This window comes from Passer montanus, unplaced genomic scaffold, assembly GCF_014805655.1.
Source record: "Passer montanus isolate IOZ18808 unplaced genomic scaffold, ASM1480565v1 scaffold36, whole genome shotgun sequence".
NCBI classification, from domain to species: Eukaryota; Metazoa; Chordata; class Aves; order Passeriformes; family Passeridae; genus Passer; species Passer montanus.
The window spans coordinates 6,681,651-6,825,513 of record NW_024368374.1 but is presented as its reverse complement, the minus strand read 5'-3'; the positions used below and the strand labels follow the sequence as shown (position 1 = coordinate 6,825,513).

The following is a 143,863-nucleotide window of genomic DNA, read 5'->3' as shown; positions in this document are numbered from 1 at the left end:
CAGGCAAACCCAAGTGACAGTCTTGCTGCAGGAGAGCCTCAGGGACACTGAGGCCATGGCTTGAAAGGGCCCTCTGCACTCCCCAGCATCACCTCCCCTGTGATTGCGTTGGACCAGCTCTGCTTTTGAAGCTGGAAAGGGTTTGCTGTGGTGATGGGCTGAAACTGACTGGTTGTGCCTCTTGGTGGTGGTGAGCCTGACCCCTATGCCATTGTTTCCTACACAAATACACAGCTTGAGATGTGAGGAATGAAAACCACTTCTGTAAGTTAATATTCCTACAGTGATGTCAAGTCCATAGGGACGCTATAACAAACATCTACCCATTTCTCTTTAAGATGAGAGGTATCTGCCAGATGTTAACTTCTAACAATTCAAAGCCTCTCTCTATACATTGACATTATTAATAAAAAGAATATTTTCCACTCCACAGTTACATGCATCAGTGGCTTGCTCTTCTCAGAGCACTACACAGGGCACTGCTGGACTCTCAGGACTGCAGTGATGAGTTTAAGGCAGGAATCTCTGTCAAGAAAGCATTTGACCAAACTGCCAGTGGGATCTGAAAGGACACCACTGTTACTGAATGGGGGGATGGCTATATGTAAATGATGCCTATAAAACCTCAATCCTTCACAGATACTTCCAGGTATTTTTCTTGGACATCAGAGAGGTTTTGCATTGATCAAGCTTTTAGACTTGAGTGTAATTTTTTCTCTTTTAGCTCAGTTGTGTTTGTTTAGAGAAGAATCATAACTGCTTATACAGACCTTCCACATTTCTTGTTCTCTGTGATAATGGCTGTCAGAGCTGTGTCTGTTTTAACAGATTTGCAGTAGTGCTGAGAAGCAGGGTGCTAAAAAATAAAATCCCTGACTAATGCAATTTATCAGATTAAGCCCTAGTGACAGTGCAATTACATCATACAAAAATGATCATTCCTGGTATGCCTTTCCTTGCTTACAAAGGTTCCTGGATATCAGTATAAATCATGCCCTTGCATGCACAGCTGCATCACACCCTGTGCTTTGTCACACAGGTACCACCCTGTGTCCTTGGCAGGCAAAGCCCTTCAAACCCTGGGTACATTGTGCCCCAGGAGGGTGCAGGGAGGGCATCCCCTCTGCAGGGCAGTTCATTTCAGCTGGTACTGAAATGAAATAAAAGTAATGTAAAAAAAAGTACTGGTAATGAAATAAAGTTCAGCAAGCAAACCACAGCCCTCTTGTTGCAATTACACAACCACGTTAAGGACCCTGCTGCAATCCCTCCCTTCCTGACCTTCTCAGTCCCAAGTTCTGCTTCCTCTCACCACATGAGAAAGTGTGCTCTGGCACAGGCAGCACCCTGTCCTGCTGCTGGCCATCTCCCCAGAGAGGATGTTTCCCATGCTCTGCTTCCAAGATTTCCTAAGCCCACAAGAAGCAGAACGCATTCTCCTGGAAGTAGTTCTTAGGAATCAAATTAATCTTAACCAACAACCTGAAAACCAATTGAAAATTAGCAACCGTAGCCTGTAGTGAGTGAGCATAGGCATTTCTCTGAACTAAACCAACCCGTGATCTTGTTTACTTCTTTCTGCTATAAGTGGGTCTAAGACAAAGGCATGCTTTACTAATCCATGGCAGTGAAATACCCTAATTAGGTGAAAACATTTGTGTATAGCATTCCAGAAAAACTCCTGGTGTGACAACAGTGCTGTAGGCTCTTCTATGTTGCTTCTTCCATAGCAATAAAGTCTCCTCCTACGCCTGGAACAAGCAGTGTCAGTGAGAGTGCAGCTCTGCTGATGTCTCTAAACCACAAGCTTCTGCTAACACTGATGTGTCAGATCTCCATCCTCCCACCCAACCCATGTGAACAAACACACGTACGCACCTTGACAGCCATCAGGTAACCAAACTCTTGCATTTTCGCTCTTGCAAGCCCAAAGGATTTTCTTCATGCCAAAACTTGTCCTGTGCCTCTACTAAAGCTGCAACACTTTAGCTGGAGGAGAGAGGCCGTGGAGCTTTTATTGTGCTTTGAAAACCCAGACTACATCGATCACACTGACTGTCACAACAACTTTACTCATGCAAAGAACAGCTGAACATCAGAGGCTCTTTGGAACCCATGAGAGTGCAACACAGCCCCCTCCACCAACTAAACCTGGTGGCACAGGATACTGATTTTGCTGCTCCAGTAATGAAGTTTGTCTCAGCATTAGGATTGATTTTGTTTTTTATGAGGAGTTTTAAAACTATTTCCAAAGATAATTGTCCAATGAGGTCATTTTTACACTAACCCTTTTCTGGAATTCGCTGGGCTGGAAATGTGGTTTCTTCAGTGCAGCACAGCCATCTTTGATTATTAGACTCCTAACTATTATTAGACTTGTATTTATTATACTTTTATTATTTAAAAAGGAAAAAAGCCCAGGCATCTCCAAGAGCTATTTCTTTCCATGGACTTATGTCCCATGCTTCGTTGACTTGGTCTAAGATGGCAGAAGTTCCAACGTGAGCTTTAACTGCACTCCAGGTGTTCTAGGTTGTCTTCCTACACAAACTGTTTGGCATTTAATAAGGCTGGGAGCTTTTCCTCAGTGCACCTGAGTATCTCCCTCCTTCCCCACACTCATTTTACATTGCTGATCCAAGTAAATTTCCTTCTAACAGGTTCAAAAGCTACTAGAGACAGGCATACAACATGATCATGGAAATCTCCCATGTGTAAGAACAAATCCATTTCTCTGTTCCACCACCCCTGCAGCAGCCTCGTTTGCTGGTGTCTCTGTTAAAGGGCACACCACAGATCACCAAGTCTGGCTACTCAGTTTTATTTTGAAAACAAGTTAAAGCCCGGACAAAGCTTGCTTACAGATTAACAAGTTTCATGTTTAACTTAGGGAAAATAGGAACAGAACGCTCCTGAAAAGGTAGGAAACATCCTTAAAAGTACTTCAGCGTAAATCTTGCGTCATACAGGGCTCCAAAGAACGCACCAGCAACCTTGTGCTGACATATACTTGACCTTTGTTGCAAACACACAATTGCAACATCCTGAATGTCTGCAGCTAAAGTTTTCCAGCTTGCTTGCACATATACTGAGCAGCAGTGTAAATATAATTTATACATTAACATCTAGGCCTTAGTTGATGTTCATGATGCCATGCACCATCAAACATGGATTTTAAAAGTCCAGCTTTGGAATATAGCAGTCGTACTTTTCATTTTGCATATAATGCACTTACATCAGGACCAATCCGTAAATTAAGCCACATTCAAATGAAGAAAAAAAAAAGTATTGTGTATTTAGAAAACTTCCTTTAAAACAAATTATTTTATCTCAGTCCAAACATTCACAATAGCAGGAAGCTGGATCATAGCATGTTTACAGCTGTATAATAGCTCCAAAAACAGTGAAGCATCCTCCCACTGTATTAAGAAAAGAGCCTTTAAAAGATGAAAAATAAGATTATTACAAAGTCTCTTGACTGAATTAAACTAAGACACTTATTTGGACACCTATAGTGTATATTATTTAAAAATAGATTAAACAGTGTTCTGTTTTTGTTTTTTTTCAAATATGCAATTATTATATAAACATTCCTACTTTTCTGATCAATCAATGCTCAAAATTTGGCCAGAAGACAAGTCAGTTCCCATGTCATGGAAGCTGTCAAGTGGATCTAGGGGGAGATTTTCCAGCCTTGTTTTTTCAAAGTTACTCCCTTTTTTTCTGCCCTGTATTTTTTCCTGCAAACAGCTTCAAAAGAGCAAGTACATTTTATTCATCTTATACTACCTTATTCTGCACTCTCCCCTAGAAAAGTTGGCATTACAAGGATCCAAATTGTATTACAAAAAAAAAATCAATCTTGCTTTAAGAATAGCAGTTTTAAGTGTAAGTGGCACAATAGAGAGTGGTAATTGGTGATATTTGAGCATGCCCCAGATTACCTGACAAAACTCAGTGGCACAGGCTGGCAGGAACACCACGATGGAGAACAAAGGGAATGGAAAAGTCCTGCAGGTAGTGAACACTCCTGGCTCTCAGCTGGGTCAGCCTCACTCATGGGATATGTTGGATGATGCCCATCATTTGACAAATATGCAGGATAGGGATTTCAGACATTACCAACATGTTAGATCAGCTTTGTGATCATACTCTGATCACATGTATTGTGCAAATACCCATCCAGAATTTCAGCAAGCACCACAGTATTGCCTTTAATTGAAAAGGGACAGAAAAACATGTTTCTCTGTTCATATTTCATTTTTCAGCCATCTAATCTATCTTTAGAAACACCACTTCAGGTAAAACGCATTAATTTTAACTGTAGTCCCTTCTTAAAAATAATCCAGTAGATTATTAGATTATTATTACACTGGAATCCAGAAGAACACACAAGACTTTTAGACAAACAGGTTTATAAGGTTTATTTTCCATTGCACATACATGGATTATATACAAGTTAGTAACATAAGTTACTTCTTTATTTTCTAAAAGATTGTTACAGCAAACGCCATCTTAAGACATCAAGTCAGAAATCAATCTCAAAAAGGTAAATATGACAATATTTTAAGAACAAAACAAATTGCACTTGGTTAGGAGAGTCAAATACAGGTTTGTCTATAAGCTGTAACAAACTATATAGCAGATAATATTACAGTTAGAAGTAGCTCTTGCAGTCCATTTGTACATTAGTAATTTTTTTCAATTTTACTTATTTAAAAACTGGTGGATATTTCAAAGATTTCTTCTTCTTCCTAGTATTTGAGATTCACATGAAATGCACTAGCAACTAAGTCTTTATACAATTCCTATTCAAATATAAGAAGAACACCACACCTGAAAATAAGGAGAAAACTAAAACGTATTGATTTTACATGTGTCATGAGATGAGAAGTATGGAAGGTGTGTTCAGCAGAAAGCTCTGTCCACTACTTACATCAAAGAAGATTTTAAAAAATAATCACTGCACACAATACAAAGGGTGGGGTCATACTGTACTTTTTAAATCTCCTGTAACAGTACTATTCCTCATTACTGTTCACAGATGAGTGTTTCCATAGCAAACTTGTTCTCAAAGTGTCGAATCTTTCGGCAGTTGATGGCTTCACGCTTCTGAATTCCTGTTGTATTGGTAAAGAACAACAAAGTGTCAAGAGAAGAAGGGCTGAGGTACATCAGAGACTGAAGTTTTATGTTTGCTATGATAAGATGTCACCAGAAATCAGAACTACCCTTCTCCAACCCTCCACTCCAACAAAACACACACAGACATTCAGACACTGGAAATCAATTAGCAGGGAATGATCCTGAAAGTGTGGTAACCAAATTCCAGTACTGGTTTAGTGAAAACCAACCTGCCAAAACCCCCCACTGGCTAGTTTTTAACTTAGATCAGTTCCCAATCTCCCTCTCTGTGCATCTGTAAAAATGCTTGTGGTGACATTTATTACTACAGGATAAACATACTAAATTTTTAATTGGATTTTGCTATTAAAACTTTTTCATTTTCAAACATCAATCTAAATTGCTTTTATAAATTGTATTTCTTCTCTTTGTTTTCCCAAGCAGTCAGGTCTCACAATATGACGCAAGCAATTAAACTGCTTTGGTGTGCACTTGCACACCACATGCAGATTACAAAACAAGAAATCAAACAACCAAAAAGCAAAAAAACCAAACCACTAAAAAGCAAATCTGAATGCAAATTTTAAGGCAATATTTAACAGTTCTTCAAGACTCTTCCAAATGTTTTTCAGCCATTTTTCCATAAAAAAGTACCAAGCACTACAATTTTCCTGTGAAGACAAGCTCCTACTGGCATTTCACTGACACAAATAGGAAGACACCTAACAACGTACAGATGGCTTTAATGACAAAAAGAACCCACAATTCTGTACTTGGACTACGAGGCTAAAGCTTCTCCTCTATTAAAGATTTTTCTTTGGTTTGGGATGGGGTGGGTGGTTTAGGGTTCAAGATTGAAGGACAGCATCAATGAAAGCCTGAGCTCCAGAAAAGACACCCATGCACACACACACACACACACACACACACAGACAATTTGGCACTCCTAGGTCACTGGGGCCTCGAGCACTTTTGCACCATGACACGACTTATTTGCACACCTACACAAGAAAATATCAGACCCACTGAGGCCCACAGAGCAGATCAGTGCAATAAGCAAGCCTTGCTTTAATTAGAGTCTTCTCTGAACACACTCAGGCATCACTGAAGCTTTTGCCACCACACCAGACCGCGGGAGGAGCGTTTACCTTTCATGGCTTCCTTGCGCTGTAGCTTGTAGGTTTCCTTGCCGCGGCAGAGGCGGTAAATAAAGAATCCCAGCTGATCCACATTTTCAATGCGATCAGTAACAATCATCTGCTCATGAATCAAATAGGACTGAGGCAAGTATGTTCCAGCCTGTTGAACAAAACGTAACAGCTCTGTCAAAAGCCATCTCTTCATGGTCTGAGTACACAAGAAACACTTTGCAGTGTTTTTCTTCAATGTATCTTCAAATTATTTCAAAATATGTATTATCCACTGACTTGCACTCTAAATGTGCAAACTTTACTGCAGTACAGAAACATGTAACAATTACATGCAAAAAAGTCACAGAATTTCCATTGATGCTAACGCCCACTGCTGTCCTGCTACAGTAACATCAGCCTTCAGCAGGTTTTTTTTCTAGGAGTACCCACTGTCACAGGCCAGTTCAGAACTTATCATCCAAAGTTTTCACTTAATTAATAACAGCCCATCAGACCTCAATGGGAACAGCTCCCAAGCAGGAGTTGGCAGAACCAAAAAGGGGAGAGCCATGATGACATACAAAGGCTTTCCAAGCCCTCTCTAGACCCTCCAGTATCATTCTGCCACATAAGAATCTGGCTCTGTGCACACCTCACTGTACATAGCTGAAGAAGCACAGACTTAGCTGCCAGCCAGATTCTACCACCGCTATTAAATAATCATCCATTTTTAAAAATACTAAGAAATCTTATTAAGAGTGGTTCTAATTTATAGCAGTGTAAAGAGGGTGTTCCTTGTTTTTAAAAATAGAATGATCAGCTATTTTGAAAACAAGTTCATATTCTGTTGTGAAAGATCTCTGTATTTTTAGTGACAATAAACAACTTGAAATTTCTGCTGTGAAACAAGATAATCTTTTCAGCTCCAGTGACATGTTGAGAAGCTGACTAAATGCTATTATCCCCAGTAAAGAAAGGACTGCATAAAATTCACTTTAAATTTTGCATGAATGAATAAACTATGAATATTTTCTTCAATATATATTGTGCAGAAAACAACAGCAACTTTTTTTTCTCTAAGTAACAGCCTAGCAAACATCACTCTCCCAAATCATCCCACTCATTATTTTGTAATTAAATCTCTGCAAATTACTGCATCTTAACTCCTGGAACCTAAGGAAGGAGCCCTGAGGGAGTGCCAGAGCACAGCAGGGCACTGGCAGGGTGGGCAGCAGTGCTGAGGACTTGGGGGGCAGCCTGCAAGGACACTCCTGGGCTCATGCCCTCCAAACCACAGGACCTCCCAGCCCAGCCCAGACTCAGCCTTCTCAGTCCTCCCTGGGTGGCACAGGCAGAGAGGAAACTCAGTGCAGCAATCTCCTCTGCCCAGTTGCTGCAGGAGCAATTACCCAGCACTGGGATCCAGCATAGCCACAAATATCATCATTTTTGAGACATCCTTGTGCACTGTGTACAGTTAAAATTAGCCAGTTGGCTCAGCAGCAGGAATGAGGTGGATGAGCAAATATATCTGGGTTTCAGTTTTGTTTCCTGAAGAAACAAAGGAGGCCTTTCATGTCTGCACATTGAAGCAAACTGTATCAATATATAGAAATGTGGAACTTTAGCCTAAAATTATGGTATTTCTTAAACACCAGAACAGCCCAGAGCTCCTCCATGTACATAAAATGCCCTCTGCATGTATTCAGAGCTCATTTTAATGAAAATAACACATTAATTTCATATTTTTCTTTTGCTGGTGCAACCAGTGTTACTGCAGGACAGTATTTATTCACTTTACGTATCTGCAGCATAGTTTTCCAAATTCCAGTTACAAACGTTTAGCCTGATTTTCTGTGACATCAAATGCCCACAGCATTTGTTAATACAATGAGAATTAAGCAGATGTCTCATAAAATTAGGGCACCCACTGTTGGGGACAATTATCAAAACTGTTTGCTTTTGCACGGATTTTCAGTTAAATGTGTAATGCCTGGTTATCCTCTTACTTGTAAACCAAGCATATTTGATTCTGTACTAATGACAAACTAGGAAATTAACAGATTTTAACAGTGGAATTTGTGTGATCTAAAATTGGAAAGAAAACAGCACAGACAAAGTTAAAAAAATGGGGTCACTGAGTTTTACAGACACCACATCATCCTTATGTACAGGAAATGAAAATGTGGTTAAATAGCCAGTCTCAAAATAGGAAGCAAAAAAGCAGCAAAGGACTTACTTGTGGTAAATTTTCACATGAAATTTATTTATACATACAAACCACTCAGAGATGGCTAAAATGTTTCCTGGAGTCCTAATTCCAATGCCTTTTTTGAAAGATGCAAACCCAAAGATGATGTAACTGTTCTAAAGTTACAAAAGCCCAGTAAAATATTAAAACATTCTCCCCAAACCTTAGCCACATTTCATCAGCTCTCTTCCCCACTGGACTATTTTGCTGTTCTGTGAAGAAACCAGAAGGCCAGGACCCAAGGTAAATACTATTTAAATCAGCAACTGAAAGCATACATTATGTAAAGGGTACAGCAGATCCAACACATCTCGTGTGTGCATCACCTTCAAGCCACTGGATCGAAGTGGGAGCCAAACCCAGGCTTTAAACAATGCCCCTGTAAAAAGCATTTCCCAGTCTTATCTACTCCGTGCCTCTCAGCTAACCAGTCTCACTCCAGTGCTTTATGGAAACTTCAGTCACAATGGATTACAAATTAGAAAACACAGACTACTATCAAAGTGTCCAGTTACATCACATTTACATGGTTTTGTCAGCCAAATTTTTAGGACTGAAGAAAATCAGATTTTTTTGCCTTCCTCTGAATTAATGATTCCTTCATGACTGTAGATCATTGTCTAAATAGGTTACAGACTTTTCTTCTCTTTGCAAAGACCTCTAGCAATCATGTGCCTTTTGTGAATGTCAGAGTTCTGCAGAAGTGGAAAAAAAACAAAAAAACTTCTACTTGTTCGTGTCTTAAGAAAAAAAAAACCTTGTGATTTAATCATACCTTGATATTGATGAGCAGCTCCAGGAAATTTTTTGGTGGCATAACAACTGAAGTGTTCAGAGGAATCACATAGCACTTATCCAGGCTAAGGTCAAGATAGGCAGTGAGTCTCTATTGAGAAAACATTTATTTCAATCAGAATAACAAGAAGATCAGAAAACTGACAAACAGATGTTGCTGAACTGCTATTGCCTTGTGCTGTTCTTCAAATTATTCTTTTGTTCACTGTAAAGTCCGTCCAACAAACTCCAATCTAAGGGCAAGTAAAAGCACAAAAAAAGGGCAGCCTTGATGAGAGTTTATATTTTCGACAGAGATTTGGGCAAGGCAGCAGGCCATGAGGAACTCAAATGCACCATGCAAGGAAACTACAAAGGTGTACCCGAGCTGTTATGGAAACAAGAGGAGTGTTCATTTATGCTTAGTGCCTTCATTGTGAAACAACAGGGTAAAAACCTAGCTCTAATCTTCACGCTTTTATATTTTGTTATAGTCTACAGAGAAAATGCTGCTGTAAGAACAAAACACAAAAGGAAAAAATTGCTACAGATAATGCAACAAAAGTAGTTTTAGGTTCAAAAATATGACTGACTGGCAAGGTTAATGATTATGCATAGCTGAATTATTATCTTTATACAGTACCTGAACTGCAGTATTTGCCATTATTTGATAAAAAGCCCAGGGAATTACCCTGATGAATCCTGTAGCTCTGTTCACTGAGCTGTGTTTTACTGCACCTGTTCTTGCTAAAGAAGATGTTATCTCTAGCTGCTGAAAGCTCTGAGGCTGTGTATGTATACAAAATACTGAGTACCAGGAGCCCAGCAGTCAAAATGATGCCAGGACAGCAACCATCAGTGCAGCCAATCTTATTACATGGAGCAAGTGCTGTATCTATGGAAAATGACCCTTGCACTGACCTTTAGAGCAAAGCCTTTAACTTATTAAATCCAAAAGTAAATTTTTAATATGATATTGTTCTTACTTGCTTCTCAGGTGCTGCTTTCTTTTTTCATTTTCTAGTTTTCCCTCTTTGGAGTCTTTATTCTAATTCTTAACAGAAGGTCCCTAAATATATTCTGAAATATTATTTGAATCACATAGCTTGAGCAAGCAACGTTTTCCTCCAAATCTGGCTATGAATATTTGATAGATAGCACTTTAAACTCTGAAGTTTGCATAAAAAAAATAGGACACTTCCCTATTCTTTTTCAGCTTAGCTTAAAAAAAGCTGTTCAGCGAAGTCTTCAACTGTTCACAGAGATTTAGCTTCCTGAAAACCAGCTGTACAACATTTCATTGCCATCAGATAGCTCCAACCATGCTGATACAGAAAAGGAAGGCGTCTAATTGTTTTGCAGCTGCTTTTAACACTGAGAGCTGTAGGCCTGTCAACTGCCTTAACAGAAATTTATTACCATGATTTCTATCAATCAAGGTTATTTCTCCAAAAAAGGAAGACAGCTTTGAAACCCCAGTTCAGTGCCTCCAGGAATCGTAGTAGCCTGTGGTGCACAAAGAAATTAAACTTTGGCTTCCTGGGGCATGTGGGAAATGAGCTGTCTTCTGTGGTCCTTCTCCTGCTGCTGCTGCTTTGGGGGTTTGAGCCATGCTAGGAGAGCACCTCTAGGAGTGCCTGAACACACCCAGTGACATCAGATGAAACCAACCCCTCCAAGCTGATGTCAAAGCTATCTCAGCCCTTTCCAAATTTCCCTTGGCACCACAGCAGCTGGTCAAATTCTGGCTCAGTGGATTCAGCAGAGCAACAACAATATTCTCTTTCGTTCCTCATATGAAGGAGAGCAAACAGATCCAAGATTTTTCCCTTTCTAAAAACAGAACTGTATTTACAAAAGGTGGTTTACACACTACCTGATGATGACTCTATGATGCTGTACTTTATGCCCAGTTAATAACTGCTTGCAGCCTGCTGCTGATCAAAACATTTCTGCTGCCTCTCCCACCCTTCTGCTTTCCCCACCACAATAAATGAGTATATTTATCGGGATGACTGAGGGGGAACATTTTTCAAGTTTTAAATGCTTTCAACTTCTTCAGATATATTTCTTACCCGGTGGAAGTCATGGACGATATCGGCAGGATCGCTATCAGCAAATTCAGGGACTGGCACACTGATAAACTCAACATCTTCCTCCTCCAGGATCTGAATATTTTGCTCAATTGTGTGGTAGCGAGCAGTCTGAGCCTCTGCCCCAGGCTCAGGTAAACTTAAGCCATCTTCAATGTACTTTATTCCACAGAAATACACGCCACCCTGCTAAAAATAGAAAACAACCCAGCAACAAAAAGATCAGTAATGTAGAAGTTTAAAAGTAATATTCTCTGAAGAAAAACTTGTCAGACTAAATGAAATTTTTTGCCTTTAATTCAATTCATACACCAAAGCAGCAGCCAGTTGCTATCAACAACAGGACCTCAACTACATTCAACCCAGAAGGAGTTCGCCTGAATTCAAGGAAAACAGTATCCCATAAAGCAGGTTCTTAAAATCCAGTCTTCCATGTATTTTTAGAAAGATAATGAAGTTCCTACAGCTACACACATGTGTAGTATTATTATTATTCTTAAATTATGATCTAACTGTAAAATTATTAAATTCTAATTTAAATCTGAACAGTTAAATCTAACTGTTCAATTATTAAAAGTCAAAATTATGAATAAAACCATTAAAACTACTCATCCAAATCACCTTTAAAAAGCAAGTCTAACTCTAAATTTGGTCCTGCTTGCAGTAGAGGATTGGACTAGATGACATCAAGACTTTCCTTCCAAACTCAACTATTCTGTGAAGTTGCTTAGTTTTACAAGACTTCAAGAGTCTGGAAGGTCAGTTTTTAAAATAATTTTTGAACATTTTTAAGAGACAAAAAGGTAAAAAGATAAATTGAAATAACTAATTTGTGTCATTCTGCCACAGTACATGTGGCAGGCTACCTAAGTGAAGTGTAAAATACAGTTCTGAGTGAGAGGAAGTCATGTACCAAATTTACACCAAATAATTTTAGAAATACAGAACTCTGCATATGCACATGTCATCAATTAAAAATTTTACATTGAAAATGTGTCTTCAGTGCAATGTCAGCTCAATTCCTGAATGTTTCCTTTAATGCAGATCTGACTCATAAACAAGCAGCACAGGTTTGAATTAAATGGCACTTTCAGTTTCCTCTCACTGGCAGGTGAAAGGTGGAGCATCCAGTGCTAGGCACGGGTGAAATGTGCATTAGAAACACCAGGGCCTTCAGCTCCTCAGCTCGTTAATCCACCCACTGGGATGAGCTGCACTGTTTAAGCATCATCATTTGCAACACTACTTATCCCCTGTAAATTTGGTTAATGTGATAGCCAAATAGACTACAAACTGCAAGTTCAGCTAGAATTTCTCAAGTTTAATCACTTGGCTTTCCACATTAGCAGCTACGAAAATGGGAGAAAAGCAACAGTCCTGCTATCAGGGACAAGAACATGATTTTTTATCTTATAATTAGGTACACTAACCAGTGGGCTAGAGAGATTCATGTTTCGCTTACCCTCTCCCTTTCTGGCTCTGTGATCTTGCAACCCCAGCAGTTTCTGAAGCAGGGAGGGTGTGCTCCCACCACTTGGGCAACAGCCTAGCACATCCAGCACTGCCCAGTGACAACCCCCCCAAGGGAGACAGTATTTAACTCAGATCTCCCCTGTTTCAGGTAAATGCTCCACTTCCCTGGCACTGCTGCCTTCACAGAGCTCCTCTTGGAGCAGTGCTATTTGTTAAAAGACTGAAAATACATTTTGTTAGAGGACTAATCTTGTCAGTGTGGATTAGACTTGACAGGGCATGTTTAAAGCACACTGACTGTGCTTTTCCCAAGTCCCCTGCAGGGCCCATATTTCTTATCCATGTGGAGGCTAGGGAAGGGGAGAGTCGCCACGGTGCTTTCACAAGCAGCTCCTTTCCTGTACATTAGCAGTGCCTCATGTGTTAGGAAACTGGGATCAAACAAGGAGGCTTTCAAGGGGTTAATCCACCTCCAGTATTTGGCACTGCAAAAAAGAAAAGAGAGTAGATAAAAATCTGGGACACCGCTGGGGCTCCTAAACCCAAGTCCTATTTAGATACAATCTTTTCTCTGCAAAGTGAGGTTTTCAAAACTGTTGCTGTCTTATTTGCCAGCTTCACTTCTGCCCTCCTCTGCCGATAGGTAACTTCAGAGAAGGTAAAACTCTAGCCTTTAGAAAACATGAAGTTTTGGAAAGAAAAAACAGTTTACTTCCTTTGGTTTAGTCTGTTCCTCCTCTTCTAAATGTAACAGAAAAAGAACAGTCTGTTGCTCCTCTTCCCACAGAGAAAAACAGCCCTCTCATAATGAGTATGTGACTTACCTGGAATGCAAAATATTTGTACAGATAGGCACCACCCAGGAACACACCAGCCAGCATAAAGGCCAATCCAAAGCACATGCACCAGCACCAGGCCCTTCTCTGTCCAACAGGCACAGGGTCCTCAGGGTCCTGCAAGGCATCAGAGAGGGACCTCAACACACTGTTCCCAAGGAGGGGAGAGAGCAGATACTTCAGGCTCAGCAAACAGAAACACTGCATCCACCAGAAAAGGCTGTACACACTTCAGCACCAGTGTTTAGAAACTCAGCTTATTTGGTAAAATTTAAAACAAAAATTTAAGTTGAGGTTTAGTAAAACTTGTACTTTTAATGCCATCATAACTGACTAAATCAGCAAACTTAAGAGTAAAATGTAACAAAATCTACTGAAATACCTAATAATACACAGTGAGCCACTTCCCAGGTTGCAGAAAGAAAAATATGCATTCTCAGGCAACCTCCATGCAGCAACAGCAGAGCAAGGAAGTCAACTCAGAAAGGTCAGATTCTGTTTTACCTTAGTATATGCAATATGTGAACCCAAAGAACCAACAAGAGATCAAAGCTAGTAAGAGCAAAATATATCCTTTCCAATGTTGTTCCATAAGAACAAAACAGCCCTTACCACAACTTGGCTGGAGAATAGCAAGGGTGGGAATGAAAAAAATATAAAGATGCTTTGTAAGTTGTTGTTAAGGAAGCTTTCTGCTCTCTCTGCTGTTCGTGTAATACTCAAGGAATGACAGGATATTTCCCCTTCAGGGCACTAGTTTGCATAACCATGCAGTCCCCACAGGCATCCTAAGCAATAAACTGCTGCTTGCAAAATCTTTCCTCTATCAGCCACATTACAAAGCTCTCTCCTCCCCCAAAGTGTTTGTGTAACTCATATACGGAGTAAAAAAGAAAATAATAACAACAACAACGATAACAATAATTATAATACTAATTATATTATATTAATTATAATAATAAAATTTAAACATCCAACTTTGAGCTACCCTGTTCCAAGCCAGGATAATCCTGGGAAACATCTGAATTCAAATAAATACAAAGAAATTCATTACCCCTTTGCAACCACAAAACAACAATGTAGAAGGACAATGGGGCAAAATCATTATGACTGAATGAACAATAAAACACCAAACCAGAAAACTGAGGAAGAGCAGGACAGAAGTGCTTTAGAAGGCTTTGACAGCCATAGTTGTTAGCCAGTGTTCTGCCTGATGTGTTGGGTCTTTTTGCTGCACTTGCTAATTAAGGTGATACCCCACTTGAACAAAGGTGTGGGGACACTACCCAGCTGCCTTGGCCCAGTTAGGAAGGAATTCCCCTTATCTGGCTGAAGCAAGTCTGACACCAAATGGAAAGGGGACCCTCCCTGTAAATGGTGGGAGAAAGTGGCATTTCCTGGGAATGACTCAGCTATCCCAGAGAAGGGTAAGTACCATTTTGGAGGTAGTTACTTATTTTCACTGATTACAGGGGGAAATCCCTTGGTTAACAAAGCAGGTGCCTAATTCATATGCAGCTAAAATTATGTGATGTGAAACCCACCTTTACAGTACACTGCAATTACCTTTCATACAGAAGAGGCAATGCAGCTTCTTTTCCAGGCAACGGCTGCCAAAATCTGATTCAGAAATATCTGGAGTCAAACTGAAGATATTTCACACATTTTATTTTACTTTACCTTGCTAAATACCACAGTAAATCAGATTGTGAAATCTCCATCTTTGGAGGTTTTCAAGACTCAACTAGAGAAAGCCATGGCTAATCTTGCTTTGGCAACCATCCTGTTTCTAAAGGGAGGCTGCAGCAGATGACTTCCAGAGGCCCCTTCAAACCAACATTTCTGGGATACATCACAAGGCAAAGTGAAATCAGCAAATTAACATTCACTGTGGACTGAAAAGATACAATGTAAAGACAAGAAACAACTTTTTAACACTTTTAGAACACCAATTATTTAAGGAATTCAGTGTAAAAAATTACAGGATTACTAGCTGCCTGATTTTTAACCTGGCTCTTTGCAAAGACTGAGAATAGGACATAATACCCATGCTAATCTAATTAACTCTCAGGTCATGTTGAGAGTCACTGTGGATTCTTCCATAAATCATCTCAATTATAAATCTAAACCAGGTAAACCAAGGATTTTTATTTTTATGTTGCCCTGTATGATTAGGTAACTATTTCCCTAGATATTTCAAAGCACTCAGGACATCTGATTGAAACTTTTTGTAATAACAGTCACTTAAACTGTTCCAAGTTACAGCCAGAAAAAGGGATAGCAATCTGCCTTTGGGATACAATATCAAAATATTTCCCAGTGAAGAATATAAACAGTATCTTTATTCTTGAATAGACCTGCTTTCATCCCCCACACCTTTTTAACTTCAACCAGAATTATCCATTAATGGAATAACTGCCTCTTCCATTTTTTTCACTATTTTGTAAGTCCAGAAAGATAAAGAAAACATGCACCTGGGAAATGATGAGGAAGGCCCACGGTGTATGAACACCTACCTGGAAATGGGGGTTAATGTCAGATCAATTTTCCACAAGCCACCAAAATATTCAGAAAAAAAGAAAGTAACTTTTACTCTTTAACTATGCTAGGAGGAACCTGAAAGACACGTTTATCAGTATTCCACCTTAAATAATTTTCCTCTGATACATGAGATGACAGATGTAAACAATGGGTTTAATACAACTCTTTTATCCTTTACCACTAGTTAAAGACTATCATTATTATTTCTGAAGGTGTCCCTTGTGGTGGCACATTAAGCTATTTTGTATTTGCAGTTGCCTATCACTGATATGTCCCCAGCCTAACAAAAACAGCCCATTAAATTCAGGCCAAGAGTTCAAGCCCAGTTGAGGCTCCTGCTTAGGAGAATGAATGAAAGAAAGCACAGCACCTTAGCACAAGTAGAACCTGAAACTGACAACACTGAAAAGATTTTATGCTACTGAAAGAGAACAAAGAATTTACTTCCTAGCCTGAAAACTAAGTACATTACCAAGCAGTTTAAAACCAGCTTAAATTAAAATATTATAAATAATTTACTGAAGCCAAATGATATATGTAGCTGACCCACGGCTAAGCTCTCTAAGCTTTAGTATTGTTGCCATAACAGCTTTGTTTGGGCTGCATTGACCCAAAAGAATAATTTGTCCCTTGCTATAAAAATCTGACCCTCTGCACTGCAAAAGAAGGAAGTACAATGGATGCTCACCCTCCTTCCAGGTGACTCATGTTCTGAAAAAAACCCCATTAAGTGAAAGCAGATCCCCACTAAGAGGGACAGTGCTGAATTAGCGCTTCTCTCCACATGGTTACAACAGCACTTTGTTCCCCAGCAGCAGCACTGACTTCTGAAGCCAGAGCACAACATGACACTGCAGCCTCAATGACTAATTTTTCTCTAGCCCAGCTTTCCACTGCCAGAGGTATCTCACAAAAGAAAGCATCATGTACTTGAGGTGAAGACTGACCTCTAAAAATACGCCTCTCTACTTCTGTGAGCAGTAATAAATAATTACTGTCCTGGTCTCTTTCCTTCCTTTCTTCTGCTTCATCCCTGCCCCATGTACTTTCAACTCCCTTGTGAATCCTCAGCCTTAAGGTGATGCCACAAAATTAATCTCTGATGCAAAATGCCTTAAGAGGAACTGGATGCAGGCACAAAATTGGCTTCTTTCACTTGATGAGCTGATTGTTCTAATTGGAAAACATTTGATTAGCCTATTTCCCATGGATAAGACATGAAACAGAAGCATCTCTCTGCCACTTGTACACAAAATCCTACAGTGTTGAAATGAAACGGTTCAGGACTTCCCAACCTGAATAGCTTCAAGCTCTGCAGTAGTAAGTTCCTTTCAGATAGAAAACAAGTATTAAATTCTCTATTATTTGGAACTAGCAAGATTCAAATCTAGAGTCTTCTCCCAAAGAAGTGACAAGATGACTGCAGTTTTCAGAACAGGTCCCTTCACTGGTGACCACAGCAGTGAATATAAAACTGCTCTCTGCCTTCTTACTAAAACCATGAAACACTTCTCAGATGGGCACATGATACCACAAACTATTTATCAGAACATTCTCAACTACAGAGAGATGTACACAAGAACATCTTTATGACAATTAGCATTAACTGTTCTGCTAGTTAATTAAAAAAAATACTAGTAAATTAAAAAAAAAGAAAATGTTAATACCCCATAAACCTGCAAACACTAGCACTTATTAATGCCTAGTGGCCATATATTCTCTTGCTCTTTTCAGTTTCATTTTAATGCTACTTTTTTTTTTAATAAATGCTGTATTTTAGAATGGCCAAATTCATGTTTGGGGTAATATCACAAATGTATTCTAAGAAGCTCCAATGCTGAGCCACAAATGGGTATAATTAGACTTGATAATTACTTAGATTTTCCCCTTGTGGCTTTTTGTACATAGTGGAATATAATTGCTTTAACATTATAAAAGTAAAGCAGTCTATAAACTTACAAGGCATATGTCTAGTTCATATTAAAATGAGTGAGAGGATTATCAGACCTTGTTCCTTTGCAGAAATTAAGGACACATCTATCTAAACTAGATATGACGAATAACATGCTGTGAGTAGTCCAGAATACTGTATGACTGCTGGACAGCCATGCAAAAGATAATGTCCCAAATTTAAAAATAGCTAAGATTGCAATAAAAATAATTTTGGGAGGGGGAGATGTCTTTTGGAACAAACAGTCTTTGATCCACAGAGAAACCAGATGCAGAGCATTACTGAGTATTACAAACATTACTAAAAATGTCTGCAGCATAATACACAAAACATCCATAATTATGCATGTGAGAATAACATCTACTACATATACACAAACACATATATAAAAGCTTACAGTTAATGTGGGTAGAACTGGCTGGAAGCTGTTCAGAACAGTTTTTCCTCCAAGGTCCTCTTTGTGCCACTTAGCTCACATGGATGGACAGAACACAGTAGGACAGACTGAGTTTCCTGAAGGCAAATATTGACCAACTGCAGCTTTAATTAGTGGAAGGGGAAGAAGGGAAGTTAATGATAACTCCCTACAAGTGTTTTTTAATGAGAGAAGCTAAAAAGTCTTTAAATAAAATACTGACCAATGGCTGTATAAACTGAATGCTGTTGGTCAGGCTCGCCTGCTCTGACTTGTAAATACGACATCTGTAGAAAATCCGCACAAAAGAAAGTCAATTTAAAATGATCTTAACTTAGAAAGAGCTCTGCATTCCTTCGATGGTATTCCTGCCTGAAGACTGCTCCAAGCCTGGTATTCTATTTATTACTTGTTGCAGATGGGAAGTTAATGCAGGCTGTTGCAAGACTCCTCACTTGGCAGATGCTGCCAATCTGGAAGGCGATCATACTGATCTGCCTCTAAAACAGCAATTCTATGCTTACTAATAAAATTAAATTTAAATTTTAAGTACAGTCATCTTTTAACTTGCTAGTTGGAAAAAAACCACTCTATATACGATAGATGCTTCAGAGATTTCTCGCTTGTCCAGAAAAACAAGCTATGGCTGCTTATATACAGCTGACATCTGAACATTGCAACCTCTCAGTGCCAGCACTGCCAGTAATTTGGTCACGATGGACAGGGACTTGTCCATCCGACCAAAGGCTCTCTGCCTAAAGAACAACATGAAAACACGACCTCAGTTGTGCTGCTCTTCACTGTAGTCGCATAGCCTGAATAACCAAGGAGATAAATCAATTAGAACTACCCATTAGGCAGTTGGTACTATTAACCCCTTCTTCTATTTCTCGCATCTGTATATGGTCTTTGATATAGTATTGTAAATACAAAATCTTTTAGACAGCACTAGGAAATCCAGAAGTAAGAAGAAACTAAATTCCAGGAGCTTTACAAGTTCAAAGTCCAAGGTTGTTTTAATTGGTTGAATGTTATCTTTGACGAAATAAAGGGAGAGTTTTATTAAAATATACAGTGTCTGTCAAATGACTCATTTCATTATTCAAACATTGTAACTATAACAGAATAAAAACATCAGTATAAGCAGCCAGCTCAAGATCATCTTAAAAGGGGAATGAGAGCTGGTGGGTAGGAAGGTAGCTGCAGCTGCAAGTATTGGGAGAGACAGAGGTGAAGAGACAACAAAAATTGGAAAACAGGCAAGAGTAGAGGAGCAAGAAATAAAACTCAGAAACATGTTGGAACATGACGAGTTCAAATTTTCTGCAGGAAGTAAAGGAATATTACAACTGTAAAGTGAATGTTAAGGACAGGAATCAGCAGTTCATGCACAGCTATGTGATAGAGGGACAACAAAAGAAGCATAGCCTGGAGAGCAATCCAGCAACTCCCAACCATTAGTAATCCTGATTTACCTAAACACTGCCTTCATTTCTGAGATAAGAGACTGCAAAACCTGATGGCAGTCAACAATTAAAGAGGATGGCTAAAGAAGGAAAAAGCCTCTAACTATTCAAATTGCTGTTTTGGTTAAATTTTGGAGTAGCATTAAGATGAGTCATTGTTAGCTCTGGTCTTACATGGATTAGAAAGTGACAGGGTACTTAAACGGCCTGAAAGGTGATTCACCTGTACTTTTGGCTATATCCTCATCCCAGGCTGTCTACAGCAAGTGTACAACTAACCACACACTGTATTTGATACTTTCTTCAAACCGTGTTCCCCAGGTTGTTCCTCTTTGTCCAGTTTCAAGCCCTACCAGCTTCCTTCTCTGGGCACATATCCTATGTCTAAGACCCTTGTGTCTTTCCCCACCCAAAGCAGAGCTCTCCGGTATCTGTCACATGCAGAGTAACTGGGCACTCCTTATCTCCATTTCCTCCCTTCACCGTTGCCCCAAGATAAACCACTCATCACCACGCTCTGGTGAAGAGGAGCTGGGCTATGGCCACAGGACTTTGGTCAGCCACATCAACCAGCACAGCACTCCTGTGCCTCTTGGCCTGCACTTTCACTGCAAACACTCAGGGCAAGGACTGCCCTCCTGGGTCTTCTTCTGTACAGGTATCAGCACCACAGGACCTTAATATCATCTTATACTCCTACTGAACACGATCAAACACTTCTTTTACTGCATGACCCCATACACTGGCACAGCTTGCCCAGGAGATTGTGGAGCCTTCCATCCTTGGAGATACTCAGAAACTGACGGGAGGTGGTCCCAGCAACCAGCTGCAGGGGAGCTGGCCCAGATGACCTCCAATGCCAGCCATTCTGTGATACACATCTACAGTTTTTAAGTAACACTAATACTATAGAGGATGAGGATTAACAAATAACTCTAACCACTTGCTTCATTTAAGGGGAAAAAAAAAATCAGACTTCCAGGAGAGCTGGGTCTGTGCTAGACAAGTAATAAAGCTCCACACATCCTTTACTTCGCTTTGGAGTTTTATAATTCTTCTGCCTTCTCCCCACTCCCTGCCATGAAAACTTCAACAAAACCTACAATATTTGGAAAATGTCTTGCCTCTAAATGTCTGGATGCTTGGGGTGGAAATCAGGTTTATTTAGAAAATATATTAATGTTGCTGAATTTCTCTACATATTTTCACAAACTGGAATGACAGAAATTTGTTCTGCATTCTACACTTAGTCTTCTCACATATTTAAAGGAAAGAGAAGTGTTCTGGTGCAAGTTTGCAAGTGATAGACCAAAACATGCAGGTAGAAAGTTTGTACAGGTATCTGGCAAGAGGGATTAATTTTTTAAACAAAACCCCTCAAGCCTAAGAAGTCATATGGGACATTGTTCAGAATGCATTTTGCTTTCAGAAAACAAAATCACCACACCCTTTACAGTTACAGCATACCAAACATGGCATTTCATTAAACCGTCCAATTTTGAAAAATACTTCATTTTTAAACATTGCCAAAATAAACCCTTTACCCACCTGCACTTTTTGACCTACAAATGACTTACATCCTACCATACTCACAAAAACTACACTAAATCAATCTATAACTTTAATGAAGTATTTCTTTCATCTTTATCCTGAATGAGATCAGTGTTTGAAAACAGGAACTTAGAAGGTTCCTATTCCACTTTAAATGGATCAATACTAAATTATCTCTTTGACCTTGATTGTTCCAGTCCGTTTCTCCCTTACCCGGCTCAATTCTTATATCTGAAATTTCTTTTTTCCTATGACTGCCTGATTCTCAGACATCAGTATGATGGAACGCTATGTGAATTTAACCCAGATTTCTCTCAAGGCTATTTTCCCAAGTGGCATTGGCTCTTTCACCCAAGAGATCTCATTAGCATGCACATATGCACCACTGAGCCTCGGAATTTAATAACTCTATTCCCAGTTCAGCCACAGATGGTATGTCATCTCAAGCACGTTACAAAGGCTGTGTCTCAGTTTCTCTCAAAAGCAGAATCAAGCATCACAAAACCCTCTTGTGAGGTCTGTAGTCTCGCTTCAAAGGAGGCTAGACTCTGAAGCCTGTCTAGGTTGCTCAGGGCTCTTGACCAGTCAAGGTTTGAAAACTGCTAAGACTGACACTTCAAAGCTTCTCCGGGTAATTTCCTCAGCAGCATTCAGTTCTCCTCAAGACTGAAAAATATTTTGCTTCTATCAGTCAGAAACTCTCTTTTTTAAATTTATGACCACTGTCTTTTCAGTCATGTCCCCAGGCACTGGGAGACTGCTGTTAAGTCCTCCCCGCAGCAGTTTCATCTCTGGGCTGAACAAGCCCCACTCCCTTGGCCGCTCCTCACAGGGTGTAACCTCCAGCCTCTGACTATTGTGGTGGCCCCTGCTGGACTTTCATCAGTTTGTTGCTGACTTTTTTTGGACTAAAGAGCTCTCAGCCTTCAGTGATGCCAGTGACTAGCATCCAGCTGACTGTCCACCAGAAGCCCTGGGTCTTTTTCAAGCAGAGCAGCTTCACAGCCAGGTGGTGCCTTGTGTATCCTGATGGCTGGGATGAGGCTGCTCCAGGTATAGGACTTGGCATTTGCTATTTCTGAAACTCATGAGATTTTGTTCAGCCCATTTTTGTTCAGACTGTAGTCTGTTGAGGCTCTTGTGAATGGCAGCCCTGTTCTCAAACACATACAATCTGCTAATGCATGTATTAGTGAATTAGAATGCATAGTACCTAAACAGCAAGCACAGTTCTCTGAGTGGAAACCATTCTATATGCAAATACAGAATAGCATTTAATTGTAGCAGTTATGAGTATCAGCACAGGAGAGCTGACCTTGGAAGGCTGACGTTTGATTATGCCCTCTTTCTAGACAAAACTGATGTAACAAACTGAAGGGCTTCAGTGCAATTAGACTATTCCAAGTCTGAAGTGGAGCACACACTCCAGTGCCCAGCACCTGGTGGCATCACACCCTGCCGCATCACAGACCTGGCCAGGTTCAAACACCTCACCAAGAGCTTCCCAAAACTGCTCACTGCACTGTGCAGCACCTTCCGAGTCGGGTTTGGCCTCACAACCTCGCAAGACTGCTATTTTCAAATGTGTAAGTGCAAGGGTTTTCTATTTCTGCGTAGGCTTTATCTTTTAAAATAAATAAATAAACAAGCAGGCCTTAGTGATTCAGCAACTATGTGAGATCCACCCCAGAGATCACCCACCCCTCCCAGTTATGATCTCTCCAGCCTCCTCTTTTTTCACAGTCACTCCACCATCTCATTCTACCCACAAAAGAGCAGAAAGCTGCCATCAAAGCAGGAGTTTGCTGAACACTAGGACAAACACAACCACAAATTAACCAAGGACTTGCATTCAAGGAACTCTATTCTTAAAATGCCTGTGGGTTTTATTTTTATGTGTGTTTATATACATGAAATTATATGTATTGCATACTTAATAATATATCAACTTTAGAAAAATTTAGAAAAATATTTGTGTATGCATACACACACACTCTGACACTACATGGAAAGGACAAACAAGAGATCAATTTATTTTTTTTCAGGATCTCTATAATAACTGTTGGGTAAATATGACTTTGGCATTTTGTCATGATGAATTTTCTACAGCTGTTGCATAGAGGACCCTTGCTTGTAGATGACACATGGACCACTTAGGAATGACCTAGTGCTTTTCTGTATGTCCACTGTGGCCCAAACCCTACCTAGATCACATGATGTCTGCCACAAAACCATTTCTGACTTCACTGCAGAGCTCAATCTTAGTAATTATCTCATTCCTTTGGTTTACCACATCTGTAAAATTAGGACAGATATCTGAATTTTATAAATTAGCATGCTTTTCATCTGTAGATTCAAAGTAATTTCCACTGAGGATAAAAAGCAATACATAAATAGGAAGAAAATGAATGTTGTATTATTCATACAGATCAGGAGACTAAAAGCAGATAATGCTAACCTTTGTCAATCATAGCACAAGGGGAGGAAGGGGAGAAAAAAATAGGGAAAAGAAAAAGGAATCTGTGCAATAAGTAACAAAACACATAATTACTTATCCCAGCTGTAGTTACATTTTTTAAATGTCATAATGTTTTTGGAAGTAGAGAATAAAGAATATTTAAAAATACTAGGACTTGAAAATGCAGTATTTGTGTTTGAAGGTATTTCCTGAGGGTCACAGAGAGGGCTATTTTCTTTTTATGAAGAGCTATCTGATGCCTGTAGCTACTGGCTAGAAAATACATATAAAGCTGATAAATATTCCAAAACCACAACTGCAGAACAGTTACCTGAAAACATTACTGGAGGTAAGTATGCTTACCATTCTTACATACTCCCCACCCCAAAGACTATTAGTGTCAACATTTACTAAAATGCATTTACTGTTATTAGCATCAACATTTACTAAAGAAAAAGAAAAAAACCCAGGAAAAAACCTACATAAATAACAAAGAAAATAGATTTATAGAAAATAGTCTATACAACTACAAGTGTTAGGTTACATTTGCAACTGCAAACATTTCATTAAAATACTTAACAGAAGAAAAACATATGTACACATTACATTTTAAAATTAAACTTTCCTTGAAATAGACGTTCACATGTTGGATTAAATATTCATTATAATGGAATGAGTCGAAATCATTTCCCTTGAAAATACTGCTGATTCCAAGAAAATTTTCTTTCAAATGATTTTCACAGGACAGCTCAGCTTTTCATTTTGATCCACATCTTCAGAAATTAACTAATTTAAATTGATCATTCCCATTGAACAGAACTTTCATTTCAACAGCCTCTGTTTAAGTGGTATTCTTCATACTGCTATGCAACATTAATATCTAAACTAGTTTCTTGAGGCTTATCAAAAGGAGCACTGCAGCACAGAAAGACAGGAGTGAACATAAGAGAAGTACTTCTGGCATTTACTGTAGAAATACATTACAGTGCAGGATAGTTTTTCTAGATACTGCACTAAATAAAGCATAATCTAATTACAAACTCTTCCATATGATGATATTAAGGGAAAAAAAGTTCTCCAAATACATTTTTAGGGTAAGGGGTTTCAGCCAAGTGAAAGTTTGGGAAACTGAAGAGAAACTATTTAGAATTGCAAAAGTATTCACGTTTTCTCTCTAGTCATCCCTGCACTGAGTTCACACGAGCTGTATGGCACAGCCATCAGCTCTTGCTCAGTCAGCCAAAAACGTGAATGTTACAAACAACTGACGAAGCAGTTATCACAAAGGTCTGGCAGAATACATCCTGTTTGAAACATTAAATATAATTCTTCTGGGAAATTTCTCAACCACAGCTTTGAATTTGTTATTCAGGTCAGGAGGTTATGAGAGACAGAAAAGGAAGTGAGATATGGAGCACTGACAGAGCTGCTCTGTCCCACAGGTTCGTGCCCATTGCTGGGGGATGACACCAGCTCCTCCAGATCACATTCTGGATTTTGTAATTCCAAATCCCTGAACTTACTTAAAAATAGCAAGAGACTGTCAAAGGAGCACCACAAACTTTCAGAGATCTTGGTTTTTTAGTATTGTCTCAATTGCTGGCAGCCTTTAAGGAATAGCGTTAGGAGCCAAAAGTCCCAAGGCCACAGTTACCTTATGTTCAGGAAGCTGCACTACTTAACCAGTAGCACAAAGTCATCATGAAAAAAAATGCAGGGAAAGGTATCAGCCACAAGGCTTCTTTTCTTAGAAGGAGTTCCTCATTAACAACACAAATTTTATTCAATAAAACCCAATTTACCCTAATTTATGCTTTTGGGTACCCATTCAGTCAAATAAAATAACAGAACGAGCCCTGGGTACTCTTTGTGCCTGAAACTGGAGGGTTTTCATCTATGGCTTGGGGGATTTTCATTAAAATTTTAGCAACATCTGAGAGAAGGGGGAGAGAATTTACTCTGTTAGGATTTTTTACTTCTGGTCCTCTTTTAAATAATCATGTCTTAATCTCCACAATGCTCTGACAGATAGCAGAAGCTGGTTGGTTTAATGACCTAGTTGCATCACAGAAAATAGAGGAAAATACAAAGACTGCTCTTTCCCCAATGGCATTTGGTGTAAGGCCTATAAAATTTGGCTGGAGAAAGCCTATAATGGGAATACAGAAACTCCTGAAAGAAAAAAAGAAATGAAAACCAAACAAAACAATGCGAAACCACCCAGCTACAGGGACATTCCATCAAGTGGGAAAACCTGCTTTCCTGACCGCAAAATAATAAGCAAAAGACTATTTATTAGTGGATACAGTAACTTTTGTATACATATATATATATCTAGATATGTAAAAAAACCTGTAAAGTTAATCCCTTTATTTCAGAAACATTTAACACAAATTACACAAAATTTGAGGGTTTTTCTGCACAGCAAAATAGTGCTCACTAGTTGTTGCTCAACAGCATTTCCTAGCTGGATCCCTTTACTCTGTGTTAAAAAAATGTCTATTTTAGTATGCTTTAGCAAGATTAAGCTAAAGTGAAAAAAAGAAGGTTAATTTTAAAGGTCAGAGTAATAATGTTCTTATAAGGAATAAATGCAGAAAGCTGCTGCTTTTAAAATTCTTAACATTTTCACTTTCACGCTGAACACTGTGCACATGCAGTTAACCAATGGCCAGCCACAATACATGCACATGAATCCACAGCTTCTGTGACCAAAGCTGGATGTGGTAAAGATGCACCATGTTGAGCACCCCAAAAAGAGAAAAATAGTTTTAAAAGGCTGCCACTGAACCTGGCAGAAGGGAGCAACAGCTGAGTCACTGAGGGCACGAAGATTTTTGGGAAGGCCATCTACTGAATGGCCTCTATAAAATGTCTGAAGACTTCAGCTATGCTCAGAACCATCTCTGGCCCTCCAAAGATCTATTGTAGGGAGAAACGTTCAAAGACCGCACATTGTTTGTTTGTTGGGAAACTGGGTCATATTGTAAAGACAATGAGCAAAATGGAAAATGAAATGTGGCCTAAGACCCTTCACTAGGAGTATTCTGTATTTTGGCCAAGAATTATGGCACAGAAGTACAACCCTAACAACAAAAACAGTTGTAATGGCTGCCTACAGTAATTATGGAGACACTTTCGCTACATGCCATAACACCGAGCAGTGATTTATGCAAAGACAGGATTAGCACTCTAGATTTTTCAACTCCTTTTTAAGTAACATACTCCAAAGCATAAGACCACTGCCTTCTGCAAAACCTTTTTTTTAAGATGTTGTTTCTGTGACACATACCCTACTCTTCTTGCCTCTTCCTGTCCTACCTTCCCTGATTAATTTCCGATTAGTATCTGCATCAGAGGTTACTGGGCAATTTTTGGCAAAATCAAGAGTATTTCTATGCTGCATCATCAGCATATTCTAGCTGCAAATGCTCTTTGCTAAGTCCTTGGAAGATTATGTATTTGAGAGTAATCCTGCAATGGCAGAGCGGCAGTCTTCAAGGCACTGTGCTGGGAAAAGCCGCAGAACAAGACTGTCAAAGAATTAGCCCAAAAGCTCATTCCATGAATTTTTATTTTCTTGACATTTCAGAATATTTGGCTTTATTCATTAATCTCAACTAGTTTACTAGTATCTCTGCCTCAAATATTTTTAAGTTCTTGGTAATAAAATTGTGATAGTGCAATTCTGTTGAGCCTCTTCTTAGGGTTTTCCCTTTACTTCAGTCCAGAATGCCTTCCAGGACTTTGTTCATAAAAGCAAGCTTCATAAAATGTTGCAATATTTTTCATGTTTACACTTGTGAGCCAGATCTAATTATTTTCCTACAGAAACAATGTAGGAGAAGGGAAAACAAATGTCCCATATATGCTGTTTTGGAAACGTGACCTTTTTCAGTCTACCAGAATTCTTTCCTCCAATATACATTCCCACACTGCCTCCAAACCTCACTTGAAGCGAAGGGTTTTCCAGAAGCGACGTGATGTGAATAATGCATTTGTCAGATGTGGTTTATTTTCTCCCCTTTCCTCCAAAGAGCTGCATAGGCCATTGAAGTTGTGGAGGGGTGGGGGAAGATCTGTTTCTAATGCACTTGTATTTGAGAAGGCAAAGTTCAAAGCGTGGATCTTGCACTTACCTCAAAGGTATCAAGTTTTACAAGGGACCTCAGTTCCTTTCCACCTGCCCCCCCCCAACCAAAGATCTGAAAATAAGCTCCCAGTCTTGAACAACCACAATACCTCTAGAGCTACATGGCAGTGCTTGTTTCATTACTGTTAATCCTGCATGGATTGCACAGCCTGTTCTACAAAAACTACAGACAACGCTACTGTACCAGGTCTGCTTTTATTGATGCTTTGAAACACAAAAGATCAAAAAAAGCTTACTCGAGAATTTTGCACACTGTTAGGTGCAGGTCTGCAGTTCTGCAGACAAAAGATAGAAATGTGTCAAGGAGAATGTCAAAGACTTGTCCCTCAAGAGTGCTTGCTTGTTTTTGGAATTTTCATCTGTACTGAGCATCCCCTCCTAGCAAGCTATTTTAGGAGTGTTTCAAGCTTCATTCAGGCGTGTTCATCCCCTGACAGCAGTGCAAAAACTTTTAAGGAGCTACTGTGAGATCAGACCGCCTTTTGACCCGGTTAATAAATGTTTACAAGTCTCATTTCTAGGCAAGGAAACCAAAGTTAAGGCAGATCTTGTATGTCATCCTCAGCTGCTAGACTTTGCAGCTCCACATTAAGGAAATCATAGTCAAACGACATGCTTCCGTCAGTATCTGGACAGGGTCGGGAGGATTTGTTCCCCAGTGTACAATTAGCCAGATGTATTTTGTTTGTTTAGCAGCGGAAAAACAAGCCCAATTTGGTAGGCTATCTGGAAACAAACATCATCCAGGGCAGGTCTGGATTCCAAGGAAATAAGAAGAACCCATTTTCTGGAACATCGTAGCTTGTGTCTTGCTTATGTGCTTGGTGTCAAACTGACCACCAAACCTGGGGTCAGGAAGGAATTCTACAGCTTAATGTGGGCTCAGGGAAGCCACTACTTCCTACAGAATAGCACTCCCTTAGGAACACCAGCATCTAATGGATTTTGTATAATTGCAGGCAATCTGAGCAACAATACTGTCTCGTCTGCTGTGGCACACTGTTCTAGAGACTTAAATACTCTGGTCAGAGTTTCATCCGAAAGCGCAGTATGCTCAGAGGAAGTGTGAAATTTAACCACTTGCTGTATCAGGGAGATGTCACCTTTCTGGTCTTTCTGGCTCCCCTCTGCTGTGAAATGACAGCGGATTCTGCAGGTGAAGAACCCGGCTCCATCAAAATCACGGCAAAACCTGCACCAGGGCACAACTTCACGCCACAAACTGAACAGATACTGTCCTCCCATACAGAAATTCACCACAAAGATTTAGGAAATTAAAAAACACTATCACTGTTGAAGAGTCAATCTGGTAAGTCAGAGGCCCGATGAACAAGAGACTGTGAAAGCAAATGAAAACAGCAAGACACTGTTTATGTGGAGCTGGCCATTTTTCAAGTTTTCATTCCCTTCTGAAAGAGCTTAGAGCAAATTACACTACTCCGAATTAAAAACTGGTTTTGATTACGGGAGCACAGAAATTGCAACCAAAAACCTTTATATTCTAGGCAGTTTTGTACTTCAAAAACTTAAAAAGCCGCTGGTGTTTTTGCTTCGTTGCTGTTCGCAGAGGGGAGGCGACAGCAGCGCCCGGAGTTTGGGTGCTGTTTTGGGGCGGGGGGAGGCAGCTCTTTGTTCCTTTATTTAAGTTCCGAGGCGAAGTTCTCCGCACCGCACAACCACCACCAGGCTCTGCGAACACGCTGCGGCACAAGCGCGGCCGAGCCCCCAACTTCACCCTCCGAGCGCTCCCTTGCCCGGGAGCATCCGGGCTCCGGGAGCTCGCCAGCAGCCGGCCGGGCCCCGCTGGGCGGCCGGAGGGAATCGCAGCGGGGGGAACGGGGGGCACGACCCGCCCTGTCCACACAAACCCGCTCCCAGCGCCGGCCCGACACAGCCAGGGGCTGCGGGAGCGCAGCCGGCCCCGAGCCGAGGTGGCCGCGCTCCACGCGCTGTAGCGGCTAACAAAAAAAAAAACCCTCCAAAACAAAACGCCAACAAAAACCCCCAACCAAACAAACAGAAAAACGGAACCAGCACAGAGATCCCCGGAGTCGGGAGAAGCGGAGCCGAGCAGCTCGCCCTGTCAGCCATTTTAGAAGCGTGAGGCGATGGGGCGGCGGGGCGCACCGCTGCGCAGCCTTCCCCCGGCCCGCCCGGGGCCATGGCCGCGGGCAAGGGGCGTACAAAGCACGGCAGCGTCCCCGCCGCGCTCCCCTGCCCGGGCTCCGCGCGGGGCGGAGCGGAGCGGAGCGGAGCGCCCGGCGCCGCCGGGCCCCGGAGGGTCGGTCCCCCCGCCGCCCTCACCTTGGCGTCCGGCGGCAGGATCAGCACCTGGCTGTTCTCCTCCTCCTTCTTCGCAGCCTCCTTCTGCGCCAACGCGGAGTTGAACGACACCTTCACCATGGTCGGTCCTCAGCACCCCGCACGCAGGAGAACGAGGACGAGAAGCAGCCCGCACCGGCAGAGCTTCGCGGGCTGTCCCCTACCTTGCCACCCCCCGCTGCTGCCTCGCCGCCGCTGCCGCCCCCGTCCCCTTGTCAGGCGGCTGAGGAGGGGGAGGAGGAGGAGAGGAGGAGGAGGCGGTGCCTGACAGGGCGGGCGGAAAGAGGGGAGGTGGTGGCAGCAGGGCCTCGCCCTCCGCCCACCGCCTGGCCCGGCGCGGCGGGGCGGGGGGCTCCGGCTGGCGGTCCCGGCTCTGCGCTCGGTAGCCGCGGGGCTGCTGCTCCGTGGGTGTGTGGCCGTGCCCCGGGCGGTGTGGCACTGACCTCGGGGCAGAGACCCTCGGGGCTCCGTGTCCCCCAGCTCGGGGCTCCGTGTCCCCCAGCCCGGGGTTGGCTCCTGCGCGCGGAGGAGCCCCGGGCTGAGGCGCTGCTGGCCTGCGCTTCCCGGGGCCACGGCTGGCACAAGCGGTTCGGCTCACCCCGCGCAGTGCCGGCATTTCCCTGGTTGCCATTTTAATTTGGGGTGCTTTGCGAAATGAAAAGGTTTGGGCCTTACGTCCGTGAAGAAAATCCCCAAAAATCCTGTATAGGCAGCGTGGAGGTGAAACCCTGAAGTTGTTAAACCCTTGGGGAAGGATGCGAGGAGCACCGGGGAAGGTGGAGGTGTGACCTTCCCCCTTCCTCGCCGGTGCGGTGGGGTAAGAACTCCGTGAACTCGGCACATCATCCCAGTAAGGTGCTCTCCAGTAAAACAGTGTGAGGCATGTATTCCAATTTGCACTGGGGGTATGGTTGTAGTCTGCTCCAAGAAGTTAATTTTGGTGACTCATCTGGATAGAGTTGATTTCCTGGTTAGAGCTTGGCAGTGTAGTGCTTCTGTCACTCTCTGTGAGACACCAGGCAAGCAAAATGCAGTCCTTCAATTCAGTGGGTGCTCTGCTGCTAACTTAGTCAAAATCTGGTCCTTCTCCCTAGAGCATTAGATGACACCAGGATTAAATTGTCCTTACACTTTGTACCTCATCATCAGCATCTTTTAAAATTGTTCACCTAAAATAACTAACAGAAAAGTTAACTTAACCTGCTTCATCCTATCATCCTGAAGTATTTAAAGATCTACAGATAATTTAAGGATTTTTTTTCTAATGAAGATATAAAATTCATAAAACAAATCATAGTAATTGTATATGCTCTAAAGATAAAACAGCTGATGGCACAGCTTGCACCCAAGTCTGTAAATTGCCCAGATATTACAAGAATTCGATCTAACTGCCTTAAAATTCAACAGAGGTTGACTGAATTATTTGCAGATCCTTCACTGAAGTAGAAAACGTCATGGACTCTAAGGAAGACAAAATACAGAGATTTCCCTAGGCAATTTCTGAACCATATTTGGTATGACCCTGGAGGTTTTACTTTAGTAGGAACTTTCATTAAAAGTATTTGAGCATTCTTCATGAAAACGATAAAGTACTTTAATAAAGCTATCATAAGCTGCAGTTTCCCAGGCTTCTACTATGGATTTTAAATTTTTTTTTCTTACAAGTGGGACTTTATTTTCTCACTCCTAGATTAGAGAAAAGCAGTAGGTGACACCTCTGCTCCCATTTCAAAGGGAATCAGTGCAGGCGCACTGTGTATTCAGGACAATATTTAGCATGCCAAGGCTGTAGTTCAGAGTTTTGCTTTGCTTTGTTCTCCTTAATGACATCTTCAGATATTCCTCACAGGGAGATGGGTATGCAAAAGACAGTCAAGGCTAAGGCATGGCATCTTATTATCTGTGTCAAAGTACATCTAACTCTTTCCCCAGGCAGCATACACTCTTATCTTTCCAGATCAAATATACCCTGTCTGCCTTTTGAATCATGTTTACAAACCATGGTGGCCGACTGCAGCTGGGTTAGAGCAGCACCTTTATGTGTTGCCAATTCTGACCTTTTTATTAGTGAAAATGTAGGATATTAGGATTATTTCTATTAGAGACCAAAGTAAGGATAAAGCATGAGGAGAACCTCCCAGCTTACTTCCTGACTGTACTACGCTTCTATGTGATTTCAGGCTGTGGTTTCACAGACAGCTGAGCTGTAGGATGGCTCCATTCCTCCAAATGGAAATCTTGCCTCAACTCTTCCTTCTTTTGTCCTTCATCATCCACCTCATGTCATTCTTCATACATCCCTCCTTTCACCAGCAGTTCCTCCCAGTGCCTGTGCTAGATGTATGACCCATCCATACCTATGTTTTTCTGCAGTAGTTTTCTGCTGGCTTGGTGAGTTACGTCATTTGAGAGAGATATAAGGACCAGCACCAGCATGATCACTGGACTTGTGAGACTGAGAATGAGGAAGAAAGGGCAATAGATCCAAGCAGTAAATCAGCCCATCACATCTCTCAAAACTACAGTGTTGTTTTTTCTCAGACAAGTAGGTTTATATCCAGATGACTTTCTCATTCTCTCTCATGTTTCTGCCCCTTTCACATACGAATCTTTATTTCTTTCCCCTGCCTCATTCTTGTATCAGATATAGGGACCCCTCCCAGGAACAGATGACACTGTTTAGATCTGGCTGTGTCCTTGGGCACATGCTTTCCATTGTTTCAGCTGACACTAAAAGGGGGGGAACTCATTGATTTCTTGTTTACCCTGAATGGAAAATGGCTATTACATGTATCAGGACTGGAAGCTGCTTTCTCTTTCTGTTTTCCCTCATAAAATGTCACAATGCTTCAAGCAGTACCTCTGTTTACCCATCTACAATTCAAAATCAGCCTACTTGCTATCTCTTACACCAGGGTTATTAATTTCTAATGCCTGTACTAGACATCTGTAGATTCAAACATGTAAAACTGGGGGGGTAGTGGGGGTGGTGTTAAATATTGATATTGTCTGCCAACAAAGAACACTGTTTTGAGGTGAAGAGAAGGTAGTTGTTTAATTTAAAGTTTCTTTCATAAAGCTTTTGAATGCAACTGAAAATGGAAAGTTCCCTATCATGTCATGGTATTTTTTAATTGTTTCTGCTACTCCTTGTTTCTTGTTAACTGCATAAGATTGTGATAATGGTGTGTCTTACTTTCCCCTCAACCACTCTTCCCAATTTTATGTCTCTCTCTACATATCCATTTATCTATCTCTGTCTAAATATGCATATCATTCTCATTTCTTGGGGGAAGAAGGAGACAAGCAGAAGTTGGTCCTGTGACAGACATTTATTCAGCTTTCTTTCTTAGCCAGAAGTTCAAATCCATTTGCGCTGTTTCAAGGCTTTTCACACCGTGGCTGGCTCTTCCTTTCCGCCTTATTCTCCCTTCCACCTCCCCATCTTCTCTGCACAGCCCCCTCAGCTTCATCTGAGAGAAGTCTCATCTACCAGATACTTACCCAAATGGCCCACAACATACATGCTGTCACAGTGTTCCTTTTGTGCAATCCCTGAATTAATTCAGGAGGACTTGTACTTAATCCCAGATACATTAGAACATAGGTAAGACTACTAATTTTATTTCTATAATTCCAGTGACAAAGTGGGAATGCCATTTTTATCAGCAAAATTAAGGGGGCTTTTTGGTTGGTTTTTTTTTTTTTTTCATTTCTTAATGTGTTGATATGGGAATTCTTTTCCAGATTGTTTTTGTTAGATGGGGGAGTACGGCCATGGCAGCATTTTTTAGCTTTGTCACCAGGTAAATCTGCTACCACCCACAAGTCTACCTTTTCTTTAACAACTCAAAACAAAAAGAACAACCTGAACTCCTGAAGGCTAAAGCAGAAAGGAAAAGATGGCACTTACTATTTTAAACAGAATCGGATAAGAAAGAGAACATACCAAGAGCCACATGAGCAAGTCTGTTTCTCAGCCTCTATATTCTTCTAAATATGCCAGAGCCTGCTGAAGTTGGCAAACCAAATGCTGCATAAATCTTTGCCATTCTTTAGCTTGCAGATGATTGGGATTGCAGACTGTTGGTGTTTTCACAGAATTTTGAACCCGACATTTACAGCCAAATCTTCAATTTTTATTAATCTCTAGGCAATACTCTAATCTGAACCTTAGAAATAACATAATTTTCACAATCTATCTAAAATGCAACCACCACAACAAAGCATGAAATAAGCCTGACAAATCTATTTCAACTTGGCTTGTGCCTCCCGGCACCTCAATCATCCCTGCTGTGAATAAAGCCCTTTAGAGTGAGTAAGCTGTACCACAGTAATGAATTATGCTTTAATCCAGCAAGCTGCTTTGCATGGCCAGGTTCTGCACCCACGTGGAGCCCTGGGGTCCACCAAGATGCAGCAGCTTGCCTGACTGCGTCTGCAGTTTGTCTGGTGTGAAATTGCCATATGCAATATGCAGAAATGTCCCTGTGTGTACAGTACCCAATTGCATGCTCTGAATTTCAAAGAATTGTTTGCAACATGAACCAGAACCTCCCTTGTTTGAAGGCAGCGGAAGGGCTCTCATGCTCTTCCCTTGAAGCTGATCCTGTCAGTCTTAACTGGTGTCATCTATTAAATGCCAGACTGCAGACAAGAAACCTTTATATGAATTTATCAACACTTTATTTGCTCATTAAGCATCATGATTTGGCCAGTACTGAAGAAGACTCAAATTAAAGACCACTGCTGCCCTAGGGACTTTATAATCTAAATCAGATACAGAAAGAAAAAATTCTCAGGGAAGCTAAGGTCATGAAATAACTTTGAAGGCTTCACTCTCTTTTCCCTTAAGCTCTTTTCCTTCTCTCATTTCTGTTCACAGAAATTAAAATCGTGTGCAAGCCCTTGTCCTCTAGTATTCCAGCAGCTGCTTCCTTCTCCTTACCAGCCCAGCAATGCTATTCCCCCTTTTTAATACATTACTTACATTCTGCAAATATCTTTTGTCTTTTGGGCTTTTTTGAGCTGATCCTATTGCTCCTTTTCACTTTGTCCATTAGCACCCAAGACTTCCAGAAGTGCTGGGTGCACATCACTAATTTACCCTAGGACACCAGCTTTAGGAAATTAAAGACAAATCCAGCTTGGTCCATTACAGTATATCCTAGAAGAAATTGTCAGAGTCTCAAATTTCTATTTAAGCCTCGGAGATTTTTTTGTACCTGTCTTTTTGTCTCCTTTTCTGCTGCATCAAACGCAAACTTCCTCACATGGCCTTCCAGGCCTTCCCCAGCTGGCACGTGGCTGTCTCTATTGGCTGTTAGCTCTTGTGGCAGGTCCTACACTTCACTACTGATGCAAACCTTTCTTTTCTTTGACCTTGGCTCACCCATACAAGGAAGGAGCTGTCCTGTCCATCACAGCCCACAGCACTGCTAAAACTATGTGTTCACAGCCCAACAGAAGAGCCACATCTGTGGCAGCTGGGTCACCACAGATTTGTAAAGTTGCCCTTGTCTCATACTTCCCAGCAGATCACCAGGATCTCACAGGCTTGCATTTAATGCAATGTAGCATTGCTCTCCCTTGGGCAAATAGTGGCTTTACAGGAGAGAGCATGAAGCTACACCCGAAGCCTCAAGTCTGCTGCATGGACTCACACACTGTGAGACCCTCCTGCTACTGTTCCTCTGCAGCCCCAGGGGTCAGGATACAGCCTCCTGTGCAGGGATGTGCAGGTGAAATGACAGCCCTGCTGAGGTGAAGTAATAGGCTGCTCACCTGACTAGTCATTGACCTGACCTGATCCTATCATTTCGGTGCACTCTTGCCTTCATCCCTTTCTCCACATTTGCTGTGTATCACTATGTTCCCCTGGCTTTTCTGGACCCGTGGTTGTGTTTTCATAGACCCTGCAGAAGTGTGAGCATGCACACAGTGCTTTTTGACACCAGCTAACTCATGGGCCCTCCTGTAGTACAGACTATTCTGATAGCATCCTTGCTATTCATTTGAAGTAAGAAGAGGGGTGGGATGTCAGTGGTGTGGGGCTGGAACAAAATTCTCGTTTACCAATTTTGTCAAAATTTCTATTAGCCAAGGTCTTTTTTTAAATTGGTTTTGGGGTTTTGCTGTTATTTTTTAGTTTGGGTTGGGTTCCCTCCAGCTTTTGTTTGCCTTGATGATTTTCAAATCTCTTCTGTGTTTGCTAGCATTCCACAAAGAAGGGAAGAACTGACTTTTCCAGTCTGATGATGTAAGACTAATTCTACCTTGCAACTGGTGGTTTTTAGGATAAACTTCTGCAAAGCTGCATAAGTTGCACACTGCAAAGCATGAATGGCTCTGTCCTGTTTAAACAGGTTTCAATGTGGTTGGCTCTGGATGCTGCTCAGAGAACAGTAAACCATGGCTTGTGTCAGAGGGTTAATTTCTCTGCTGACTGCTCTGCCACATCTCAGACAAACCTTCCCAAATAGCAGGAGTCATAGGCTGCACCCAGATGTGCCTGCTTAAAACATCACCTGGTATCCTCAGGAGAAGTTTCATGTTACACCAAATTTTGGACAACTCCATCTATCTGCTACAGTGACAGCTCTGTTGCTTCCTATGAGTTAGGCCCTGGTGTGATCAGAGATAAACTGGATCAAAGAGCAAGATGCTGCTTTTTTATTACTATTTTTTATTAGTAATTTATTATTTTTATTGGTGAATAAGCTCTCACTGGATCAGCTCTGAGGTTCTCACTGCTCAGCTGCACCATCCCTGGAGTTGCCTCCAGGGAAGCAGCCAGAGGTGGCTGTTGGGGGTGGAAGGGGAAGGAGCAGTGGAAGGGCTCCTGGCAGGCAAGAGCCACAGTCACTTCACTTTGGATGTAATACAAAACCTCATTCTTATTGCAACTGACATCCTCAGTCTGGCAATGAAGACACTGGGGGCGTGTGTGTGTGTGTGTGTGTGTGTGTGTGTGTGTGTGTGTGTGTGCAAAAATGGCCCTGATGCTGGATCTCTGTGTACAGCAGTTTGGGGTTTTATTTTTTGTTGCTTCTGGCAAGACAGAAGGACCAGCAACATGAATTATGAGAAACTGCAAGAGAATATTTTTAATAGAAGAGGGGATCCACCACTAGTCTTGTGGCAATAATCAGATGTTCTTTACTTCTGCATTTGAGATAAGTTTTGAAGATGTTTTAAGACCTTTTAGTGCAAGATGTTTTAAGTTTTAAGACTTTATATTGAGTTTATGAACTTGTAAAATACCCCACCCCATTTTATATATATTTTTAAAGCAACTGTAAGTTCAATAAGGTCACTTGGCTTAATATGACCAAGAAAAGATCTCCCCAGGGATGCTCAGCACGAGGGAGGTTTCCTTTATGATATCTTAATTCTAGTAAAGCAGAGCAGTAAGCATACACCCCCAGACTCTTTCTCATCATGCAGCCCAGACTTTTCAGTACTGCTCACAATTTCAAGAATAGAAAAAAAATGGAGAGGAGAGGAGAGGAGAGGAGAGGAGAGGAGAGAAGAGAAGAGAAGAGAAGAGAAGAGAAGAGAAGAGAAGAGAAGAGAAGAGAAGAGAAGAGAAGAGAAGAGAAGAGAAGAGAAGAGAAGAGAAATTTAAAACCATGGGTTATAATGATAGCAGGATTTGGAATAGGCTGCAGCATGCTGCTTGTTATGTGTTGTCCCTGGGCCAAAGAGAGATATCTGTCAATAATTTAAACCTATTTTTAAATTTCCTTCAGGAAAATTTCATAAGGGACCACCTTCTCAAATCCTGAATGGATTTGAGAAAATATGTTTACTGCTCAGAAAGCCTCAGTGTTTGCCTCATTATAGAGACAAAAAAATTAAATAACATGCAATATCTGTCCAACACTTTTCAGGATTTTTTTAAAACTGTATAGCTAACAAATCAAGTTTCCTTTATATTTTTGAGACTGATAGCGGGGTAATTATATGATTAAAAGGATGAGAACTGAAAGAAATGAAAGAGATATTTCTTAGTTTCTCAGGAAAATCTCCTCTATCTGCCCTAACACAGCACTGATAGCACCAGCACAGGGTAGAACAAGCTGTGGTGAGGTGACTACCAACCTATGCAGGGTGGCTCAGACTCTGCCCTGGGGAAATGAATTGTGCAGGAAAGATAAAGGTAATAGTAATTTGTAAGAAAAAATCAAGACTCAAAGAGAAAACTGTAGTCTCAATCTAAGAATTCTCAACTATGTCCTCTGGGGAGGCTTAGACACAAAAAAAAAAAAAAAAAAATCTGTGTTCCTGCCTATGACTTTGTTCAATAGTTATTGAAGTCAAGAGCAATATTCCCATTAACTGAAGATGTGCAATTATGAGTCTTGACTGCCTTAGAGGTAAATCATCCATCTTCACTCTGCTAAAAAAGGAGTTTGCAATCCCCTTTCAGGATTAATAAAATGTATATACCAAGAAACATCTGGCCATTTCTGGGAGCAACAATGAAGAGTAGTTTTTTGCAGAAATTGCATCACTCAAATGATTGACAAGAAGACATTTTCAGTCAAAGTTTTTACACAAAAATGTGTAAAATCTCTAAAAACATATGTACCGTGCCAGCAAATCAGTTCATTTTCCTTCTGTCTTCCATGATGCATAGCAGAAGGATCATATTCCTAAATAATACTGCCCCTTCTGAATAGAAAGCATTTAAAAATAGGTTAAAAGTAGTATATTTTATGAACAATAGATTCTTTGCGTAGATTATTAATGGAAACACAATATTTAAGCAGTCATTTGTGGTGAAGTCTGAGACTGCTTGTATATTGGTGAATATTCCTACCATCATGCACCTTGTCAGAGAAGCCACAACAATCCTAATATGAAAACCATGGGTCATTTCCATTGCCTTTTCCCCAGTAAGATTGCCATTTGTTTTCAGTAAATAACTGCCTGAGTAAAGACAATAGAAGCAGGTCTCATGTTTGAAAAATAAGAACAAACACAACTAAATATGAACCAGGAATGACAGAAGAGCCAAAAATAAATATTCAGAGAAAAAGGAGCAAGAGGAATAGACAGTTTAATGAGACAGGGAGTGTGAACATTAAGACAATTTTCATGCTAGTTTTAAACCCAAATTAAGAAGAAGGTGGTTAAGTATTTTATAAAAAAAAATTGTGTAGGCATGTTTTGGTATATCATTCTTTTCTCAGTATGTACGGGGGCTATCAGCTTGTTTTAGTTTAGGGGACCTAAAGAGATGTCTGTCAGTGTGAAAATGTCTTTGAATAAGTCACATTATCATATTTGCTAGACTGTGTTTTCTCCTCTGTTTTGTACAAGTCACAGGCTGAGTTGTGAGCATTACACTCAAGTCAGTGAGCTACGTGTGTCTTCTCTAAAGCAACAACTTCTGAACACAGTTTCCACTTATTTCTCAGGTTTCAAGGTGTGTTCCTGGCACAAGTGGGCAGAACTCTCTTGCTTTTAGTAAATATTTAATAATGTAGGAGGAACAAAAAATTAAGAGGGTAGAAGACCTTTTCCTTATGTTTATCAGAACTACAGTCCCAGGCAGTTTTCTAAATGTATAGTGAAAGAAAAATTTCCATTAATACTTTCCTAGATAACAGTGCCCATCCATCCTCTTTGTTTGTTCTGTCCACACAGCTGGGACACACCCACACTTTGAATAATTTCTGTCTCAAAAATAAAATCTCATAGTAGTAGTGGGGAAATGAGTGTGAACCCAGCCATGGAATTAGGGAGAGAAGGGAGTGAGAGGAGCCTGAATTGTAAAGCAAAAAACAGCATCAAGTCTGTAGCACAGACAGAAAGGGCATAAAGTCCTTCCTCCATAAGGAAATTTGGGTCAGCTAACCTAAGAGTGGGACAAAGGAGAGGAAGGCAAAACCCTTGCACTCGTAGGAGGGTTGGTGGTAAGGGAAAATTATATGGGCAGAGAGCGTGTGGCATGTGAAAAGAATTGAGATCCTGGCAGAAAAATTGGGGCACACTGGTGTCTGTGTCTCAAGGTGGGAGCGTTTACAGTATCTTTTCAATGGGGAGCAGGTGAAGAGGGATGCTGACCCACTGAGTAGTAAAATATTGACCACATGGTGCCTTAGGTATGAAACAGAGGCTTGAGGGAACCTGAAACAGGAGGTGGCATACAGGGGTGTGCTTTGTATACAGTATGAAAGGTGACTTTAAAAGGGAAAAGGATTCACAGAGTGAGGCAAGACAAATGAGGATTCAAGTTAAGCTGGGTGTTCAGGAATTGGTTCCTCTGGAGTCCCTTTGCATAAATTCCCCCACTTTGCCTTAAGGAGACTGGAGACAGGAACCTGCTGTCCTCAAAGGACTCTTCAGCCACTGGGGTGGAAAGAGTTGCCAGGCAGGCTCTTTTGTGAGAATGTTAACCCTTGACACTTCTACAGCCACCAGAAATGTGTACTTGCCTCCTGGCTGTCCATCTCCTCTGGGGAGCCATGTGTCACTTTGGAGCAGGGTGACCAAGGATATGATCTGCTAGAGCAGCACATGCTCATGGCCTGGACAGCAATTTTTTAATGAGTAATGGCAAGTTGTGTTCAGTCTGTCCAGCATTTTGGGAGTGCCTTCATGCAACAACAGAATGAACAGGTGCTGAAGAGACAGTTTACAGGGAGCAATTTCTCATTTCTCCACAAAACTGTGACCCTGCACATATGGCCTGTCCACCCACACCCCATATATGCCCCATTTTTCTCTCTCTGGAAACATAGAGGCATTACTATCTCTCCAAGATTCTTTTGCATTATTGTTACATAGCAGTTTGCATATTTTTCTAATCTGACACTTTCAGTTTGGGTATATAGTTGCATTCTTACTAAAACACATCCAGAACTGCACAGCTTCAGACAGCTTTCTCTCCACCACAGAGCTGCTACCAAATAGCAGCACAGGAACTTTTTTTAACACTGTGGTTGTAGCTGACTTCATCTGGCAGGTTCATGTCTGCCTCAGGAAGCACCAGCACTGGAGAAGGCTGTGCTCTCTGTATCTCAAACTGTCTATCTTGTGTTTGGGAACAGGTACAGGAAAGGCAGACCTGGCTGGGGACTTCTACTGCCAGTATGTGCTACAGACAGAGGCTGCCCATTTTGGGGTGAAGCAGCAGAAATCCTTAGGAGTAGTAAGTTTGAGTGGCCTGTTACAATGTGGGTATAGCACTTTCAGAGACCTAGGGCACCAAAGTCTTCTGTAGGAGGCCTTGAGGAAACACACTATGCCCAAAAAAAATTAATGAGAAATGAAGGAAATCGTTTTTTGTTCTCCCTCTCTGCAGATTTTGCTGCTCTGAGTATAATTTCATGCCCAGGCAGGGAGAGTAGGATTACACAAAATATGATAAACCATTAGAAATGGAGAAGAGCAATTAGGATCAATCACTGCATCCATTTTTAGAAACCTGAAACAATGGACACAGGACACCGAAGTGCTGTGCACTGTACAGACACAGGACACAAGGTCTTTACCTCTCAGGACCCAGCAGTTAAGTTTAAAATCAAAGAAAACAGACCAAAACAGAAAAATCAAGATAGGATAACAACTCAGGCATCCCAACAGACCTGTATGGCAGCTCCTCACTGTTGTCAGCTCTTCTCCAAAATGATAGTTTTGAAAGTACTTGAGGGACAGTGTAAAATGACAAGCTTACTGATGTTTATGGAAAAAGCCTTCCCGTGAGAGAGATGTGGGGAGCAGGAAGTTTGGAGTTCTTTAACTGAGCTATGGTATTAGCAGATTCAGTGCATACATGGCTGTGTACAACACTTGAACTGCCTCTTTGTTGGCCTAATCTGTCCAAATGATAAAAAAGTCATTGGCTAGAGGGAAGAGAGAGGAAAGAGAAAGAAGAAAAGCCACATCTACTGTGTAATGATAGCCATGCCATAGGCTGGGTGGAAATTGGCAGCATTTCAAGCACATGCTACTCCCCACTTTGATGCAATCCTGTTTTCTAAATCTCTGCCTGAGATCAAGGCTGGATGGAAGGCAGAAGTGGACTTATGCAGAAATGCAATGTTTTGCCTGTCTTGTGACCAGGCACATACATAGCACTGGTCTGAGTGTCAGTCAACAAAGTAGGATGTCTCAGTAGGATGTCTCAGTAGGATGTCTCAGTAGGATGTGTCAGTAAATTCCTTGCTGGAACTACTTTTGTTCAATCCACTTCAAGTTTTGCATGGTGCCCCTTGACTTGATGCTGAGTACCTCCATGGTAAATGAAGTATTTTGCATGTCCAGCTTGGGACATGGCAGATAATAAACAGGTTTTCTACTTAGTAAAAGACTGACCTTGTTCAGGAAGGAAGGACATTCTGAGCAATCCTTTTGCAGTATCTGCAGGCAAAGAAGGGACCTGTTTTTGTCCCTTAGCACTTCTTCCTTCAGAGCTATAAGCCAGCCTTGGCCTATGGCAGTCCCCTTTAGTCTCCAGCTGCTGTTTGCACAGGCTTTTCCCTCCCAATTTTCTTGGATGCCCACAACTGGCAATCACAAATTTATTGCCCACTTTCAAGGAAAAAGGCAGAGACTTGTCATGGAGGTGAGATGCTTGTGAACCAGAGGTGATGAGTTAAAGCAGAAAATATGTCTACGAAGCAAATATAGAGTATGCAGAATTTTTGACTGTCCCAGATAGATCACCTTGAAGCAATTTCCTGATATAAATTAGCTTCCCTTGAAACATCCCAGAAAAAATGCCAGTCTGCTCCAGAGAAACTGAAAATTTCTCAGAAGGGAAGATTAATTATGAAAATACAATCTGAAAAAAAAAAAGGTAATCTGTAGGTGAGTATCAGGTACAGCGAAAATGTGGCTGTAGAGAGAGGTTACAGATGAACTGATCATAGGAAGGAAATTTGTTGGTTTCTCACATTTAATATCACAAGGTGCTTTCTAAAAATGAAAGTTGAAATTACACAGAGTATTATTTTGCAATTGTAATATAAATATGGAGTATCCTAGTATCCAGAGTGGTTCTGTAGCAGCAATCAAGCAGTAAGGAGGGAAAGAATGATGCTGGAGTAAGACCATAACCCTGAATAAAAATAGAAAATTCCCTAGTCCCATACTTGCCAGCAAATTCCTTTATCTAGACCCCAGAGCTAATGGAAGTTTTTCACTCTGGATATCTCCTGTCACTCGTGAGAGGCAATTTGCAGGGTTTCAGTGTGTCCCTCCTCTGTCCTTCCCATCCCTGTCCTCACTGCTGTTGTGATCCTGTGCCTGTTCAGATGGAGACCAACTGGAGCACACTGTAGAGCCTTCTTTTTCCATACACCTGAATTTTCTTCCAGTGAAAAACAGGATGCAGAAATGGGGAGAAAATTGTACATCTGAACCTTATCCTCATATGTATTTGAAATGTGGCCAGGATACATTTTGGCAACTGATGTCTCTGGTCCCACAGTTTTAGACACACCTGGAAGGCACAAGTTGCCTGATATCAGATTTCAAAAAATAAACTGTGTTGCTTACTGCCTTCCACTCTAAAACAGTAATAATATTTTACAGCAAAGCAAGGAATGCTGACAAAGTCAGCTTTTTTTCATAATCAGATAAGTGCACCAGGAGGATAATTATTTGTCTATTATCACTTGATTTGCATGTGGCTTCAAAATTATTCATGAAAAATGCTGTTAATGTATATATTCTGAATGCCTGAATGTGAAATGGCTGCTGTTACAATTAAAAAGGCTAAGGAAGCCTATGGAAAATTGATAGGGAAACCTCTGTGTGACATTTTAGTTAATTAAAATATGTAATTTATTAGAACTACAAAACACAGTGAACTGATTCAAGACCATCTGTCCATGATAATCCTAAGTATATAGTCATAGTTTTGCATCATTTGAGTAATAACCACAGTTGAGCAAACATTTTGAAAGAAAGATAAACCCATTAAGCATAAGTTCCATGTGTGAGCCCAATAAGGACCCTAGTCCTCAGTCAGGACTGGGCCTCTAGGCTTTGATAATATAACAAAAGCAACAAGGAAAGGGAGCGAAAAATAACTGAGGACTAAACAGCAGGTTTTAACATGTTTAAAACTGCTGATTAATACATCCTTGACTAACAAAAAACATATTTTGACTTCTACATTACTCAAGTTTTTCCCCATTTAAACAGTATGTTGTTATTTTGAGTCTTCCTCCACAGACTTTTATCAGAAGCAGAATGAACGACAATCAAAATATACACTAGAATGTTTTCCTTTCATAAAAAAAAGAAAAGAAGAAAAGCATATTCCTCCTATGACAGTGTTTGAATTTTAATGTAAAATGCATTCTGAGATAATCCTCACTTACAGAGGCTTGTTCTTGCACTGAAGGATGACAGGCTTTTAAATCTGCCAAAGATGAGTTCAGAACTCTCTTTCTGGCTCTGCATTGCTTCTGCAGTACTTGCTGACACCACTGCTGCTTAGGGGAGCATAAGGAGTCTACCTTAATTTAAGGCTGAGCTGTAGAAATGGGAAATGCTGACGGCTGGGCCTCAAAGGTGAAGAAGGAGCTGATGTTAAAATCATCTTTCAAAGAACAAAATGGATAAGCAAGGGTAGCAAATAGCCAGGCTTTAAAAGAGCTCCTTTCTATACTCACTAATTTACTTTAGCTGTATCCATTTTATCAATTGAAGGATGTTAAGGCTACGCCTATGCTAGCAAATTAAATATGCTTATGATCCCGCTGAGGGCTACTGTGCCTACCCATTCTGTTAAAGTCTCTTATCTCCCCAAACAGGGTGGCTGCATCCAAACGGAATGGTCCGTGACTGATTGCCACAGCATCCAGGGGCTGTCTGGGGAAGGGCTGCACATCCTAGCACAAGTGTCAGGAGAGCCTTCTCACAGGAGCTCTTGCTGGGATCCCTCTTCCAGCTTAATAGCCTGGATGCTCAAATTCTAGTTCCAAGGGACATTTACTGTCTCTTTCACAGCTACAGGGAGCAGTGCATTTGGCTCCTAGCATGAATAAATGTGCTGAAGTCATCAGAATAACTCATACCGATGAAGACATAGATCTAGTATGTTGTACCATTGATGTAAAACTACAATATGCTTAGGAATTATTACAACACCAGTCTCTACATAGTCATATGCATTTATTCTGTGAAGCCACAGACCTCTGAAGATCTGGTGGCTATTTATATGCCCAGAGTTACTTGCATACTTCAGGGTTGGACATACTATGGTCGAGACACAGACAGTAACACCCACTTTGAACACACTTTACAATGTTCAGTTTATTTCTTTTGGCAACAGAAATCTATATCACACTTCTGTTAATTCTTCACTATGTCCTGATTCAGAAAATTGGCATTGTAAATGATTTGATTTGGGAAAAGTAAGGTCCTCACCACAAGACAGGAGATGTATAAATGGCTGAAAGTAGCTAGAATCCTACCAGAATTTCAAAGCTAGCAGAGTTTTATTGTGTTTTTCTCCAACAGAGCCTTTGGATTCACCTATAGGAAATAATATGCGGATAATATATTTTATAGTTTTGGCAAAGGACATGCAGTCCTTTGATTCCTTGCAAAGGAAGGATTCCATGCAAGTCACATGCAGTGACTTGCTCAGACCTACCCAATATAGGATAAAAGGTGAGATGTACAAGACCATGGGAAGTAAAATATTCCTTGTTCAAATTTAAAAGCTTCATGAACACTCTCTTAAAATAAACTTTGTATGCATAGTTATCAACCTCCACTTCCTGGTCACACAGGATCTGGTTCTAGATTACAGGCCTGCAGCAAAAGAAACAAAGCAACAGAGCAGGAAAGAGTGGAAGACAAAATTAGTATTTATTTTTTACTCACCTAAGTGATCAAGCATTTCCATATGCAGCAATTGAAACTTGGTTTCCAACTCATTTTCATCTATGGTGGATCTTCCACCATCTGATAATGGTGTGACCTCTGATTAAAACTCTGTGAGGTTGGGATAATACTATTGCTCTCCTGTGTAGATTCCTTTTACCTAAGATGGCTTGGGTTGATGGTATACTTTTCTTCCACATAAGGCAGTAGGCTTTCCCTCTGCTGTCTTCAACTGTTTTCCTGACAGATCTATGGACCCAGTATGTTTGAAACTGCTGTTTCTGAATAAAGCTGGGCTCACAGTGGCCACAAGTTGTTTGCAGAGTGAGGACAGACAGACACACAAGAGCACGCATATGTTCAGAGCAAGACTGCATCATCATAATTTCCATAGAAGCTAAAATGAAATAAACACAGCAGTCTGATTTTGCTGCACAATGTCTTTCTTAATTGTCAAAGTTCAGCCGGGCTAGAAACCAAGATAACCACATTCTCATGCTAAGCATATCTGAAGACTCATGCTGCAAGCCTAAGGCAAGTGTGTTCTCAGAAAGTAGGCTCCACACCAGGCATTGAATGCAGCCACAACAAATCATCTTCCTTTGCACATCTAGATCCTGAAACAGGGTGTAGAAGACCATGCACACTGCGCCATAAGTGTGGGAAGAAGAAAATAAAACCGCCCTCACAAATGAAAATATGGAAGCTCTGCGCACCACCGGTGACTCAGACCTGCTTCTTTCACCCTTGCCAAGAAATTCAGGACACGTCCTCTTCAGAAATCCCTGGCCATGTTACTGAAATACCTGCATTTTGCAAATTCTGTCAGAAAGTGCACACATCCTCTTTCAAGATCTTGGCAGAATAAATCGAATGATTCTGTGAGGAATAATCTAGGGTCTCAGCTTCCTATGGCTCCGTTACATACTCCACAATAGCTCAGCAACAGATGCTGCTGGTAGGAATTTGGTGTATGTACTGCACAGAGGAATTTTCACTGAAGAGAATCGACTTCGCTGTGAAGGATGTTGGAAAGCTTATGTGTGGGAGGAGAGGAAAGGTTCCTATGTCTCCACCACAGCTTCCACAAAGTCCCAGTGGGTCTCAGCTGCTCTGAGTGAATACTATTAACTGGTGTCTGGGCTTCAGGAACAGAGCTGGTTGTTTTTCTCTCAAAAGAATGTGTATGACTTGGTAGATTATAATTACTCAGACTGCTGCTCCTCAGGGGAGAAAGACCTCTCCCTTCTGCTTGACTATTGGCCAACAGAAATCTCTTTGGTTTGGGGAACAGGAAAAGGCCAGAGTTATGACCTATGAAACAGATCTGTGAATGTCTGAGTTTATAAATCCCAGCACAGAGAGGCTGGCCCCTTATGACAGCTGCCTGTAAAACCTGTGACCTGACAGTGAACAAAATGTCAAGTCCTCTTAACAAAGGAATCACTAGACTGCTGCTCAAAGAGAGGAAGTTCTCAAGTAGGTATTTTGTCATTTAAGTGACACTCTTCCCTGCTGAATGCAGGCTTCATCACAGCATTTCCTACTATTGTTGCCTAGCATTTGGATTCCTGCTGCTCTCCTCCAGGGGCTGGTGATTCTTCTCCAGAAGTTTCAAGCACATAATTAGATTGCTCCCTTAGTAAGCAGAATTTCCTGGAGGGGAAGCACATTGCAGCACTGTTCCACGACTTGCCCAAGCTGCCAGCAAGAGCCAAAGAGAAGGTTGGTTCTTGAATCCACGAGGATCTGCAAACTCAGCTGGCCCAGAATGCATAGCAGTAAAAGTCTGGCAAGGCTCTGACATAGGAGTTGCATGTATTTAATATTATGTTTTAGATAGCAGAGCTCAAGAAGAGCTGGGCTGCAATTTGGCAGGAAACTGGACCAACCTAATAGCTTGGTGCTGCCAACAGGCTGTGATCCTATTCCCATCTTCCCCCTCACCCTTCTGCTCCCATCAGAGTCTCCTGCACTTTCCATGGAATTGCTGGGTGTGGAACTCAGCCAAACATGCCAGGTGACCAAGAAAGCTGACCCAGCTCCTAAACTCAGGAGACCACCCACTTTTTTGCTGGCTTTGTTTTCTGATGTGAATAGTGAGATAAAGTGAACCACTCTTAAAACTGAGTGCTGGACAAACGCTGGCACTGGTGCAAGGCAAATGTTAATGGCATGTGCCTGTGTGGGAGGAAATACAGGACAAAAAAAAAAAAGAGGAGCAGCCCCCTTCCAGCAGCAGCAAACTGTTAAATTGCATTCAGCATCACATGAACCCCCACCTTTGGTTCTTCATTGCCAAGTTTTTATTTATTTATTTTTTTAATTCCAAAACCCTACAGTGGGTGATATCTAATTTATTTTTGGACTCAGTGTGCATTTCAAACAGATTTATTTTACAGGAGGTATGGATGATGGCAACCCACTGGGCAGATAACAGGCTAAACTGTACTTTGGAGTATGATTCCAGCACTGCAGAAGCTGCTCTAAATTTGGGCTACTGCTGCCTGGTTCCTGTCCCTCCTTACACATTTCTTCTTTTTGTGCATGTTTTAGTCTTATGTTTTCCACAGCATTGGTGCCAGTAGAACCAGAAGACAAACTATGCTCAGGGAGCTGACCTAACTAAAATCTAGCCTGTTCTGAGAGTTTTTCCCTTGGGAATCTGTTTTCTGAATCAGACGACTGTACAAGTCCATCTCATTAAAGGGATGGGGTATAAACATTTAGCTGATGCTGTAAACAAAGGAAAAAAAGCTACTTTTAATTTTTAACAGCCTGTTAGTGTTCTAACATGCATGGTAGGTGACTTTTCAAACTTAGGCACTAAGAACAAATGGGGAAGATTCACAAGGGACTAAAGATGGAATATTTAATCTCAAAGACTTTAGTTCATGAGAGTGATTTAGACGTCTCTCTCCCCTTCCAGGAACTGAGAAAGTTAGGTAGTGATGCATCCTTTGTCTACCAACAAAACCTCTGAATGTGGGAGAGCAGCATCTTTTGAAACCAGCCAGAGGGAAAGACAAGGCAGTGAAGAGCTGAGATTCTTCTTTTCATATTTAGAATTCTCTCTGTGTAAGATTGGAACACTTTTTGATCTCTCCTTCCTTTCATTTGTTTCTAGTTTTAGGTAACTAGCTCTGCCCTGGGAAATAAATGTGTCCTGCTGAAAAGTGGCCTCTAAGGGAAAATAGGCAATGGCTTAATATGTCCAGTTTTTGTGGGTTGACACTTGGCTTGTTGCTGCTCCCTTACTGCCCTCTGCAGCTGGACAGAGGGGAGAAAATTTAACCAAGGTCCATGAGTTGAGATAAGGACCATGAGAGGTCACTCATCAAACACTGTCAAGGGCAAAACAGGCTTGACTTAGAGATATAAGGTAAATTTATTACTAAAAAAATCAGAGTAGGATAATGAGAGGTAAAATAAGCTCTTAAAAACCACCTTAGCTGCCCCAGTCCCTCCCTCTTTCCCACCAACTGTGCAGGGAGATAGGGAATGGGGATTTGGTCAGTTCATCACCTGTGGTTTTTCCCTCACTACGCAAGAAGTGCATCGTGGGGTCCCTCCCACAGGAGACAGTTATCTGTGAACGTCTCTGACATGACTCCATCTCACGAGCAGCAGCTCCCTGTGACCTGCTGCAATGTGAGTCCTTCCCACGGGCACCAGTGCCCCTCAAACTGCGTGGCATGGGTTCCAGGGGGCTGCAGTCCTCCAAGGAGAGGCAGCTGCAGGATGGGAGCTGGGTGTCTCTCTCCACCAGGTCTCCCACTGAACCACAGCCTCCTCCCAGGCACCCACCCGCTCAGGCGTGGGCTCCTCCACAGGCTGCAGGTGGATCTCTGCATCCCCCCATGGATGCTCCAAGGGCTACAGGGATGCAGCTGCCTCACCATGGGCTGCACCAGGGGCTGCAGGGGAATCTTGACCGGCACCTGGAGCACCTCCTGCCCCTCCCTCACTGACGTTGGGGTCTGCAGAGTTGTCCTCTCACGTGTTCTTACTCCACTCTTCTCTAGTCACGACCAAAACTGTGAAACCACCTTTGTTTAGATTTATTCTTAAATACGTTATCACAGAGGTGTTACTCCCATTTCTAATTGGCCCAGGTTTGAACACCAGTCCATCTTTGGAGCCAGCAGGGACTGGCTCTGCAGGACATGGTTAGAGCTTCTAGCAGCTTCTCAGAAAAGCCACCTACGTGGCTCCTCAAAAACCATGCCATGCAAAACCAATACAAATGACACTAAATGAAACATCAAACATGGAAAATTCTGAAGTAAAGTCAAAACAACAAAATGGAATTGAAGAGAAAGGAAGACAATTGAATTAAGCTGAAACTTCAAGAAATGATTGTCAAAGAAACATGTCTAGGTTTCATTTCCATTCAGAATTGTCATGTTTTCCAATTTCATTTCTTATTGTTATATTACCTTTCCTGTCTTTTCATTTCCATTCATTCCTTGATTTTTCATTTTCTTTCATAAAATTATATCTCAAGATTACATTGAAAACCATATCATAAAGTTTTCGCTCATTTTGATGCACTTCCTGTCTTTCCAGTGCTTTTCATTGGTTTCACTGCATTTCAGGATTTTCTGTTTTTCCAGTTTCATTTCATGTCATTATATTTCCCTCCCTGTATTTCCATTTCACTTCATTCTCTGATTTCAAGGCTTCATTTCCCTTCATGAAATGAAATTCTTCATTCATTCATGAAGGGAAATACAATCTCGTGATTTCAATGAGGATCAATTCAGCAAGTCTGGGACCTTTCATCACAGAATCCCCTTCACTTTACACAGTTTTCACTTTCAGTCAGATTTTTTTTTCAGCATTTAGTTTCATCAATTTCTTCTCCAGTCTCTCCATTTCACTTTGTTCTCTGATTTCAAGAGTTCAATGTGTATAATTTTGGCAAGGTCCTGTCCTTTTCACTGCCCTTCATTTCATTCCCAACCCATCCATTGTATCCATTCAGTTTCTTCTTTTTTACACTTGCTTTTGATTTCATCATATACCCTTTCTAGTCTGTTTGTTTCACTTTCTTCTCTGATTTCAAGATTTTATTTCCTTGCATGAAATTAAATTCTTCTTTTCATGAAAGGAAATTAAATTAGAAATTAAGGAAGGAAGTGTAATGGAAAGACAGGGAAGAAAGTATAGTGACATGAAATGAAATTGGAAAAACCAAAAATTCTGAAATGAAGTTAAACTAATGAAAAGGAATGGATAAAAGGGAATAGAAACTAATTAAAAGGGATTGAAACAAAAGAAGTGCATTGAAATGAGTGGAAACTTCATTACATGATTTTCACTGAAACCTTAAGATTTCATTTCCTTTCATGAAAAAAAAAGGAAAAGGAAAGGAAATCAAATGAGACATCAAGATATGAAGGTAAAGGAATAGATAGGAAAAGAAATTATGTAGTGTTTAGATCTTGGCTGGGTGGCAGGTGTCCACAAAACTGCTCTATCACTCCCCTTCCTAGTGAGACAAATGAGAGAGAAGGATGGGAAACATAGGTTGAGATAAAGCAATTTACTAAAGCAAAGGAAAACCAAACAAGTGAAAGTTTTTGCTTCAGCACATGTAGTGGTTATTGTGGAAGGCAAACATTCTGGAATAACAAATGGAACCACTTCCTCACTCCTTAGCTTTTTTATCTGAGTTGCTGCCATATGGTGTGGAATATCCCTTTGGTTGATTTGGGTCAGCTGGCCTGGTTGTGCCCCCTCCCAGGATCTTTCCCACTCCCAGCCCCTTGATTGGGGCAGGAATGTTAGAGGGAGAGCAGAGCTCAGCAGTAGCCAAAACACTGGTGTGGTATCAACATCCTTCCAGCTACCAATGCAAAGCAAAGCACTGTGAGGGCTGCCAAGGAAAAAATGAACTCTATCTCAGTCAGACCCAATAACCCAGTGAAAGAAAAAAGAGGGTTTTTTCTCAGAAGGACACTGCTCAAACCTGCAGTTCCCTTCCCAAAGGAGTCCTTCTTAAGACAGAGCCAGGAGGCTAAGGTGCATAGCCATCCCCACCTACATCAGAGACTTCTAGACAAAAAAAAAACAAAACAACCCAAAACAATGAAGAATTGTAAAGCCAGGAAAAGCACAAGCAATAGTAGGAAGCCCAACTCTTTACCTTAATTATAGAGATGCTCTCCTGAGAAATGGAGGTCTTTGGTACCAGTCCTTGCTTTCAGCATAGATTACAATTTTTTAATCCACTGACTCCTTAGAGCAAAACACATAATTCCCAGGGTAGGGCTATAGGCAAGGTATTAATTCTCCTCACTTACTAAATTCTTTGATTTTTTTAAAGCACAAGGCATTTGTGCAGTTGTTAATAACATGCTGCAAATGCTCAACAGCTCCAAGCAGGAGAGAGAATGAATGCTTTGTTATTCTAGGAAAATGGATGTGTATTTTTACTGTAGTCATAACAAAGGAAGCTTCAAGCATTTCCCTACATGCCAGTTGGGTTGTTTTTCTCATCACAGATATTCATCTGTCTACAGACTGTAATGTCTTTCTGTGTTCATATGTGATGCATTCTGACAGCTCTTCTACAGTTAAAATTTGATATTTCAAGAAATCCATTCACAGTCTGGCTTTGAATATAGCACGTGCAGTTACTTCAGCTTCCGCATCACTTTCCATTTTATTTTCAGAAAACTTTGTAAAGCATATTCTTGTACATGTGTGAAATTTCAAATTGGAGAGGACTTGTTTCAATTCTCCTTCTCTTAATGGAATCTTGTCATCTCTCCAAAAGATAGAGGAAATGGGCTGTGACTGAAAGTTAGATTCCCTTCCTACATACTGTTACTTCAGGAAAATCAGATGTTTGCAAGTGAACACATGATGTTGTTCCATTAGGAGGTAGGATTGCTAGAGGTCAGTCTGAAACTAGGGACATTGCATGGCTCCTTCAGCTAACCTACTGCTGGTGTTCAGATGTTGACACAAACTACAGCTTTTTTTTTCATAGAAACAAGCCTAGAGGTAATTTGGCACATGAGATTAACAACAAACAGTTGTAATAAGGACTGCAACAAAGAGACACTAAAATCATAGTAAAAAAGGGCAAAACTACAGTCTCTATAAGAAATTTAAGGTTTAAGATTTCAAAGTTTTAATGGCAGAATTTATCAAACTGAAACTTTTTCTAACTGCTTGGTGAAATATAATTTCCTTGCATAAACAAGCTTAAAAATCCGTGTAGAGTCCTCCTCTTGTTCACAGAGTTCTATAGCATTATTTAAAGTATATTAAAGTTCTGTAGGCACTATTTAATTTGTAATTTATTTTTTTTTTTCTTGGTACCTATGTTCAGGTCAGGAAGAGGACCTTGGTGAGAAGGGAGGATTATGGATAGAGGATTATGCATTTAGGACTTTATCTCTGCAGAGTCTGGCATGGTCTTTTGTTTTGAGACTGCACTTTAGTACCTGGATTTTCTGTTTGGTGAGAGAGAGGCAACTTTTTGTCTTGGAAGATGACAGAACCAATAGCACATGTGAATTCACAAGCCAGGAGCTTTGTGTGGGTCCCTCATAAGCAAGGGACAATTTTGCAGGCATCTGATAGCCTGAGAGAAGTAGAAATCCCATAGGGATAGGATAGCCTTTTCACAGACACAAAAGCAAGCCTGTTTATGAAATATGTTTCCTGAAAAAAAATACATTTTAAAACTTGTATTATGTATATTTATACAATATATAAAAACAGGTACTGTAACTTAACAGAGAAAGAAGGCTTGTGGTCCCTAAACCAACACAAGACATGTGACTACAGGCATAATGCATGTCTGGAATACTAACATTATGTTCTTTGCTTGAGGGTCTGGAGGACTATGTCATGGTTGTCTTTTGGCCTGAGTATATTTCTCATGAATCAAAGGTGCAAAGAAGTAGGTGAGGCAGAAGGATAGACTGGTGCACACCCAAGGCTCACCCTGACATACCAGATATATGTTTGGACTTGGGACTACTGCCGGGGCACTCCTGTGTTCTGGTGTTTACACCGTGAGATTGCTTGATTTTGCTGGCACGTAACAGAAAGGTACAGCTAGTGCTGTGAGGAAAAGCACAGCACAGTGCCATCTCCAGCACTATCTTGTCACCTACACTGGCCAGGTAGGGAGTTGGAGCTGTTGGGTGACTGCAGAAGGACACCCTACAGTGCCAGTGGAACGGTCGTATCAGAAGCAACCCAAATATTTCATGCAACTGCCTACAATTCTATAAACATCCTGCCTGCATCCATGCAGAATGCACTTCCATTCTTGTGAAAATACCCAAAGAACAGCAGAACTACACTGTGTTTTAAAGGACAAAATGTCACAGCTTGGAAGGCAGAAGCACTTGGCAGAGTTATCAGCATCTAGAAGAAATGTATTTGAGCGGTCCTAGCACAAATGTGTTCTCGGGTACTCTGTCCTGCAAGACAGAGGAATCTGCCAGGTTCTGTATACTCAGGCCATAATGTACCAAACAGCTTAAATATGTTCTTAATTGCAAGCAACATGCCCAAAGCCCAAAGTTAAACATAGGGAGAGCCATGCTATTGAACTGAGGGAAAGAAACGCCAGCACTTCACAAGGTCAACACTTAGCAAAAAAATTGGACCTTAATTTCTTGAAGAACCATAATTGTACATGTGTCTTTGAGCCTTGAATCTGGAAATGAGGGTGACTGTTATTTCAAGGTGTATGACTCAGGCCCTGAGTAACCAGAACAAAATCAGAGACAAGTGAGAATTAGAAGCACAAGGGATACTGTGGGGGAAGAAGTGAGTGACTGAGTAAGAGCGTTCCCTGAGGTGAACTCCCTGCCCCACTACCTGCAAATGCTTATAACTCACTCCTATGGCATTCTTTTCATTGCCACTTTTATTGCCAGATAACTTAAGTGTCATTTATGAAGCACCTGGGGACAAGAAGTACGTGCGATCCCAGCCTGGCCACATTCCCTCCTACTGTAGTGACTACACAGCTTTTCCTGGGATGGGGGCAGGGCAAGGCAGGCGTCATGAAATGAATTTGGTGAGGTAAAGAGAAATGAAAACATGTAAATTACCCTCCTGTCATGACACTTTTTGAGGTCTGTAAAGATGTGACAGATTGTACCGGTTGCTTTTCATATTTTGTATTCCAATGTGCTTTCAGCATACATGCCTTATGTGCTCGAGTTCATGCCTACAAAGAGGCTTTTAAGGAAGCAATGCCAATACTGGCATTGTCATTTGCATAGCATATGAAATTTTGACAGGCAGCATGGAGCTGAGCAAGGTTCTGTGCCTTTACAAGGCACAAGAAACAAGTTCTAGCACAAGAAGTTTATATTAAACAGGTAAAAAGACCAGAATAATTTCAAAATACCCTGGATATCAGGGATACATTTATCTTAATAATGTATGAACTCTTGTCAGATTACTTTCATTGACTGCCACCTATCTAGCATAAGGTGGCATGGTAAGACTGCATGGCTTCTGATGATCTTATGTCAGTACTACGTTGCAGTTTGAGCTAAAAAGGAGACGTGATATGAACTGTAGTTAGGATTTTTCCACTGGAGGGGATTTTGATGTGAATTTAACATAGAAATCACATCAGAAATCAGAATGGTTTGGGCTGGTGAGGACCTTAGACACATCCAGTTCCAACCCCCTGCCATGGGCATGGACACCTTCAACTGGATCAGGTGGCTGGGGGCCCCACTCAATCTGGTCATTGAGACATGGTCTCTGATTCTTCAGTGACAATGCTGTTGAGTGGCTTCATCCCTTTTGGAAGCAGATAAGGCACTCTCTAAAGAGCTCTGTTGGCTGTCTGAAAGCATCCACACTAGTCACTACTGAGGAATGTCTTTTTGATGGGCTTTCAGTACCTTTTCAGCTTGTGGATAATCAAAACTTCAGAAACAACTCTTCACTTGGCCTACCACTAACCCGTGAACATCTCATCTACAGACACAGTAACTCTGCCAGCACTTAAATGACAGCAGAGTTTCTTTCTTCATGATATGTTAATATCCAAATAAATCCATGCAAAGTCTGTTTCACAAAGGACAGACCACTGCTGATTGTATTCTTTCCCAGGCTTAATAGCTATGAACTCTCCCCTCAAGTCACATGCAAGCAGCACTGTTAGTAGTTTGTTAGATTTCAGAATGTCCCGTGGGATCTGATCTGGCTGCTGAGCATAAGTAATTCTGTAACTGCTTTCGGAATAGTGCATCAAACTGTTTTCTCAGCTGCCAGTGAAAACTTTCCTCAATTCTCCCAAGACCTTTCTTTCATAAGAAGTTTTACTTCTGCCCATCTCCAACTGCTAGGAGAGAGACCACTTTTTTAATTTTTTGCTCATGTAGGTTTCTAAATAAATCTTCCATTTTATCTTTACCCTAGAACTCAGTCCTCACAGCTAATTTAAGCCAGGTACCTCTATTTCTTGGTGTGTGTTCTGCTCTTTCTGAATCTCAGGACAGAAGCTGATGCTGATGTCAGCTGCAGGGATTTGAAAACCTGTCTGGAAGTTGCATTAAGCAGGTGAAAATCTGAGTAGCATCTTGGAGATTAGATGAACTCACCCAGTTAAAAGACAGGTGACCCAGTCTAAATGGGAAGAGATGACAGCTTTATCTTTAGCAGGCAGTGGGGCACAATAAAAGGATGAGGGAGATGTGGGAAGAGATTCATTCTAAGTAAATTACAACTCCTATCAGCCTAGCTGGAATTCAGCATGTGGGAGAGCAGGGACTGCAGCTGTCATCATTGCCCTTGGATTTTTTTGTGAAGGGAAGTAAACAACTCTAAATTTCAGCCTAGCTTCTACAGCAGCTTGTGTGGGTGTCCCAGTAGTTTTTGGTAAACAGTTTATAGCAGGAGCCACCAGGAAAATGAGAGTTTTTTTCCAAATAAACAAGTTTAACTTAATGAAGGCTCAAAATTACTATGTGTTGGGGGGTTACCCCAGGAGTCTCATTATCTCTAATTGGATGTTTTATTTCATGAAGCAGTCAGCATTAACTTTTAGCTTGGTGAGGAAAAAATCTCATATTTAATTGCCTCAAAATTTTCCTTTATTCCTGGGAAGACTTGGCAGGACTGTAAATATCCCTAGTGGCCAAGCTGTCAAACAAGCTCTTCCTTTTCAAAGGACATTCTTTTTTCTTTCTTTCTTTATTTTCCCTCCCCTCACTATCCAGGGCCAATTTTGGTTCTCTTTCCCACTCAACACCTCCTACTTCCTAGGCAGCACTGGTCCCCACCAGCCCTCCAGCAGACTTCAAGCAAGGGCTGCTTTCTGCCTGGGTGACTTCCTGTCTTGAGGGCTCTGTGCCCAAATTTACACCAGAAGAAATCAGTGTAACTCAAGTTTAATATAGCGCAAAGCAGAGCTAATTCTGTGCTGAAACAGTCTGGAATGGCATACCAAACTCTGGTTTTGGCCATATGTACTAGTGTTTCACACTCCTTCCCCCCAAAAAATAAGTTTCAGCTTATAGTATTATCTATTTTTATCTCATCTATAACCTATTCTAAAATTACACCAGTTAAGCAAAGCCACCTTTTCCATTTCCTGTCTTATCTCATTGGTCTAAAATCACTATCCAATATAAGTGAGCAGGGAAACATAGATTTCTTTTTAAATAGCAATAAGAAATGTATGATTTATCAGATACATTTCAAAATATTAATGGCGTAAAGACATCTTGATAAATGAGGGACGATTATTCTCCTCTTCCCAGACCAAAGTACAGCTGTGAAATCCTTCCAAACAGTGCTCAAGATGTTTGATTTCTATTTCAGTTGATATTTGACAGAAAGGATTTTATTTTTACATTATTTAGGGGAAGTGGAAATGAGTATTTGCTCTGTCCTTTTCCCTTCTTGCTCTCCTTGCTTATCCTCCTGCCTTTTTATTTGTAGTGATTGCAATGCTTTATTACACATGGTCCTGAGAGCCTTCAGGAGTTATGTATCTTCTGTGGTCAGTATTTTTCCTTATTATTTTAAGGTGTGGTAAACCCAGCTGTTGCTAACTCAACACTTGATGTCTAGTGTCTGGAATGTATAAATTAGAAGACAGCTGAAAAGCACTGTAGCCCAGAAAAAACACAGATTTTAACTGAAGCACAGACATGCTTCTCAGTGAGATTCTCTACAGCTCAGCTTCCATGTTCTAAAGTGATCCTCTAGTTCATGGAAAAAAAAAAAAAGTAGGAATACCTGAAGTTAAGGAATCGAGTATTATGTTGGAAGAAAAGGCTTTGCACTAAAGGAATCCTAGGTCTGAATTGCACTGAATTATGAATAAGAGAAGGGGAAGACCTCACTTTTCAGCACTAGCCCACAGTCCCATGAAATTAGTTGCAACTAAAGCCACGCTCTGAAGGCATGGTTCCATATGATGGGGTTAGAGTTCACTCTCTAACACCGAAGGAAATTAACACCCTCTTCCAAATTAAATATTCTTCAGTCTGGTTATTGAGTTGAAGTGGCTCATGGACCATATGGCAAACACCAAGGAGGAGCTTAGGGCGGGTGAAAATCTGCAGCTGGGACATGAGAAGTTAGCAACATCTCAGCTTCTTGCCCTTGGTGAACTATTAGATCAGATCAGCTGCTCCTAGACCTGTCTAGAGGAATCAGTTTGCTCTGCAGATCATCACTTCAAGGCCCATTCTGGAAGAGAAAAGACTCAACTGAACAAGATAAAATAAGCTATTTTTTTGCTTATGCTAGCAGGTTCTTAACAATACATTCAGTATGCCATTGAATAGACAATCTGAAATGAAAGAGCTCTGAAATGTCTAATAAACTCACTCTGCAAAGATCCATGTATGGCCACACAAACGAAAATGAACGAAAATGTTCTCAGAGTACTGGAAAAATTTGGGAACAATGATTAGTTATTCAGGAGCGGCGTGATCTGTAAAGAAGCAGGCCTGGCTCAAAACCAACACAACTATGAAAAAAGTTTACCCAGGGGAAAGTAGGCGAAAAGCTCTGAAGAACTGAGGTAACAGAGGAACCAACACTGGGGGAACAGAGGCTCTGTTGTTTTTATAGGCAAATGTTTCAGAAGTCTATTCAGCAAATTATTCACTCAGTCTTAAAGTAATCGGCCCATGGGACAAGTTTGGGGCACAAGCACATTTCACCCAGCCTTTCCCTTTGTCCTGAAGGAGATGACCCCTCTGGCATGGTCTGAATGACTTTCTGTCTTGGCACAGGCAGGCATTCCCTGATAGCTCTGCTCTCACCCTGTCCTCCCACACAGAGGCACGAGCACAATGAAGTCTCTGCCTATTCCACTGCACTCCCCAGCCATGGCTGCATCGGCAGGGCAAGGAGAAGGAAAGCACTGGGCAGTAGAAAGCAGACAGCTGTCCACGTTGCCTGGAAGAGGACAGAAATTTGAGAAGTAGGGAGAGAAGGGTGGCTGCTCCAGGGAAAGATGGATGGTATTGGCCTGGTTGGATGGGAGTAAGTACTGCTGTGAAGAGGAAGGGAGGGAGGGAACAAGCTCCCGGGCACAAGGAGAAGGAAAGATCGGGCTACAGAAATCACCTATAATGGATATTCACAAACCTGTCAGCTTTGGTTGTCCTGGTAATGCTGCAAGCTTTTAGCTCAAGTGAAACCAGCATTATTGCCCTGAAACACAGCACAAGTACTTCAAGTCTGAATAATTCAGATGTCAAAATGAGTATGAGGAAGAAAATGATTTAGTGGAAGGACTGCATTGTTTTTGATGTCACTTTTTCTTTCTATTTATGCACACATACAGACACTAACAAATCAGTGAACTGGATGCACAACCAGACACCATCACTGATTACATCTTTCCCTGAACAAAAGCAAGGAAGTAGAGGAGGGAAAAAAAAAGCAAGCAAAAGTTATTTAAAAGGCGGAACTATTTGATGAGATTTTATCTGCTACACTATTTAAACAGAATTCCCAAACGATTTACAATCAGAATGTTGAGGGTTGTTGGGCATTGCAAAGGAATTTTAAATAACTCCTGTTGGCAAAGTTTTTTTTCTCAGAGTTGCCAAATCTCATTGCTTTATCACAAATCTCATAATGTTGAATTGCTTATTTAAATCACAATCCAAAGAATTACTGACTAATGAGTCTCTTGCCTTTTTTTTTTCTTCTTTAAATAAATGTAAATTTCTCAGGAACACACTTACTGCAGAAGGTAACAGATAATCAGAGTAAATACCATGTCCATGTAGTGTAGTATTGCTCATGTAGTCCTTTCAGGCCTTTCTCTAGTCAGGGGAGAAGAACACTGCTGTTTACAGGCAGCTGCCTGCTGACAGCAGAACCACGCGGGGTCTGGGGCTCCCTGTGGTTCTGTGGCAGTGCTTTACCTGGTTAATAAACCCTGGCTCCAGATTAGCTCTCACTCTGTACTCTCTCATGTTCCCTCCAACCTGCCTTCTCAGGGTCTTTTCACATTACTGAAACTTTCATGAATATAATAAAATTCCACTGGCTTCACTGTGATTCCACCTGGAAGGAGTGGTCTGTTTCACCAGCCCAAATAGAGCAGCATTAAAAAATCCAGCAGTACTTTTTAATTCTAACTCAGATGCTGGCAGGGCTGGGGGCAGGGTTTGTGCCTATTACCTGCCCTGACCACTGTGTGTAGAGGCCTGTGATGGACACCAGGCTGCCTGCATGGACACACAGGTGTGCATGGGCAGAGTCAGGAGGACGGGGATGCCTCTGGTCACGTATGGGACAGCAAGCCCAGGTAAAACCCTGCTCTTGGTCTGGTTTAAAGCTCAGGTTTTTGTTATGCCTTGAGTATCAGGCACCTAACCTTCTTCAGTTGTCAGTAAAACACCAGATATAAATGTCTGAAGGGGAGGTGTCAGCATGGAGCCTGGTGCTTCTCAGTGTTGTCAGGCAATAGGACAAGAGGCAATGGGCAGAAACTGATGCACAGGAAGCTCCACCTGAACCTGAGGAAGAACTTCTTTACTGTGTGGGTGACCATGTGCTAGAACAGATTGCCTGGAGAGGTTGTGGTTGTCTCACTGGAGACATCGAAAACCCTCTGGATGCAATCCTGTGCAGTGTGCTCCAGGAGAACCCTGCTTGAGCAGGGAGGTTGGACCAGATGACCCTCTGTAGTCCCAACCTGACCCTTTCTGTGATTTCATCCTCCATCTGATCAAGGACACCTGAGGGATTTTTGGACACCAAGACTCAAAAACTGAATTAAACCTCCAAAGAAGCAGTTCAGTTGCACACACTTCACCTGCAGCCTGTTTTCTGTGTCTTTAGCATACACCAGTGTCATCTGGAGGCTCTTTGTGGGGACCTGGGGACTCCACAAATGCATTCCAGCTGGGATGGTTGTAGCCAGGTGGGGGCTGACCTCTCCTCTCCGATTATAAGAGAACGAGAGGTTGCAGTCATCAGCTGCGTTTCCTCACAAGAAAGGGCGGTTAAACATTGGAATGGACTGCCCAGGGAGGCAGTGGTGTCACCATCCCTGGAGGTGCTTAAGGAAAGACTGGACGTGGCCCTTAGTGCCGTGGTCCAGCAGACATGACGCTGTTCAGGCTCCATGATCTCAGAGGTCTTTTCCAACCCAAATGATCTTGTGATTTAAAGAGCAACAGGCGCAGATTCTCGCGCAGCAACCCGGCCTCAAGACAGGCCTCTGACAGACGCTTATCTGGCCTCAACGAGGCAGAAGGGAGCTCCCTTCCCCTCACAGCCCCGGTTCCCCGGGAGGAGCCCGCCGCTCCCCGCCGCCTTCTCGCCCCCGGAAAGGGATCCGCCCCGCGCATGCGCGCGGCGCCTGGCGGCTGCAGCTTGTCCCTCCGCCGCCGGGGGCGCTGCCGCGCGCCTGCCCGCGCCTCCCGGGGGCGGTTCCCGCTCGGGTCCGCCGGGGCCGGGGCGGCGGCGGGCGGGGGAGGCGGGGAGCGGAGCAGCACCCGGGACCGGCTCCTGGCGGCGCTGGAGGATCTCGAGCTCTTGGCCAGGTACCGCGCTCGGCCCCCCGTCGGCCCCGGCTGGCGGCGGGGCTCCGGGGGCGGGCTGCGGGCTCCCGGCGCGGGGCGTGCGCGGAGCCGGCGGCGGGCGGAGCGGCAGCGCCGGAGCTTGGGATGGGATGGGATGGGATGGGATGGGATGGGATGGGATGGGATGGGCCGGGCCCGGCGAGACTGGAGCGCTGGCCCGACCCGGCTCGGTGCGCGTTTTGCGGCTCTCTGGCCGTCCTCAGGCCGGCTCTGCCGGTGAGGGGCCGGTGCTGCGCCGGGGTTCCGCCCGGCCCTGATCCCAGTGGGAAAGCATCGGTCGTTTGCAGAGAGAAGGAGCCGCTTCCTTTTTCTCCCACTTGCCTTTCTCACTTGGTTGACACCTGCGTTTTACTGTGAAGTGCACGCCGATTTTAGGCATTTTATTAGTCACTAAAAAATACGCTTAAGTCAGAAATATGTAGATGGTGTTGCATGACATCAGCTACCTGGTCATTGCCTGTATTAGTGCCACATTCACTCCAAGTAGGCTGCAGAGCTCCTCTTCAGCGTGATAGAAATGCTCAGATACTTAATCCAAGTTTTGAGTCCAGGCTGGTAATCCCCATCCAAGTTGTCAGCCATGTCGTGGAGGCACAGCTGGCAGTGAAGTTCAGATAGTTCCTAATTATTTTTCACACCTCAGGCAGAGCAGGAGGTTAGGAAAGCATTTTCAGAGGGAATAACCTGTGCTATCCTTGTGGCTCACTTGCTCAGTGATTACCAAGAGCAGGGATAAGCTATTGGTGAGTTGCTCTCCTTGTGTCTGGTTAGGCTTTATCCTCAGTCACAGATTTTATTGTGACACAAGGGTTGCTGGCGAGCACGTGTTTCTGGAAAAATGAAAACAAACTTGTTCCTTATCTAAATTACTAATTTTTTTTGGAGCACTGGAACTAGCCTTCTACCACAGTGAAGCCACAGCAATGCTCAGCAGCATTTAGTGAATCTTCCTATTTATCAGCAAAGTGTTGCAGCCTTTCTGTGTCACAGTACTGGTTTGGTGGTAGGGGCAGAAATTAAGCCTAATGTCTAATCTGTAGCCTTTCTGTAGTTTTGAATCTACATCTGTGCATTATCTGGCTGACACAGGGTGGAATTACAGCTCCCTGTGACATCACCCTTGATGGTGGTAGCTGACCTACTTAAAATGGATTTGCTACTGCTCAGTGTTGGTCAGGTAGAATAAAGCTTTAGTGACAGTGACAAGTTTCTTTATTCTTTAATTGTTTAAAATCATAGTAGTGTTCAGGAGTGACCAAGAGACATAGGCCAAGATCAGAGCTTTACTGAGTTTTTTTAGACATTTCTGGCCCCACTGCTGTATTACTCACACACCCCACTGAACTGCTTACACTGGACCAAGCAAAGAATCAGTACTTCCAAGGGCAGTGTCTCCAGATAAACAGTTACTCGTGCTTAGGGTTGAACTGCCATTCAGAGCATTAGAAGCCAAATAACTTTGCTGAATTTACAGAAAATGCCTTTTTTGCATCGTGGTACCCAGAGGTTCTTGCTGGTTTTTCAGAGCAGTGGCAGAGTATCTGGATATCTGGAAGAGTGATCAAGAGGGCTGTAAAAGTAGTTCCATAACAGACTCTGTTAGTATTTGAAAGTGTAGACTTAGTTGCTCTAAATTACAAGTATATTGGGGAAAAAATGGAGAAAAGTAGAGAAGTAAAACAGTGAAGACCCTCTTCAACAAACAAAGGTAGTAGAAGAAGGGTCTGAGGGCCCTCCATTATGCTGTTTCTTCTTTTAGCTTCTGTTTATGTCTTTTATGGTTTAACAGGAATTTAGCACATTTTTTGAGTTCAAATACATGAGGGCTTCCTGAGCTTAAATAACAAAGAAAAAAATGTGCTTTCTTGGTTGAAAAATCCCTGCCCACACTGTACTATATAATATAAAATACTCAGGTCCATGAATACTTTCATAGTGGTACCAGTATTCCAGGTAATTTTGGGACGACTTGATGTGAGAATGCCTTGGAAAATTGTTCAAACTGAGTTCTCTTTTCAGGGAACTAATTGAAATTTTGGCAATTTCAAGAAACCAAAAGCTTCCACAACCAGGAGAGGAGAGCCAGGTAAGCTGACTTTCTGAATTGTGTTTCTTTGGGTAAGCATAATGCTTTACTTCTCATTTTTCCCCATTCTTTTGTTTGTTCTTACTTTTTCCCTTTGTCCCTGCCTATATTCGAGTTAATGATCATGATGGGGCTTTGGCCCTGCTACAAAGGCATTATTGGTTCTCCTGTTGTTTATTCATTTTTTATGTGCTCCATAGGCTGTTTCTACAAACAGGAAGAAATTTTGTTTCATTTTTCATTCAAACAAAAATACTCCTATGGATGCCATTTGCTCTTTTTTGTAGTGTGACTGAGGGTATGTTGTTACTCTAGCCAAATTAAAAGTTCTACAAAACTGTTGTTCAATAGATCCTGGAACTGCTGATTCAGAGAGATGGAGAGTTTCAAGAGCTAATGAAGTTGGCAGTTGATCAGGGAAAAATCCATCATGAAATGCAGCTTTTAGAAAAGGTAGTAGAAAAGCGGGATAATGATATTCAGCAGCTGCAGAAACAGCTTAAAGAAGCAGAGCACATACTGGTAAGTTCATAATGATGTGTTTGCTTTTGAGCATCCTCTTGTAGAAAAGGTGGTTCTGGGCAAAGTGGTGTGGTGTTAGTTTGAGAAGATTTAAATATTTAAAACTTCATAAGAGCTTAGTGGTTTGGGTTTTTTCTCAGTAGTCAAACACTACTGTTTAGTTATCATGGTATTAAGTTGGCTTTTTTTTATAATGCTAATTTGCTTCTAAATCTACTTTATTTCTGTGTATTTTGAAAATGTTCACTGAAGTTTCTCTTTTAAAATGCAGTTAAATGGAAGGATTTATTCACAAAGCTGACTTTATGTAGATGTTTATAAATTAAAGATGCATTGAAGATTTGGTTTCCATTGTGGGTTTTTATTTTTTAAAACTAGGCAACAGCTGTTTATCAAGCAAAGGAAAAACTGAAATCAATTGAAAAAGCACGAAAAGGTGAGTATCCATAATTGTACATACTACATAAATGCAATTCTAAAGAAAGTTGTTAGTGAGCTCAAATTGGGCCTTTTTTATTTTCTTAAATTCTGCTATCACAGATATCAGATGCTTTGTGTGTAAACAAATTTCCATTTCATTATGAAACTGTAACCATTTTGTCAAAATGAAGAAAGCATTGAATTTTTTTTTTGTGGCAAACATATTTTAATATGAAAGTGTCTCAGCAGTCTTCTTGGACTGATAATAGTGTATCTGATTACCTAAGTGCCTTACCAAATTGCCTCAGGAGGTTTGCTAAGGAAAGGAAGAGAATGTTTGTGTGTACATGCACTGCATTTTGAAAGACTACTAGCTGGTGATACTAGATTGTAATTGTAGCAATTTCTGCCATTCTGTGGCACTTACCAAGCTAAACTAACTTTTTTTTTTGGGGAGGGGGGATGGCATCATCTTCAGGTTGTTTTGTTGGTTTTTTTACAGTGTCTTTTATCATTTTCTTATGCCTCTTTCATCTAGAAAATCCAGGAATTTAATAAAGTTTATTAATCTAATACAGGCACATATTTGGAAGGACTCTTCTGGGTAGAGTCTATAATTACTAAACAAACAAAAAAAACCTTTGCTACAGAAAATTCTATAATAAAGCTGGAGCTGAAGTTTGATACATTTTTTTTGTGGTTGTGAAGTAAGCTTGTTTAAGAGATTGTGTTTTTCACGACGCTGGAGAACCATCGATATTGAAGGTGTTTTGCACTCGTGTGTGTAAAATCAGTTCACTGCAAAGCTCATCCTTGTGTAGTCTGAGAATCTTCTAAGCAGTCATTGCATTTGAACCAGGCTCTTCATGTTTGGCAAAATCACATTCCCAGTCTTTTAGATATTGGTGGCCGATATTTGGAAATAATAAAATGACAGAATCTCTTGAGAATGCAGCAACATTTTTTTTCCATTCTTCCAGGTGCCATTTCCTCTGAAGAAATAATTAAATATGCCCATAGGATCAGTGCTAGCAATGCTGTTTGTGCCCCTCTGACATGGGTACCAGGTAACTATTGTGTTTATGACAGTAGATTTTTTTAAATAATACATTATGGTTAATACTGGTCTTAAAATGTTTTTATACAGTGATAACCACTGGGGTTTATTAGAATAACATTGTTTTCAGCTGTTAGATCTAATATTTCGACAAAAATAGATATCCAGAATCCTATGGACTTCACATACATCTCCAACAGGTTGTGAAACTGTCTGCTTTCATTAACAGACTGGCCTCCTCTGTTCTCCTTTGTTTGCCTTTTCCCCCTGAATGTTTACCCTGGTTATAAGTCAAAGCCAAGTATGCTAAAGGCTTTTCTATGTGTTTGGTTGTGTTCCCTCTTTCCCCTTAGAATATTCTTTCAGAGAATGTTAGTAAACAGTGGAGCCAGAAGCAGAACTTTTACACGTTTCAATTTGGGTACTACCCTCTGTCCAAAATGAAAATGTGTTTGATCCGATTCCTATCCTTGCTGTGGAGTAGCAGAGTGAGCAAAGATATCTTTTAAACATGGGGTTTCTTTTTTGTTTGAGTTGCTTTGGGTTGTTTGGGGGTTTTTTAATATGCTTTTTCTGCCAAGTTTGAGTGAACAAAGTCTAAGTGAAAGACAGACTTGGATTTTAATAAAACAGGTGTGATGCTCATTACTTATCCAAGCAACCAGAGTATGGGGTTGTTTGGTCATTAAACTAGGCTCTGAAGGTAAAGCTAATGTCTGCAAGACAATTGCAAAGCATTCTTTTTCTTTTCTTTCTTAAAGGCGACCCACGCAGGCCATATCCTACAGATCTGGAAATGAGAAGTGGTCTCTTGGGTCAGATGAACAACCCATCCACCAATGGAGTCAATGGACACTTACCAGGGGATGCACTTGCAGCAGGCAGGCTGCCAGGTAGGTGGAACTCAGTTTTGTTTTGTTTTTCTTTATTGCTTGTAGATTCCCAACAGTTATACATCCCCTTAGCGAAGGCAAATCAGAGGTAAAGCAATGAAAATTGTGGTTAATGTTGTTCCCTAGCAGTGAATACCTAGTAAAGAAAGGTAATTGGAAGTTGCATATTTTTTGTGTATGTTTTAGTAGAGCCCATTCTGGCTGGCTCCTTTGCCTTAGAGGATGCAGATGTGATCCATTTGCTTTTGAGTGCTGTCTTTATAAGAACTGAAAGGAATTTTCAGGAATTTTTGGAATTTTCCTTGAGAAGCTGGAAAATGTGGGATTTAAACTCCTGCAGTAAAATTCTTAATTGAGTCTTGAGCTCCTCTGTCAGGTTAAACACTCACATAACTAGACTGTCAAGGTAAGAGGGAAACATTGATTTACAAGAAAGTTGAAGCTGCCTGAGCATTTTGTGTAGGGATGCTGAATCTGTTGGTGTGTGGAGGCATGTCCTGAGAATGCTAATTATGGGATCTAGTCCTTCTGGAGACTGCTGCAGAGATGTCCAGTTACTGAGTCCTTAGTGAATGTGCAGACCAGTTTCTGGACTGCTCGGTAGCCTCCAGACTTTGAGGCTGCTTAGCACACACATTCAGCCTGGTTTAATAGCAGACTGGTTCTAGCATTGAAGCATGGCCACAAATATAAAACACTACCTTCCATTCTGAGCTGCTTTTCAGGCATCTTTGGATAAAGCCTTTTTCTCTGAATTTTTATGGTCTGCCTGATTTTTTTTTAATCTAATATTTTAATCTATTTTTGCATACTGACAGACTGTGATAATTTTCATTACTCCCAGTAGTTGTGAATGGTAAATCAGTTCAAACTGTGCCTTGAAGATTAAAAGCTCTGTATTGAGTACATGAGTTATCAAGAGCCACCTACATAAATGGGCCTCTGGCAGAGCAGACTTTTACAATTATAGAATTGCTCCAACATGAGATGTTTTCCAGCTGTTACTGGAGGGTTTAATCTGTCCAAAATTTAGAAAGGATTTCAAGATTTGTTTTGATTTTAAATTGAAGTTTTGGTTGAGCTGTCATGTTGAATTTGTCAATATACAAAACTGAAAGTTTTCTTGATTATGCCTCTTTTTTTTTTCCAGATGTGCTTGCTCCTCAGTACCCTTGGCAGTCAAGTGATATGTCAATGAACATGCTACCTCCTAATCATAGTAATGACTTCATGCTGGAGCCTCCGGGACACAATAAAGAGAATGAAGATGATGTAGAAGTGATGTCAACAGACTCCTCAAGCAGCAGCAGTGACTCAGACTAGGTACAAGGGGGACAATATCCTTAGTAGACCTTTCCTGTGGTGAAGGTAGATTGATGCTGTTTGTCACAAACTGCAATATCCTTTTGTTACGCCAGCAGCCCTGTGTAGGGAGAACATAACAGCTGGCTCAGAAATAGGGTGACTAATGTAAAACCATGGACTATAGACTTGTTTTTTTCCTGTTAGATGTTCTGGGAGCTGGGAGAAATGTCCGGGAGCTGTCTGCTGGGGGAGAGATGTCAGATTTTCAGTGATTGTGTAAATGTATGTTTGCAAGAGATGTGTAAATATATATTTATATATATGTATTTACTATACATTAGATGACATAAGTTCCTGGGAGAAAAATGTGTAAGGGGAATCCCCTTGTATGTTTGTTAGTAACTTTACTCTTTTGATGATAGCCTTTTCTATAACACAGAAATGAAACATGAAGTTTGTAATGTATCTTTTTTTTTTTTTTTTGTTACTGCCTAAATCTATGTTCTTGATCATCTATGTATCAAGGACAAAAATATGGCAATAAGGTGTAATAAAAGAGTTTGTAATTATTGTAATATATAATGAATGATTTGTCATAAATAAACGCAACTTTGATCTAACTTCAGTTTTCCAAAGTTGAATCTTAGATGAGTTGCCATGTAACTTCAATACTCAGTACATTTTGTCCCAGTGTCTGGTTGAATTCTGATTGAGTTTCAGAAGTTTGTGCTCTTATTTTCCCCTATGCAAAATGCCCAGTCAGCAGCTGAGGAGGAGTCAGAAGTGGAAAGCCTCTCCTTCCTTTTCAGGTGAGCCCTTCCAGGTACACACAAAGCTGGGCAGACCCTGAAGCAGCAAGTGTCCACCCACAAGGCTGCCCCAAATACTTGGCTAAGTGTCCTGGGACCCTGGAGGTGACACACTTTCGGGCATGCTGCAGGTTTAGCTCCTTTCAGCTCAAAGTGCTCAAGGATTTTTTTGTTCTTGTCATCTATAATTTTTCAGCTCTTTGAACCTGCTAATTTGTTTACTTTCACAATTACATTTCCTGCCTCAGCTGCAATGTTATTTTGTCTTTCCAAAGGCACTTCCCTTGGCTTTCCTTTCCTTGTTCTGTTTTGCTTAAGGAGTCATTTTATGACAGCTGCTTTTCTCTTATGTAACCCTCTGATAGAATTTCAAAACTCATGTGAACTGTTGCTCCTGGCAGTTAAAGGTTTCTGTCCTGCAGCACAGCTTCCCGCAGCATAGATCACAATTCTCTTCCCTATTCCATTTTTTAGATTCTTCACAGGAAGTATCTGATGAATCAGGTAATTCCTCCTTTGCTCAAGTAATCTTTCAAACATTGCTGCCAGTAATGCTGCCAACCTGTACAAATCCCATAAGGATGTAGAAAGGATTTCAGTCACATTCAATCACATTATAGGGTGCAGTGGGTTTTGTTTTCAGAAAAATGGGGAGTTTGGTTTTGTCTCAGCTGTTCCTTTTACAAGTATTTTCAGAGTTATTAAACTGTCACTTCTTTCACAGCTTAAAGTTATTAATACACATTCATACTGTAACCTTTTTTCAGGATCATGTTTTTCTCTTGGGTGCTTATCCCCAATGTCATTCCTCTTTAATTCACATTAATCCAAATACATGTGCTGTCTCAGTCATTCTAGTCAACCTTGCCTACCCCTTTTCTAGCTCACATTAGTTTTTGTCTTAAAACATGTGTGATCGGAATCATACCTAATATTGCAAAATGGAGTTTCTTAATGCTTTGTGTGATGGGATCGGTATTTTTTTTCTAAATGCCCCTCTCTTCACGCATCATACAGACGGTTCACCAGCCTCTGTTATCTTCTAACTTGCAAGGACTTTCTTGAAACAAAATACAAACATATGTAATTGAAACTCATGGGAAGTGTAGTGTTACAGTGTGCCCAAAACACTTCTATGGCTGTGTCTATGTAATTAACCAACTGAAATATTGTGGAGGTGGGTGATTGTTTTCAGACATAAGAGGGAACTGAAGCAATGACCACTTCTTTTTCTGGCTTGTTAGTTACTCTGTTACAGGATTAAATGGGACCAATGTATTACATCTAAGAAATAGGTAAGGCAACAGCTCTGCCCACTGTTCACTTAGCATAAAATCAAACTGGCTATCTTAATCAGTTTCCTTGCATCAGTGCTCCAAACTATGTGCAGTTCAGGAGTATGCATCTCAGTGCTGGCTAACTATAATGCCATTTTAAGGGAATTCTGTCAGTTACAAGCAGTTTAGTGAACCATGGTACGGTAACTGAGTGTTCTGTTATTCAGTGGCTTAGATATGTACATAATAGATTTTCCTAGTTAGCAAAAGTACCAAAAATCAAAGTAAAGGCTTAGTTGAAAGGACTGAGTTTTGGCAGCTAAAATCGACTGAGAACCACATTTTCTGGAGGGGTGGGAAATATAAATGTGTGATACATACAAACAAAGTTATTTAAGTTGGGGATTGCTGGCAGCTGGTTGCAGTAATGCACTGTTGTCTTTTAATTGGTCCAGTTTGAAAAGATACAGAAATGCTGACGTATGGAGATACTGTTTGTGTCCTCATTTCAGTGTCTACTTGTGTATTTACAAGAGATAGAATGTATATAACCATTAGCAAAATATGCCAAGAAAGTATTTATTGCATGACAGACCATTTTACAGTGGTCCCTATTTTCTCATAAATACATAGATGTTTTCTAAAATTTAAAATTGTACTAAATAATTTAATTGTTTTTCTTCATTATTCTTTGTGACAGATGGGCAGGACATCTGTCAACTCTTCCTACAGCTTCATTGTTGACAGCTGAATGGAATGTTTTTCAGTGTACATAAGGTTGCTTGCAGGAAGCAAGTATCCACTTTTGAATAGAAAAATAAGCTTTTCACAAAGTTACAGCAGCAAAGGAATTTTTGGTGAAATTTCCCGTTTCAAGACTGCTGTGTAATGTTACTTCTTTCTTCTCTTCAGAGAACGGGTGTCTGTCCTAAGGGAAGTTGCATATAATTAATACTTCAAACTCTAAGCAGGAGAATTGCTAGGGGCAGTAGCATCCTTATGCCTCATCACTCTGTCTGTTTCTCAGCAGGAAGAGCCATCTCCATTTAAAAAAATATGTTCAAAGTAAGGAAGAGCTTTAAATCCCTCAAGCTGATTTCTTTTAAGAACTGAGAAGTCAATTCATAACTTCAAGCAATTTTAATCTCTCAGTATTGTACCTGTATTTTATTCAAAAGAAATTAAAGACATCTTACAACATTTTTGTACAATGAGTATATCTAAAGGAAATAGACAAGAGATGTGCTATAAAGAACCCTGACAAGAAAAAAAATGAGCCAACTTGTGATTTATTTAAAAGTTATATCTTAAAATTAATTGCTGATGTCTTAGTGACAACAGCTGGAAAAGAATCAAAATTAGTTACAAATTCTAGAAAAATTAAAAATCTTAACTCTTTGGTTTTGTATGTACTGTTGGGTGCTGTAATTTCATTCACTAACGAATTAGTCATTTAATCAAACTGAAAATTCACAATTTTACCAAATCTCAATAACCAGCCATACAGGACTACACCCATCTGTGCTGTTTAATATTGACAATTCTCTTTAGCCACAAAGTATGATTTTTGCCATGGAGCTACGCCTATAAATGACACAAATCTTTGTGTCACCTAGTAGGGTAGTCACCTCTCCACTCCAAGAATTCAGATCACTTACAGAGATCTGAGACATTTCTGCAGATAAATTCAATGTAACTGATGCTATAACAGAACTCTGTTACAAAAGCAACTGGCAAGAAGGGTCAGGGAATTTTCATTCCCTGCAATAAGTCATGACAATCTTTTCACATTTATAATACTCTTGATTTTCAAGTGTATACTGCTGTCTGCAGGGAAAAAGGCACTGTCTATTAAATGTAACTTTTGTTCATGACACTAGTTTCATAACTGAAGCTAAGAGAAAAGGCTAAATTTTAAAATCGGTCCAATAATTACAGGAAAGCAGGTTTAAATGAGTAAGTTTTGCTGCAACTGCTTTTAAGTGAGTAAGCTTCCTTGGCTAGTGCAGATTTCCAAATGGCTGTTCGTCATTATAAAGATTAACTAGATGAAACACTGAGTTTTCTGTAAAAGCAAACCTTAATTGTTAACTACTAAACCTAGAACTGGGTCTGGGATGAGAGACAACTGTTGTGTGAAATACGGGAAAAACACTGAAACAGTTGGCATTGTTCTTCTTTGGGAAAGGTAATATTTTTACATGGGCAGGGTGAGCATGTCATATCTTTTTTTTTCTTCTATACCGAAAAAAAGCATGTCTTGGCATTGTTCTTCTTTGGGAAAGGTAATATTTTCACATGGGCAGGGTGAGCACTTCATATCTTTTTTTTCTTCTATACCAAAAAAAGCAGGTCCGTCCTTTAGTTTGTCATGTAAGGTACAATTTGTTTTTACTCTAACTGGTGACTTCCCGTGTACCCCTTTAGATGATCGAGCTCTTCTGTAAAGGGATTGTAACCTTGCTCTCTTAAACAGCGCAAGGCCCAGAACAGTTGATCTGCTGGAGGAAATTCATTCCATTTGACCCATTCCCAGCCTGTAGGGAAAAAAAAAAAAGAAAAAAAAGGCAAAATCAGAGTGATCAGAGTATGGAGTTAAGACAGGACTCAAGGAAACAGCAGGAAGCTGTGGAAGGAGAGGTTTAGGCTGGATGTTAGGAAAAGGTAGTGGGGCACTGGAATAGGCTCCATAGTGCAGCCTGACAGAGCTCAAGGAGTGTTTGGACAACCTTCTCAGGCACGAGGTGGGATTGCTGGGGTTGCCCCGCGCAGGGCCAGGAATAGGATTTAATGATGCTTAGGAGTCCCTTCCGACTCAGGATATTCTTTGTTTCTGTGATATAACAATTCTTCCTCTGCAAGTCCAGAAGGATCATACAGAAACTATCAACACAAAGTCAGGTTCTCTCTTGCACATAGAGTCATTTTACCTGAGCAGCTTTTTTGTTTCCCAGAGAAGCTGTGGATGCCTCATCCCTGGGAGTGTTCAAGGCCAGGCTGGATGGCGCTCGGAGCCACCTGACCTAGTGGGAGGTGTCTTTTCCCGCGGCACGGCGCTTGGAACTAGTGATCACTCACTCACCCTCGTTCTTGTCGGGCTCCAGGTTGCGCGGCTCGGCGCCGGGCTCGGCCTCGCCCTTCATGAGCACGGTGACATAGTGGTAGCGCCGGGACGCGCACACCGCGTTCACGGCCGACGCGAAGCGCACGTGGCGCAGCGGCAGCGCCGCCTCCTCCAGCGTCTCCCGCGCCGCGCACTCCGCCAGGCTCTCCCTGCGGCCCAAGGCAAGGGAAGGCGCGGCACGGCCGCCTCAGGGCACGGCGGGCAAGGCAAGGGCAGGGCAGGGCGGGGAGGGAGGGCGCGGGGCTCCTACCCGAACTCCAGGTGCCCTCCGGGGAGCTGGTAGGTGCCGGCGCCCAGCGCACCTTTCCGCTTGCCCAGCAGGACGCAGCCGGGGTGCGCGGCGCTGGTGACCACCACCCCCACGCCGACCCCGGGCCGCCGGGGCTCCGCCGCCTGCTCGCCCATGGCAGCCCCGAGCAGGCGGGGGCGGATCCGCCAATCGCGGTTTGGGAGCCCGGGTTTTGGCAGCCCTCGGGGGGGTGTGACCGGAGCCGCGGGGCGGTGACGGCGGTGGCGGGGCTGCGAGGCGGGCTCGGCACGGAGCGGCGCCCGGTCCTGCTGCCTCCCTGCCGCCCCTGCCTCTCGCCTGCTGAGGCCACCGGGAACAGAAAAGGCGTTCGTGCAAACGAGGGGCAGCTGGAAACAAGCAAGATGCGATCCCGTTTTTGAAGCTCAAGGAGCCAGTCGGTCTCTTCACTGCAGATTTGTTCAGAATTTAAGAAGTGGCCCTTCTTTGGTTAGCCCACTGTTTCTGGTCTGCGGAGAGTCTGACTCTGAAGTGTCACGTGGGAATTATTTAAACAGGAAGCTACAAACTTAGCTGAGCAGAGCTCCACAGGCAGAAGAACAGCTGAGCAGAGCTCCACAGGCATAATAGTCAGTTCCTGACTATTAAAGAAGAAATAAAAGTTTCTGCTGCCAAATACTAACCTTCATTCTCACATTTTTGTAAATTACAGAGATATGTAGAATACAAGATACAAGCTTTGATTTTCTTTATAAACAACTGTAAAGTTCGTCAGATTTTCCCCTTCTTCAGCCTATTGATCACAACAGAGAAAGAAGTTTTTTATTTGCAGACCTTTCAGATTGGTTTTGTGTTTTTATTTGGTTGGTTTTGTTTGTTTTGGTTGTGTGTTGATAATGTTTTAAAATACCTATGTACAGATGGTTTTATTTACATGTGAAGGTCACGGGACCCAACTGTCTGAACCTTAGTCACATTTTCTGGCATCAGTTTTTTGGGGTTTAACTGCCCAAAGTGGCTCAATACAGCATCAGATGGGTCCTGGTGTTGGCATGAAGGGCATGTCAGGAACAAATGGCTGGGTGTGCTAGAAGCAAGGCTGCACTTTGGCAGTATTTGGCCATGCTGCTTAAATGTGATGTAAGCCCATATAATGAATTACTGACATTGGTAATAACAGCAATAGTAACAATAATAAATAATCTTGGGCGAATTGCCAAGCTAACAAGACTTTTTGTAAACCAAGCTCATTCATTTGTATCTATCTCCCCAGTACAGCTGAATAGTATCCTAGTCCATGAGCATATCCATTAGGAGTATCCTAATCTCATGATTAAACACCAGACATATCAGTTATATAATTTCTGTATTTACATTTTAAGACAATGATCTTACAAAAGCCGTATCAAAGCCATTTTGGTCCAATACATTAAAACACCACAAAGTTTTTTACCTGAACAATGAAAGCATTCTACTTTCTATGTACATCATTTTCCTGTACCTTTTACCAAAAAGCACTTAGTAACAAGTCTTGAGGGTGACCCATTGTCATTCTACTGATTTATTTTTAAATGCAAAAAAAAAAAAGTCCATATGGTCATTATGCTTGTTTACTATATTACAGAATACAATTCAATGAAAATCTTATATGAAGATGATTATGTAGAGTATAAAAAGTATATTTTTACAAACAATATATTTTTATTTGTCAGTACGCTAAGATTTTCCCTTCCTCTCTACCATCCTATTGATCACAACAAATACATGAAGTATTACCCTTTCACAAAACTTTCAAATGGCTAATTTTTTTAAGGTTTTGAAATCTGGTTGTATACAGATGTTTAGATTTGTTTCAATTTTTTTCACCTTACAATTGTGATCATTAATATAAAGAATACCGTATGAAAAGAAGCATTTTGTTTACTGAATCTGTCCTCAAGGTTTTGAAATCTGGTTGTATACAGATGTTTAGATTTGTTTCAATTTTTTCACCTTACATTTGTGATCATTAATATAAAGAATACCATATGAAAAGAAGCATTTTGTTGGCTGAATCTGTCCTAATTGGTTTCATTCTAGGATTTATTTAGGACATACCTATGCAGCTAGGTATTGCAGATCATGAAGTAAATATAGGCTGGTTTTCTGAGTCTGATGGTGAACAAACATCCACTGAAGAAAGATATAGGAATAAACCAAGAATGAGAAAGTACCAAAATCCTCCGCTACAGTAGTATGTTGAAAAGCTTGCAAGAGTATGATTTATATATACTTGTAAACTTCTTTATTAATATTTCATCTGAGAAAATACTTCTGTGAGCCAAAACAGTGTATTTAAACCAGCACGAGTCCAGCAGCTACTGGAAGAGAGGCAGATATTTTTCAGGCCAAATCCCTTGGTCCTTATGCTAATGCTTTTATTGGTTGAAGTGTTATTAACTGTATGTCTGAGCTGAGCTGATCTGGATCATAAAACCCTCTTTTTTCATCAATTTGTTTTCTAGCATGCTGTGGGTGGCCCAGGGAGGGGACAGGACAGAGTTCAGTCAGATTAAACACAGCACAAAGCTAAACCTGACTCAGCAAACTGGGAGAGAGATGACAGTTTTAGTAGGATGTGATCCCTGATGCAATTTACAGCTCAGGTACATAAGCGAGGGAGGCAGTGAGTCAGAGCAGCTGGGAACAAGAATGGTAAGACCAACCATGTCAGAGACAGGCCAGATTTATGCCAGATTAAATGACTACACAGCTGTTCCCTAAGAAGAGCACACATAGGGAAAGCAGGTTAGAAAAGCACACAGTGTACAACAACTTATTGAAAAGCAGCTACACAAGCAGAATACATCCATCTTTCTGAGAGTTTCATACACATGGCTCCCTGGCTGTGGAATTTATATATATTTGCATTTTCTTAGCAGAAGTATGAACTGGGAGATGTAAGGATTATATTTAAATATTTTACACTGCAAAGCTGGCATTGAGAAGCTGGGTGGATTGTGACAGCAGTGCATGACACCAAAGTTTCAGCAACCTGGCTGAAACTTGAATTTGAAAGATTTTTCTTCTCTTGCATTCTAGGAGCTGGTTGTTATCCTGAACACTGATACTGAAAATGTAACATTGTTAATGGTTTCCTCACTTTTATTTTAGCAGAATAATTTCCATGACACCACATGTTGCCATTAAATGGCTGTCTTTCACCATAAATTATAGCTTGCTGTAATATTATGGCTTTATAAACATCATTAGTGGAAATCAGGCAAAGTGTGATATATAGTTTTTATGTTGAAATGTAAATAACCTCTGATCACATTTACATGTGGAGAGAATAATGGTGTGTGCAAGAGCAATAGGAAAAATTAGAGCTGTACTACAGGTGTGCTGTCTTCATTGCTTGTTAATTATTTCTTTTCTGTGTCCAGACAGGACTGAGTCATTGGAATGAATGAAGGTGCTGAGACAATTCTGTTTTATGTGTAGCTTTGTCATTAACAGTTTAAGTGACCTTGGGCAACTCATAGGTGGGTGATAATGGATTGTGCTTCAGCTTTGATGAAAGTTCTGGGTGTACTCAATCCCAGGAGACCCTGAATCAGAAGAATATAAGTGTCTATTCCTTATCCATCTAGGATAGTATCTGGAGGTCCAGAATGGGTGTCGAGGGTTTTTGACTATGATTCTACAGCCATCTGTGGCTCAGTGACTTCTCAAGGCAGAGGTGGTTCTGTGTATTTACTAACCCTCTTATTTAACCTACCAAGACTCCTTTTGAGCCCATGTAAATTTTCAGCATTTCCAGCATCTGTGGCAACGTGCTCCACAGCTTAGCTATGTGAAAGATCATTTTTTGCAAACCGAACCATTTTGCTTCCATTGAGCCTTTCACCAACCTTCACTGGTTGGGAAGAGATGGTGCATTAGTGATTAATGTTCATACTGTATTCTGTAGAAAACTGCATCTGAGAGTGTGCACACCAAATGCCTGTTTGCTGGGACAGATGTCAGAATCCTTGCAGGAGATACACTGGAGAACCTTCAGGGAAGGACCCTGGATTGTCTTTTCTGTATAACTGGGAGAAGCAATGGAATAACCTGTTAATATTGCAAATGGGTGCAGTGAATAGTTTCATGTTGTTAGATATGCCTGAGGGTCCCCTTAGCAACCTGCAGTTTGTCCAGAGACAACCATGATAGTACTCCTGCAGACAAGCGATGCAGAGAAAATCCAGCATGTGTAAGACATGCAATGTAAGGCAGTGTAGACACCACAGAAGGATTATTCTCACTCTGCTTCAAAGTCAGTTTTTTTGCTCTGAACATGGCTATTTCATCAGCTGAACCTGTTTACTCATTCACAATACCAAAAAAGTGGGCTCTTCCTTCCTGTCTTCAACTAAAAGTGTTCTGGAAAGCTCAGGGTGATTTTTTCCACAGGTGCTGGGATGGGCTTTTTATCATGGAATTTTTAAGCCCATGATAAATTTCATCTTGGAAATTTCCTACCCTCTGAACTCATGGCCTTGGCAGAGGATTTCACCTTCTGACTCCAATGTTCTTGGCAAGACCCTCTCTCCTGATGTTTTTCAACTACAAAGTATCAACCAGTGGAGCTTACAAGGTCTGGGAAATAAATCAGATTGTACCATGGTCACTGCGTGGATGTGATAAATTTATAATAAAGCAAATTCATGTCTATTCATAATGCCTGAGCCTTACAGGATGCTATATTTGGCCTCAAACAGGATGCTTGTCTGTTAAAACGTCTTGGCTCCTTCTATCTCATTTGTAATGTACCTTTCACCTGCTTCTTTATAGTTTTAAGCACAGCTTTTCAGAGAGGGCCTTGATCCTGTGCTAAAAATCTTATTCTGATTTTAGCAAGAAATCTCATAATTTTAAACTTTGAATAGGATGAAATCTTTCCTGGAGATTTAGCAAAACCTCTGGATATCTGCTGGAATCCTACAGTGCATTCCTTGTGCAGTCTCTTCAATCGTAGGTCAGATATTAAACGAGGCTGAGCCTATACAAACCTGAGTTTATACTGGACTCACTAGGAATTTGTCTGGTTGTAGCCAAGAGTGTTATCTTTCCTTGTGTGTCTAACAAAATAAAGAAAAGGTGAATGTGTCATTTCCATAAGATTTTGAGTTGGGCTTACAACCACCTTGTGCTGACAGTCAGAGCCAGGCGGTGGCACTGGTGATCAGACGGAAATCCAGGCATGTTTACAGTCCACCCCAGTTAGACGAGTTTTCACAGCCAAGAGGAAAACAGGCAATAAAACATTCAGATAATTAAAGTTCTCCATACAGCTGTGTATGAGACTCTAGATAGCGGCAGCAGCTGCCTCAGTCTTTCTAGAAGTCCTTCAATATTGTCAGCCATGTGACATATCTTCTTTTGATGTATAAAGTAAAAATCGTCTTCATTTTGAAACTGGAAGGATAAGTCACTCCTAGTGAGAAGAAGATACAGTAGTAGTTGTAATCTGAATGTCTTACAGTCATTTGCTACAGCAAGAATTAATTATAAGCCCACAGACAGTTGTCCAATTTCCTTCCAGTGGCAAGCAACTGAGTCAGGATATAAGTCGGATTTCCTGACATGAAGCCAGTACTTATCTCTGAACAGTAGCTTTGGGCTTTTACGGTTAAGGTTTAAAGTTTTGCCAAGATCCATTGCTCCTCTTGTAAACATTGTTTCAAATCCTTTCCAGGGCGGAGGTCATTTTGGGGAGTCTCCTGGAATTAGGAGATTTCTTTGTATGTGGATGGCATCCATGTACTGTCCTGTGCAGTATGGAACTGTGCAGGTCCTGTGACCAGTGAAGAGCCACTGTGTGTACAGAGGGCAGAAAGAGCACAGAGTTCAAGTGCTTTTTCTTCCCTTCCCCTTGGCCAGAAGAAATATTTTATCAGCTGTGGTGGGAAATCTTGGATGGTCTATCAAAATTTTGCAGCTACTTACAGTTTCAGTGACACGTGCTCCTACCTTGTGTGTCTGCGCACGGAGGTGCAGAGCTGAGCACTCTGCAGAGCTCACTGCAGCGCTAACAGGTGACAATAACACCAGGTCAGCGGAGGACCAGGAGCAAAACAACTGAACCAGAATGACTCCATCTTTTGCAATACTCGCTCAAGGAGAAGTTATGACAATGCATTTTCAGTTTCAGAAGAAAAAGAGGCGACTCATCCAGTTATTTATTGGCTAACTCAAGTGACAAAACTCAAGCAGAATCACAGCTCTGACATGGCTTTCTTTCACATCAGATCTTCCTTTGATGTTCATAATGTATGGAAGTAACTGCATTTTTCCTTACTATAGGTAGAGAACGTTCTTGTTCCGGTTTCCCAGGCCAATGCTATTTTCGTAATTAGCATTTTGTTTTAAAGGAAAAAGCTTTTCTTGCTGGTGAATCACAAGGTGTGGTCACTAGTTTCTGCAGGGACGCCTGTCCCCTCCTTCAGCTCCTTAGTGACCTGAGTCGAGGCCACCGAAGGCAAAATACAGACACTGAATTGCAGTGGGGGAGGCACAGCATGGAGCTGTGCGAGGCAGAAACGGGGGTTGTGGCATGGGGAAGGGGCTGCAAAATACCTAGAAATACTAGTCCTCATTTCAGTCATAGAACCACTGAATGGTTTGGGTTAGAAAGGACCTTAAATATTGTCTAATTCCAACCCACCTGCCACGGGCAGGGACACCTTCCACTAGACCAGGTTGCTCAAAGCTCCATCCAGCCTGGCCTGGAACACTTTCAGGGATGGGGCATGCACAGCTTCTCTGCGAAACCTGTTCCACTGCCTCCCACCCTCACAGCACAGAATTCCTGCATTACGTCTGATCTACACCTCCCCTCTTTCACTTTAAAACCATTCCCCCTTGTCTTAAGCAAGAATGGTTGTGTTTACGTTGCTGCAGGGAAACACCCTGAAATACAAAACCAAAAAAAGTAATCCTCTGGAATGAAAACACTGGAAGTTCTTCCACTGAGAAGCTGAACCGGGAGAGTGTGGGCGTGGCGTAAGGGAGCTGTGCCTCTTTCCTCCCTTTTAACAGGTGGTGGCAACCGAGGCCGACGTCGTCGGAAGCTTGTGGGTGGATTACAACCCATTTAGGATCCTTGCCAAGCAAAAAACCCCTTTATTAAAACTAAAACTGTAGAAAAAAAGAGAGGCCGGGAGGCGCCCCTCAGAGCCGCCCCTCCCCGGCCGGCGTCACTGCGGGGGCGGGGCCGCGCCGGGCGCTTCCTGGCCCCGCCCCGGCCCGCGAGCGGCGCGTGCGCGCTGCCGGGGGCACCCGAGGGCGAAGGGGCTCGGCCATGGCGGCCTCCATGATCTGCAGCCGGGTGGCGGCCGGGCTGAGGGGCAGCGGCCTCCGCGCCTCGCTGGGCTCCACCGCGGGGAAGGTAGCGGCCGCTCGGGAGCGGGGGTGGGCTGGGCCGCGGCTGAAGCGGGGCCGGGCCGGCTGGGGTCGCGGTGGCTCCCTGCGGAGCGCCGGCGAGAGGAGCGTCCGTCGGCGCACTCCCGCCGCCGTCCTGCCCTGCCCTGCCCTGTCCTGTCCTGCGGCGGGGCTGGCAGCCCGGCGCTCACCTTTGGTGTGCGGCCCCCCGCAGCCGCTGTTCTTGCTTGTGGCAAGTCTTCCCTGCGTGGCTCCTTTTCCCTTGCTTTTCAGCGCCCCCGTCCCCTGTCTTGCTTGGAATTCCCTGTGTTTCCATGTCCGCCGTCACCTTGCTCCTAGGAGGGGTCGGGCTGTGCCAGTTGAAGTCTTCTTCCAGCTCGCACCTCGCCAGCCTCTGCTCTCGGTTCCTCCGGGTGCCATTCGGGGCGCGGGCTTGTTTTTGGCTGCAGCGCCCGTGGGAAGCGGTGACAGGAAGGCGCTCGGGGGGCTGCGGGCTGTGACACGGGCTGTGACACGGGCTGTGACACGGGCTGTGACACGGGCTGTGACGCTCGCTGCCACCCTCTCCTCCTGCCACGTACAGGGGAAGGTGGCCGTGAGCGCCCCTCTCGAGTTACACGCAGCCTCCCGGGGCCGGCGGGCAGCTCAGCGCCTCCCTTGGGGTCGTGCCAAGGAGAGGACGTCCTGCTTGGAGAAGGAACCCTTTGGAGGCTAGGGCCTGTCGATTCGCTAGCTTGGAATGCTGTAGGAAAGCTCTTGTGTCCTATGCTTGTTTCCTTTATTTGAAGTGAAATGAAGCCTTAGAAATCTAGCTCGTTAGAAACTTTCTAGTTCGGGCTGATTTTTACTGTGCTTGTGCCAGTGGTACGTACTAAAAAAATAAAAATAAAAGCAAAAGTTTGTTTTGTATGTAAGTTTTGTTTGTAATCTTTTTATTTTGAGTCTTTTGGTGATCATCCGTGTTCATGGATTAGCTGAATTCAGTAGATTTCTTGCTTTATGTATAAAATTAAGGTCTTAATTACATACAGTGAAATACAAAAAATGCAGCAAACTTTTTTTGCATTTGTTGTTGTTGATCTTTATGTTACAGTCCTTGTCAGTGCTCGTAGTTTCACCAGCTCTTTCCTCCTGCCCAATAAAACCTCACAAAATCAAATACCAGACCTGATATGAATGACTAATGTGGAAGGGTAGGATTAAATGTTCAGGTGTTTGTACTGGAACACTAAATTATGCTTGTTTAATATGTAGACTGGTTTTTTAACCTAAACAAAGAGGGTAGTCTTTCACAACAGTCACATTCTTCTTTTTGTTTTCTTTTTTTTTTCCTTATTATTCTTTCCTTTCAGGTGCTTGCTGGAAGTCCAGGAATACTCAGCAATCATGGGTTTCAAGTGCAACAACAGCAGCAGAGGAGGCTGTCACTCCATGAATACCTGAGCATGGGACTGTTGAAGGAGGCTGGCATTTCTGTTCCACATGGAGTGGTTGCCAATACACCAGACGAAGCTTACAAAATAGCAAAAGAAATAGGTATAATATTAAAGAGAACATGTACTAATAGGCATGGGATTGATGCAAGGTGTACCTACTTTTTCTGTCTTTCGTGGTAAGATGATGCTTGGAGTTCTGAATATACCTTCTCCTTAAGAGAGCCTTCCCTGTGAAACAACCTTCTCGTTAAGAAGGAATAGGTCATGTATAAATTCTATTAGCTTAGATTAATATAACTACTTAAACTTCTTTGTGATGAGTAATAGACTCTGCTTTGTGCAAATCCTGATTTCTTTCTACTTTCAGCAAGGTTAGAGGAAGTCTTGTGTGAAGAGTTTCAGTGGTGGTGACAAGGTTTCATGTAGCACAGAAGATGCAAACCATACTTCTCTTTAGGCTACAAGAGATGAGTAAAATCCTGTTCCTTTGTGAGTGCACTTTTCTGGCAGAATGCAGCTACTTCACACAGGAGGGGAGGACTTTGATGGCTTGTAGTTGTATGCTGAATTCCTGGCTTGTTGATGAAAAAGTATCCAGTCTCATTTGCCAGGTGCTTAAATACTTCATTTAGAATTGAGCTTTAATTTTGGACTTTATTTTGTCTATCAATTTGCCACTTTAACTACCATGTGTCTTTATAGAATCTTGTTTAATTTAGATTTGATATGGAAGTCAGCTTCTATTGTGTCAGGCGTTAGAAAGTGGGGATTTTTTGGTTGGTTGATTGGTTTGTTTGGGGGGGGTTGGTTTGGTTTTTTTTTTTCCTCCCTGGAAAAGTATATTAGGCTTGTCACAAAGTTTTAGTGAAGGACATTGGTTGTCATATTCCTTTCTCCTATGCAAATGCTCAAATCTCTATTCACCTCCAAAGGGATACATTTGCAGTGATTTCTGAGGTTATAGGTGTTGTTGGATTCATTTCACTTTCATATGGAGATTTAGTGTGAGAAATGAGATCTGAAAAAATGGATAATTTTTCTTCTAGAGCGAATTATGCTGCTTTTTAAGGTAGAAAATAATTGAAAAGCTGCTTTTCCTTCAGGCATGATGTCCCAGAAATTCAGGTATTGTCAGATAGCTTCTTTATCTTGTTTCCGTTAGAGAGTAAATTATAATTATTTCATGATTTCAAAATTATAATAATTTCATTCATATGAGAGGAAGTTGCTAAAATACTTCTGAAAAAGGTTCTGAAGTTTCAACCATACGTTCTGTTAGGGTGAGTTTATAGCATGATCAAAACTTCTCAAATGAGGCATACCCCTTTTCTCTACTTTAAAGTCTGTGCAGATGTTGCTGGAGGAAAATTGTCTGTGGCTCTCTAATCAGCAGCCCCGAAACTCGTAGGTCAGGATTCCTTTGGTTTTTTTCTTGCTCAGAGAAGGCTCCTCCAGAGTGTGGGTATGGATCTGGTGCTGGTTTATAGCTCTGTATCATCCCTGTGGTATCATAGGTATGCCTTCTATGTGGAGTGTGGAACTCTGGGCAGTTTCTTGGGGATTAAAAGAGTGAAGTTGTGAAGTGTGTGAGTTGGCTTCCTCTAGTAGAGGAATTCAGGGCTTCTGGTTGTCAGCCAAATACTGTGCTGGAGTTGGTGTGTAGTTGATGCTGTGGCTTTCTTTGGTACTTGAGATGAGGAAGGGAAAACTTCCCGAGAGGAGAACACACACTGAAGGAGCTTGAGGTCTTGAGACATTGCTCAAAGAAGTCCAGAATTCATTCTGAGTGGTGAAATACTATTCTTTGTTCCAGTGATTTGGATTTCTTTGTTTTTGTAGGCATTTAGCTGCTAGCTTTCATTTAGTACTTAAAAAAAAAATAAATCAACAAAACACAAACCAAACCAATCTCTGTCAGAATGAAAAATTTCACTTTTTTAGTCCACCCATGCATTGTTGATGTTTGTTCCATGGAAGTAGTTGCCAGTAGATAGGAATTTTTTTTTAATATGCTAAACTGTTTAATCAAATATCTGTCTAGACCATTACAAAGACAGTTGGTAATACTCTTTGCTCTGTTTCCCTAGTGCCGATCCACATGTTCCTGGTAAATTTACACAGAGCAGATTTCTGACTAAAGGTTGAGTTAGGCATTGGATTTCTTCCCTTTTGCAAATACTTCACTTAGAAATGAGTAAATTTTTATCCCAAAGTATAGCAAATGCAAATTTCTCGTTAACAGAGATTATCATGGGTTAGCTGTGGCTGTAGCTAAATCAGTGTTACATAATCATCTCACTTAAATTTTGAAAAACAAATGAGCTGAGTAAGTTCTGTTCCAAAGCTTTGATAAGACGCTGCAGCATGACTTGATTGCCTTGAAGTTTATGGTTTGCTCTTAGCCATGTGTGCATTCCAGCTAGCACTGTGACCAGTTCTGATTGAGAAGCTGATATGTGTGTTATCAAGAGCATGACTAATGAACCTAAAGACTGTTTAGTGAACAGATGCTTGATCAGTGTGAGGGCAGGTAGCTCAGCAGAACACACTATTTGAAATGAACATTGCTGTTTGTTAACAAACACTTCCATAGGTGCAATGTATTGTTGGAACTCAAGTTTTGATGCTTCCCGATCCTTTCCTATGGTAATAGTTGAGTGAAAGGCAGTGACATATTGTGTGCATGTCTGGGGTTTTTTAATAGCATATATTTCAATTCATGATGATTTGAGAAGACTTTTTAAGACATTAATATCTTGAAGCCATTTTTGTGTACTGGTGGTTTTGTTGGGTTTTCAGGTAATGAATCCCACAGCTTTATGTGCATGGCAGGCTGTCAAATTCTAGTAAAATATGAAGCTGTTTAAAATAGGAGGTGCAAAAGGGAGTGAGTGCAAAACATTTCACCTTTCTACATCAGAGTTCTTGGAAGGACACTGAAAGGTCCTGGAATTGTGTCTGCTACTTTTGCTGCTGCAGTTTAAGGATGTCCAGTGCAGCTCCATGTCCGTGTGGTTTATAAAGAATGTTCTGTTTTGTTATGCTTTGTACAGAATAGCTCCAATTGGTTTGGCTGTATTCCTGCTGACAGTTATGTGATTAACAGATTATTTTTTTCAATGTTACTAACATCTTTTAAGTACTTTTCAGTGTTAATTATTTTTCTGTCTGTTGCTTAAACATACAACTTGTATCTGTTAAAAAAACTTTTAATGAGTAATGTGTGAACTTGGGTAGATTTAAAAATATAATTTTTGATCCCAGGCTTGATTTAGTCAGAAATCAAAGCTTAGTACAATGTGTGCAATTATTTTCTAGGTAAAGTGCTAGCTTTTTCTTTATTTGCTCTTCAAAAAACATATTCCAGGCACTGTGGCAAAAAGCTGGGATGGTTTTCTCCTTAGTGTATGCCACACCCCCCTTGGCTGTCTGATTTAAGTTTTTGGGGTTTTCTAGTCTATGTCATAGTGAAAACACATGTCTGTCATAATTTTATTTATGGCATTTTTTGGTTGCCCTTATCGGTTTTCCTTGTTGGTCAATTACCTGTCTGTGTTCCTGACGCCTTTTAGGCTGTCTGAAGCTCCAGAGCATTTATTCACTTGCTCTAGGATATAGATGATGATGGTGGCAAACTTAAGCAGAAATCCCCCAGGTGTTAAAAAAGTCGTGGAATTATGTTCCTACTTACCTGGTCAAAATCTCTAGATAAACAGAAGTAGTAGTTTAGAAACCAAACATTTACTTACGTTCTGACAAATGTTATTTTTTTTGGCATCTGAATCTTAAATGTTGCTTCAGCCTTTGCTTTCTTCTGTAGCACTTCACTCCTTTGAAGTTAAAATATCAAAACATATTATTGATGATAATTCACTAATTAAAATAGACTTGTATAACGAGCACATTCAAATTTTGACCTCTGTATTTTAATTGCTCGACTTAAGCTGTTGAGGAAACCAAACCTGTCTTGTGAGCTGATAATGAACTTGATGCAGCTGATTAATGTCAGGAAGTATTTGTGTAGAAGATACTTTGTAATATCAAAACATCTTGTTCAGTCTCCTGACTGGTATGGTCCTTTCACTGAAAGTATGATGATTCCTGGCACATAATGATTTCAATAGTTATAGTTTTGACTTGCATACAATGAGTCTTTTAACACTCAAAAGTTTCAAATGCTGAAAAAACTTAATTTTGAAGTTAAAATTCCCAATAGCTATACTTACTAATGAAATGCAGTGTGCTCTGAAGAGATTCTCTGCTCTGTTTACAGAATTAGGGTCAGAATATTATTTATATTGACACTCCTGTTGTTAGTTACAAACCCATCTTTTCCTAATGCCAGTAAATACACCTGTATTGTTTAAACTCAGGGGTTTTTTTGTATCTGTGCAGAAAGAAAAAATTAGCTTGTGTTATAAATGGAGGGTTACTTTGAAGAAATGCTTACTGTATTTCAAGAACTTTGAAATACAGACTGCAACAAAAGTTACAGGTCTGTGTCTCTCCCAGGATAAGTTTGCAGTTGAATGGTAGTTGAGAACTTGATTGACACCTGAGTTACTAACCTGTCACTGCCCTTTACTGTTGTCTGTCTTGTCAGAAGAGATTAGGCTTGCATGGTTGTTCTGAAGGTGTCTGTAATATGTGGAAAGCAGTACCTCTGCTACAGATAGTATTGGGCAGAGAAGTGGCAATTAATATGATTTGACAGAAGTCAAAATGAAAACTTGTAATTTTAATCAGGCCTGTCTGTTGTAATCATTGGACTTTCCACTTGCGCAGGGAACTGCAGATACAGTGGAACAATGACCCTTCTTGCCTCTTAATAAGCTTATTAAAAGATTGTATTTTACATGGATGTCTTTCTGCTTGCCTGAATGCATTGATTGTTCTCCCAGTTTGAAAGCTTAAATTATAGAATCAGAAATGATTCCTTCCAAAAAATAAATATTAGCATTGATCGAAGTGAAGATGGTTTTGTTTGCTAACTGTGTAGCTCTTTCACTGCCTAGTTTGTAAATGATTGTTGAAGGTGATAACTGTAGTATTAGTAAATGTATAGATTTTTGTTGTCCTGAACAGATTAATGCTAAGTCAATGTTCTGATTTCAGACCCCTGTTCTCACTGCTATCTACTCTTAATTTTCTAAGCATTTCCTAGTTTTCTCAGGCTATTGTGCTTACATGGGCTTTTAGGGCTGCCTGCCATTAACATGGAAATGTGATGCTTACCAAATACTTGTTCAGAGTTCCTGCATTGGCCTTTAACTTGCTTGCCCACATGAGTTGTACTGGTGTTCCAGGGCCTTGTGTTAAGGCTTTACAATTTGTTACTGCTGCTGAAAGCTGAAGTCCTGCTCACTGAAGTTCCTCTGTGTGTGTGTGCCTGTGTGCAGTCTGCAGAAGCACTGTCTGCCTGCTGGATGAGCTTTTGCCTTCAGGGAATCGCTGCTCTGATGTGCTTCAAGGCATGATAGCACAAGTGCATCTGCTGGCACAAGAAGCGAGGCTGGAGTGAAAAGCTGAGGGCTGGAAGCAGGATGAGACTTCTGTGATGGTGTGTTTTGCTGGCGTGTGTTTGCTGGGTTATCTGCTCCAGGGCAGAAACTGCTATTTTTCATTGAAACACAAGCCTAGCAGTATTTCAAAGCCACCTAAGCAGAAAACAAGGGCACAACTGTTGATACTGAGTAGAGAACTATGGTAGCTGCTGGTTTCCAGATTTTTTTCTTGGCTTACTGTGTATCAGAAGTTCTTTGTTGTGTCAGATTGTGTGACAGTGCTGCTGCTGGAGCACTGCAGATGAGGTGTGTGACCAAACACTTCCTCTTGTTTTAGAGTAATTTTCAATAGGAGCTGTGGGATAAAATGTTTCTTGAACAATGAACTTTCTGCATGATGGGTTATGGTTTTCTTGGGATGTACTGTTTTAAGTTTGTTTCGGGTACATCTGTGCAGCTTAATTGCTTGTTAACATAGCTGCTCAAATAAACCTTGAACTTGTTTATGCAATCAAGCAGCTAGTTTGCAGTGCTAGAGGAAAACAATTTACAGATCATTAGTAATCTTCTAATTTAATGACTCAGTTGTTGCATAAGGATTAGTCCAATGATGTTACAGCCAAAACTAATTGTGAAAAATTAAAAGTTGTTTTTCTCACCCTCTTTTGGGTGTCTGTATGTTGACAAAATATTATAATGCATCATAGTAACAACATTTTTAAGAAATATCTTCCAGGATCAGGGTAGTGGTGCATGTAGCCTGCTACTCTGCCTAAGAACAAAAGAACATTGCCCTATTTAGGGCAATTCTTAGCCTCCCTATTTTCTGCAGTCCATTACTCCTCATTTCCACTCAGCATTCATATTTTTTGTCTGAAGAGTATCAGAGAGAATACCTCTGCCCAGTTCCTTTTGACACGTCTATTCTTCCTTCGTATCTCTTGGCAGGCTTCCTTATATTTTGTGTAAAGAAGGATCTTTTTTTCTTGCACTTTTTAAAACCTGACTTCCTTGGTAGATGGCCTTTGTTTTTGGCTGGTGTAGAGCAGAAGCCAGAATGAATGATGTACATGTAGTCATGTGTTCTTGCTCTGTCCATCACAGGTATGGCTGAAGACCATAATCATGTTCTTGCTTTCTTCTCCTTTGATAGATTTAAGGATGTGCTAAGCTAATTTCTTGTGAGGGAATCTCTTAATTTCGGTGATGATCTTAGTTACCAATTTACTTTTATGCCCAGAGCTAAATATGTTTCAGCTGAGATCTTACCAGAGCTTTAGTTGGGATCTCATTTGACTTGTTCAGATTCTGGTGTTTGTTGCTGGGAGGAATAATTTACACAGAAGGTGCATGTGGGTGAACTTCATGGCTTTTCTGAAAACTTCTCTGTAGTTGCAGCTTTTTATCTTATAAACTTAGCGTAGGAAATGGAAAACAAGCTTTGTACTTAAAGTAATTGCATAAAAGTTGTCTTGTGTGACTTCTATAAAGTATGTTAACTTGGTTGCCTGTAAAAAATAGTTATCTTCGGGAGCTGAATTAAATATTAGAATCATAAACTGTAGTAAATCAGTATATACTTGTGTGTTTATAACCTTTATACCTATTTTGCAGAAGACCTTTAAAATCATGTGTGAATTCAAAGATCTCTTGTTAGGTAGACATTCAAGAAGTAAAATCAACAGAAAGCTAATTGGGAGGAGTGATTTGAGTCTTCTGCTTCTAGCCACCCTAGCTTGTGATACAGTTTGAGTTTAGTTTCACTTCTCCAGGCAGGACATGGGTAAAAATAGGAGCCAACACAACTTTTGTGTCTGTCACAACCTTCCTTAGTTTATGTAGTGGCTAGTTTTGCTTGAGTACTATAATTTTTCATAAGCATTTCCATGGTTCCCCAACAGCCAAAGGAACAGCAAGTTCTTTTTTGGCTTGGAAAGATCAGATTGGCTCAGCTGATGGTGGCATGACAAAAAATGGGTTGTGCTGAACAGATGTCAGTGGGGCAGTTCTTAACATCTTGCAGTCTAGCTGCTGTCTGTACTCTGTGTAAGCAAACTTGAGTAATAACTCTGAACTTCAGGCTTTTTCTTTTGTCACCCTAAGTGACTCGATGAAGTATTTTTCTTTGCTTTTTTGTGTCTCTATGGCGGTTCAGGATATCCTGGTTGATTTTTGTTATGTTCTCACGCTTTACTTTTTAAACTCAAATACCCAGTTTCCCCTAGCTAGAAGAATATTTTGTAAAGGATTTTTAAACAGTTAAAGCCACTACAGGGCTTACTAACTAAAGGGCTTACTTTGCCTACTCTTGGAAGAATAGTGGGTTTGTTTAGGCCTCTGACTTCTGCAAAGCACTCAAGCTTATGCCTTAGTGCTGTGCTGGATGGAAGCCAGAGTGGAGCTGGCAAGCTGACTTGGGTAAGTGCTGTAGTTACATATCATTGCTGGGAAGGTAATGGTTTACAGGTACAGGATATTTGTAGTTGTTTGAGGAAAACCTTCCATATGGTGTGTCAGATACTCCATTTTGTCTTGTTATAATCTGTGAGGTGCTAACTATTTCTTACTGGGTGCTTAATCATCTGTGACTCCAACACATATTATAGATGATCAGAACACCAGCGTTTCTGGATACTAACTCACCAAAGTTTGTTCACAGAACAGCCTAAAGCTGCAAATTGTGGATTATTTGAGATTTTTGTGAATCTGTGTGAATTGCACTACAGTCTTTGATTCACATGTGTGTGTTTTGAATGGTGGGTGTGGAGAAACTGGGATAAAATTAAAGCAGCCTTTGTAATTCTACCTGAAGCATTTTGTTTTATAGTCATAGATGACAAATTTTATGGGTTTTCTTTTGTTCTAGGTTCAAAGGATCTTGTGGTAAAAGCACAGGTCTTAGCTGGTGGTAGAGGAAAAGGAACGTTTGAAGGTGGCCTCAAAGGAGGAGTGAAAATAGTTTTTTCGTAAGTTCTTTCTAAATTATCCAACCAAGTGAAAAAACTTCAATGTTTTACATTATGGATTGAACCTATTTCTTTCTTTAGAACTAGGGTTTTAATTATTAACCTTAAAATAACAAAAATTTGATAAGACTTTTTTAATGCTACTTCTGTTTTTACAGCAGTTTCTTTGTCACATTCTGAACTTGTTATTCTAGTCCAGAAGAAGCAAAAGCTGTCTCCTCCCAAATGATTGGAAAGAAGTTGTTTACCAAGCAGACAGGAGAGAAGGGCAGGATATGCAATCAAGTATTTATCTGTGAACGAAGATATCCCAGGAGAGAATACTATTTTGCAATAACAATGGAAAGGTCTTTTCAAGTGAGTAATATTAGAAATAGAAGCAAGCTAATGAACTTGTTACAACTGAATTAAAAAAAAAATTAGCAGAATTGTTTAATGTTCACTGCTTTTGAAAATCAGAAGTATACAAGCTAAATTTTGTTTTCCAGTATATCTGACTGTATGATTGACTTTGTTTTTAAATGCTGTAAAGATGTAATGCTACAGTTTGAATTTACAGAATAATAAATGAGTATTGGTAGCTCCAACTGAAGTTCAGAGTCACATGGCCAAGGGGAAGATGGGTAGAATAAGGGGGTAATTTTAATTTTGGTTTTAATTTGCATTTGCCTACTGGATTGTGTAATTTAGTTTAAGAACACAGCTATATGTGTGCATGTGCATTTACACCCTATTTTTAAGTGTCAGAAACAAGATAAGTGACAGTGTTGTGAAAGAGCAAATGGTCCTGCATAAATCCAACATCCTTTTTCTCCAGTGTGTGAAGGTTCCCAGAGGTGCACTAGTGTGTCCCTTGATTTTGAGAGTGCTAGTAGCTTTCTTATACTAATGCTGTTCAGGAAATGGGTAAGAAGATTTGGGCCTAGAGGTCTGTCTTGATATCTTTCAGGAAAATGAAAGCAAGTCTTTTCTGTGTGTTTGGGCTGTTTGTGTGGATATATAGTTTTTTAAGCTACAGTTCAAATGTGATTGCTGAAATGTGTCAGTGTTTTCTGACAGACAAGTGTTCAATTTGGAGTATAGAACATGAATTGGTAAGTAACTTCAATGAAGCTAGGATTTGGAACAGATCTTGGAACTTTATTTGCTGTAGCTTAGAAAAACTGGGTTTTGTCTGTTCAGATGCTTAAGAGTTTGCAGTAGCACTGGTTTTGGTAATTAGGGGATATTTCAGCATGAATGAAATAATTTTCTGTGAAGGAATGAGAAAACTAGTCTTACTCTAAATTTTTTTTGGTGGCCATATTAGGAAGTAAGTATTTGTTCCTTTTTCTTCCTCCATAGTGTCCTTTTTGATAGGAAAGTATCAGTTGAGTTGAATTATGTGACTTGGGCACCTCCATTGTGAGGTGGCTACAATAGAGCAAGAGAGTTTCAAGTGTTACCGTACGCACCACAAGGTGGCGATGAAATGCTGTAAATGAGCAGATTTCGGACTCCTAAAGTTGTGTGAGCAACAAGCAACAATGCTTATGGAAATAAAATTTACTGTAACTGATTGTAGCAAATTAAATAAAGAAGGGAAACATATTTTCATGGCTTGTCCTTGCTCTTGTATAGAAGATAAATCTTACTAGCATATGTTGATCATACTGTGTGGGTTGTTGCCTTTTGATAGGGGTATGCTTTGTTTATACTGCTGACTTTACAAGTCATGTTTTTAGATGTGCTTGTAATTATTGTAACCTGTATAGGATGCTTAGGATGAGGCAATGTCTTTCAAAGAAGGAAGTGTGAAGGTTGACTAGCACACACTGTTTATTCCTGATGTTGTTGCAAACCTCTTCCTTTAAGGAGGGGAAAAATTATTAAAATAGCTGAAACTGGAACTTTATGACTTGGATATTATTTGCCAGCAGGAAGGGGTTTGTGTTTTAAGCAAAACTGTTCTCTTTGGTCAGTTCTATGGAACAAAGAGTTACTTTATGATCAGTTTGTAGCTTACTGACAGTTCAAGATAAGAATATCCAAAAATGTTTATTTGGAGTTCAGTGTTGCTATTAGATGCAGGATAATTTGCAAGCTATGTATTTCCATTTGAAAGGATGGAAATGGGAGGGGAGTGGTGTGGTTATTAAGCATGCTCTCTGAACCAGGGTCACGTTTTCTATAATTAATTGTCAATAGTTATAAGGCTGTTTAATCTTTGAGTTCTGCTGATAGGAAATGCTGCCTTAGTACACCCATGGCCATAATCCATGCATGGATGGTGATAAGGGAAGGTTGGTTGAAGGGATCAAGCTATGTCTTTACTGTGAACTGGAGGAGAGATTTTTAGGTTCCATGGTAGAGAGTCCTTCATGTTTTTGTTGAGATTTGGCTTTATTAAAAATAAACTCAGCTGCAAATGGTGTCAATTTCTTAATTTATTTTGTTAATGAATACTTGAGTGCTGTTTTGTTTTGCTATGAATTACTTTCAGTGAAGGATTTAGTTACTGAACACTGTGATCCTACTGAACAGGTATGGTTTGCAGTAATTTATGGAGGGCTAAGTCCTGTAGCCCTCCATTTGTCCTTGGAGTTGGAGCATGGCAGAATGAATAAATGAATACCTGGCATTTGATCTGTGTTTGTGTGGGAGTGAGTGGAGAAGGTGGATGTGAGAAGGTAGTTACACCTTCTCTGGTGACACCTGAAAGATAAAATTTATGTGATTATGAAGTTGAACCTTTTTATCAAAATTTAAAAATAGTATGTCAGTGTTAATTGCTTTGCTGCTGCTTTACGGAGGATGTTTTTCTTTGTTAAAAGAAAGTGGACCTGACATACACTCTAACATTTAGAAAGTGTTATTAAAAGGTTTTATATGGAGGTATTGAGTAGATACACTAAATTTTTCAACAAAAAAAGCTTTATTGCTATGAAGTACCTTATGGGAAGAACTAAGTTTCAATTGTGTGGTATCAAATTACTTATGCTTTTTTTTCTCCTTTTTGTTCCAGGGTCCTGTGCTGATAGGCAGTTCTCAGGGTGGTGTTAATATTGAAGATGTTGCTGCAGAGAATCCTGATGCGATAATTAAGGAACCCATCGATATTGTAGAAGGCATAAAAAAGGAACAAGCTGTTAGGGTAATTGTTAATGTGGGAAAATACACATTAGTGAGAATGGGAAGGTTGCTTATAATTTTTATAAAGGGTGTGTGCATTCAACCTGCTGAGTTGCCTTAAATCCTTGTTTGAAACAGATTTGAACTAGATATTTAAGTATTTTCAGGTGAATCGGTGTAAATCCAACTGCATGGCAGTACTTTATCTAGCTTTTATACAGCTGTGCAAAGGCATAGCACGATAAATTTTTATTAGCTCTATTTTAGGATAAGTCCAGTATTCTATATTGAAAACAATCTGTTCAGACCAAAGAGTGAGGTTTTTTTTCCCCTGCAATGGACAGGGTGGGTTCTACATCTACAAATTCAAATGACATTGAAATAATAGCTGAACTGAGACCCTAACATGAGTTAACAATAACCATTGTTTTTCTTTCAGCTTGCCCAGAAAATGGGATTTCCTCCAAATCTAGTGGATGAAGCAGCTGAAAATATGATCAAATTATATAATCTCTTTCTGAAATATGATGCTACCATGATAGAAATAAATCCTATGGTGGAAGATGCATCAGGAGTTGGTAATGTTTCTTATTCATATTCTTCATGTAACACCTTGACATTTTTGTAAATCTAGGTTGCTTCACACTGATAAAATTACAGCTGTATACAGCAAGAGGAATTAGTATTAACCTGGTGTGTTGAAAAAAAATAAGTAAAGCAGATAAATTTGAGAATCTAAATATAGTAGGAATCTGCTCTTAATTGCTAAGTATAATCTTAAGTGTAAGTAGCTTCCTTTTTTAATTTTTAAATTTTTTAATAAAGAGTATATCTACCCAGGATAAGGCATTCCTGAAAATCAGGTATTTTCAAAATTCATAAATTGAAACTCGAGCCAGCGCATGCATCCAAAATTGGTAGTGTGATGTTAACCAGAATAGTAGCAACTACAAGAAATCTCCTGCCTTTATGATTCAGACATTAGAATAATTGATGGAGTGTGATGTATGGAAAGACTGTAGGGGTTTAAGTAATATCTTGATGTTTATGAGGTTTTTAGCATATCCAATTGCAGAATAGTTATTTAATGTTCAAGCACAGACGATTCCACTGTACAAAAAATAAGCCTGTGGAGAGTATTTGTGCTTGAACTCAGATACAGCAGTTTGAAATTTAAATATGAATGTAGCTCTTTCATCAAAGTGTGTTATTATTGTCACTGGGGTGGTTTTTTATGTGTTTTTTTTAATAATGCTTAAGTGATCAGTATAGAGCAGCCTTTTCCATCTGTTTCTCGTGCCTTGTTATTTTTATATAATTTTCACTGAGGAATAGAAATGAAGTGATACAATGTTAGTTCTGATGTAAAGAATACTGTAGATTTTCTGCTTGCTGAATCTTAAGTAAGTTTACTTCTGTGTGTTTTTTCCTAACATTTTCTCTTCCAACTCAGGCACTCTTTCATCATGTTTCTGTGTGCTTACAGTCATGTGCACATAATATACATTTATTCTAAAAGCAAAAACTAAAATGGATTAAAAATCCTCAACTCAGAGACCTTCTTAAAGAATTAGTTTTATGCTAATTTCTTGTGGTGCATTCCCCCTTTTCTTTTCTAGGCTGCAGTGTGATCAGAGAAAACATAATTTGCTCAGATTTGTCAAACAGCTTCTTGCAAGCTTTTTTTGGGTTTAGAGTGTCTCAAGAAATGTTATCTTCCCTTTTTGTGCATAACTGATTATATGGGGAAGCTGCAGAGAATCTGATCTTTATTGACAGTGGTACATGTGTCTTTTTAGCAGAACTTTGTGTTTGGACTGCGTGACCTAGCTGCCAAGTTTGACTTCACATACATTAACACGTTCATGGAGCAACTGATACATAATATGATGGTTAGTAATGGTGGGTTTTTTCCCTTTCAGTGATGTGTATGGATGCAAAGATAAACTTTGACAGCAATTCAGCCTATCGTCAGAAGAAGATCTTTGATTTGCAGGATTGGACGCAGGAAGACCAAAGAGACAAGGATGCTGCAAAAGCAGATCTCAACTATATAGGGCTGGATGGAAACATAGGCTGCTTAGGTATGTACTGTTTAATGAATTTTAAATGACCTAATGGATTTATAAACTGAATTCCTAAATGTTATCTTTATTCTCATGTAGTCAATGGTGCTGGTTTAGCTATGGCCACCATGGATATAATTAAACTTCACGGCGGAACTCCAGCAAACTTCCTTGATGTTGGTGGTGGTGCTACAGCGCAGCAAGTGACAGAAGCCTTTAAGCTTATTACCTCTGATAAAAAGGTGAGGGAAGAGTTGGCATATCAAGGTCCTACACAGTGGTAAAACAGGCTGTGATTTGGAAGACAATGCTTAGTGCACGTTTGCCAAAAAACATGTTTTTATGAGCACAGAGCTAGAAAGAAAGAAGATGGAAATCTTAGCTTCATCTTGGTGCAGATGAAGGAGGCCTAATCTATGGATTTTTTTTTCCTTTTTAAATAATAGGAGTTTTGGCTGTGTACTGAGTAGACAGTTTTGTGTCTTCTGGTTGAAGTTACAGCTGTATTTGGATTTTTCCAGAAATCTTGGAGTCAGAAACTCCCACTGTCTGCTGTTTAAACAGAAAGTGGTATTCAGTTGGTTTTCCAGTTTTGTTTTTCTTTTGGACCAGTTTTGCAGCTGGGTCTGTGTTTTGTGTAGAGATGAATATTTGCTGTGCTGTACACAAACAGGTTTCTAAGGTACTGATTACATATAATGTAAGATAAAAGAGCTTTGTAAGAGGCTTGGAAGGGCTTTAATGTTTATCCTATTTAAAATTTATCAGAAGTGCTTGAATATTATTAAAATAATACATTGGTTGAAACTGGAGGAAGAGCTTTTCCACAAAAATAATGTGAAGGCTGGATTGATGGTCTACATAGAGATGCTTATCCCAGGGGGAACTTGGCAGTTTGGGGCTTTTTAAAGATAAAGAAAACTATTTTAAAAGGGGTAACTATAAAAGGTGGGAATGACTTGCAAGACCTTGCTAGTGATATGCTACTTTTACCTGACAATTTTATGTACCACTTGCTCATCTTTGGAAAGGGCCAGAAACAAATAGTGAGTGATATTCCAGAAGAGTTTATTCTCTTTCTTATTGGAAAGACTTATTATCAAATGTAAGGTCTGTAACACGCTCCAAGAGTGTTACAGAATCATTTAATCATTTAGATTGGAAAAGACATTTAAAATGGAGTCCAACCATAAATCTAACTCTGCCCAGTCCTGCACTTAAACCATGTCTCTAAGCACCACGTCTACAAGCTTTAAATACCTTCAGGGTTGGTGACTCAGCCACTTCCTTGGCAGCCTGTGCCAATGATTAACAACCCTTGTGGGGAAGAAATTTTTCCCAATATCCAATCTAAAACTCCCCTGGTGCAACTTGAAGCCATTTCCTCTTATCTTACTGCTTGTTACTTTGGAGGAGGGAGAACCCCACCTCGCTACATCCTTTCAGGCAGTTGCAAAGAGTGATAAGGTCCCCCCGAGCCTCCTTTTCTCCAGGCTAAACACCCCAACTCCGTCAGCCCATCCTCATAAGTCTTTCTTCACATTTTTCCAGCAAATTGAGGGAACAATGAGGGACACAGTCCCAGAGCACCTGAATTAGAGAGAGAAAAGAAACAAGGAAGAATTAAAGTGTTGCTGATTTGGGAAGAGTTTCTGCAATGCAAATGCTGATGTGTGGACAGAGGGTGTCCAAAGAGACTTCTTAAGACAGCTTTTCCTTTCTGCTTGCTTTCAGTTGCTCACTATTTTATCAAAAAACAATGACTATAGCTGGGATTCCTGTTGCTGAAACTCAAAGAGCAGTGCAGCCCACTGGTGTCACAGACTGCGCTCAGGGTTCAGTTCAGGGCTTGTTTGGAACAGCCTTCTGAGGTGGCAGTCTAAGTTGCCCATTAGTAGCAGAAGGAAGAACAATGCTACATGGATGAGCTAGTCTAAGTGCAAGATCATGGCAACCAAGTTACTGCTCATGAACCAGTTGCACAGGAATGTTTTGTCTTGTCGAGTTTGTTTTGTCATCTAAGGCTGTCTACCCATTTTGATTCTTGCTTTGTTTCATCTTTCATCTCTGACCGTGGTTCTTTTTACCCTTCCTTTCTACCACTTGAGTTCCTTTAACTGTTGGCTTAGACCTCCTGGAAAAAATGTATTTCAAATAGCTTATCTCTAAGCATGCTGGCTTTTAGGGAAACTGTGTAAACAGGGTCTTGTGTATAAGTTTTTAAAATTTCCTGTTTTCAGTATGTAGAGTTACTGGTGTGGGGGTACCTCTGATGGAGTACTGTTAGCAAAGGAAAGATAAATAGTTGACAAACAGTTTTCTGAAGTAGCTGCTCTGTTGTATGTGACTCTACAGGACTGTACTTTGGTTGCTGATGTTCTGTGGAACAGAAATGTTCTGTCTTCTGCAGAGTCCCTTAATACAATTAAAGAGCTTGAATTATCCTTAGGCTGAAGGCTGTGTGCTGCTTTCATCTGCTGTGTCTCTGGCCATTTTTAATGTGAATATTGTCATTGATTCTGTAGGTACTGGCTATTCTGGTAAATATTTTTGGTGGCATTATGAGATGTGATGTTATAGCACAAGGCATCGTTACGGCAGTAAAGGATTTGGAGCTAAAAGTTCCTATTGTGGTACGGTTGCAAGGTGAGTGTGCTTCATATATATTTTAATATATTTGTCTCTAATTGACAGATGTCATTGAGCTTATATACCGTGTGGCAAGCTGCCTGTAAGTTGAAGTCAATGGAGAAATAAAGCAAACCTTGTATTTAGATGGTGAGGATTGGAAAGTCAATAAAAAGAGACTTTCTGCTTTTTAACTATTAATGTTGTTTTCTAGATTTATTCACTAACTTTTGAAACAGGCTTCCTAGAAAATGTGGGACTAGTAGGTAGTAGCAGTAGTAATCTCCGGTTCAATAAGAGTGGCATTTTATCTGTTTCTGAAGGTACACGAGTTGATGATGCCAAAGCTTTAATAACAGCTAGTGGCCTCAAAATCCTTGCGTGTGATGACTTGGATGAAGCTGCAAAAATGGTAAGATAGCTGGTTATGAGTATTCTTTTCAGAACATAGCATCTGTTGCAGAGTATTGAAAAGTCAAAACTCCATTCAATCAGCTACAGGTAACTTAGGATAAATCCCATTGCCAGTTGCTCCCAGTGCCTGAAGCAAATATTTTACAAGTTAGTGAGTGCATAATTTGTCAGGGGAACAGCAATGCAGTCAGAAGCTATTAAACCCCACAAAGCAAAACTGGATCAATGATGTGGTCAGCCATGCCCCTTGGCAGGGGAATGGCTAAGACCTTAGCTTTATTAATTGGGAGAAAATACTTAAATTGAGGTGGCTGAAAAATGCAATGTAACACTTCCTTTTATCACCCACTGTATTTCAGTGTGCATGATTAAAGCTATAGTTGATCATGATGTGGCCTCATAAGATTATTAGATATTCACATGTTCAGATGAACTGATTTGTGTGTGTTGCTTTGCTTTGTTTGTGGAAAAGAAAGTTGTACTAGAAATGGATAGCAAAAAAATTAGAAGATACCTAGTGGATTTTGTGTCATGGGGAAACTTAAGAATTTTTTTCCCCAAAGAACCACTTACTCTGTTATAACATTTCATTCTAAGCAGGAATAATATTCCTTTTATTCTAATCAGGAAATAATTCAGAGAAATTTAGAGTTGTGATGCAGGAGAAGATGAGGCTCCTTACGGTATCAAAATAAGATCTAGAAGTGCTTGCAACAAAAACTCGGAGGATAAATAGCTTCTAGATATATAGAATTTCTTGCAAGTTGCCAGCTCAACACCTCGCAAAATAACAAGGTGGCACATAAAATTTAAATTTTAGCATTTTATCAAAATTCTTTGTTATTATAAATGAGAAGCAGACATTTTTAACTCCATGAGATGTTTTCTAGAAGACTTGATTATCTTTAAATTAAAAGTGATCAAGAAGTACTGAGCTAAATAGTAATCTCACCCCTAACCCGTCTGATGTCTTACTGATGATTCCCTAGTGTTATTTTGTTTAAAAAGATGGATCCAGTTTAGTCAAGTTAGGATTGTTTTGAAATTAAGTTTTTATTTTCTGTTTTTCAGGTGGTGAAGCTGTCTGAAATAGTAAGCTTAGCAAAACAAGCTCATGTGGATGTTAAATTTCAGCTGCCAATTTGATTTGGGAAATGTCATGCCAGTGTCTAACATGTTCTCTGAAATACTGTGTTCTGTGGGAAATTTTTAATTTTTCTTTTGTGTGGAGGTTTTAATTGACAGGCGCACAAACTGAAGCATCCGATCTTTAATGTTAACATTCAGAATGGTCAGAATTCTTGTAAAAGTGTGTATTGCTGATATTTAGTCTTTCTTAGTTGTTATTCTCAAGCCTCCAGCTTCTGCTGCAGAATGTCACTTGCAATATACTTCTGCGTTGTCCAAAGTAAAGCTTCTGGTTGAAAAAATAATTATTCTGAATAAATTTTGAAGTTACTTTACTTGTAAATTTGTATTAGCCTTGTTTAAAAGTAAATATGACTGGATTATCTAGTTGCCCAAGTGGAAAAATGTATTAAACGGTATTTTATGTTGGAGACATTTGTACTTAGCAGTATAATGGACATGAGCAAACCAATCATTATTTATGAACAGATGCATTTGAACTTGATCAGAAATATTTTTAGAAGTCCTTCATTGAAGTGGCTGGTAACTCTTCTGGACAACGTGTTAAATCACTACAAAATATACTGTAGCACTTATATTTTCACAGTTTCTGGTCCTCACGAAAAAGCATTGTGTAGTTTTATATACAAACAAACATTTACCCAGCTTCAAGGAGACAGGATAAATAGAGAAATAAAATGTCTATTGTACATCGCTAATAAAATTGTACATTAATAAAATATCTCCCAAAACTTTTACTGTCTTTCTTTTATATGTTGCCATTGATACATTGCATATACCCAGGGATTAAGCCATCATTTAAGGCAAACTAAAACCTTTTTAGGAGTAAAGTTGTAGTGCCACATTTGTTAATTGTTTTCCTGTGTGGTTAAAACCACATGAACTTATGTTGGAAAGCTTGAACAGATATCATGCATGTAATATCTTGTTAAAATATAAATCATAATAAATATGCAGGAAATTGTTGCTTTTTGGGGAAATACCACTTTTACTAATGAATAACCATTAATTTTTGTCATTTTACTTTCACATTACAATGAACTTGGAACTTGGATGATGATCCATTTACTGTTTAGTTTCCAAATGAGCGCTCATTTTTTGTTTGTATTTTGTAGGCTTCTTTGTTTGAAATATTACTTTCTTGGCTAATGATAGTGTAGTTTTATCTGGAAGTAATGAAGCTACCTCTGTGGTGGGAATTCAGAATGGGAAATCATGCATTTACAAGCTAAGGACTTAAAAGGATTATATGAAATGTGGGAAAATCAATCGTGTTGTTATGAAGAAGTGGGGTATTAAATGAAAAAACTTCATACTAGCATGGTGTATTTCAGTAATCTTCTTGGCAGTAGTAAAGAAAATCAGCAGAAGTTAAACTCTCTGCAAATTTAAACTGGATTATTTTTGATCCTAGCTGTTCTCTCACTGAATATTGTGTGTTGTTGATCCAGCATGCTAAATTTGGCTTGTGGATGCGCTTGGATTTGCTTTTATTCAGTAGCCTTGAATTGAATTGCAGAGATGACTGCAATTCAAACTGTAGTTTGAATACATCTGTTAAGCATTGAATAATTTAGAGAATATAATTAATTTTTAGCATGTGTGTTTGCTTCTAGCTTTTTTCTATTTACTTTGAAATCTTTGTGAACTGCTAATGTTAAATGGAAATTATCCTTTCACACAAATCTGTAGTGGAATGGAGGCAAAAGTAGATCCTGCTGTTTGTTCCAGAATTTGCTTATACCCTGTTTTTATTGTAAGTGTAGTTGAGTAGGAGAGAGGGAGGAAAGGCCAAGTCATGTCCATCTTTGAGAGGAATGTGAAATACTGACATTCTCAGTAATGTATTTACAAGTAGCAGTATTTTGTCAAATCGGTCAAATTAGAAATACCCTAATTACAAAATACTTGTCAAAGTAGTATTTTGCAATGAGGGTTTTTCTAAAGCCCGTAGTATTCCTGTAACAGCAGATGTGGAATAGTTGTGGGATATTTGTAGTCCAAATACTTCCTAAATGGAAGAAGTGGAATTTCCCTTTGGAATTGGTGGTAAGGGGCTGCAGATGGTTACAGACAGGATGGGAGGCATGGGAAGAATGTGTGACCAGTAATACAGAAGGACTGTGACCAGGATAGCGTATATGGTTTGTATAGGTGTCAGGCATGGCCCTTCCCAATGATGGGTCTGGAAACATTCTTTTTTATTTCACATGGTGAATAAACAGAATTAGGGATTGACTGTAGTAAGTATCTTGAAGTAAGTGTATGGAGATTGCTTTAATTAAGGGATAAGAGTGCTATGGGACCTTTTAATTACGTGTATGTTTTCAACATTCTTCAGACTGTTTTGCCTAAATCAAAGCATGTTACAGCCAAGGAATGTTAGTTCATTTCATGTGTAGTTGATAATTTGATATGTGGTTGATAATTTAAAGGCCCAAAGCTGATGTATCAGAGTCTGTTTAAAGCCTTATAGACAACCTCCTTATGCCTACTGTATTGCAGTGTTAATAATCAAAAAGTGTGCAGGAATGGAGACTTTCTAAAATTACTCTGTACAGCCAGAAGCAAAATTCCTAACAACATAATCAAAACATGAAAATGTGTAAACAGGTTGTTACCGATGAGAGCTTCAGAGGAGCAGGAATTTTAATGACAGTAGTTTATATTAGAGGATTTGTTGTCTTTTGATACAGTTGTTACCAGTGCAGACTTTTGTAACTGTTTTTGAAATACCATGAAAGCAAATGTCTTTTTGTAAAAGTAATGTAAGCACTACCAATCTTGAAATTCACAAATTAGCTGGTCTCATGTTCCACAGCAACTCCAAGTGTTGGACTCAGGGCATGTTTGTGGCCAATGTGCCTGAAGGTGGCTCTGGTGAAAGTTAAGGGTCAAACTTCTGAAATATTAAGTATTAAATTACCTCCTAAAATATCAAGTAATTTTTTTTAATGTGCTGTCTACTCTACCAATTTCTATTTAATGTATTATTCCAGAATTCAGAAATTAGCTGGTCTCATGTTCCACAGCAACTCCAAGTGTTGGGCTCAGGGCGTGTTTGTGGCCAATGTGCCACAATGAAGATGGCTCTGGTGAAAGTTAAGGGTCAAATTTCTGAAATATTAAGTATTAAATTATCTCCTAAAATATCAAGTAGATTTTTTTAATGTGCTGTCTACTCTACCGATTTCTATTTAATGTATTATTCCACTTTCTACTGTGATACTTTGGTGAAATAGTTGACCTTCATGGAAAGACAGGCAGTAGGATTTCAAGTAGTGGTAGTATAGATACTGTTGGGGGATGTAGTCAAATTTGGTTAAAACTATTGTTATGCTAGATCCCAATGCTGAACAGCTGGGAAGAAAAGTATAAAAAATGAAGCTCTGGAGGAGTTGGGAATAAAGCTGCATTTCAAACTACTAATGGGTCTAATGCATGTAATGTGGGGGAAGGCCTGTATATTAACACCTTGAAAAAGCCTCCCTGCAGCAAGGAGGAAAAATCTGATTTCATGGGACTGAAACTGCTAAACTTCAAGTAACTAGCTGGCTTCTTACCACATGCAGAGGAAAGAGCAGCCCTGGATTTAATGGAGGCTTAATTGCAAATTAGGACTACACTATTGAAAAATAAATACCTAAATTCAAATGTCAAGCTGATACAAGCAAAGGAGAAAGTCAGTGTAGGGTGTGCATGAAGGAGCAGCTCACCTTTGAGCTCTGTGGGGCTGCAGGCAGAAGGTGGTGAATTACTGCTATTTTGTGGTGAGGAACCTGTGCCTCAGTCCACCAAGGCTTGTTTCTAAATCCTGATTTCAGTGTGCCTGATGAACCTCTTTGCCTAACAGAGGCTGTCACTGCAGGTGGTGTCTTCAACTGCTGTACCCAGCTGAGGGAAGGTGCAGCGTAACAAAATGTCTGTACTGGCTGGTGTTTGGAGAAAGATATGTCATGGTTTTCATCTTGTGAAGGCAGATAGGGAGGAGGAAAAGGTGCAGCTTGACCTCCCTGGTGAACAGAGGCTGGGGCCGAGGGGGAGGAGGAGGAGACATCAGCTGTTCCCTTCTTCCCAGCAAGCTGCCTGGCAATTGAAGTACCAAACACTTGAGAAAGGAAGAGTTCGGATTTAATTTGAAGCCTGGCTGTTCCAGCCTCTCTGGATAGACATTGGCAGGCTTGGTGAATACTGACTGCAAAGCTTAATATGAACTGTAAATATCACTGCAATTCAGTTACTGCATCACAGAGCTTGTCTTCAAGGGTCAGATGAAATGCTGACAGTAGGGGATGCTTCAGAAAAATGTTGATCTAGATAAGTAACAATGATGCCTCACAAATACACTCTCCTAGTCAGCAGTGATTTGGGGTTTGGAGTGTTGTTAGAGGTAGACACAAATGAGGCAAAAATCACTCAAAACTGGCAGTGGCTCCACCCTGGAGTTTCTATTCTGCTGGTGAACTTTAGCACATCAGGCACATTTATTTTCATTTCAGGCGAATAGCAGAAACACCCTGCAAACCAAATTACATTTTTAAAAGACAATTGGCATCATTAGTTTTGTAAGATATGGTATGTCATAATGAACCAATTGTTAAAATGTAGTGAAAGATTTTCTTCAAGTATGTATTAAAGTGTAAGTGCCTAGTGAAAGGCCCATGCACACAGTTCTATTGCTTGGTTTGTGACATTTTTCCCCTCTTCCATTTACAACTGAGCAACTTACTTTCATGAGCAGGAAATCCTGAGGCAATCATGGTTTTTACTCTAAGGAACAGAGCACAGAGGAGTAAAGTTGCTCAATTGTGGTGGCTGATATGAGGCCAGTAGAAAATATTACAAGAATAAAATCTAAAGGAAGGGCAGAACTTACTGAGAATTAATTTCTGGCAAAGGGTTTTTTGGTTTATTTGTTTCTGACTCCCAATTTCATGTGTTAAAATAGAATAAACTTTACAGCTGTCTAAGAAACAGAGCAATTGTGCAAACAATAGGTATGCAGCAATGGGGATAGTTTTTCCCTGATAAAGAGTTGTGGTCTTATGTATCTGCAGGGCAGGTTATTTCAGGATGGTGTCTTTGGTTTCACAGGCAGTAATTGGCTCCTTGGCTCTAGGAAAATAGAAATTCAGAGTGCAGGAAGAGAGCCTAAGGCACTGTGTGCTGGACTTTCCAACATTTCTGATAATTCAGTTTCCTTAAGGGGAATTCACAGTGGTGGATTTTTTTTTGTTTTGGGCTTGTTTTTTCTTGTTCAGGCCATTTTTTCCCCCTTACTATCACTTTCTTCTGGACTTGTATCATGCTCTGGACTTAAATGATCTTGTTTGGTCTCCATCTGCACCCAAGTTCAAAATCACTGTGGGGTCTTATCTGTGTTCCTGTTTGCCTGCAGTTTCTCTTGTGCTGTAGCTTCTGCTACTGCTGATTGAAATCTTCATCGCCAGCCTGTCCTTTTCTTTGCAATGGTGGCCAGTTTCTGCAACATTTGAGGGAAATGAGAAGGGATCAGAGTGGGTACAGCCTGAATAAAAGCCTTCACTACAAATAACATTAAACTACTGTTTGTATTTGTACTGGTTTTCTATACTTCACCCAGATTCTGAGATTGAGAACATGCCAATAGTTTCATAACTCTGTGTCTGTGTGCATATGTCTGCATATGTGTCTATGCATGTGTATCTATAAATGTGTTGAGATTAATACACATGAATTTGAGAACAGTTTATCTGTTTGCATGCTGGATCTCTCTGCTCCTACTAACTTTGTCACCCGATTAAGTGCTGCTTGCAGCACGTGTGGGTTGGCAGGGGTGTTGGTAGCTTTGGGTGTGCTCAGCACTTGGGAAGTTCAGGCTGTAGGGAGAATGGAGGTCACTGGAAAATAACATCATATGTGAAAGACAAAGCCCCAGATTTGGGGGTCCCATGAGTTAGCAGTAAGAGAGTTCTCCTCTTTCTACATTTTTGACCTTTCCTGAACTAAGCAACATCAAATCTTTTCACTGCAAGGAGTCACACCAAGTGTGGGGTGTGACCCAATTGCTTGGCTGGGCTGGGTCTACCCACTATGGCTGGGCAGGTGGGCAGCACTGATGGTTCTTGCAAAGCTGGCTGATGATGGAAGGCCTAAAGCTGTTTCCTGGCAGCAATTTTCAGTATTTTCTAGCTGCTTATCCCTTTTCTCTGAACTAATCATGTAACTTGTTCAGGAAAATAGCATGTGTGCTTTTAATGTTTTCCTTACATTCTCTCTAATTTACCATGATCCCAACGGTAAGTGAGCTGCAGTGGTGCCCTTGCAATAGAAGCAAGAAAAATAAGGGGAAAAAAATAAAAGGAGCTAAATCTAGTGAAACAAGCAACAGTGTGGTACTGAACGGTGCCCTCATTACTGTCACAAGACTGATGTACCCTTTGCCCTCCTGGTCTCTCTGGCATGACCTCAACCTATCATTGCCATGACAGGTCTATTGCAGTTTGGAGCAGCCCCATGAGCAGTGTCTGCAGATCACACATGATTACCTCTGACACCTGACATTTCCTTTCCTCCAAGAGAATTGCAGCCATGACCTCTAATCAGACTGGGTCCTTGAAACAAAATCACTTGAAGCAAATCCATTTCAAAGAAAATGGATTTAAAGCAGCTCCCTTTCTTGGTGTTTTTGTAAGGAAACTAATGCCACTACAGCACAGCTCTCTGTCAGACACTATGACAGCTTGATACTATTTTACTCTAAAAAAAGGAAAAGAGGAAAAACCTCTACCCCCAACCCCCTCCCTTATTATTGTTTTCAGGTGTTAGTTCCTTGGATTTATAGAAGCTCCACTGCATGTTCTGTGTGTTTAAAGCACACTACTCTCCTTTACTTGTCCTTCCCTGCTGCTTTCTGGCAGCTTGCCCCCTTATGTGTCCTCTGTGTTGCCTTGTCGATTGTTTGTTTTCTCCCCACATCTTTCTGTCAAGGTTTTGTCTTCCAAGCTGACTGCTGTTCCATGACTGGGCATCAGTCTGCTTGTGGGAGGTGGTGAGTGACTGCTTTTGCAGCACTTATTTAACTGTCTCTGTGTTGACTCATGGAATCTTTTGCTTTTTTTCACCCCGCTCTTTCTCCCCTCCCACTGGGGCTGTGTGGATGCTTGTGTAGCTGTGAAAACATCCTGCTTGAAGTGTGTTGTTTTACCTATCAGAAAGACTGTTTATTCAAAGCTCACTTTGAACAGGTTAGCTGTGAAACCCCCCCTTTTTTTTTTTTTTTTTTAAATTATTAGGTTTCACAGCAGTTGCTGGTGTGATCTTCAGGTCAAAAGAAAGATGTCTGGTTCCCACCTAGCTTTCCATAAGTGGTTAAGCTGCTAGACACTAGTGCTGTCTATTCATTTTGAAGTCACAGGCTGTGTTTCAAAGGAAAATGATTACTTAACTCCCCTGACCTAAGACTTGGCACAGACTGGGCCATTGAGATGTGAATTGCTTATTTTTATAGCAATTGACCTACACTTGAACATGACCTGTCCATCTCAGTGTGTGCTTGAGTTTTGTGCCAGGTGCTGTGGTGTCAGGAGTGTTTTCTCTCATCTTTCTTGTATGCTTGACCTCACCATCACGTATTCATTTCTTTCATATTTTTGTGATGAAATTGCTTGGGTGTCCTATTTGGAATCAGGGCTCTGTATTACTTAACCATAGCACACAGATGGGAATACACAGTTCCTACTCATTTATTTCCAATTCAACTAGCATAAAGGGGGAACAAAATATAAATATGCCATGGAGTGATGGGGGACAATAATAGGAACATGGTGCCTTCTTCCCAGCCACTTTCTTTTAGTTGTTCCTGCTCTCTTCACATTTCATTGCAGATGGCTTTTCTTCAATTTCTAATATTCATCTTCACAAGTCAAGGCGTCTCCCAGCCACCCTCTGTTTGTTTATCAACCATTTCCTTGTCCTTTCTTAAAGGTAAAGCTAAAGCCAGGTCACTCACCTTTGGTTCTGAAGTGCTGTCTCAGCCATAATCCCCCCTGGCCTCCCTTGCTGGTGGGTAACTGCTCCAAGTGGTTGTGGTGTGTATCCTATGTATCCCTGCTGAAAAGGAAGCAAAGTCATACTCTGGTCTGTCCTGGGTCTAACTTTAGCTGCATTTGTGAAGAGAGATGTTCACATTAAATGTATATATGGCATAAAGCTGGGAGGGGCCACACGTGCAATTGAAGATGAGAGCAAAATTCAAAATTAATTTAAAGGGTGAAATTTGAAAGGCAAAACGAGCTGTTTCAACTGAACAGTGGTAACAAACACTAGAGAACCAGTGGCCAGATGGCAGCTGCAGAAAAGGAGGAGTGTGGCATTCACATTCTCTGAACAAATCCCTTCGCCCCAGATTTTTCTCCTGGCAAGCTGAGAAGCCTCAGAGAAAAGGGACACAATTCTTATCTCATTTGCTTCTCCTGTGTTGTGCTCACATGTGGAATGTGTTTGGAGATTGTTTACCCACAGATGACTGTTTCACTGGATTCTGGTGTGAGTTGTTTTCACTCAATGGCCAATCAGGGCCAAACTGTGTCGGGACTCTGGAAAGAGTCACGAGTTTTTATTATTATCTTTTTAGCATTCAGTAAGTATCCTTTCTGTATTCTTTAGTAAAGTATAGTAAATATTCTTTAATATAATATGGTATTATAAAGGAATAAATTAGCCGTCTGAGAACATGGAGTCAGATGCATCATTCCTTCCTCCCTGCCACGGGGGGTCCCTTCAAATACAATAGAGGAGAGCTAGACAGCTGAGGTGTATTGTTGTGAAAAAGGAATACATTTTAAAGGGATGAATAAAGAGAAGTATTGCTCTACTCAGTATCTTACTTATCACTTACTTATCATTTACTTAGTGAAGTAACATTTCCAGCTTACCTGAAAAGATGCAGCTCAGTGAGACAGAGTGAAGAGGAGGCCAACGTGATTGATATAAGGTCTGGCAAACCTTACCTGAGAGGAGAGAGAGAAGAACACTGTAGTTGTTTGGGCTAGAGAAGAAGTGTCTGAGAGCAAACAAAGTTTATGAAGGCTTTTAGAAAGGGGGTTAAGGAATAATCTGTTCTCCATGTTTGTGGTAGATGGGATGAGGCTTAAAGCATAACCTCTCAGGTTGTGAGTAGATACTGGGAAGAGCTTTTCCCGGTAAGGACAGCTTGACTGGGACACTATTGAATCTTACCTCAGGAGACCTATAGAAAAAAGTAGAGGGGAGGTGAGTTAGATCTTGCCAAATTTCCTTTAACAATGTTTTGCTGTGTTTAACTGCAGTGAGGAACTGTTTCCTTGCTGGTGCTGATAAGGCAACCATCCCTTACCTCCTTTTTTAATGGGATGTGTGGAATGCTCTTAGCTGTGGGGGTCGATTTGTCTCCATTCTCCAGATGGAGTCTGTAGCTCAGGGCTGAGACATTCTGAGCAACCTCCTCATGAAACTGCATTTATTTCATCCTAAATTATCTTTGTTTTCTAGAGTGGGCATTGGTGAAGAGGAGCTTGGCCTCCGTGTTTATGTCTGTGCTCATTATGAGAGTCAGGGATAGTTTTGCACTGACCCTTCTTAGGACTACCTTCCTCCAGGGCAGATACATCTTGGAGAAAGCTGGTCAGAGCAGTCCAAAACAGAAAGGCAGCAATCTAAAAAGTAATCAGGGTGGGCAATGAGAGGTCCTCAACTTGACTTGGTTTAGCAGAGCAGATATACATTAGATCTTGCTTCTCCCCTGACACATATCCCCCTTTCTTCAAAAATGCTTCTGCTTCCTTGTTTCTAGCAGGCAGGAAAACCTGTCTTCTCCCTCAGATGCTCTCAAGCATCTTTGACAGCAGAAATTAAATTCCTTCAAGCCACTTGAGACTGCTGCTCTTAAAAACCCATTCTGCACTCCTCAGTCACAGAGGATTTAGAGGGAGAGAGAACCACTGTGACACAAAAATAAAATAATGCAGAAAAAATTGAGGTGAGAGGGCTGAAACTACAGCTGCATGACCCTTGGGTTTAACTGCATCATATTGAGCTTGTATTATCCAAATGTTTTACTGAGATTTTTTCCTGCTTTCCCAGCTCACCTTGCCCTTCAGTGTGGGAACCTGTGACCGTGTCTGAGGGCAGCTGGCTCTTCCTGAGGGCTCTGCCTCTGCCCCCAGTTCTCTCTGTCCATGTAGCCCTGTGGACAGAGCAGCTGCTGGGCTCAGGTTTGCCTTGTTCCAGGGGTGTGCCTGGCAGCAGGGCTGGGGCTGCACAAGGAGCTGGGAGGGGACATGGTCTGGGCAGCTGATCCCAGCTGAGCACAGGGGTACCCGTCATACTCAGCACATAAAGCTGGGGAAAGAAGATGGAAGGGGGGATGCTCAGAATCATGGTGCTTGTCTTCCAAGGTCACCATAGTACATGATGGAGCACTGCTTTCCTAAAGATGGCTGAACACCTGCCCTTGGGAATGGGTGGATGAATTCCTTGTTTTGGTTTGCTTGCATGCACGGCTCTCGCTTTAGCAATTAAACTGCCTTGATCTCAACCCATGAGTTTTCTCACTTTTACTCTTTCAGCTCTCTGCCCCATCCTGACATGAGGGGAGTGACTGAGCAGCTGTGTGGTACTTCGTTGGGGTGAAACCATGACAGCTGTGAAGAGAAAGACTCTGACCCCAAGGCACGAGCTGAGATGACATGATGCTGAGTGACTCAAAACACAACACCACTCAGATGAATTTTTAATATGTTTGCAAATATGAGTGTTCAAACTGACTAAGGCCAGAAGGAAATTTTGACACTTGCCTCCACTGCACTTTTTGTCTTGTTCAAACTGAAATCCTGACTGAATTCAAGACTGAGCTTCTGATCACAGTCCAGAGCCACGTTTTTGCCTTTTCTAGGTATTATACCAAGTCTGATCCATAGAGATGTTCACATGCACGTGCTGAACAAATGGAGTAAATTTGGGAGTGATAATGTTGTTGGGTGAAAGGAATCTTTGTGTAAAAAAGTTTTACTTAAAAAAAGAGTGTGGGATTTGCACACCACTGATGCCTATAACGTCACTTTCACAACATGAAAGCTTGAAAAATGAGATACAGAAAAATTACTTGCAGTGAAAAAATTATTCAAAATATTACCTTAGTGGTTTGCTTTGGGGTTTTTTTGCCTACTTTGGGGCCAACTCTCCTTCTTCAAAATTCCGGATTTTTGGATGAGCATTTTTCCCATTTTTATTGCATGTAAATAGGAGAGAAGGAAAGGCTGCAGCTTGGATGGTAATTGCTCTCCTGGGCTATCTTTTTGATTCATATTCTGTCTGATGCAGTACAAGAAGCAGTTTGAATTGCAGAAGAGAGAGAACGCTTCCAAAGGAAGTGTCAGCTCTAGTTTTCCATCAGGAGAGGGACTGAATGGGGCACTTGAGGGAGCTATTCACCTTCCTGTGGAAGTGGTGAGGAGAAGGAATACCCACCAGCTTCATGAAAAAGGAACTAAATGAAAATTATAAATTCTGAAAGAAGTAACAGCAGTAGTAGCAGGCCAGTGCCCGGTTCTGTTGATAACCAGCAGGAAAATTTGAGCTTGATCAAGGGAAGCAGCAGCCCCATTTTAGGTTTTCCAAAAGGGCCCTGTTCTCAATCTGTGCTTAAGAGGAACCTGTCTCTATTGATATGAGAGACTGTCAGCATTAGACTTAGTGTTTTTCTTTGATTTCAGCAACCACCAGTGCCTGGCAGCTTATTTGGGTAGCTAAGTACCTTTAACAGGGCAGCCCTCTGCTTGTTTTTGGTTTTACTGTGAACTCCATCCATTTACTGGAGACATTCTCTGCTACTTGCTGGGAGTAGGGAACATCAAACATGGAGCAGGGATAAACCCTGCAGATTATCTGTCCAGGTGAGATTTAATGTGGTGCCCTTGGTTGTCTGGGAGAGACCTCAGGAGCTTTGCAGGAACACCCTGAAAATGTCAGTATCTGTGCTGGTGGAAAATGAGATTCCCTAAATGTGAAGCAAATAAAAGTGGTTAGTTAATGGACCTAACCTAGAAAAATCTGTCATATGGGTTTATAAATATACATTTAAAACAGGAGAAAACTAAATTTTGCTGATTTATTCCAAAATTGTGTCTCCTTCTTGTTCTGTACTTGGTTGTGCTTGCTTGTCTAGCTCACACTTCACATTCCAAGATAGATTAAATAGGCTAGTATTCAAACCCTTCTTTAAGGTCTTTGGATTTTAATCTTCCCCAGGTTCCTCTATCAGCCCCACTCCTGAAGGATCTCTGAGCATGGGGAAGGTCCTGCCTTGTCCACGTGGGAAACACTCACCCTGCTGTGGCAGATCTCTGAAGCTCTCTGTGAGATCACAAACAAATCATTAATCCACCAAGAGCTGAAAGGTTCTTCTGTCCCTGAAAAGGCAAAGTGGAAGTAGCAACATGAAATGTTTTTAAGCTCTTAAGCTTATATTTCTTATTACTGTACAAGGTATAAGTAATGTGTGATATGAGGAATTAATATGAGGGGTTTTTCACTATTTTCTGGCTGAGAACAGAAAATAGTGAAAAAATACTTCCTTGCTCATGGAAGTAGCCACCAGGCCATGTCTGTCTCAGGGGTATACGTACCATGACAGAGAGGAACAGGGAGAAAACTGGGGTGGCTTTTCTCCCTCACATTAAAACTCCAGTTCTGAGAGGCCCTGGAAGAGAGAGACTGACCAACTGGCTGAAGATGGGGACCAAGAATTGTTGATGTGATGCTGGAAGGATGAAGGCTGGGAATCAAAAACTAGCAAGGCAGATGTGCATGAGAATGCTGGAATTGTGCTCCACTGGCCTGGAAAACGAGGGCAAAAGTGTTGGATCTTCAAAAAGCCAAATATACTGTTTTCCAGACAAAAGTAATTTCTTGGCTGTCAGTGACAGCTCCTTTTTAGGAGGATCCTGTTTTGTAACTGTGAATGTAAAGAGCTGCTTGGCAGCCAGCCAGCCAGCCAGCAACACAGCTACTTAATTTACCAATGAAAACTTTGAAGAAATGGGGGAAGCTTGCTAGAAAGCAGGTCTGCAATACGGCAGGCTGTGTTTCTCCTTGCAACAGAAAATCCGAGAAAGATTTGAAGGATCACATAAATATATCTTGTGTACTCAGATTTACTGAACCATATAAAATTTAGTGGCTAGAATAGAGTACACAGAGTAACTCTGCATTTACCTCAGTCCCTTTTCTTCAGAATGGCAGCTCTTAGACCATCTTGGGCCTCCTTGGGTTTAAAGCAGTCAGACTCTTGCCCTTTGTGTAAGGGTGGGCTGGCTCTAGCCTGGCATAGCTGGAGCCCTACCAAACAAACATATAGATAAAATGTAATTTTCTGAATGTTCCTTCCTAGAATGCATCTCAGTGCTTAGAGAACAAGTAAAGACTGCAGACCCTTAGTGCCTGGGTGTACATACTCAAAGACACCAGTGTGAGCTACAGGAGGACAATTTCAGCCCTGTGAGTAAATTCCCTGGGGAATAAAACCTGTCAGATTGCAGCATTGCCAAGAGCTCGGTGCTACATCAGCAGGACTCTCACATCCAAGCAACTGGGAAGAGACCATTTTATTAATGATACTCCCTGCTGCTAGAGCCTGCTTTGCTTTGGAGATTCTCCTCATAAAAAAGGCCCTCCTTGCTGCCTGCTGTCTCCTCTCATCTCTGTGGGGTTTGTGATGAGTTGGCCACCGAACTGGGCTCAGAAATGTAAATTTTCCTTGGAACATTAATCATCATGTGACTCCAAAAACATGCATCTCAGTTGGCAACCCTCCTTAAGCACAGGCTCACGAGGCACTCCACATCCTCCTAGTCTACCTCAGCTTGCTGCAGCTGCTGTAAGAAATAAATTCTGTGGTGTGCATCCACCTGCCTTCCCAACATTAGCATTGCATTTTATTTAATTACTGGTGGTTTAGTAAGACCCCCCAAAAAATTAAATTACATTTAAATTAATAAAATTAATTAATAAATTAATAAATTCAATTAATAAAATTAAAATTTATGCTCCACTTCCCTGCACAGTTGCCCATGCCTTACATCCCCAGCAACTCCAGCTGTCCTCTTTTCACTCTCACCAACACTCAGTGTTTTCTCTAAAACTTCTGTAAAGCCCTTTGGCATTTCCAGCTTGAGATTCTGCAGCAGAAGGAAAATTAAAATTTAGGGCAGTATTAAGTTAATTAAACTTACCATCAAATTAATAACACAAGAAATACTGTGCAGACTACATTATTCATGGTCATGTTTTATTCAGTAAAAACTCAATTTTTAATGCTTTTAGTATTACTGCAGGACTTCTACGCTGCTCTGCTAGAGTTACATGGCATACAGGGTTTCTCAGGTTCTGTATATAAAGTCAATGTAATTTTCACTCAAGTGATAAAAGATTCCTAATCAGTAAAATAAATTAGAAGTCCCACGTCCCTGATTTCTTGGAAGGAAATAGTTAAACATTGAGGATTAAATTCCTATATATTTAAAGAACTCATTTAAATTCATTACCTTTCCTCTTGTTTTCTTGCACCCCAGCTATTCTCCCCTCCATCAGTTTTGCTGTCCATCAGCAAAGTTTCAGTTCACCTCATAAAGGTTTTTCTAAAGGCTTTGGTGCTGAAGCCTCATTACTCCACCGTGGCACATCCCAGCATTATCTGTACAGCTCTGCTCCTGACCACACTGCAGGAGGTCGCTATTTATGAATAATGCAGTGAAGCACTACATGAGATATGAGGTTAGGACTGAGAGACTGTGTGCTCCTTCAGGTTTTTTTTTATTTAAGTCCAGCCAAGCAAGAGCTAAATAACATGGTTCAAAGAGCTCTTCCATTCCAAAGGGACTGTGGATCACAGTCTGAAAGAACTACTGCTAAATGAAGTTATGGGCACAATAACCTAATGCATGCTTTGAAAAGAGGCAGTGGGAATGTAACTTCCCTTGGAGAAAGGAAGGAAATTAATGAAAGCTGAAACCATGGCACAGAGACAGCATTATCAAGAAAGAAGGCACAAGGAAGGAATAATCAGGAAATGTGCAGCTACTGCTGTGACGCTGCACAAGGGAGAAAGGCAGCTCATATAAGCATATTAGAAGTTCTCTTGTTTAATTGCTGTGTTTATTAGAGGTAATTATTGATACAAAGTTTATTGTTGATACAAAGATTATTGTTGATTCTTCCCTCTTCTACATCCTTTGGCCACCTGCCCCATTTTTGTTTGGTGAAGTCTTAGTATTTACAGTATTATTTTCCTGGTAGCTGGAAATAATGTTTAAAATATGCATTTTTCAAAAAAATGCAGCAATAACCTACTTACCCAGAAGAGCTCAGGGTATTCTTCTAGACCAGCTTCTTTATTTCCTTTTAAAGCAGTCTTTTATATTTCTCAGCCACTTCATGAATTTTTATATTCTATTCTGGTGTCTCTGTAGCATGAAGGTTGGTAGACCTTGCCAACATGCTTCAAGCCAGAAGACTTTAGAGCATCTTTAGCATCAAAAATAAAACTCTCTTCCTGTGGCTGTCTGAAGAAGGGTGTGAAAGGCGGACTTCCATGGTGTGAGATTCAAGTGCTGCAGTGCCCAGAACAGAACTGGTGTCTCCAGGAGGGGAATTCACGAGGCTGAGTGGCGCCTAAGCAGTGAGGGAGGGAGAGCTGAGTGTCTCAACGTGGGATTAGCATCCTTCATCAGTCTGAGTGGGGAAATGAGAAAGAACTGAAGTTATTCCTGAATTAACTCTCTACCTGCTACTGAGGTATTTATAGCTGCTCTTTGATTGCATAAATTGGGGCCTTCTCTTCTGCTCTTCAGAGGAGAGGCTGTGAGAAAAGATTATATTAGTAAAGTTTATTTGAGTTCTTAATCAGGAAATAAGAGACGTGTTTCCTACATCCTCTTCAGCCTGTGAAGACTTGAACCTATACTGCCCCTTTCTCATTTTTGCTAAAACATTCAGAAAACAATAACTGAAAAAAGCATCCACTCACAGCTATCCATTCACCCCATGGAAAAGCTGTCTCCAAAGGCTGCACTTTGATACTGTTGCAACTATAAAGAGATTTCAAGAGATGGAAACTTGTGACAGCAGGAGACAGAAGCTGCCTTCAGGGGATCAACTGTGTTACCAGCCGAGAGGAGACCTTCTTCATCATCTACATCCATTAGGATATTTCACCCAAAACCTAATGGCTCTCAGTTCTAAGGGGGTAGAACAGAATGACTAAACCACAAAATATGATACAGGATGTTCTACTGGAAGGAGGGTTTGGCTCAGGAGCTGTTGTGGGTCTAAGCAGGAGCTGTTGCCTTGACTGACAGAAGGAAGATGCTGCTGACAGCTGCTTGGGAGCATTGGCTCTGACACAGGGGCCTGGTGGGGTCAGGAAGAAGGAGGAGATGGGAGGTTCTCCCACATTTACAGCTCTTGTGGCCTTTGCTGGTTGCTCAGGTCTCCTATGTACAGTGCAACTCCTGTCCTCCTAAGGTGCTGAGCTCCCTCTAAGCAAAGAACACCAGGAACATCCTGTGGCAAAAATATTGAACTGAAAAGCAGCAACCTGTCTGTGGGCAATACCGGGAATAAGTGCTATATCGTGCAGTCATACCTTGGTCTTATTTTCACAGGCAGAAAATTTAACACTGGAAGATGAGCGTCGTTAATGACTCACTTCTGCAGCAAGGATGTCTTATCAGCATCCTCTGCTTGACCTTCAACGTTTGCATGAAGATCAAGGTTTGCATGACCATCCCTTCACAACAGAGATGTAAGACACAATTGCAATTGAAAAGGATTATAAACCTAAGTTTAGTTTATTTTACAGCACACTGTGTGGGCTCACTGACCCATTAATCAGAGTGGCATTTTGGTTTACTGGTCATGCAGCATGACTTAATTTACAACATGCAGCTTTGGATACCAACCATGCCAAAAAACACAATCAGTGTGGAATAGCTGATAAAAATCACATGACTAGGAAGTGGGTCTTCATTTTTTTTTGACAAAGACCCTTGGTGCAGGTGGCTCATTGAAGGAACTGAGCATTCCCAGCTTCTTTGTGTTCATTTCTTTCTGGGAGGGTGAGGGACATCAGCACTTTCTTCAACCAGCCTGGAGATGAGTTTTTCCAACAGCAACTGCTTTGCTTTTTTCATTGTTGTCTGAGTAGCATCCTTGGAGAGAAAATTCCAAATGGAGACAGCTCATGGCCAGGCATTATATACAGTTGCCTGCTTTCACATTAGGACTTTAAAGTAGCTGTGGAAATACAAGGCTGACAGTTCAAAGTAGCTCTCCTGTGTCTCTCTTGTTGCAAACACTGGAAGAGAGGAGTTGCTATGTGCTTGAGTGGGCTGTTGGACTGAAAAATTAGATGCTTTTGGATGCAAAGTTCATACAATGGCATTTGAGGATGCTATTTGGTTGTTAATTCTGTGAATAATAAGGCATCACTGAAAGCATTCCAAGTCTACATAATAACTTTGGATTTGGGCTCGGAGAGAGACTTGCAGCAATAATACATGTCAGTACTCTTTTGGGGAGGCTGGCAGTGGAGGAGTGCCAACTGATCAGCTTTGGTTTTGTTTTTGCACTGTTTATCCTGTTTGTTTGGGTTGTCAGGCTGAAGTTCAAGAATCAATCAGCAAGCTATAATGGACATATTTTCATTATGGCACAAGGAGCCTCATGTGTCCTTCATTCATGTATTATTCACACGAATGGATGAACAAAGAAGCCATCTACTACAGCACACAAACCCCAGGATATCTGCTCAACTTAAAAATACACCGAGGTCCAGGCAAAGCCTCCACTCTCCTGCAGTTGCCAAGGCAAGAGTAAAATTTTGGGTTATTGCAGAATGTGATCACTTGCCATGTTTCTTTTAACTCAAGCACTGGTATATGCTGGATACAGAGGTGCCAAATGTCTGTGTGCTGAGAGGCCTTTGAAGTGTCTTCAGGATGGACATTAGGATCCGTTCCACCTCTAAACAGGGAACGTTATCTCATGGTGAGAACTGAGCAGCAGCCACTGAAAGACAGAAGATGTTTATATTTCTCTGACACAGAAAAAAAAAATATATATGGGATGCAAAAACCACCTGTGTATGTAACAGTGGTAGAGACTAATGTTCTGTGAGTGACCCAGGTAGAATTTTTCCAACTTATTCCCATATTCTCCAAATCTTAGGAGAAATGTTTCCCCATTTCCGTTATCTGTGCATTAAGAGTTTAATTCTATCAGGGAACCCTGTATTTGCATTCACTGAAAGTCAGCAGGGAATGATTTATGCATACTTTCTAGGATTTCTCATACAAAACCTTGAGACAAAATCTCTGCAATACCTTCTGAAAAGCCCATAAGGTTGGGATTATAAACTGCATGTTGTGGGAAGTGTTGGCTGGTGTGCCTTTGGCAAAACAGGGAGCATGCAGCAACAGTCCCAGTGCTTCCCTGGAGAGCTGTATCCTGGCCCTGCCTCTGCCATAGACGCAACCTGCGAATGTTTTTCAGTCAAGTTTTCCCTGCTCTTTATTTTCTAGATAGCTGAACTGTGGGTCAGAGCCAGCATGCTAAGAGCCGAAACTTTGGTCAGGGGGAGATTTTTTTCAGACTGCACATGAAAATTGCTGTTTGATACCAACTGCTCAAAGGTCTGACTTTGGGTCTCTGTGAGGACTTGAAATCTGCAAATGTCCCTCTTGGCTTTTCCTGCTGCCTTTGAAACGGGAAACTGCTCCCTTGACACAAAGGGGCTTTGTGTGAACAAATTAATGTGATAATGATGGATCCATACCAATATCTTAGAGGTGGCCAGGGCAGGGCTTAAGCACTACTTTGTGTGTCAGGGACTGAGCTCTGCAACAGGAAGAGACCAACATATTGACTTACTGTTCATAAGCTGAGCACCTTCCAGTGTCTGTGGTGAGGGAGGTGAGCATCCTAAGGTGATGTTGACTTGCTGTTCATAAGCTGAGCACCTTCCAGTGTCTGTGGTGAGGGTCCTAAGGTGAAAAAAAACCCATAAAATTTTGTGATTAAATACCAACAAGGCAAACAGGAGGGGTAAAATGCACTTTCCTTTTGTGTGTCAGGGACTGAGCTCTGCAACAGGAAGAGACCAACATATTGACTTACTGTTCATAAGCTGAGCACCTTCCAGTGTCTGTGGTGAGGGAGGTGAGCATCCTAAGGTGAAAAAAACCCATAAAATTTTGTGATTAAATACTAATGTGACAAAGGCAAACAGGTGGGGTAAAATGCACTTTCCGCTGTTATCTGCTGCATCTTTCCCAGGATGCTGCTGTGTGCTCCCTAACTGTTCTCCCTTAGGGCAGCAACGGGTGCTTGAGGAAGTGACGTGTGTCATGAAGTTGCTGTGTGCTCCCTAACTGTTCTCCCTTAGGGCAACACAGGTGCTTGAGGAAGTGAAGTGTGTCATGAAGTCAGTTTATGGGTTTATTTACTTTGAGTTGACTTCATCTGGGTTCTTATGACTACAAACAGACTGGCACATGGCTGTATACTTGTTTTGTTGGGGTTTTTTTGACTATCTATACCTGAAGTCTTTTCCCCCTAAAACTGTTTAGAAAGGTTTGTTTGGTGAGTTTTGTTTGTTTCTTTTTTCATTTTTAATAAAAACACTTCATATTTCTTCACCTTAATGAATTTTGCTATTCTTTCATTTTCCCAGTCACCCTGATGGCACAAGACTACTTTCTTCTGGATTATTGTTTTCTTTGTATTTTAAGCAAGACTCTTGATTCTCCAAATAAGAATATTAAAAAGGGAAGGAGCTCATGATTTCCATCAGTTGTAAGCTTCTCACTGAAATTGCTGTCAATCTGCACTATGCTACAGTTTGCTCTGAAACACTGCTGAAGAGAGAAGAAGAAAATTAACTTCTTTTACAGTGTCTTTAACAGAAATTGGAAAAAAAGGACATTGTTGCAGTTATAAAGATTTGTCCCTAAATAGGGATGGAGAGGAAGAGTCCACAAGGCCCTCTGCCCTGCCCTTACAGACTGCTGTCACTTTAAAATGATGCTCTACAGTACATGCTAACATAGTTTGACTAGTTTAAAAATTACAAGTATTCTTTCTACTTTTAGTGGTATTTTCAAACATTGCTAGAGTATTCAGAATGCTGAATACTACTACTAATAACAAGGAACACTTCAAGAATATCTTTCAATTTGTTCTAGGAAAGAAACAAGCTGGCTCTAAGCAATCATGGTCCATGGGTAAGCAGAGGGATGAGAATTTGAGTCATTCTTGGCATCACCAGCAGATCAGGACATGTCACTACCAGTGCCTGACCTGTCAGGCACACACTGGAATCCCAGGTGCCGTTCTGAAATGAACACATTTTCAGGAAGATGCTGGAAAAAGATATCAGAAGAGTCTCTTCATGGGGTGTCCACTTCACTAGAAAGAGGAGAACTCTGATTGCTGCCAGACCAGTTCATTGGACTGTCTAGGCAACCCACACTTAAATTGGACTTTCCTAACATAACTCTAATAATAACCTAGAAGAAGAACACTAATCAAGGCAGCTAAGAAAAAACAAAGCCTTTTTCCAACTTTCTCTTTGTTTCCTGTGGTGACAAAGCATATAGGTCAATGCATCCATCACTACTTCTAAGTGTGCATCCAAATGAGTTTGATGGTCTAAACTAGTATTCCTCAAAGGTTTTGCAAGTGTAACATGCTTTCCACTGCAGCTGTGCTCCTGAGATAACCCTTTAGTTTACACCTTTAACTTTTTTCTGTTGGCAGCTGCTCAGTTCCTCGGGCGAGGTGGGATTGGGAAGAAAGTTAGGAAAAAAGAAGAGAAATCCAACATGCACATATTTTCATGACACCTCAGTTTTTCTTACGTTTTTTTGAATTTTCTGTGCTGCCCTTTTAGCAATTTTTGTGAAGGTTTACAGAATTGCAAATCAGTTCCTCACTTTGCAGACACATGGCACCTGCATTGCTCGGTGGGTCCCAGCCTTGTGTGTTTGTTTTCATTCTCCCTGAAACCTGCTCATGTTTCCTTCTGCATTCCCTGGCATAGAAAAACATAGAGCATCTGTCTCCTACAGGCACTGGCACAAAACGGATTTACTAAAATAAGAGAAGTAATTAAAATTTAGATATTTAAAAAAGCTATTCTAGCTCCAATAGAAATATTTCCAAGAAAAGAATGAAAAGCTTTTCTCAGGCTACCTGTGGCATATGTGAGCAAGACCAGCTAGATTGTTACCCTGATTTGGGACCGGCCAAAGTTCATTTTCTTCTGAGGACCTGCTGCAGTGCTGTGATTTTGATTCAGTATGAGAATAATGTCAGTAACACACTGATGTTTCGGCTGTTGCTAAGTAGTGCTTATCCCAAGTCAAGGATTTTCAGTGTCTCATGCTCTGCTAGTGAGGCCCTGCAAAAGAAACTGGGAGGGAACATGGCCAGGGCAGGCGACCTGAAGAGACAGAAGGGCTATTCCACACCACACAACATCATGCCCATATACAATTTGGGAGAGTTACCTGAAGGTTTTTGATCACTGTTTGGGGCCAGGTTCAGTTTGGGGCATTGGTCAGTGGGTGGTGAGCAATTGTATTGTGCATTACTTGTTTTGCTTCTATTACTCTCTCTCTTTTTCCTCATCATTACAATTAGCATTATAATTATTATCTTTTGTTTCGGTTATTAAATTGTTCTCATCACAATCTACAGGGTTTACCTTTTATTTCAGATTCTCCTCTCCTCCAGAGAGAAGAGTATGGAGGGAATGATGAGTTGCTGCGTGGTACTTAATTGCCAGGTGGGATTAAATCACAACAATTGTTTTCAGTTATTTCCTTTTGAAAGCTTTCTCAACAACAGTATTCACAGAGGTGTTCATCTTTCTCCAGATTGCCTGGAACCAAATCAGAAGCTACTTTGTTGTTTAAGAATCATTACTTTAATTTCCATCTCACTTAAAACACATATTTGCTCTCCAGTGGATCAAATTTTAACAAGTACAACAGAGCTTGAAGTAGAAAAGCAGCGTGAAAGTAAAGCCATGACAATTTTGTGGAATCATCTTTTTTTTTTTTTTTTGTTCAGGAAGATGTTTTGTGCTCATATAAAGGCAGCTTTATTATTTTCTCTCTTATAATCTAGTTGTAGCTGAATGCAACTCCATCTTCAGCGAGGTCAGCGCTGCAGATCACTAAGCAGTGCCAAATTAAGACAAAGCACCTGCCTTCACTAGGAAACCTAGGGGTGGGCGTTAGAGTTTAACACTAACCAGTGTTAGAGTTTGAAGCACTAGGGCAGTCTTGAAGTCGAGGACAGTCTTTCTTCTGTCCCTCCCTTGACCCTTTTGCCAGTCAGGGCACTCATGCTGCAAACTGACCAAACCCTTGGAAATGTGTTCTCAGTAATGGAAGCTTCTGGTCCTTTCCCATAGCTTGGCTTAATTAGCCTCATCCATTTCCCTGCAGTTCTTAATTTTCATTAGCAAACATTGTGCCTAGAAATTCTTGATGTTCTGAGCTGATTTGAGGTGAATTTCCTGATTTTGTATCCATGAGAGTTGAGCAGAGGTATCACTAGGAGCTGTGAACAGGATCGTGAATGATGCAGGCTGGAAGGGACTTCTGGAGTTCTTTAGTGCCACCTACTTCTCAAAGCATGGCCAACACCTTCATGTTAGACACAATTGAGCTTGTTCTTGATTTTCTTCCCTCACTGATTATTTTTCAAATGGAATTTTCAGTTAAGGTCAAGCCTGGTCATCTCCCCTGCATAAGTGTGGACAGGCACATGGGCCAGCAGCAATTGCCATTCAGCAATTTCCATTGTGTGAGTTACCCCTTCTGTCTGTGACCTCCTGGAGGGGCTGACTTCTAAGGCAAAATGTTTGCATCAAAGTTGTAAGAAATATCTGAACTTGGCCACAAAGAACTGAGCCATGATAATTGCATGCTCTTGAAAGTTTTGCACCTCTCCATGGCAAAACTCCTGTCCTTTAAGTTACTAGAGGAAAAATGCTGCAGGCTGTGTCAGGTCTTTTTTTTGTCCACAGTGTTCAGAGGTGGAAGGTAGGTGGAGGGAAAACTGTGTCTTACCACAGGTAAGGTATAGATGGTACCTGTTTCAAGAACAGCTGTTCTAATTCTGGATCCTTAATGCTTTACAAATAATACATCTGAAGTGGAGGATTCTTGTACATCTGGTGAGGAGAAGCAGCTTTGATTGTATATAGTTATCAGCAGTGCCCAGGAAAAAAAAAAAAAAAAAAAAAAAGCAGTTTTGAAGCATTATGTGGTTTATAACAAGGAATCTATTTCTTACCATAACTCTTAGACATCTCTGTAATGAGGTCATGTGCAAATATATGACCTTAACAATTCTGCAAATATCTAACAAAATCCTTTGCACAATTCTATATTCCATTCAGTAGGAAATATTCCTGGTTTGATTAACTTAAGAGGCAAGCACTGTTATATCTGGGACTCTTGTGCTAGTCTGTATTAGGGATTTTTCATTATAGGTAGTAGATAATTTTAAAAATAGATATTCTAAGCAAAAGAAAATAGTTATCTCTCTCCCTCTTTCCTGTAACGTTTCAGAGAGCACAATTACATCCCTAACTATGCAATTCCTTGCACCAAATCATGGCCAAGACAGTTGTTTCCTAAGGATGTTCCTTTTAGAACAAAAAAGAATGCAAGAAACTCCATGTAAGACAAGTCCACACCTTTTGATCAATCAGCTTTGAAAAAGTAAACCTTCCAAAACTGAATTTATCCTTTCCTCACTGCATCTGCTGAGGTCCAAAGATTAAAGTGATTAAAATGAAGATGTCTAATCTTTTTTTTTTCACTCAGAGGTGGCTGCATTTCAAGTGCTCATGGTATCTTGTCAGGTTTTCAGTGGCATTGATCATTTACACTGTTATGCCTGAGGACAAACACAATGATTTTATGAGCAGGTGAGTAAATCCTCTCTGAAGCTGAGTGGAGCAGTTGGTGCTGATTTTCAGCCTCTGGACTGACCTTGCTATGCAGGACAGAATTCCTGGATTTGCATTTAGCTGACATCCTGTCGTGATGGCCAGGTCCTTTCTACTTCTGAAAAGATGTCTGCATTCTAGCAGGAAAGCCATGCTGGTTTTAGAGCAGTTTTTTTACACTGAGGTGCTTTGGGCAAAGCCACATAGGTAGGAGTTCTCACTGTGATCCCAGGTAGGCACAAACTCTTCTAGCTCCACTGGCTTATTGCATCTCCATGCATGTATGCTACCAACCAAAAGATTTTAGAAAGTGATGCTTCAGGATGCATACATAAACACTAATTTTCCTTTTATACATCTGTGCTTTGTATCTGGTTTTTTTGCTAGTACATGGCCATATTTTGCTGCCAGTCTTTTTACCTGGGCACCATGCAGCAGCTCAAATATGCCTTGTTCTGCCACCTTTGGCCATTTGAGAGCTCTCTTCATTTTCTACTTGTCACACAACCACCTCACCCCTTCCCCAAAAAAGCCCTTCACCAGCTTTCTGTAAGGAATTCTGCAGGTGCTTTTACTACCTAAGTAGTAAAGGTACCTGACCTTATCTGCTTTGGAATATCCCCGGTGTCACTGGGTACATGTGCATCCTCCCTGGCTTGCTGCCTGAAGGACAGACCACAAACCCTCTTCTCTTAGGAGCTCTCTAAGAAGCCCCTGCAGCAGGTTCCAAACTTTCTGTGAGAAAACTGAAGGCTGTCCCTGCCTAGTCAGGACTGCACAACATATCCTACACGGGCATTGGCCTCAGGTGTTCTCCTTCATTTGAAGCTATGTGCAATGCTACTGAGGTCTTGTGTTATTTTTCATCACTGATGGAGTGCAGCTGAGAGAATAAAGGTGAAGAATAGCTCAAGGGTCTTGCTGTCAGACCAGTTGGTCCTGGAGTCAGGGAGACAAGAGCAGTACTAAGGAGATGAGGTGGATTTCTTGCTTATCAATATGAAAAGCCAGAAGCAGCTCAAATTTTAACCCCTTTTATGCTAAAACAATAAAAGCTATAAAAACACTAATCCTCCCCAATTAAAAATTAAAAAAACTCAAAAAATAAAACAAATTAAAAAAGCTTAAGTAAGTAAAAAAATCAGCAAATAAAAAGCACCCTAAATAAAAAAAATAATTAAAGTAGTCTTTAACTAAACTTTTCTCTTACATAGCCTTAAAACAGAACTTTCTTCCTGTACTTTAAAAATTGCACCTTAAAAAAACAGTTAACCAAAAGCCAAAAGTAACAAAGCTGTTATTAAAAAAAACCAAAAAACCAAAACAACCTAAAAATTAATAAAAAAATATAATAAAGCCCTCTGCCTTCAGAAAAAAAAAAAAAAATCTCTGTTCCTGACGCCCCCAAGTCCCAGGGGAGTGAATATAAAAAAGACAAGTCTCCCAATAATAAAAAAGTGTCATTTCTTAAAACTAAACAATGCATTCTTAAAAAAACCTAAAAACTGTTTAAATCCATAAACAATAGTAAAAACACTAAACATAAAAAAAAAAATAAAAATCACCACAGCAAATTCTCTTTGGGTGGCTGCCATGTCTAACATAAAAATACAAGGAGTTCCAACTGTGTTTTCTAAAAAAACCCATAATACAACAAAAGACTCCTCTCTGAGGAGATGAGGTGGATTTCTTGCTTATCAATATGAAAAGCCAGAAGTTCAGGAAAAGTGGAGAAAACCAAAAGCAAGAAGGAATAGGGGCAGCCCTGGCTAACTTGCTAGCTAGGTGCACATGTATAAAATCATGTCTTTATAAAATAAAATCATGAGAAAAAATGCACTGCTTGATTTTCTCTTCTCTTTTTCAACAGCATATGGCTGACCCTATTAAGAACGAGCATATATATATGTATGTATGTAAAATTACTCAGAAGGAAGCTTCCCACGCAAATTCACAATACTGCAATGGCTGGAGAAAGACATTGATTGTTTCAGAGCTCAACTGTGGTCAGCTTTCCTGGCAAGTGACCTTCTTTGTTAGCTGGTTTAATAAGACTGACAAACAACAAGATTTTATGCAACTTCCTTTCTGATAAATGCATGGGAAAAGTGTCAGTGCTTGATGTATTGTGGAAAATGTATTCATCTTCTTCATCAGCCTTGAGATGCCAGTTTTTCTTCACATACAGCTTTCAAGAACAGATTTGATTAAGTTATCCAAAAAGATCAAAGCACTATATTAGTTTCTTTTCCATGAACTTTACTGAAATCCCTCTACTAAGGAATAAACACAAATAATCAAACTGCTTTTTGAAAGGCATGAATGACAAGGACCAAATGAATGATGCTGGACTGCAAAAATAAATGCAAAGTATGAATAGATGCAATTTATCACAGACATTGTCACCAGACTCCTTGGATAGGCCCTCTTCAGCTGTCATTCTGAAGAGGTTTTTTCTAACCAGTGACAGCAATTTTTCTGCATTTAATGTATGTTTTTTCCTTTTTTGTCCCCCCCTCCCCTCCTTTTTCCCCTGAGAGCAGAACAGCCAGAAAGCACATTTATTTTCTATTTTAAGTTTTTTCATGTTCCTGCTGCTGGTGGGAATCTGTTAAAAGTGAATTGAAGATTTCTGTAAAAGTTCAGGTTCAGGACTTCATCCCTCGCTTAGTGTAGATGTCTTTGTAGGATCCCTGGCTCCATTACACAACGTTCTATACAAAATAGTTTTATTAGTTTGCAGCCCCCTCACCCCACAATGAACAGCTCACAAAGCAGTCTGGCTTTTGGGCACCTTGTACACATATTACCTTAGTTGCAATTATATTCCTCTAAACAGGAGCCTTCCTCTCCTCTTCCTATGGATAATTTCTAGATGATTAAGAGTATCTCATGGTATATAGGGCAAGGGAGGCAGGACCAGCCTTTTTGGGCAGAGACACTCCGCTCTCTGCTGAAAAGAGATAATAGCAAAGTACTCTTGTAAAGTGATTGGGGAAGACCCAAAGGTCAAATAATATTTTAATTTGAGGATCTCCACAGGAATATTACCTCTCTCTAAAGTCAGTGATAAGACAGACGTGTGCAGGAAGTATCCTCTTCCTCTGAAGGCCCCTGAGGACACCTGTCTCTGATGTACTCCTTCTTTGTGCTCCAGGCAAGGAACTCTGGCATCTGTTTTGGGGGGCATGTTCAAGCACCTACAACTCAGATGTGAAATGGCTCATCCCACTGCTTTTGTATTTCTGTATTTTGTAGCCAAGGGCAGTGGGAATGAAGGAGCTGAGTCATATCCCAGTAATTTGAACCCTGCTTCTACCTGGCAGGCTGCCTCATTTTGAAGCAGGTCAGATCCTCCTGGAAGCATTTATATGGCACCAGTCATTGCACAATTCTGCAACTGAAGGCTCACGGAAGGCACTGTGGTATTTCAGATACTGTGGGGGATTTCAGCTCACGTCAAATATAAAATATGCAATTATTTAAACAAGTGGATAGTTTCACAATTAAATATGTGACCATTCTTTGTAAACCATGTATTCTACAACTCTGTGCCTTGATTTAATTTCTGTGCCTCATTAAGGATTTCAGACTTCACTTCTAATAAAAGTTGTTTGTTATCCTTTGAAATTATGTAAGAAAATATTAAGCTCTTGATAAGGAATTAAGAAAGAAAATAAACCATTTTCCTGTTTTACTAGTTTGAATAGATATTTAATTAAAGTGACATGCCTTGGGCAAAACCTAATTAATACATCATCCCTCTGTAACTAAAATTAATGGAAGACTTATGACTGCTGAGCTGCAGGAGGGACTGAAAATTTCTTTTCTGCCTTCTTACTCATTTTTCATCTGACTATCCATCATTATTTTCTCATTGGAAGAGAGAAGCTTTTTTGCTGATCATTCATTTTTAATCTGTACTGATAGATGATTCCCTGCTAGCTCCACCAACTTTTCTATCTTGATCATTTCCATGGTGACTTTTAGCCTCAGCAAATGCTATGGCGAGGCTTTGCAGTGGAGGCAGCAAGGACCCAGCTCAGCCAATGCTTCCTCAGACTGACAGTTTTCCTTGCTGAAGGCACACCCGTGGGTGCGCTGCTTCCGTGTGGGGTGTGCTGCCTCCTGCCCTCTGCTTTCTGCTGGATTCTGCCTCCTTGGATTAGGGAGTTTCCTGAGGAATGTAAGGCACAAAGCTGCTGGGAACTCCAGGGTCTCTTGGTGAGTTCATGGACATTGCCAGGAGAGGTTTTGTGCCCTCTTCCCAGGATGGGCTTGTTCTGAGCTGAGAGGGCAGAGAGAAGTGTTGGTCCATCTGGCAAGCACAGTGGCTCTCTTGCTGTGAGGCAAGAAAAAATGGTCATCCTTCCCCCACCAGCCACCAGCTCTCACCTCTTCTCTCTGTTGCTCTGGAAGCAGTAGCCCCTGGGTAGTAATTAAGGTGACAGAAGGTCGCACCACTCTGCGAGAGGTGATGCAGTAACTATTAACACAAACACACAGTGGTGTTGTGGATGGACCCTTTTTCCTGTGGGATAAACCTAGTCTAGAGTTCCTCTTCCTTGCAAACCTTGTTGGGAGCCACAATTTTGAGAGCTTCACCACCAATATGCCTGTCTCTGTCTTCTCTGTCCTCTTCCTGTTCCTCCTAACTCCTGTCCATTTTTACCATTGACATGACCAGCCTTTTTACCTTGCTTCTCTTATTCGTCTGTGGCCTGATCTCATCTGTTTACAGTGGTGAGAGCACTTTCCAGTCTCAGCTCCTTTGGTGTGATCTACCTGCTGCCAAGATGCCTGTATGTATCAAAACCCACTAATTGAAATGAGAAATGTTGTTTTCCACGGCACTGCTGCACTGTTGCTCAGATGCTTTGTTTCACTTTCAGCTTCTTGAAATGGTCTGTAAATTGCTCAGGCTGAAACTCCTTCCCATCTGATTTAGTTTTATAGGTCACAGAGAAACAGGGTGATGGTATTGGCACAAGTCCAAGGCCTGCCACAATGATGCTATCCCCACAGAGTGGCCAGGTACTGGTGATGAAGACTAGAGCTGCATTCATTGCATGGTGGTACTCTGTATGGATCCTGCATAAATGCATGCCTGTAATGCCATGGCAGGAAGTCTTTGAGTGTGATGGTCTGAGTAGGAAGATGAGAAAAGTGGTACATGAATGAGAGAAAGATATAGAAGCTGACTCATCCTGCACTGTGGAGGGCTCATGCTCGGGAGTGAATGGCAGTGAGTGGATAGGACAATGGCCCCTGCTGCTGTCCATGAGGAGGGCTGCTGGTCTCAACATGATGGCAGGAATGTGGGATAAAATCCTAAGAGTCTTGTCCTCGGCCATGGACCTCATGGGATGACAGAAAAATTGGATTTCTCTGGATTTCTTTTGATACTCCCCATGCAGTGACTCATTCTTATTGTGTATGAAAAGAACTGTTGTGGAGATCAGCTCTGGAATTTCTGCACATTAGGGGCAATGGCTGTGCAGACATTTTTCTCCCCTCTCATCCTGCTACTCTGCCTGTCACTCCTAGTCCTTCTCCATGGGAGGCTTTATGAAAGGGGACTGTGTATTCTCTAGTGCACATTTCCACAAACTGCTCCAAAAACCACTGCTAAGGAAGAGGCACACCAGGCCAGGCTGAGACCCTCGGCTTTCACAGCAGAAGGAAACAGGAGGGCAGGAGAGAGGCGCGTCTGAGAACAAGAGAAATTGGAGAGGCATCTGGTGATAGAAATAAAAGAGTGTCAGGAAGGAGGGGAAGAGGGTGAGGGAAAGAATAATAACTTAGAATACAAAACAAAACCAGAAAGTGGGGATGTAAGAAATAAACATAAACATGCTATTGTAGCTTTTCTTATTATCGCATCTCTATTTCATTCTTGGTGGGGAATTTGTTAGATCATTTGCAGACAGTAGCTCCTAATCTGTTTCAGGAGTTTTTACGAAAGCTTGTTCTATTTCTGCTCCTCTAAGGACTGCACTTCACTTCAGTGGAAGTCTGAATTGCTCTTTACCTAATTGGGAAGACCTCCATTAGCCACCTAATTGGGAAGACTTAGGCGTGCTGGAATGAATTTTTACCTTGCACTCTCACTAAAATAAGGAAAATAAGATTGAAGTTGGTAAATCCTGTGACGGGATAGGATGTTTTGCAACATGGAATACAGTTCAACTGCAACATTTGATGCTGGAATGAAGCATCAGGTTGGGTGTTTCAGGCAGCTTTATTCACTGGATACTGTGAAGTATCATTGCCTTCTCCTCCAGAAAGTCATGTAATTTGCCATTAAATTTAGCTTTGCTGCCCTGTAACTGTAACTGTGGCAACTGGCTCTCTGTGCCATGTGGGACTTTGGAAAGTTTAATATTAATTTCATATTTCCTTCCTGGCTCCCACAACAGCCAAAGTGGGGCACTTTTATGCTCTGGCTTCTGTGGCATGCCAACTTTTTTTGGGTGAAATTTTATATATGTGTAACATTTCTTAGTTCCTGGATCCCAGAAAGGGTGTGAAACATCCAGCATATGGAGAAACAGAATTATTAACACAGCGAAAGTGAGAGAGAGCCTTGTTACTCTTGGAAGCTTGTGGGACTAGGCAATGGGTGAAGGGAATACTGATCAGCTCTGGGGTTGGGTTTCTGGCGTCCAGAAGGCTACAGACATAAGGATGGGGTTGCAGGCTTGACAATTGTCTTTGCTGCTGTTCTCATCCTTCCAGGATCACAGATGTGCCATCCTAACTAAGAGGCACTTCACAGCCATGGTGACACATAGATCTGGCCCCAGGAAGTGCTAACATAGAGCCTAACTCCTTCTTCCTACAGGTGTGACCAGGCAGCAAACCAGGAATGGTCTGAGAGAGCCAGCGAGATGGAGAGGAGATGGAGAGACGTGTGACTTGTGAGTGGGAGCATGTGGAGAGCTGAAGCAGAGAGAGGGAGAAAACTGTGCTTTCAGCATCCCATGGAGGAGGGATTTTCCTAGCCCTGTATGCAGACACACAAGGTAGGCATTTGGCTTTTTGCAAATAGAGTTCTATGGCACTGAACTGTGGGACTGAGCTCCTTGTGGGTAAGGCTTTATGAGTCTGCCTACAACACAGCCCTCAGGTTTATCTATCAGATGCCTTTGGCATGAGAAGCAGGACACTGATAATAATTGCCAAAGATAATATTCAAGTTGTTTTTATCAACATTCGTAACTATATTTCCAATACAGAAACAAACCTGCTCTCTCCCTGTCCCACCCCACAGCATGAACACACGAGTATTTCCCAGTTTGCAGCAGCTCGAGCTGTGCTCCTGTATACAGCTGGCAATAAATAAGAAGAATAAATTCTTCTGGCCAAGAAGAGCAGAACAGAATGCTGAGCAGAGCTGAGGCTGGGTAAACATTCAGCTACTTAACGACAAGTGAAGACCTGAGCTGGCTGGCCAGCTCTATATAAGGGTCAGGGAACTGCATTTTACCAATTTTCTCAGTCTTCTCCATAATCCAAGGCAGGGATTATGAGCAGTTTCAGAGACAAGATATCCCACCTGTTTTGGGATATGAGATGAGTACCTGCTGTCTAGATAAATGTAGATGAATGGTGTAGACTGAACCCCTACTTTCTGCATGGATAAAGATGTGAGGACATGGTTTAGTGGTAGACTTGGCAGTGTTAGGTTAACTTGATGTTCATAAAGGTATTTTCCAACCCAAATTATGTTTTGATTCTATGAATCCTGCTGGCTGCAGTGTGGTGGAAATCCTTTCAATGTCTTAGTCATTCAAGGTCCTGCCTGATCACAAATGGTCCATTAGATTCAAATGCATAAACATGAATTTCCCAGTGAAATGAAATAAAGGTCAGCTTGTCTAAGTTTTGATGATCTTGTTCCCTGTTTTCCAGCCTGGTCTGTGTTGCAGAGACAGCCATGGTGCTAGGACTGAATTCCACCAAATCAGCTGGTCCCCAGTCCCAGGTATCTAGGTGATCACCAAGCTGTGGCCTTTGGTACTATCTGAGAAGCAAGCACTTGGATAACAGCTTGTTGTTACACATCCACACAAAAAGGAAGCTTTCCAGACCCTTTTGGAATGTGAGTCATCCAGTGCCTTTTCTGTCCAGGCTGTCATCAGTCACGGTTTATAGTGTACCACAGGCTTTGCTGTGAAGAGGAATGGGCACCAGTGCTTCTTTGTGCTTATAGATGTGCAAAGATGGGGCACTCCTTCCTCTCCCACCTGACTTCCAGCTTCTCTGGAAAAGCAGTGATCTGAAAGTAAAAAAAGGTCATTTGTAAAGCCATGAGACAAACACAACAGAAGGCAGTTCAAGCAGTTTTTAAAGAATTTGGTTTATTTTCCATCCCCGCACATTCATAACCAGTGCAAGCTCAGCCTGCATTCAGATGGGAAAGGAATTGTCTGGCACCAGTGTCCTGAAACACCAGGAAAAAAGCCAACTATCCCAAACAGACATTACCAGAGGTGGGGTGCTGTAACAGCAGTGGCCCTCTGTTTCATAGACAACCTAATCTTATTTGCTTATGGCAAAGATACCACTGGTCAGGCAGGCTTCAGCTTTTTCCTAACCCTGGGCCTGAGCTAGACTCTGGGTATGGAAATTACTATGGCAGGTAACTGGTTATTTTGGAAGCATTTCTGCTACACTATTCTAGACTATTATTCTGGAGGAAAAAAATCACAGAGTGATTTGATCTGCAAACAGATACTTAGCAGAATTATTATGTTCTGTACCCACACACAGCAATCCCTCCACATTATGAGAGACACGGTGTTCAAGGCTGAGCCATAACAGAGTGGGCTGTGTTTCTATGGGCTGAAATGTCAGGATAAGGATCTTATTCTGTTTTTGTGCTGTTGAGAAGAAGGAGAAAAGTGATACAAAGCCTTCTCAATTTCAAACATAAGCTTGGCAATTACTGCTGCACAAATACTTACTCCTAGGATTGCCCACCTCTGGGGGTGGTGGTTTCACACCTTTTCAGAGAAACTTGCACTGACATAAAACCTGGCTAAAAGCCACACATCTGAGCTCCTGGCATTTTTCTCTTCACATGCACTGTGTGATCCTGACAATATTTCCCAGATGGGCAGCTGTGTAAGGATGGAAGAAGAGATGTGGCTGTACACAGTCATCAAGCATGGGTTTTGTTCTCCATGGTTATTTGCAGCCTGATGTTGGTTTTCATCACTGATATTTTAGTTTTTTCAAATGAAAAACACCTTTTGATGATGACCCTTTGTTCCTCAGGTTGTGTCTGTATTCCTGCAGAACTCCCAACAGGGAAATACTTTCCTGGCTAAGTGTAGTGAAAGTCAATAATTACTTTCTTTCAACTTACCACAGTTCTCAGGATTACGATTAATAAAATACTGACTCTCAGCAAAGAAGCTTAAATAAAGGATGGGTACTTCAAGTTCAGCCAGCTATATTGATTAGATAGCTCCATTTATTTCTCCCTGCTCACTGAAATTGTTTGAAGCTGTTGCATAGCATAGGCAACTAATGACAGCTGTACTTGAGACGAAGTGGTTTTGACTCAAGTGCTATTGAGAATAAATTTAAAGTATCGTTATCTAGACATCACAGAAGTGACTAAAATCTAGAATGCAAGCTCTAAAGTAATACAGACAGATAGCTGCTGAACACGGAACAAAGTAGGAGGGCTGACTCTCTAATGAAGCACGTTAGACTATTGCTAAGCCTCTCCCCATGCCCATAGGCTGCAGGGAGGCAGCTGGGAGCAGGAGGAAAGTGCAAGTGAGAGGGCTGCCAAAATCATCAGAAGTGAGAAACAAGTACTGATGCCCAGGTAGACATAGCAGAGCCTTTGACTGGATGAAAGAAATGCATTCTGCAAAGCTATTAAGAGCTGGTAAGGGGCAAACCAGAAGGACAGGACAGCAAAGGTGACTCAGCAGTATGCAGTGTTAGAAATAGCGCAAGGATCTGACCTCCTCTGAAGTGACACTTTTTTATTGGCACAAGCAGATTCTACATCCTTGTTTGTCCTACTGTATAATCAGCAGTAACTGCAAATGCATTTTTAGAACCTTAGCCATTTCTGTCTCAGGGTTTGGGAAGCAACTGAAGTTGTTGCTCTGTTTCTCCAGCCATTTTTGACCTTCACACTTTTATTTAAAGCATTTGTCTACTTTGCAAATTTCAGTGGCACTCACATTCAGAAGGCATCAAGTGCACACATTGAAAGATTTATATTACATGTTTTCTATTATCTCATGCCATCAACTCACAAACGAAATAGCTTTGGTGAAAGGATGCAGGTACAAGGTATGACATTACTCAGAATAACTCTTAAAATGTCCCTTGCTCTGTGGAGTAGTTTAAATTGACTGCTAAAAACCTGGCATGAATATATTTGCTGACATTTCTGTGAAAGACCATTCTGTGGACGGGGACCTACATAGCATTTTAAGTTTACTCACCCAATAAATAGAATAAATTGCTCTGCCCTGCCAAGGGTTTATCTTTGAGCACTTCATTTCATAAACAATCCCAATCCCATCCCATCTGTTTTACCTTCTCCCAAGTTTTTGGATGTACTAAAACTGTAGGTTATTTCCTGGGACTTGAAAGGGGAAAGCAGAGACACCATGGCATTGTATATGTCTTACTGAAACCATGTAGAATAGTCCACAGCTTCCTCCAGGAGGAGTAGAGGAGTGAAGGAATTTAATACAACTGGATACCCAGTACATTTAGTTATCACCAGAGGTTTATAATTATTTTTATGGTGTGAACAGTTGAATTTGTCTATAAACATGTAAATATATGTGTGTGAAAAGTTTTTAGACTGGAAAAGGTTGGTTTTGTTTGTTTTTGTTTTCAACGGTCTACATTGTTACAGGAGAGGATAATTTGGTTTTGAGTAAACAGAACATAATATATGTTATAGTTGAAAACCTCTCACAGCCCTTTGGCCTCTCCAAGGGACAACAAGTGCATCCTAGCACTGCAGCAGTGCAGAGCTGCTGGAGATGGCCCCCTGAAGGAGGAGGGAAAGGTTTTGGTTCTCCTGTCATGATTCCACCCTGGCTGGCAGCCGAGCACCACGCGGCCGCTCGCTCACACCTCCCCCGGTGCACTGGGGGAGAGAACCAGAAGAGTAAAACCACATTTCACTGTGGGTTGAAATGAACACAGTTTAACAGGTGAGGCAAAATCCACAAGAGCAAGGAAAGCAAAACAGGGAATTTATTCACCACTTCCCATGGGCAGGAAGGTGTTCTGCCGTTTCTAGGAAAGCAGAGCTCCATCCATCGTGTGTAACACTGACTTGGGGAAATAAAATGCCATCAATCCAAACATCCTCCCCTCTCTCCTTCTTACCCCAGCTTTATATGCTGATTATGATGATATCCCTTTGTCCAGTTGGGGTCAGCTCTTCCAGCTGTGTCCCCTCCCAGCTTCTTGTGCACCCTCGGCCCTCTCACTGTTGGGGTGGGGTGAGAGGCACAAAGGGCCCTGACTCAGTGTCAGCCCTGCTCAGCTGTGAGCAGTAACAAACACATCCCTCTGCTATCAGCTCTCTGAAGGTCACAAATTCAAAACACAACCCCACACCAGTTATTAGTAAGAAAATTAACTCTATTCCAGACAAAAGCACCACATGCTGAAGTCATTAATTATGATCAGTCTGTATCAATGGTCTGATCTGTTTTTGTATCACAAAATAATTGTGCACCTCCTAACAGGAGAAATTCTGAACTGTCAGGGTAGGAGCAGATGTGAAGGCTGCATCTCATGCAGAGCCTGTTTGGTGACACAAATAGTGATGGTTGCTGTCAATCTGCTCTCCCTTCTTCCTTGTACCTACAGCAGGAAAGCAAGTTACAGGCTTGCTTCCCATCTGATATTTTTGAAGAGCTGAATGATAAGAAAAGCAGCAGAATTGTATTTGAAACTTTTTGCTTTTTAAATCCTGGGTTCCTCTGCCATCATTTACAGCCAAGAGCATAACTAAGGCAGGGAGAGAAGAGGGTCTGATGAACTTTCCCTTTCTCACATTGGGGGTTTCCAACACAACAGCACTTTTCATTTAAGGTTTCAAGGGTGGGTTTGAAAGAATGCTGGCACATCAGAAAAGAAACAGTATGCATAAAAGACTACAAAAACTGCCAGTCCACTGTTTCAAGGCTCCATGGAATTTTCCAAGTTGAGAAAGAGCTCAATGCAGGAACCATCAGGTGAATGCTTTTTCTAACATGCACAGTCCATCAGCTCTCCCCCTTCCAGCTACTGCGGTGCTTTTTGCAGCTGAATGACAGCCGATGTCTGTCAGCAGGGGACACACGAGCTGTGTCACATTTCTCACAGGGCTGCCTGCATACATTACAAAACACCTCTCTCTTTGCCTTAGGACAGCTGTGCCAAAGCATGCTGGGCATTGCACTGTCTAAAGATTTAGAGTAAGGGTAAATGTGGAGAGACAGGGAAGATAAAGATGAGGGAACAGAATTAGTTTAACAGGAGAGCCTGGGCCTGTGGATGGAGTGTAAAGCACCAGCTGGCAGGATGGTGCTTTCTACCATAAACCATGCAGCCCAGACAAGAGTTATTAAAAAGAATTGAGACCAGACATGAGGGATACATATCATCTTGTTTCCCATCTCATTATATGCTGTGACATTTGTATTGTTATTTTATTGTGAACAATTTGAGAGGAAAGTGCTTTGCTTCATCAGAAGGTTTATGTCTGAGCTTGGTTTCTAATTTTTCATGAAGACCAAAAAGCATAAAAGGAAAGCACCACGGATGAAATGTAATTGTGCTATAACAAAAAGAATTTAAACCAGAGGCTAACTGGGTTGGAAAAGATTTCATAACAGTCCCACTTTGGACATTTCATGTTATCTTTCTTGACACAGGTTTAGCACAAATACTTGCAAGTTGCTGCAGCTGTTCAATGTTGTCTTGTTCCCAGCTCTTCTTAATGCAGACCTGCTTAGAATGAGCACCTCTCTTCATGTAACTGAGCCAACAAAAAGTTATATCTGAAATCCAGTGCTGCCACTGGCTTCAGCAAGACCAGCACTTACCCAAAGCTCTGACATGGCCAGTCCATAGTCAGGATGAAGGTTTCCTACCCAGCTCTGTACAATGCCCCTCTGTTCATCCATCTTTACTGCATGACTGAGCAGCTATTTGTTCTATATCTGAAATCCAGTGCTGCCACTGGCTTCAGCAAGACCAGCACTTACCCAAAGCTCTGACATGGCCAGTTCGTAGTCAGGATGAAGGTTTCCTCCCCAGCTCTGTGCAATGCCCCTCTGTTCATCCATCCATCCTTACTGCATGACTGAGCAGCTACTTGTTCTGGTTTGGCTTTAAGTGCTGTTGAACTGTTTTCTTGTGCTCCAAAATATATGCTTTGCTATAATGATTGAACCAGAAATGAACCTTCACCTAATTATCCTGTTACAATTTGCTTTCTCCTATATTCTTGTGGAGGGAGAGCTGGACATGAGCCAGCAATGTGCCCTTTCTTCTTCCTGGGCTGCATCAAAGGCAGTGTGGCCAGCAGGTTGAGGGAGATGATTCTGCCCCTGTCCCCTGCTCAGCTGAGACTCCAGCTGGAATGCTGCATCCAGCCCTGCCTCATGCTCAGCACAGAGCCTGGAGTAAATCCGGCCCAAGGCTCCTACTCAGGAACTGCTTGGGCATCGGTCAGCAGTTGGTGGGCAATTGCATTGTGCATCACTTGTTTTGTATACTCTATTTATCTGTTTATTTTGTAATTATTTTTAGTACTTGTCCTTCTTTCTCTGTACTACTAAACCGTCTTTTTTTCAACCCATGAATTTTACTTTTTCTTTTTCTTCCCGATTCTTGCCACATCCCACTGTGGTGGAGACTGAGTGAGCGGCTGTGTCGTGTTCAGCTGCCTGGTGAGTTAAACCATGACACTTTCTGATGCTTCTAATGGCAGAGTTCTAACAATAAGAACTGCAGAATACTTCAGGTTGGAAGTGACTTTGGGAGGAATCAAGTCCATTTTCCTGCCCAAAAGGGAGGCTAGCTTCAAAGCTAGATTAGAAAAAAAATCCAGTTACATTAGAAAAGACACATTGCAGGTTTGAGTTATCCAGCTGTGAATCTAATTCTTAGTGGATGTTGTTTTCATAAATTTTCAAGGGGAAAAAGGAGGAGAAAGCACTTCAGAAAGCATTAGTTGTAATGGCCTCTTTTTTCATTTGAATTTATTGTCCTATGCCTGGAAAAACACCTGGCTTTGCCTTACCTAGAGGACTGGAGGCAGCCTGGATTTGAATGGTGGGAAGATCAGGATAAATGAGATAAACAACCTGAAAGAGGGTGTAGGTGACTTGTTTCTTTGTCAGCAGAAGAAAAACAATGGAAAATAACCTGGAGGATGGGTAGGTATTAAGAAGTCCATCTCAATGTAATGACAATTTCAGTCATATGTGAGTAGAGCTGCCTCCTCCCCTCTCCTAAAAAATTGTTCAGCAGAAATCTTAAACAATCTTATGCAGCAACAGTAATAATAAAACCATTTTTCTTCTTTGTGTGCAGATAGGATGTGTCTTATAAAATCCTTGATAGTCTTCTGCTATGACAGGCTCCTTCTTCAAAATTTGTCTCAAGGTAAGCACCATCTTTAAGGAGAAATGTGTTGCACCCAGCCCTGTTAGCAGATAAAGTGCTATAATGATGTGCAGTTTTATAAATGGGGTATAATTTGATACAGAAAGCAGTCAAGTATGATTACAAGCACTCTGATTACAGCCAGTTGGGCTGACTTTGACAAACTGATCTGTATGTGGAGGAAGCTGGAGTTTCTTTTACTGCAGTATAGACCACAGTGTGGAGAGCATGAGTTCTAGGGACTTTGAGCTCAGATCACAGCTGATGTGAGCAGAGCAATTCTAATTAGTTGCTGCAAAAATTGCAGCTTGCAACAAAGCAACAAAGCACCAAAAAAATGTAATCTGGACAAGCAGAAACCAAATTTGATTTGGTTCATTTAATTTCAGGCTTATAATTTTGAACTTTATTGATATTTTCCTTTTAATGCTCTGAATGTTTAATGAATTTACTACTTCTTAACATTTAGCAAGATCTTAATCTTCCTTTTTACAGGGTAATACTTCTTGCTACAATAAAATGCAGTGTCTCTTCATCCCAATGAAAAGGATAAATTTCTTCTTCTATTTCTGTATTTTATACATATAATTAACTTCAAAAAGTATATCCTCTTTTAAAAAGGTATTTTAAAATCACACTTGGAGAAAAATTCATCAGCATTTTCTATGTCTTTTAGTGTATCAGCTCTGTTTCTTAAATGCACATCCAGCAGGCACTTCCATGCTCCTTGTCCAAGTAACCCAGCCTTTGGAGATCAGTTTGTGATTCACAGTTCACCAGTTCCCTGCCAGAGCCAAGATAATCCCTCCCTATGGTGGCAGCAGTGGAGAACACAGCTGTGGCAAGATTTTAGGTGTGGGTTGAACTTCAGGTATCTTCCTGAGCAGTACTGAATCAGGCTCCTGGTTAGGTATGTGGCTGAGCCAACACTTCAGCACATGAGTTCAAGTGCTTTCCTGAACTGTAGTCTCCAGCAGGCTCAATGTGAAGCTAAGAGAGATCCTTCTAGACCCTTTAATATATATACCTGTTTTTGGAAATCTCTGTGTATTCATAGCTAGCATATGTCATTTTATTTACATTATTATGGGCTGTGTTTCCAAAATGGAGTTTGGAGATGCACATGTCTCCTGATGGGAGCACACCTGAACAACAAAACTCCAGCTGTGGCTGATTCATCACTGTAGATCTAAATACCAAGTCATTCCTGGGATTTTCAGTTTGATTTTTTCTGGGAAAGAAAAAGATTATTTTTTAAAATTACAATAATTAGGATAATTAAATGAAACAGAAAGCAATTACTATGGGCTTATTATACCATCTAAAGAAGAAATGCAGTACTTTTATATGCTTCAGGAATGCAATTAAAGCAGGAAATTTTCTAAGCCCTTGCTTTCCTTAGTTTTAATTATTGCTGAAACCTGATTATGGAAGCACAAATAGGCATAGAAGAACAAAGGATGTTAAAGGAAGAAGCAAATGGAGTGGTCTGTGAGTTGTAAATGCACTTGCCTTTCACTTTGCTGACAAGCATTGGAGCTAAATTTTAGCAAGAACCTGGTCATTTTCTGTACAATTTGTATCAATTTGCAGCTGCTGCTTTCCTTTGGGTAACATAGCAGCTTTACACAGGTGAATAGTTTTAATGTCTTCTTGGAATGACTATCTCTCACTTCACTGAACCAAGGGATATAATTACACACTTCATAAGTAGCTACTAGCAAATGAAAATTGAAGTAAACATTTGAATATTTTAAGTGATGTTGTCGAGAATTTGGCCAATTCAGGTCCAATTGCTACACTTAGTACCTAGGAGACTGTAACTTTATCCAAGGTAAATAAGAAAGCTGACAGGGGTGCTGACTGTTATTTTTGGTTTGCCCTTTGGTTGCAGTTCCAGAGAGAAAATTTCTAGGAGAAAATATTTCCAAAGTAGGTCATTCCTCCAGCTATAGCTACACTACCAGCATTCATTACACTGTAACATGCCAAGCACCACTCAAAATTACCATTATATATTATGACTGCAGTTTAAATTCCCAGGATGCATCCACTGAAGAATATTTCCCAATATATTTTTTTTAAAAATGAAATTTAAAACACCACTAAAGCCAAGAGTTTATCTTTCTTGGGTTTTGCTATCATGAATGTTGTTCATGCTCTGTAGTGCGTCTGTGTGTGGAAACTCCTAATCAAATCCTATTGTGTACCAAAACGATGTCAACTGCATCTGAAATTTGCACACCTCGAGGGCTTTATGTTTCTTTGTCTTAAATGTCTAATTACTTTAATAAGGAAAGTGTTCAAGGAGTGCTAGTGCAATAAAGCAATTTTCTATCTCTGTAATTTTCCCAGCCTGCTTTTTGACAATGTATGTTGTTTCAAGCGCCTTGCAAGATAAACAACATTCCATAGTAAAATTCTGCCGAGTACTAGAGAGGGCTTTTGAGCTGGGAATGCAAGATCTGTGAAGTGCCATATTTTCAATAAAGGGCCTCCTTTTCTATGTCAGCTTTTTATTGATTAATTGCAATTATACTACTGTAGGCAGTGTCTGCATGCTTTATGGATTTCTTTTGACCCAACTAAGCCATTCTTGCATTCTCTATTTAATTGTAAATATGAGTTTTAATCTCTTCCCATTATTTCTTGCTTGAAAGGGCTGATATTAATGGTGGGGAATGACAGATGTATTTTAATTACACCACGACTATTTCTATCTGCTATTTCTCTTTGTTAAAAACAAGCAGAACTTTGTACATCCACACCTAGGTGCAGGCAGTGTTGCTAAGCTACTGCTGTGCTGGCTGGCCCTTGTGGGTAGCATCCTTCAGCTGAGAGGATCAAGGGTACCTCAGTTGCCAGCACATGTGACCATTGCCTTCATGTACATGGCTCAGGTAACCTAACACCTGGGGCTCAGAATGACATAAAATTAATATAAATGTAAGATGGAAAAGCCCAAAATTAGCTACTGCTGCTTTTAAAGCAATAGGTGCTGTGCATTGCCCTGTCCTATGTCCCCAGAGTGCTTAGAGCACAATAACCTTGTGTGGTTAATGAGCAGTCCCCCTGCCAGCACTGGGACAAGCTGAGCAAACTGTCAGGGAATGAAGATGCCTCTTCACCCTATCACTAAACCTGCCAAGCACAAAATTCTCCAAGATCTTGGACACCCCAGGCATGACTTGGGCAATATTTTTATGCCCAAATCCAAACCCATGTGTCTTTCATGCCCAGATTGAAGAAGACTTTTGCTGATGGTGTCTGTGGACACTACTGAGGCTTCCCAGTGATCCCTGAGCCCATGTGATGGAGCCATGTGTGGTAGTGGCTCATGACCTGACACAGAGCTGTTCATCCTCAATGGGAAATCTAAAGAAATCTCTTTCCTGCCCAGCCGACAAGCTTCTGTCCTGGAGCTATAAGTATAAAAACTATACTCAGAACCACAAAAGATGGTGTACAGACCTACTCTAGCTGAATATATAATTAAAGTACAAATATGTAATATACAATAAAATATATCCAATAAAATACACAATTTCAGTATTTCAGGGCTCTAAACCTTGCTTTGGTGACTGTAGCCTCACATGGGCACTGGCATAGGTTGCTTAGAGAAGCTGTGAAAGCCCCATCCCTAGAAGTGTTTAAGGACAGGTTGGATGGAACTCTGAGCAACCTGGTTTAGTGAAGATGTCCCTGTCCACAGCAGGGAGGGGCTGGAGCTAGGTTGTTCTTAAGGTCCCTTCCATGTTTTTTTGGAGCAGTATTGTTACCAGTTGAAGGATGAGGTAAGCTTGGAGTAGAATAATATGATCCTTATGAAACAGCAGCAGAAGGACTGCTACTTGGGATTATCACACAACCATCACATTGTTTAAGTTGGAACAGACGTCCAGGATTGTCATGTCTAATCATTAACCCAGCATTGCCAAATCCACCATTAATCCAGGTCTGTAAGACATCTACAGGTCTTTTAAATACCTCCAGGAATGATGACTCAACCACTTCCCTAGTCAGCCTGTTCTAACACCTGACCACCCTCACCTGAATAAATTTTCCTAGTATTCAATCTAAACCTCTTCTGACCACTTCCTTTGGTCCTATTGCTTGTTACTTGGGAGAACAACCCCCATCTGGCTCTACCCATCTGGCTACAACTTTCAGGCAGTTGTAGAGAGTGACAATGTCTCCCCCGAGCTTCCTTTTCTCCAGGCTAAACACCCCCAGCTCCCTCAGCTGCCCCTCACCAGACTTGTGCTCCAGACCCTTCCCCAGCTT

The 143,863-nt window shown here is 41.0% G+C and overlaps 4 protein-coding genes across 5 annotated transcripts; 2 read left to right on the top strand and 2 right to left on the bottom strand.

The window, feature by feature from the left end:
- Positions 1 to 4,398: 4,398 nt before the first annotated feature.
- On the bottom strand, positions 4,399 to 30,769 carry ITM2B (integral membrane protein 2B). 2 transcript variants are annotated; one of them, XM_039716598.1, is made up of 6 exons: positions 30,521 to 30,769; positions 13,670 to 13,798; positions 11,355 to 11,558; positions 9,281 to 9,391; positions 6,273 to 6,423; positions 4,399 to 5,120 (listed from the first exon to the last, which is right to left on the bottom strand). In XM_039716598.1, exons 1-6 carry the CDS (start codon positions 30,617 to 30,619, stop codon positions 5,032 to 5,034), a joined length of 783 nt encoding a protein of 260 aa, XP_039572532.1. In that variant the 5' UTR covers positions 30,620 to 30,769; the 3' UTR covers positions 4,399 to 5,031. The 2 variants fall into 2 exon arrangements, with proteins under 2 accessions (XP_039572532.1, XP_039572531.1); XM_039716597.1 differs by having other exon boundaries at positions 11,355 to 11,561; positions 30,521 to 30,767.
- Positions 30,770 to 62,302: 31,533 nt separating this feature from the next.
- On the top strand, positions 62,303 to 68,902 carry MED4 (mediator complex subunit 4). The gene is made up of 7 exons (XM_039716783.1): positions 62,303 to 62,418; positions 64,477 to 64,543; positions 64,895 to 65,065; positions 65,444 to 65,501; positions 66,466 to 66,552; positions 67,304 to 67,435; positions 68,586 to 68,902. The coding sequence occupies exons 3-7, from the start codon at positions 64,940 to 64,942 to the stop codon at positions 68,756 to 68,758; spliced, it is 576 nt and encodes a 191-aa protein (XP_039572717.1). The 5' UTR covers positions 62,303 to 62,418; positions 64,477 to 64,543; positions 64,895 to 64,939; the 3' UTR covers positions 68,759 to 68,902.
- A 4,196-nt stretch (positions 68,903 to 73,098) lies between these two features.
- NUDT15 (nudix hydrolase 15) lies at positions 73,099 to 75,966 on the bottom strand. The gene is made up of 3 exons (XM_039716571.1): positions 74,201 to 75,966; positions 73,909 to 74,099; positions 73,099 to 73,363 (listed from the first exon to the last, which is right to left on the bottom strand). The coding sequence occupies exons 1-3, from the start codon at positions 74,353 to 74,355 to the stop codon at positions 73,218 to 73,220; spliced, it is 492 nt and encodes a 163-aa protein (XP_039572505.1). The 5' UTR covers positions 74,356 to 75,966; the 3' UTR covers positions 73,099 to 73,217.
- A 5,489-nt stretch (positions 75,967 to 81,455) lies between these two features.
- Positions 81,456 to 101,613, top strand: SUCLA2 (succinate-CoA ligase ADP-forming subunit beta). Its single transcript, XM_039716570.1, has 11 exons — positions 81,456 to 81,611; positions 82,957 to 83,140; positions 91,411 to 91,510; positions 91,705 to 91,867; positions 94,515 to 94,643; positions 95,061 to 95,199; positions 96,544 to 96,705; positions 96,787 to 96,929; positions 99,213 to 99,333; positions 99,639 to 99,727; positions 100,801 to 101,613. The coding sequence occupies exons 1-11, from the start codon at positions 81,525 to 81,527 to the stop codon at positions 100,873 to 100,875; spliced, it is 1,392 nt and encodes a 463-aa protein (XP_039572504.1). The 5' UTR covers positions 81,456 to 81,524; the 3' UTR covers positions 100,876 to 101,613.
- The last annotated feature ends 42,250 nt before the right edge of the window (positions 101,614 to 143,863 follow it).

What these genes read in the sequence shown, in the direction of transcription:
- ITM2B (XM_039716597.1), bottom strand. Translation starts at nt 30,619, where the DNA reads ATGGTGAAGGTGTCGTTCAACTCCGCGTTGGCGCAGAAGGAGGCTGCG. An exon ending in TCGTCCATGACTTCCACCGG is followed by an intron (nt 9,392 to 11,354) that starts GTAAGAAATATA and finishes TTTTCTCAATAG; the next exon opens with AGACTCACTGCCTATCTTGA. An exon ending in AGCTGCTCATCAATATCAAG is followed by an intron (nt 6,424 to 9,280) that starts GTATGATTAAAT and finishes TTTGTTCAACAG; the next exon opens with GCTGGAACATACTTGCCTCA.
- MED4 (XM_039716783.1), top strand. Translation starts at nt 64,940, where the DNA reads ATGAAGTTGGCAGTTGATCAGGGAAAAATCCATCATGAAATGCAGCTT. An exon ending in AAGAAGCAGAGCACATACTG is followed by an intron (nt 65,066 to 65,443) that starts GTAAGTTCATAA and finishes TTTTAAAACTAG; the next exon opens with GCAACAGCTGTTTATCAAGC. An exon ending in CCCTCTGACATGGGTACCAG is followed by an intron (nt 66,553 to 67,303) that starts GTAACTATTGTG and finishes TCTTTCTTAAAG; the next exon opens with GCGACCCACGCAGGCCATAT.
- NUDT15 (XM_039716571.1), bottom strand. Translation starts at nt 74,355, where the DNA reads ATGGGCGAGCAGGCGGCGGAGCCCCGGCGGCCCGGGGTCGGCGTGGGG. An exon ending in GGAGGGCACCTGGAGTTCGG is followed by an intron (nt 74,100 to 74,200) that starts GTAGGAGCCCCG and finishes CTTGGGCCGCAG; the next exon opens with GGAGAGCCTGGCGGAGTGCG. An exon ending in GGAGCCCGACAAGAACGAGG is followed by an intron (nt 73,364 to 73,908) that starts GTGAGTGAGTGA and finishes TTTTCCCTACAG; the next exon opens with GCTGGGAATGGGTCAAATGG.
- SUCLA2 (XM_039716570.1), top strand. Translation starts at nt 81,525, where the DNA reads ATGGCGGCCTCCATGATCTGCAGCCGGGTGGCGGCCGGGCTGAGGGGC. An exon ending in GGAGTGAAAATAGTTTTTTC is followed by an intron (nt 91,511 to 91,704) that starts GTAAGTTCTTTC and finishes TTGTTATTCTAG; the next exon opens with TCCAGAAGAAGCAAAAGCTG. An exon ending in GGAAGATGCATCAGGAGTTG is followed by an intron (nt 95,200 to 96,543) that starts GTAATGTTTCTT and finishes TTTCCCTTTCAG; the next exon opens with TGATGTGTATGGATGCAAAG.